The sequence below is a fragment of the Sciurus vulgaris genome (genome assembly GCF_902686455.1).
Source record: "Sciurus vulgaris genome assembly, chromosome: 3".
Taxonomy (NCBI): Eukaryota; Metazoa; Chordata; class Mammalia; order Rodentia; family Sciuridae; genus Sciurus; species Sciurus vulgaris.
This window is the reverse complement of record NC_136463.1, coordinates 153,139,131-153,283,309: the sequence shown is the minus strand read 5'-3', so window position 1 is coordinate 153,283,309 and position 144,179 is coordinate 153,139,131. Positions and strand designations below refer to the sequence as shown.

Sequence of the window (144,179 nt, the reverse complement as noted above, 5' to 3'; positions counted from 1 at the left end):
AGCTTTGCCCTGTGTATTTCTGCCACTTAGTATTCTTTAGCATTGTCTCTAATGAGTGGGTGAAGGTCTGTGAGTCACTCTAGCAAATCAGTGGAACTTAAGGGAAGGGTCATGGGAACTCCAGTATGTAGCCTGTTGGTCAGAAGTTCCAGAAGCCTAGATTTGTCATTGGCATCTGAAGTGGGGGCAGTCCTGGGGTCTGAGCCCTCAATGGGTGGGATCTGATACTGTCTCCAGGTAAACAGTGGCACAGTTGAGTTAATGTCTGATGGAGAACAGCTCGGCAGGTAAGGAAAACCTTCTCACTCTGACATCAGAAGTGTTCTACGTTGAGTGGTGTTTGAGAATTGGAAAAAACATAAGGCACCTAAGTGCAGGACAAATAGTACATCATAAAGCTCTTAAAGCAAAATTGCCAGTAAACTAAAACGCTATGCTCTGTTCCTTTAGAGTCTTGCTCTATAACGTAAGTCGATGGCAGGATTTTACTTCAGTGGTGTTTTCTTCATGGTTTTCTGGTGCTGGGGATTGAGGCCAGGGCCTTGCCTCTGCCAGGAAAGCACTTCACCAGTGAGCCCCAACCCCATGGGCTCACTTTTAATAATGAATAGACAAGAAGAAAGACAAGTCGAGAGGCGTTTACTGGTGCTTCCTGATTCCTTGAAGTGTCGTTTCCACCCACTGTCCTTAGATATGTGTGCTTTCAGCTCTATTTGCATCCAAATGGAAAGTTAGCATTGCATCTAGTGATGTCGAGGAGGCGTTCATATTACCTCACTACTCTGTGTTTGATATGTTTCTGAAATGGACATCAGTACCTGTAAGGGGATTCAGTGGCTCACCTTTGGGAGCGATTTGAGGATGTGATTGCCTACACCAAAAACGGGGTTGATGTCAGGAGTTGGCAGTCTGCTCAGAATGTGACCACCTAAGGTCTAAAAGCAAGATGAATAAGCAACCTCAGGGCTCTTATTGTGAGTGCTGAGTTAAATAGAGAATGACATTTCTTTTCAACCTAACTCAGCAATTAGAACAAAAAAATGCCAGCATGGATGAGAGATTTTCTTGCAAACCCTAAAATGTTTGAAAGGAATCATTAATCCTTTTACTTATTTACTAAATAGAAACCAAGAAGACAAATAGTGAAAAGTCACTTCAATGCCACCACTAGAGTCGGGTGTGAAATGTCCCCCAAAGGCCCATGTGTTAAAGTTGAAGGGTATCCTTTAGGATGTGGGGCCTCTTTGGAGGATGTTAGATCATCAGGGGATACCCATGAAGGGTTGCCGCCATTTAACGGTGACAAGTTCTGTTCCTTCTAATGTTGAAGTTTGAACACTAGAGAAGCATACCAAGGCAAGCACATTAAGCAGGTTTTATTTAAAGGTAATAATACAGACTTCTCCTGGCAAGAAGAAGGGGGCCATGGCTGATGTTCTAAAGTCCCAAGAAGTGAGCGCACCCTACATCTTTTATAGGTTAAGGTCTCTTTTGTTCTCCAGTTCTTTCCCCACTTATCTCTCCTTCCTGCCTATGTGACTAGGTCTGGTTTTGCATTAAGTGAGAAGCCATGGGCAGTGGGAGGGCCAAGGTGATTCAGGCAGGTAAGGGCCCAGGGAGCATTAATTAGCAGCTCCATGCTTGTAGTCCTTGATAAAGGCAGGTAAATTTGGTAATCAATGAGCTCCGGAGATCCTTGACATTCCATTCTTCCAGGGGCTGTCTCCAACTTCCAGAGGCAGATGGCTTCATGGATTTATTTCCTCGATTTGACCCGATCCCCTATTTCTACACTAACTACCTGTCCTTAATTCTGGCTTCATTGGGACCCTGGCCCCTTCCTGTTGCGCGCTCTCTCTCTCTCTCTCTCTCTCTTTATCTTCCTGATCACAATAATAGTTCTCCTTCACCACAAGCTCCCACCACATGGACTCTGCTGCCACAGGCCTAAAGCAACAGGTCAAGCAACTGTAGACTGAAGCCCCTGAAACCGTGAGACCAAATACACCTTTCTTCCTTTTAAGTTGTTTATCTCAGGTATGTTGTCACAGTGGTGCAAAACTAACACAGCAACCCACTCCTAAATGCTGATTTGGAAGAGACTTGAATTATGATTTATTTACGTATGAAGAATTCATTCTGAAATGATGCATGTGAAACTTGCATGAAAATAGGAAAGAATTTGTTAAACAGAATAACCTCAGGTTCTCAGAGCTGGTGGTATGTGGGTGGGGTTTTAGAGTGTATATGCGGTAAAAGGGACTGAAAGGTGCATGGGGTGAAGTGTGGGGTGAGGTAGGGCTGAGGCAGAGAGTGTTTCGAAATAGGGAGCAGGCAGTATCTTTGGGATAGTAACATCTACAGGATGGGAGAAGTTGGTATCCTTCCAACTGTGCACTGTTGAATCCTTCCCAGGGCTGCAGTGCCAAGCAGCCTGGGCTGACAGTGTAATGAGAGACTGAGATGTGAGATGGGGCAGAGGTGAGATGGCCCATAGGCAATACACAGTAACAACCTTTAGGTCTGGGAAAGCAACCTTCTGGGAAAGACAACCATGAGATTGCCATTGGTGAAGGATTTATTTCCAACAATGAATTGCAGATAGAATGACTGAGATTACCCTGGCTGGTTAAAGGCCCTCATTTAAAGAAAGTACAACTATTCCAACTCAGGCAGCCTGAAATGTGAACACAGAATTCTGAAGAGGCCAGCAGAGACAAAACCACAGTAATCAAAGAAGAGGATTGGAACTGGACCACAAAGAGAGTCCAGCAATTCTTTCATGTAGTGGAATTAAAGGTTAACAAGCATAATGCTGCTGGATATAATTTATAGTTTATACTTATTTACATGTATATTATGTTTAGTTTAATATTTTATAGCTCTGTATTATGTATTATAGTTGTAATATAGAATTACATTAAGATGTTGAGTAAATTATGTGGTTTGTATTCTTATTTGTTATCAAGTCAATTATTCTCAATAAACCTATCAGCTGTCTTTATAAAGTAGCAAGTTGAAGAACCCCTTTGGGAGCTGTTAAAGACAGACCTTTCTGAACTAGGTAGATCCTCAAGAGACAGTTGTAGATAAGTTCCAAGTCATGGGTGGGTGGACCTGGAAGGCATCTCCCCCCGACTTCTGCAACAAACCTGGTCACTGAAATGGCTTTTGCAACAAAGGTTTGAAATTGGCAGTGCATGATTCAGGCATGTGAAATCACAGATGGACACAGCAGGACATGGTAGAAACAGGGATGGATACAAGCTCTCCTTCCTATAGGACCCATACTCAGCTGGGGGGTATAGCAACCTAGTGCCATGTTCCTGATCTGTTATCTGACCAGGGTTCGCAGATGCTTCAGGAGAGCATGGTATATCTGTGACTTCTCCTTGGGGAACTTGGGGACCACATCAACCAGGATGTCCTTCATGTGGGCCAGGCTGAGGCCAGTGCCCAGGGTCAGTTCTGAAAATGAGACAGCTTCATTAATATTCTGTAAGTCTGGAGAAGAGGAAAGCAAGTAGGGAGAGAAGGCCATTGTGGGTGGAAGGCACCACCTTTGTCAGAATGCTCCATTTTGCTGATTATTAAAGCAATGCGTACTTGAGGTACAAGCTCTCCTTCCTGTAAATACAGAGAAGTGTGGAAAAGAGCACAAATAATACGGGCTCCCCGAGAAGGGATCAAGACCCTTAGAACCATGCAGGGCTCTCTGCTGCATGGACGGGTGCTCCCTCACCAGGCACTGCCTGGCCGGTCCCTACCTCTCCTCTCCCAGCAACAGGTGCTGTTTTCAGCCTCTGGCCCTTGGCACATGCTGCTCCCACCTTCTCTACCTGATCACTCCGGCCCTGTGACCTCAGCTTGGCAAATCTTCCCTAACTCCCAGGAAGAGGGCTGCCCTGTTACCTGCTCCTCTAAAGTCTTGTGCCTCTCCTGTATAGCACAGGTCGCAATTGCAATTTTGCATTTTATTGGTATGATTATTTGTGTGAAACGGTCTTCACCATCAGTTTATGAGCTTCACGAGGGCAAGGTTCAGGCCTTTTTCTTTAAACCCTTTTATCCCCAGCGCCTAGCCCCATGTTGTTCCCTGTCTAACCTCAAACCCTTCCCACAGGAAAGCTGAGCTTGACTTCTACACCCTTCACCACACCTTTGTGGTTCTTTCCTTCTCCATTTCCTAGTAAACTTGTTCTATGTTATTGACACTGAATTGTCCTCTAATGGAACCATAATCCTAAGAGCCACTGTGAGTTAATGCTGACCAGCCTCCCTTCCTCCATCTCAAACCAGCATTTCTGAGCACCTACTATGTGCACTGTTCTAGGGGCTAAGAGCACAGATAAGGTCTCCTTTATCAGGAAGTCAGCATTCAGCAGGAAAAGATGGTTATAACCAGGCAAATGAATAAATGATGTGTTTCAGATATCAGGAGTGCTGTGAGGCACCAAAGGCAGCTAATAGGGTAGGTATGAGAACAGGGGCTTGAAACCCCTCCGGGTAACTCATCTCAGTGGGTAATAAGCGATGCCTATCAGCTTAGGAAGTCTTGTCTCGAAACTGAGGAAGTTCAGCTAATGAATTTTTACCTTGTAAATTATTTTTCTTTACCTTTCCATTTCACTTTGTTCTACAGTCATGAGTTCTTTAAAAAGAAAAAAATATGATTCATAATTTCTCATGTTTCCAAGACCTGAACAGGCTTATAGGGTACACAGGGATGTTTTGGATTTTGTTTCATCAACACAGACTTGCTCAGCAGAGGGAGCTCACACTTCAATTTTGGGAAGTTGGACAGAAAGTGATCTTGTGAAAAGAACCTGAAGTAAGACATTGTGACTCATTTAAACAAGATTTGCTTGCAGTGCTGCATGGAGCTGAGACCTTTGATGAAGGAAGGCTTGATTTTCTTTGGGGTAAATAAATGGAATGATGAATTTGTCTCAGGGTGAAATTTCTTCAACAAGGTTCTGCTATGCTTACCCAATAGGCTAACTGAACAGGCTGAGCCTCCAGCTCAGGAGGCTAAAGGTTCATCTAGAAGGTGATTGTGTATGTGTCCACATCTCCATGGCTTTTCATATTACACTGTGAACTTGTTTGACCTGTCAACATGGCCATGATTTGTCATTGAATAAATAGTGATCTGTGCCCTTTGAGATTACAAAACTTATTTATTTAGACATCAAAAGAGGTTCAAAGGAAGTTTGCTACAAGATGATCAAGTTTAGAGAAAACTAAACAAGGATTGAAAGAATGAGTTAATATCTTAGAGAGTCAGAACTGTGAAGGTGACTCAGCAATGTTGAAACCACAGGTGAAATCAGCAACAGTAGCAACTCTTGTGCATATGATTGTGCACATGTGTGTGTGTGTGTGTACACACTTGTGTGTGTGAGCCACAATTGTCCAATTATTCAAAGGACTCTAAAATGTCAGAGAAGAATGTTTCGGTTGTGAACTTTCCTAGTATCATGCATGCTCTTGTTTACTAGACATTTCTACAAGATAGAAAGCAACATTTTAAAAAATACTTTCTTTTTTCTACTTATTCAAGTCAAGCAGATGTGTACATACAGGCAAAGTGTTAAAAAGAGCATAAAAAACACAAAATATTTTACTTGGTGCTTGTAAATTTACATCTGACTTTAAATTCTTATGTATGCAGCATTTTAAGTGGGTATTTATTTTTGTCTTTCCCTTCCTTAAAAATCCCATATTCTCCTTAATAAAAATTTAAAAATCACTATAACTGAGATAAACCAAGCATAGAACCATCTTGAAAGTATCCATTACATTGTGGAAGAAGATTTCACTGATGGTAACAGAAAATATTTATGTCAAATATTGGTTATTTTACCATTGTATACTAATCTCCTTCTATGGATATCATTCCCAAGATATGGTTAGTTCTTGGAAAGAAAGTAAAGCTTTTTCAGGAGGTTGATTTACCAGCAGGCAATCCAATGCCTGGCACATATTAAAGCCTAATAATTATAAAACTAATCAACAAATAATTGTTTAAAAGTTTTATTCCACACATACTTTTCATAGAATGATGTTGATCTAGAGAATCAACTCCACTGAGTCCTAAATTGTGGGGGGAAACCAAATCATGCTTTTCCTTGTGTAGTTTTGGGACAGTCACTGAAATTGGATCTGCTGAGTGGGAGAAGGAGGAACTGAGGGAATACCTGGCCCTTAGCTCTGGCCTGTGAAAATGCTATGGGCTATTTACAGGGAACTTGGTAGCTGTTCTTTGTTGCTAAAGGAAAGAAATAAGATAAGCACACCCTGAACAATGAAAGTGTTGGAGATAGCTGAATTAATTTCTGGATGAATCAACAAACATTTGTTGAATTCTGGCTTTGTGCAGAAGATTGAGTTTCAAGAGAGGAGTGCAATCTTTACTGGGGAGTTTCTGAATTTAGGAGGTATTCTTTTCAAAAGATTAGTCGTGGTTCAGCATTATGGTGCCAAAAATGACTTCCTCCAGCTGCAGGGCCCTGTGACTTGGTTAATGTCAAATAGCCTTTTCTTTCTTTAGCCAAACCATCTGCAACACAAAAACATTGTTATAATACATGAGAACACACCTTCTTTTGTGTTAGTCACTGTGAATAATTCCAAGATCCTTGTAGGAGAGATGATAATTGGATAGAAAACTTCTTTGAACTTCATATCAGGCCCTAAAGGAAACAGAATTATTATCATTAGTAGGAAAGAAGCCAGCTAGATTTCATTTTGCAAATAACACTATGACTTAGAAGTTATTCATACAGACCAAGTAAATAAAATGAAATAAAACTATGACAAAGGAGACTTATCTTCCTCCTTAGTCATTTCCCCCATATTTGAGCTGAATCTGGTCCAAATAGTAAGCCAGGATTTCATACTCTAGAACTCAGTAAGAGGACCATCTATTTTGCTATTGATCGATGCTTGAAAACAAATGGAAATATTTACCCCAGAAAAATGTAATCATGTTCTAGAGTTCGAATGAGAGACCCAATTGCTTTTTTAGGAGCCAGAGAAATTAGTTAAATAACAAGGTAGTCATTAGCCAGGTGAAAGGACAGAGTGGAATCATTAGGTATGTATTTTGATTTGTGAGTAAATGCCACACTTACAACTCCACAAATTTAGATTTTCAATATAGGAAGTTGGAACTGGGGTATTTTTGCTACCCACTGAGGAAAGTGCTCCCCATCACAAGAGGAGTGTTGGAATACTTCATTTTCAGTCCTGAGGTCTTTTAGGGTTCCTGGGGCAATCCAGGTAGTCCTCTCCCCATGGAAACTCAAGGATCCTCTGCCATCCTCTGTAGTGTTTAAACTTATAGTCAGACTTAGTGCCAATGTCGATGACGAAACAGACTTCTTTACAACTCATAGGCTGAACAAGAATGAATGGAACCTCTGTGGACAAGAAAACAAAGACAGAAATTTGTAGAATGGTGGCCTAATCAATTCATGATTAAATTCACTGCTTTGCATATTTATTTTTCCATCTGTCATAGCTTTAAAAAATGAAGTAGATTTTAATTAAATTTTAACTTATAAACTTTTAAGAATCCTATGTACCAGGGATGAAACTTCTAATGTCAGATTCCCAACTGAAGAATAATTATTGACTAAATTACAAACCACAATGGAACATCTACAGAGAATTAACTACAGGTAGGCTGGGGGCTGTGTGTTATTTATTATCAGGCAAGCATGTACAATGGAAATAGCCTAAATAAACCAGGAATCAGCAGAACCAGGTTCTTTCCCCATCTGGGCACTAACTAGTCAAGCAAATTTAGGAAAACCTGGAAACTCTCTAGATTTGGCCTGCTTTCTTTGAAAATCAGGAATTTGACTAGATGATCTCAGAAGGTCTTTTGGCTCTCAGAGGTCAACTGAAGTGTGGGGTAAGACACTGTTTTATTGAACAGCAGAAATTCAGTAAAAACATAGAATGTCAAACCTATTAAAGCCAGTGGGGACCTTTCTCTCACATATGATTATTGTTTCCTAAGTCAGATTGAAGGGTTTCACAGCTACATTTGAAAATTGGATTTTTCTCTATTAGCAGTAGTTCATGGGTAGAATTTCTTTATGGTTTCCTTTAGTCAATTTCTCTAAAACCAATGGCTGTGATAGGTAACAATAAGAAGAAATGAACAAGTATGAAATAAATATTTATGAGGATAATTTGAAAATATTGACCATGTTTAATCCAGCAGGCTTTTTCTCTTCTCTTCTTTAATGGGTTTCTGTGCTCTCAGTTTTGGTTCATACAGGATTCATTTAATACCCTCATATTTTCTCTGTCTAAAATCGTTCCTATTTCACTGAGTCTAATTAAATTTGTCACTATTTCCAGCAAAGAATATGACATTCAAAGAAAAGCCCTTGACTTCCTATTGCTCTTTCACTTGAGTGAATCTGGGATCATTGGTCTAGTTTAACAGAAGAAAAGAGGGAGGCCCAAAGAGGAGAAGTGACCTGGTCAAGGTGACACAGATGGTTAATGTGAAGAGAACCGTGAACCCAAGGGCACCAGGCTCCTTGCCCAGAGCTCTCCAAAATTGAAATAGTTCCATGCATCTGGAAGAAGCCTGGTTTAAATGATTTGCCAGTTAATAATAAACAAAGAAAACCTTCTTTCAAGCAGGAATTGAATTGTTTAATTCATTTGAAATTATGATGATACCCTTGCAAAAATATTTTATGAAAAACTATTTTGTTCTTTTGGGGAGCATCCAAAGGACAGATCTTTTGGTGGAATTTTCATGTTTTCACAGATCATTTCACTCTGAAAAATTTAAACAACGAACAAAAATCATGGCGAGGATGCTGAATATAAGCGGGGATTAAAAGCAGACTGGCTAAATGAACTTCTTTTTTATCATGAAGTCTGTAAATGTTGCAAGTTATATGTGGTGTTGGAAAGGGTGACAGAGACAGGTGTCCTGGGAATGGATGGGAACTCTGATTAATAAGATAACTCACATTCCTTGTCAGGTGAGGTTTGCACCTCTGAAACTATAGTGCAAGGATTCCTGGGGGTCCCTGAGCCCTCTGAGGGGTCCCAATGAAGGATATTACCTGCCTCCTTCCTTCTCATTATCTTGGGAGTGGCCAGTGGAGTTTTACAAAGACTGTGTGACGTATGATATTGCAACTGGCTGAAGGCCAAAGCCAGGTCTGAGAGTCCAGTTGCCTCTTTCTGACCAGGATTAAATAGATTCATAAACGTGTAAAACAATGCCACTCTTCTCACTAGTTTTCTCTTTTGGAAAAATATAGTTTTTCTTTGTGAACCATGTGTTTATGTTAATGGGCTTACTCCTATTATTTAGGGACATGAATGGGTGAATTAATATTTAGAATATTTTCCAGTTTTCATTTCAAATACTACAAATGTCAATAAATATAACTCATATAAAAAAAAAAAACTCACTTGGGTTATCAGTAATTTTTAAAGACGTGAGCAGCTCTGAGACCAAGATGCTGAGAAGCACTGTGTGAGGCAACTGTAAGGAAGCTCAACACACTCAGCCCCTCCCACACAGGGTGGACGTGAGCTCGGACCTGGTGAGCATACCTGCAGCCACTACTGGCATGAAAATACTGGATAGGTAAGGACAGAGCTCTGCGGGACATACGGGGCCTTCCTCAAATATGGAAGAACCATGAGCTCTTTGAGGCAGGCGGTTTGTCTTTTTTGTATTCCAAATGCCTCATTCAGTGCTGACATTCAGGACTCTCCTAACAGAAGTTTTTGAAACAAGTGAGCCCAAGGGAGGTCTAGAGGAACAATTTTTAAAAGTGGAAAGGAGTCTGTTAAATGCTTTAAACCTATGTCAAGCTGTTAGATAACATGAGACAGGGAGCTTGGAGGAGTCTCTGTCTGATACAGTTTGTATCCTGAGTTTTCCCTGCATTTTAATAAAGATACCTATGTGCCAGACTAGACTGTGCAATGTCCTGCCCTAGACACTCTCCTAGGGAGAGGAGATTTGCTTCACGGATGATCAGGGACAACTTGGGTTCACCCAGGGGCAAAATCTGGAAAGAAAAATTCTTTTATAGGTCTCTGAAGATGACAATGATACAAAGTCACCCGCAGGGGCAAATCGTGGCAGAAACACAACTGGAGATGAGCCAATGGGAATGTCCTTTCCCTCTCAAGTGTCATAATCAAGGAGAACAAGAACACATCATTAGTTCAGGAGGAAATATAAGTTCCTGGGTTAGGTCCAAGGGCTGAAATTATTCTTTTTCATATAGTTTGGTGTAAACCTTAAGAAAAAAAAAATGTTTTAGTCTTCTTAGCAACAACAAAGTGAAAAGTTGATCAGACTCATGATCCCTAGCAGCCAAGTCCTGAGTGTGAAAGGTCTGGTCTGTGGACTGGGGACACAAGGCAGTGAGACACGCCAACTCTTCATTTCTGTTCTGGCTAGAGCAAGCTGGCTGGGGGACCAGGAGCAGAAGGAAACGGGCAGCTGTTAGTTAAGTCGTGGCTGTGAGCAGGGGCTGGGCCAGCTGGAGACAGCTAACTACACTGAAGGGTAGCAGGAGACAAGTGTCAATGCGTGGTACAAGGAGCAGGCTCCCTGGGGGAGTGGGGGCAGGCTGCAAGTGGTTGCCAGGGCTTCCTGGAGGAGAGGAGAGGGGACAATGGAGCTGGCAGATTCAGATGGGAGGCTGTTCACAGGGTGCAGAAAAAAAGTCAAGTAGATCCTTCTGACTGCAGGGGAGAGGTTAGTAAGGAGGAGACAGAGTGAGAGGCAGGTCAGAAGGAACTGCCAGGAGTCTTCAAAGCAGACCTCACATCTAATCAGCATTCTGGGGCCAGAAGGAATTACTCGCCATTTCTGAGCCAATATTTCTGGGAGGTTTCTTTGACTGTGGTCTGCAGTGGTTCTCCACTCCAGGCCAGCAGGCAGACTGCATCTCTCCCCTGAGGAGGTCTGTGAGAGTTGAGAGCTATGTCTAGGCCACACCACAGAGGGTCTAATCTGGGAAAACCTCAGACAATCTGATTTTTAGAAAGCCTCCTAAGCAATTCTGGGAAATTTGGGAACCCTGCCATGAGTTGAGCTGAATGTGACATGTTGGAAGGAAGGTGACCAAGTAGGGAATTTGCTGCAATAATCTCAGTGTGGATGAAAATGGTCTGGGTCAGGTGAGTACTGAGTACAGATGAGAAGGGATAGATGAGCTTGAGGGCCAGTGAGTTCGAGAATCATCAGGCCGTGGCTCTGGGGAAGGAAAAAAAAAAGGGATGGTATCATTAGCATAAATATGGAAGTCAGGAGGCGGGGCTTAGTGGAGTAAGTGGGGGCTATGATAAACTCAGGATCAGGAATGTAGGCAAGGGTCAAGAAAGAGAACAGAAGCAGAAATGGATTTGGGAACCATTTATGGAGATGTCACGTGGAGTCTCGGGAATGGGCGGCATTAAGTGAAATAAGTGCGTGAAAAGTACTTATTAAAAAGGACAAAGGAAGGCGAGTGCAGCTGGGGGACGGAGTGGCCGCTTCAAAGAGAAGGGCTGTCTCAAAGGTGGGGGGCAGATTTCCTCTGGGTTGTCCCATACATGGAAATTACAAGCTAGCAGAACTCAGCTCAAAGTAAGACACGACCTTCTAACAGACCAGCCAAGGGCCACTGACTAGCTCTGGCTTCCAGCTAGCCCAGCTTCAAGAGAGTTCACCAGTCAGAAGCTTAGCAGTCCCAACAGGAACTCATAGTGATAGGGAAAATCACATGTGAAGAATTAGCAATGTCATAGTAATAGCGTGAAGAATAAGTAATGTAGTAACAATAGCTTGAAGGATTAAATAGGCACTCTATTAGATTTTATGTAATGTTATTTTATGCATCTGAGAAATGAGGCCTGCCATCCTAGAGTATGTTCTTATTTATATTCTTTTGATATCATAACCACCAAATCACCTTCAAGGAGTGCTTTCCCGTGTTGCTCTTAGACTCCAGATCACTGGGTTCCTGCTCTGGCCTCATCTCATGCCCCTTCCCAGGGGAAGGAGAAGAACATTCCACTCATATCCTGCACCCCATCTTTTAGCCAGACATAGGCTGTGAACATCCATGAGCTCAGAATTTTTTGCCTCAAAGACCACAAACCCCTTCCAGGGCCCATGTGGTCTTTGCTCCAGTCCTTCTCTTAGAGAAGTCAAGTGCTTTAGCCATGGTCAAGGGGCAGCTGACTGGAGAGTGGGGAGTGGATGGAACTTGAACTTGTGAACCAGATGTCCAACCTGTGATACCAGAAGTGTGGGACAGAGTTGGGGCAGGAAGAGAAAAGAACTGATATCTTCCATTTGTATTTTTGCTTTGGGTCTGCAAATGTCAGGGTCTGGCTGGACATTTCCTGTCACTCTAGAAAGTGGCACTTGCTGGCCACTTGATAAATAGCCCACACTAGCCTTTAAAGTATCCTCCTTTCTCTTCCACTCTAAACTGGGAATCAGACCAAATTTGGCTTTTAAAGGGAATTGTGTTTTTGCTATAACTACTATATCATCCATGGGAATTTCTTTTTGTTCATTTTGTATGTGTGTGTGTGTGTGTGATTATAAAATTAATGCTCATGTAGAAAAATCATGTAGAATTACTGAAAAGTCTACAGCAGAAAAATTATTTTGTAATACAACTGTGCAAAGATAATTACCATTACATTAAGTGCATTTCCTTCCACTCCTAATTCTTGTTTTTGTATTTATGCATATGTTGTAATTATCAAAAATATTTTTTCCTGAACTTGGACAGCTGGGAGCGCCGTAAAGGAGGCCGCTCGGCACAGCGCTGGGACTCGGAGCAACCACTGGGGCTCCGGCGGCTGCCCAGGGGAAGAGTGGCGAGGAGAGCTGCGTGGACTCAGGACACCGGGGCCTGCCCTGAGGAGGAGGAGGAGGAGCGTGGCCACTTGGATTCGGAGTGACTGCACCAGAGCTACAGGCGGTTGCCAGAGGAGAAGCCGCGCGGCGAGCTGTTTGGACTCAGAACGATGCTTCTGAACACCGGGGCCTGCCCTGAGGACGAGGAGGAGGAAGAGGAGCGCGGCCGCTTGGATTCGGGGTGACTACACCAGAGCTACAGACGGTTGCCAGAGAAGGGGTTGCGTGGCAAGCTGTTTGGACTCAGACCACTTCTGAACACTGGGGCCTGCCCAGAGGAGTAGGAGGAGGAGGAGGAGGAGCGCGGCGGGTCCTTTGGACTCGCAGTGACTGCATTAGCGCTCCAGGCGGCTGCTTAGAGGAGAAGGCGAGTGGTGAGTTGTTTGGACTTAAAGTGACAGCTCCTGAACACAGGGGGGCTGCCTGGAGGAGAAGCGTGGTGGGACGCTTGGTCTTGAGTGGCCGCACCAGAGCTCCGGGCGGTTGCCCAGAGGACCCGTGCTGCAGGTCACGTGGACTCAGAGCCACTCAGAGCGACCGCTCCTGAACACCCTGGGGGTTATCTGGAGAAGGAGGAGGAACGGGGAGGGTCACTTCGACTCGGAGTGATTGATTGCCCCGGGCTACGGGTGGTTGGTGGAGGTGGAGGCACGCAGTGAGTTTCTTGGACTCCTAGTGACCCCACCGGAATACTGGGCGGCTGTCTGGAGGAAGAGGCGTGTGGCGGGTCTCTGGGATTCAGAGCGATTGTACAGGGCCCCAGGTGGCTGCTCAGAGGAGGGGCCGCATAGCCAGGTGATTAGGTGCAGAGCAGGGTCCCAGGATCTAGGAGGCTTCTTGGTGGAAGAGCCGCACAGAGATAGGCTTAGGGCGGAGCGAAGGTTCCAGGCCTGCGGGCAGATTCTCTGAGGAAGGGCAGCCTAAGGGGAGTCATCTGCAAAGGGTGAGGCTCCCAGGCCCAGGAGGTAGGGCCGGGCCCCTGGGAACTTTGCAGAGGAAGGCAGCCCAGCCCAGGCGGTAGCTGTAAATTGAGGGGAACCTCTAGGAGGGAACTGACCAGCGAGACCTCCCCACCGGGTGAGTCTTCCCTGCTGGGTGAGGTTTCCCCACAAGGACGGTAAAACCAGAGACTCAGGCCCAAACAGGCCTTGCCTCAGCCCACAGCCTAGGTCCCCTTTGGATGACCACTGGTCAACAAGTGGAGGCACCTCTGCCCACTAGCAGGGATTATACCCCACCTGAAGGCCACCACTCCTAGAGAGGCAGCTTCCTTGTGGAGCACCGCATTATCAACTTCCTCCAAGACTTCAGCCTACTGAAGGCTAAGGGGGGATATATATAGAAATCTTCAGGGACATTGTAAGTCAATAGAGGAAATCTGCAATATCTCAGCGGTCCTCTGATACCTGAACAATATGAGAAAACAAGGAAAGAAAATGCTGCAAACAAATCTAGATGTTACATCAATAAAACCCAGTGACAGCATGGCAGAAGAAATGACAGAAAAGGAGCTCAGAATGTACATAATTAAAATGATCAGAGAAGCAAACGATGAGATGAAAGAGCAAATGCACGCACTGAATGATGAGATGAAAGAGCAAATGCAAGCATTGATTGATCGCACCAATCGACAGTTAAAAGAGCAAATACAGGAAGCAAAAGATCATTTCAATAAAGAGTTAGAGATATTGAAAAAAAACAAAACAGAAATCCTTGACATGAAGGAAACAATAAACCAAATTAAGAACTCCATAGAAAGCATATCCAATAGGATAGAACACCTGGAAGACAGAACCTCAGACATTGAAGACAAAATATTTAACCTTGAAAACAAAGTTGAACAAACAGAGAAGATGGTAAGAAATCATGAACAGAATCTACAAGAACTATGGGATATCATGAAAAGGCCAAATTTAAGAATTATTGGGATTGAGGAAGGCCTAGAGAAACAAGCCAAAGGAATGAACAACCTATTCAATGAAATAATATCAGAAAATTTCCCAAATCTGAAGAATGAAATGGAAAATCAAGTTCAAGAGGCTTATAGGACTCCAAATACACAAAATTACAACAGACACACACCAAGACACATTATAATGAAAATACCGAACATAAAGACAGAATTTTAAAGGCTGTGAGAGAAAAGAACCAAATTACATTCAGGGGGAAACCAATACGGATATCAGCAGATTTTTCAATCCAGACCCTAAAAGCTAGAAGGGCCTGGAACAACATTTTTCAAGCCCTGAAAGAAAATGGATGCCAACCAAGAATCTTATACCCAACAAAACTTACCTTCAAATTTGACCATGAAATAAAATCCTTCCATGATAAACAAAAGCTAAAAGAATTTACAAAAGAAAGCCAGCATTACAGAACATTCTCAGCAAAATATTCCATGAGGAAGAGATGAAAAACAAAGAAGCAAATCAGCAAAGGGAGGAATTATCCTAAAGGAATTGTCAAATAAAGGAGGAAACAAGTTGTGTCAAACAAATAAATAAACAAAATTTAAAAAATGAACCAAATGACCGGGAAACCAAATCATATCTCTATAATAACCCTGAATGTTAATGGCCTGAATTCATCAATCAAAAGACATAGACTGGCAGATTGGATTAAAAAGAAAGATCCAACAATATGTTGCCTGCAAGAGACTCACCTCATAGAAAAAGATACCCATAGACTAAAGGTGAAAGGATGGGGAAAAACATACCATGCACATGGACTCAGCAAAAAAGCTGGAGTATCCATCCTCATTTCCGATAATGTGGACTTCAAGCCAAAGTTAGTCAGAAGGGATAAAGAAGGTCATTTCATACTGCTTAAGGGAAGCATAAATCAGCAAGATATAACAATCATAAACATCTATGCCCCAAACAGTGGCTCATCCATGTATGTCAAACAAATCCTTCTCAATTTCAGAAACCAAATAGACCATAACACAATAATACTAGGTGATTTTAACACGCCTCTCTCACCACTGGACAGATCTTCCAGACAAAAATTGAACAAAGAAACCATAGATCTCAATAACACAATCAATAATTTAGACTTAACGGACATTTATAGAATATACCATCCAACCAAGAGCGAATACACTTTCTTCTCAGCAGCACATGGATCCTTCTCTAAAATAGACCATATATTATGCCACAAAGCTAATGTTAGCAAATACAAGAAGATAGAGACACTAGCATGTATTCTATCAGATCATAATGGATTGAAGTTAGAAATAAATGAAAGAGTAAAACACAGAAACTATTCCAACATCTGGAGATTAAACAATATGCTATTATATGATGAATGGATAACAGAAGATATTAGGAAGGAAATTAAAAAATTCTTAGAGGTAAATGAGAACAAAGAAACATCATATCAAAATCTCTGGGACACTATGAAAGCAGTACTTAGAGGGAAATTTATTTCATGGAGCGCATTTAATAAAAGAAGTAAAACTCAACTAATAAACGACCTAACACTACAGCTCAAAGCCCTAGAAAAAGAAGAACAGAACAGCACCAAAAGTAGTAGAAGACAGGAAATAGTTAAACTCAGAGCCAAAATCAATGAAACTGAAACAAAAGAAACAATCAAAAAAATTAACAAAATAAAGAGTTGATTCTTTGAAAAAAAAATTGATAAACCCTTAGTCATACTAACAAAGAGAAAGAGGGAGAAAACTCAAATTACTAAAATTCGGAATGAACAAGGAAATATCACTACAGACACAAGTGAAATACAAAACATAATTAGAAGCTATTTTGAAAATCTATACTCCAACAAAACAGAAAACCTCGAAGACATCAACAAGTTTCTAGAGACATATGAATTACCTAAACTGAACGAGGAGGACATGCACAACTTAAATAAATCAATTTCAAGCAATGAAATAGAAGAGGTCATCAAAAGGCTACCAACAAAGAAAAGTCCAGGATCAGATGGGTTCTCAGCCGAGTTCTACAAAACCTTTAAAGAAGAGCTCATTCCAATACTCCTCAAAGTATTCCATGAAATAGAAGAGGAGGGAACCCTCCCAAACTCATTCTATGAAGCCAATATCACCCTGATACCTAAACCAGACTCATCAAGGAAAGAAAATTTCAGACCAATATCCTTAATGAACATCGATGCAAAAATTCTCAACAAAATTTTAGCAAATCGCATACAAAAACATATTAAAAAGATAGTGCACCATGATCAAGTGGGTTTCATCCCAGGGATGCAAGGTTGGTTCAACATCAGGAAATCAATAAACGTAATTCACCACATTAATAGACTTAAAGTCAAGAATCACATGATTATTTCAATAGATGCAGAAAAAGCATTTGATAAAATACAGCACCCTTTCATGCTCAAAACACTAGAAAAAATAGGGATAGTGGGAACATTCCTTAACATTTTAAAGGCCATCTATGCTAAGCCTATGGCTAATATCATTCTAAATGGTGAAAAACTGAAAGCATTCCCCCTAAAAACTGGAACAAGGCAGGGATGCCCTCTTTCACCACTTCTATTCAACATCGTTCTTGAGACTCTGGCCAGAGCAATTAGACAAACCAAAGAGATTAAAGGGATACGAATTGGGAAAGAAGAACTCAAACTATCCCTGTTCGCTGATGACATGATTATATATTTAGAGGAACCTGGAAATTCCACCAGAAAACTCTTAGAACTCATCAGTGAATTCAGTAAAGTAGCAGGTTACAAGATCAATGCCCATAAATCCAACGCATTTTTATACATAAGTGATGAATCTTCAGAAAGAGAAATTAGGAAAACTACCCCATTCACAATAGCCTCGAAAAAAATAAAATACTTGGGAATCAATCTCACAAAAGAGGTGAAAGACCTCTACAATGAGAACTATACAACACTAAAGAAAGAAATTAAAGAACACCTTAGAAGATGGAAAGATCTTCCATGTTCTTGGATAGGAAGAATTAATATTGTCAAAATGGCCATACTACCTAAAGTGCTATACAAATTCAATGCAATTCCAATTAAAATCCCAATGATGTACCTTACAGAAATAGAGCAAGCAATTATGAAATTCATCTGGAAGAATAAGAAACCCAGAATAGCTAAAGCAATCCTTAGCAGGAAGAGTGAAACAGGGGGTATTGCAATACCAGATCTTCAACTCTACTACAAAGCAATAGTAACAAAAACGGCATGGTATTGGTACCAAAATAGAAAGGTAGATCAATGGTATAGAATAGAGGACACGGACACAAACCCAAATAAATACAATTTTCTCATACTAGACAAAGGGGCCAAAAATATGCAATGGAGAAAAGATAGCCTCTTCAACAAATGGTGCTGGGAGAATTGGAAATCCATATGCAACAGAATGAAACTAAACCCATATCTCTCACCATGCACGAAACTAAACTCAAAATGGATTAAGGACCTCGGAATCAGACCAGAGACCCTGCAGATTATAGAAGAAAAAGTAGGTCCAAATCTTCACCTTGTTGGTCTAGGATCAGACTTCCTTAACAGGACTCCCATAGCACAAGAAATAAAAGCTAGAATCAACCACTGGGATAGATTCAAACTAAAAAGCTTTCTCTCAGCAAAGGAAACTATCAGCAATGCGAAGAAAGAACCTACAGAGTGGGAGAATATCTTTGCCAATCATACTTCAGATAGAGCACTAATCTCCAGAATCTATAAAGAACTCAAAAAACTCTACTCCAAGAATTCAAATAATCCAGTCAACAAATGGGCTAAGGAAATGAATAGACACTTCACAGAAGAAGATCTACAAGCAATCAACAAACATATGGAAAAATGTTCAACATCTCTAGTAATAAGAGAAATGCAAATCAAAACCATCCTAAGATTCCATCTCACCCCAATTAGAATGGCGATTATCAAGAATACGAGCAACAACAGGTGTTGGCGAGGATGTGGGGAGAAAGGTACACTCATACATTGCTGGTGGGGCTGCAAATTAGTGCAGCCACTCTGGAAAGCAGTGTGGAGATTCCTTAGAAAACTTGGAATGGACCCTCCATTTGACCCAGCTATCCCACTCCTTGGCCTATACCCAAAGGACTTAAAATCAGCATACTACAGAGACACAGCCACATCAATGTTCATAGCTGCTCAATTCACAATAGCCAGACTGTGGAACCAACCTAGATGCCCTTCAATTGATGAGTGGATAAAGAAGCTGTGGTATATATATACAATGGAATATTACTCAGCCATAAAGAATGATAAAATTATGGCATTTGCAGGCAAATGGATGAAATTGGAGAATATCATGCTAAGTGAGATAAGCCAGTCTCAAAAAGCCAAAGGACGAATGATATCACTAATAAGTGGAGGATGACACATAATGGGGGGGAGGGAAGGGTTAGTGTTAGGGTTAGAGTTAGGGTTAGGGAGGGGGGCAAGTATGGAGGAAGAAAGTACTGTATAGAGGGTAAAGAGGGGTGGGAGGGGTGGGGAGAAGGGAAAAAATAACAGAATGAATCAAACAACATTACTCTATGTAAATTTATGATTACACAAATGGTATGCCTTTACGCCATGTACAAACAGAGAAACAACATGTATCCCATTTGTTTACAATAAAAAAAAAAAAAAGAAAAAAATATTTTTTCCTACAGATTCAGTGTCAAGAGTGCTCAGTTTTTAAAATTTTTCACTTCAAATGTATCATTTTTATTTTCAAATTTTAAATGTTACAAAACCAAAGATTTTTCTAAGATAGTTTAAGTTTCAACCATATAATTATACTTTGATGTATTGAAATGATCTTCTACTGTTGAACAGTTAGGTAATCGCTAATATTTTGTTATTATAAGCAATATTATGACAAACATCTCTGTATATAATAGGTATTTGACCTATCTAAAATTATTTTCCTGGGGTAGATTTCTGGCAGTGGAATTGCTGAATCAAAGAGTACATAGAAATTTTAAATTTCCTACATACTGTCATTTCTATTGCCTCTATGAGCCATCTCATGCCAAGATTGACTCTCAGGGTGATTCTGAAATCAGTTATTAGGGAAAATGGGCATTTAGTAAGCAATTGTATTGTGCTAGTCACTTTAAATGAGGTTTTTATATACATCAATTATGACTACTATTTAGTCTTCCCAACAAATTATTTGACATATGATACCAATTATAACTGAGGAAAAAGTTAGACTTGAGCTGAAAAATTACATACCCGGGACTTGAACCAGGCCCTATTTCTGAAGCAGGCATCACCATGCTGGTGCCATCTTTGAACAAGTACCATTTCTTTTAGGCCCAGTACAGGGAACCCTTTAGCCAGTTAGATTTGGGTTAGCAATGATTGAGAGTCAGTGGAAGGAGAGGGATAGAAGGACTGGGAGAATGACAACTGTGTTTAGAACTTCCAAGCCTACTCCATCGGCACCCCACGTCCTGTTATTTAGATTGATGAAACACACTCCATCCAAACATAAAAAGCTTCAGGTAAAAGAGGAAAGATAAAGACTTACATTGACTTTCTTCTCAGTTTTGTTTTCTTCTTGATTCAAGCAACATTTCCCTTCTCCATTCATTGGACAAGATAAACTCTATAGAAGAAAATCAAAATAGCAAAATTGGAAAATCATATAATTGTCAAATATCCAAAGAGATGATGATGGTGGTGGTGCTGGTGGTAGGATGTGGTTTCAACCTTTGTCCCCTCCAAAACTCATGTTGAAATTTAATTGCCATTGAGATGGTACTGGGAGGTGAGTTCTTTGAAAGGGCAGAGCCCTCATGAATGGACTAATGCCATTATAGCTGGAATGAGATCTTATTAGAAGGATGAGTTTGGTCCCCTTTTGCCTCTCTCTCACTTTCTTGCCCTTCCACCATTGTGATGCCTGCTTCCATGTTATGATGCAGCAAGGAGACCTCTGTTAGATGTGAACCCTGAATCCTGAACTTCTCAGCTTCTAGAACTGTGAGTCAATAAATTCTGTTCCTTATAAATTTCCCAGTCTGCAGTATTCTGTTATAGCAGCACTAAATGAACTCAGATGTGGTGTTGGTGGTACCAGTAGTAACCATATTAGTTGTAGTGTAGGTTTTGTTGAGCACTCAGTGTCCTGGGCATGACTTTTGTGTGTGTGTTTTGCAGATGTGACAAAATTTAATCCTGTGATTATAATCCCATTGTACAGATAAGGAAACAAATAGTTAGGTTTTGTAACTTATCAAATTATATAACTATAATATAATTTAGAGAATAGTGCAATCAGAATTTAAAGCTTTACTAATCTGATAATAGTTATTTCTTGCTTATACAACATAAACTTATATTTCCTCTAATTTTTAATAACAACTGATTTCTTGGTTGTTTTCCATAGTCTAGGCATTACGTTCAGTGCTTTCCAGGTATTCAGGTCTTTAATCCTCAACCTCTCCAGAGAGAGGAGTAGTGAGTGGATTTCCCAAGGAGGAATGAAAGGCTGTCCTTTGCAGCCTCCAAAGTTAGGACAATGTCTTCTGGGTTGCCACCAAACTCAGGGATTGAGCTCCACTAAAGATTTCTTCCTACTACTCGATCTACGACCTCTCCACCCCATTCCACCCTAGGAATCAGGCACAGGTCTTTTCTCTATGCTTATCTGACCCCAATGATTTAGCTAATTAAACTGATTCAAGTGATCTTCAAAAACACAAGGGAACTGAAAATGAGACACAGGTGATAATGGAAGGTACCTAGAGTCTGTAACATATGATTTCAAATAATGAATGAATGAATTGAATTGGAAAATGAATGAACAAATAAATAAATCTTACTGCAATTTGTCTTCTCCAGCTCAGGTAGTTAGTACAAGTAATAATTGTAACTTCCAGGTGTAACAATAAGTATTTCACATGGCTTATTCAAGTCAGTTTTGCTTCCTATCCCTCTAGTCTCCCTTCTTTAAACTCTCCTTTAGACATATTTTCTTGCAATGTCCCTTTTGGTTATCATCCTAACTCTTTCTTACTTTTCCACATTTTTAAAATAATGTAGGAATCAGGATATCTCCAAATAGATAATTTTTGCATTTTATAAGGTATATCTTTGCAAGAACAGGAATGCATTTTTTAAATTAATGATTTCATATAGTCTGTTTTAGCTATTTACAATAGTGGGGGTTATGGAGGGGAGGGTATATTTGATATTTGTCCTTGGTTCCTGGCACAGAGCTTCTAAAAACCTTGGCTTTCCTAAGTGATAGGAATGTCTTTAGTTATTCATGGTGAGCCCCTATTGATCATTGATCATACCTGAGTTTATATTGAGGTGACTTAGGTGAAGACCCTAGATAACCTCAGGATGAAGCTGGTCAATAGAAGATCAAGAGATTAGAGGATTGGAATTTTCACCCCACCCACCTACCTCTGAAGAGAGAGGGTGATGGAGATTGAGATGTGTAAAACCTCTTGCATAAGGAGATTTATGAGCTTCTAGGTTGATAAATGTATCCATGGACCAGGAAGGTGGTGTGCCTCAACCCTAGGGAGACTCAGGACCCTTCTGCCCTGTGCACCTCTTCATCTGACTGTTCATCTATATACTTTAAAACAGCTTTTAAAATAAACCTGTGAGCATCAGTAAGATGTTCCCCTGAATTCTGTGGGTCTTTCTAGCAAATTATCAAACCCAAAGAATGGGATATAAGAAATGCCACTTTATTGCTGGCCCCAGACTTTCAACTGGCAGATGAGGGGAGAAGTGGTCTTGTGGGACTGAACCCTTAATTTGTGGGTTGTGACGCTAACTGCAGGAAGAGTGTCAGAACTGAATTAAATTGTAAGACACTCCACTGGTATCTAAAGAGTTAAAGAATTGCTTGGTGTGGAAAACCCCACGCATCTGGCGTCAGAAGTTCTCTGTGTAAGAGTGGAAGAATAGTGTGTGTTTCTTCAGAAAGAAGGCTGTGGAGGGAGTGGGCAGAGGAGGGTCTGAAGCTTATGCAGTGTGAATGTTGTAGGATGTTGATTCTATACAATATGAAAAATGGAAATGGCCTCTCCTCTCTTCCCCATCTATTAATCAAAGATGAAATCACATACCGGGAGTACTCAGGCATTTATTTGGTGAAAATGTCTCACTTTGCTATGACTCGACAAAATGTGTTGCTGAAATGGCAGTATGAGAAATAGACTCTTCGCTTTCCCTATCACAAAGCAAGATGTTAGGAGGATGGCCTAATCCATTTTCACTTAGAATATGCTATTTCATGAACTTTACCTTCAAAAATTCTATTAAGTACCACCTGTGTGTATCACAGGAAAAAAAAATCTAGTTCCCCTTACTGAGATGGGTAAAATGGCAAAGCATCTTTTTCTAATATATAATTGAACTTTCCTTGAAAACCAATCCTACAGATGTGGGGTATGAAGACGAGTAGGCAGGAGAGGGCACCATGCTTTGCTATAACCCAGGACTGAGTCATACTTACAAGACTAAACCTTTCCCCACTCTCCATTATGTGTCCGTACCAGTACAGTGGCATAAATTACCTGGGTAGAAAGGAATACACGATGTTTCAATCCAAAGGCCATTTCTCTGCCCTTGATATGTCTGTCTCCCTCATTCATAAATGGGTCTCCTTTCTTCCGCCCCACCAAAAAAAAAAAAAAAAAAATCCCAATAGTTTTTTCTAGATTGAGCTAGAGCTTTCAGAAATCACTTAGGACAAATTTCTGGGATGCACTCTTGGGAAAGATGTAAAACAGGAAATCAGTGAAGAGAAAGGACAGAGAGAATTCTAGAGGGGATACAAGTCGCATGTCAGAGATGTGCATATCTTATGAGCAGAAGCACAAACTGCTTTTGGTTCATACTATCTTTTTGAGGATGTTTCTATAGTGAAAGCCTTGAAAGAAAAAGACAGTGTCTCTGTTCAAAGGAATGAGCAGAAATACCTACTTCCAGTAAGTATGGGAGAATTACCACCCATTTGCATGACATGAATCCCCTATATTCAGGGTTTTCCTGTACAACCCAGGCACACTTGGGCATCAGCTGGTCTTTTTCACATTAACTTGTAGAAACTGGTGCTAATGATACTATTCTAGCTGTTGCTAGTGCTGTGAGTAATAAAGTCCTCTGTCTCTGGCCCAGGAGTCTCATGTCTTCCATCAGCATCCATCAGACTGTGATAGTCTAACTTATTAACTTGTAAGTATTATAAAAAATCTCAGGCCTTCTGCAGTCCTTGGCACTCACTAAGTGGTTTTAACATATAATATTGGAAGGACTGACCTTGACACACAGAGAGAGTGTCTCTTACAAGGACTGGGAAAGTATGTCTGGGAATGGGGCAGGGCAACTAGATCTAATCAGGATGTTACTGTACTATTCTGCATCTTTTTAGATTACTGACTCTCACCTTTATTGGAGGGGTTCATAGAGTCTTTGAGAGTCAAGTCTGATGATATTTCCGTTTTGTAAATATACACACAATGTTATGCACAAAATTTGTGGGCTTATGAACTCCTTGAAAACATTAATTGAGCCTGAATTAGAATCCCTGTTCAGGACTGATTCTTCCCAAGGTTAAGGATCACAAGTATATAGTACATTACACAGTAGGTGGTCATTAATGCTTATAGAAGGATGCATGACTTAATTAGAGAAAGAAATAAGTAATTAAGAAGATTGAAACACACATAGATGATACTCTGAAACCAAAGAGAAAAACAGTTCTATCAGGGGAAAGTAATAATAAAAAAGATCTTAGTAATTCTCTGGGTAAAATAATAAAAAATGGTCTTGGAAGATAGATTCAGATGAGATAGACAAGAACATGAATTCTACAACCAGATTATCAGGGTTTAAGTCCTAACTTTTCCACTTGCGAGTTATATGATCCTGGGCAGTACTTCACCATCCATATAATTCTGTACATCAGTTTCCTTGTCTGTACAATTGGCACATAGCGCTTAGCATAGAATAGTGTTTTCAATATAGAAAGTACTAAAAAAAAGTTGGCCACCATGATGGTGTCAAGATATCAAGGTACAGCCAATCCAAGAAAAAGGAGATAAAGAAACAATGAAAGTCATGGGGCAAAACTGAAGACGAAGGTCCTTCTCTTCTCTGAAAGGCCCCACTCTCTCCCATAAGAGTGTCCCTTTCTCTTTTCTTATCTGTTCAATAAATTCATGCCTGTTGCTCTGAGGCCATGCCTGAAATCTTCCTGGCATGATTGCAAGAATCAGCGTTTGAAGAGGGTCCTCTACCTGAGTCAGCCTTGCAGCAGATCTCTGCCTTGTAATGTGGAGTTTGCACCCAGTTACCATTGGTTACTCCAATTCTTTTCTGGTTACTTCTTCATTCAGCTTTTTCTGAACCTCTGCTCTTCACCTCAAATTCTTGGTGACTAGAAGAAAAATCTTGAGATAATCCACAGTTCTTCAGCTAGAGCACATTCTAGCAAGAACCAAAAGACCTCTTGATTGAAATTCAGACACTGTAGCCCTTAGGGGTAAAAATGGGACTTTCACCCTCACTCTCTTTAGGGGACAAAACTCGCCTACTGGCAATTGAAGGACTTTTGGTGAGAGTGACACCCTCGTAGAATCTAAAGGTCAGTGATCATGAAATATTGAATCCTGAAGCCTGTTAGGGCAAAGAGACCTCTTTCTCTTCCTCTTACCCTCTCATTTTTATCTTCAGACCAACAGAACTTTGTGGAATTTCACTCAAGGGTCAGATCAGTGGGAACCCTAATTCATGTTTAAGCATGATACCTGCCCTCAGTGTGCCTCACCCAGTCATCCATCAACTGTCACCATGGAACTCTGGACTATCCTGATGCAACTTACCTTTAACTATCCATGCCTCACCTGATAGAAAACACAGACTTTGGACCACATCCCCCAACTTTGCCCTCTTTCAGCAGGAAGCAGCCAGACTAAATTGATGCCCAAATAAACTAAAATTGTATAGGGATCCAAGTCCTTAAGTGGAGTGATGTTAAGTAGCTAGTCAGTCATGAATTGATGAGCAGGGAAAAGACAATGAAGGATGATTGGAAACCACAAGATGCCTTATCTAACAGATGAGTACCTGGAAAATTAAAGGCTAGAATGTTGAAACATCTTGCCAGCCGTAATTATCTCCCTTGAAGAAAAACTATTGCTTCAAGATCATGACACATCCTCCTAGGTGACCTGGACCCTCCCTTTTGAAACTATCACTACTCCCTATCACCCCAATTACCTGGGCAACTAAAACACCAAGACCCTCACAAAGAAATCTTGCTGGAGGCTATTCAAAGGGTAATAAACTAATTAAGGGGACAGGAAATTGAGGCAAAAATGGGGGTAAGGACTCAATTTCCTTGAAATCTCCAACTCTGTGTGCACTACACCATTCCCTCTTGGAGGCAGTGCGTGTAGTTCCTATGCTGTCAGTTAAAAGTCAAAAGGTGGACCTGGGCAGGATTCTCTGGAAACTTCCCTAGGATTCCCAATAAAACTGAAAAGCAGGAGAGGCCTTCTCTTCTCTGAGAGGACCCACTCTCTCCCTTGAGAAAATGTCCTTTCTCTTTTCCTATCTCTTCAATAAACTCATGCCTATTACTCTGAAAAAAAAAAACTGAAGATGAAGGAAAAGTCTGTACAAAGCAATACTAAGTTGGCTGAACACCAGACAGAGATAGATTTTGTGGAAAATACCATCAACAACAAAATGTATCAGAGGGAGAACACATTGCTCAATGAAGATAGAGTGGTATTAACAGATATAAGGGAGAAGGCAGAACTATCTCATTCCTATTTTTGCTTCCATATTTTTCACCAAAGAAATATTTGGTGAATCAAATGCATCAGACAAGCACAGTTAAAAAAAAGACTTAAAGCCCAAGATACATGGAGATTTTAAGAGAGCACTTAGCTTCTTTTAATTTATTCAAAAGATCAGATGGATCAAGGTGAATTATGTCCCATGCCTTGAAAATTATTTATAGATAAGGTTCTCAAACTATGGTCAAGAATTCCTTTGAGACATCCCAATAAACCAGAGTGGTCCTAGAACATTGGAAACAGGCAATCATTGATCCTGGTTTTCAAAAAGATGGATATTAGGTGAGCTTGACTTAGCTCTTGGACAATTCTCTGTATCACCTGGAGTGGATTACTGATGACAGAGCCTAGGAGCAGTAGTCTCTAAGAGGAGATTGGTACTCAAGACAGCTATCCTCCCTCTCTTTAGGGATAAGAATTCTAGACTGATCAACACCCTAGACCAAAGCACAAGAATTTCACAAGGCATTTGACACATCTGTGCTCCTCTGGGAGAGGAGAGATGAATGTAAATTCATGATACATGAAAACAATAGTACAATGTTCACCATGTTCCCATAAACCTCTGCTTGTCTTACCCTGTTCAATATTTTAGCCCACAACTTACATAAAGACAGAAGGCAATGTTTATCAGATTTTCAAATAACAGGATAGAAATTAAAAAGTATATGTACAGGATAGAATACATATATAAAATTTTTTAAAAATAAAAAATGTTCCAAAAGAACAGAGAGGGAGAAATGCCATTTTTCAAGTCTCAAGGCATTCCAGTTGGATGCAAGTTTATGAGTCATAAGTGATTTCCTCCTTAATTCCTAAGAGTCTATGATTTCATAGGCATTAATTACACTTCAACCATGACTGCAGCAGAACAGCCACAACAACAAATGAAAACAAACCACGAGGTCTCTGCTTCTTTCAGCTAGCTCTAAGAACATAATTAAAAGATTCAAAAGTCCTAATATTTCCAAACACCATTTCAATAACATTGCAATTTCATCAACGACACCCACGCAAAGCATATGCCTCCCAAATATATATTACACTAACTTTACCAGAAACAATTGCTACGATGCCAAGAATGTAACAGTCATATGGAAAATTCACTTTACTTCCTGTCTGGCTACCTCAGTTTCTCCTCCCACAAAATCGGGATGAATGATACTTGCCAGCACAACTTTAAAAGTATAGATTATAAAGATGAATAAATACATCTAAGCTAAACCCTTTGGCCTAGTCCCTTAGATGAAGTCTCTTTAGTATCCATGCTTCTCTTGTTAAGGATAACAACCATCCTGCAATTTAAGATGTTAGTGACTTTACACTCAAGGTTTCCATTATCTGCTCTGCGGAGGGTGTAGATGCTCAGCACCATTCCCTGGGTTCAGAATCCACACTGGGTACCATGGCCTTTAGCAATTCTTTCCTAAATTCAAAGAACACAGGAACTCCAACCTGAAAGTTTAGGGGTAGGAAGCTCTTGGAACTGAGACAGAGACCTTTGATTGGAAGGTACAGGTCTGTCAGCTAATGAGTGGAAGAGCTGTAAATGTTCACTTTTACAGTGCCAAGGAAGCTTTCTGTAAAAAGATTCCACTGAGGATGGGGAAGGAATACTCAGTGTCAACCCAGTGCATTACTTCAAAGGACAGTTTGTAGTCAACCAAGATCATGGAAATAGAAGTGACCAACTTGCATTTTGTCTTCTCATTCCACCACCACCTGGATGATCCCCCCACCCTCATCCACATGACAGAATTTAAATTGGAGCTTTATTATCAAGGCCTGTCCCCATAAGGAGAGATCTGTCTTTACTGCGTCTTTACTTCTTGTTCTGACCTGGATGTGTACTTGGAGTTTCATTCATGACATTTTTACTAACCTGAATCTTTAGTAAATGAGTTTGAAAATCCTATAAAAACTTGGCTCAGAGACCAACGCCCAAATCTGTGTCTCTGATGTGAGGACTTCCTGGGGGCAGAAGGACAAACAAACCTGCTGGTGATGTTCCTCCCCTGTGATCTGTCGGCCAATAATCCTTATGGAACACCAATCCTCATGGTATGGGAAGGTATTTTTAGAACAAGACATAATTCTTGCCCCTAAAGCACTTATAACTTAATTTGGGGGATACTCATTATATATAGTTTTGATGAAAGACTACTACATAGCAGCCAATGACAAATTCATATATCTAGGTCACAAAATTATTTTTTCTGGTTAGAATTAGCAGCATGACTCTTTACATAGACCACACATAGAATATGCATCCCTGTTTTTCTACAGAAATGAAGATAAATGTGATTTTTCCCCTTCTGTATCTTTGTGGTAGGACCCAAAACATTCCTGGAAGGAAGACTCCTCTCTGTAGCCACAAGATGGTCTGAAGGGACTCCAGTTGGAGTCATGACCTCTTTACCACCATCTCTACATTTCTGTGGAGCTACAATAGGAAGGAAGGAAGGAAGGAAGGAAGGAAGGAAGGAAGGAAGGAAGGAAGGAAGGAAGGAAGGAAGGAAGGAAGGAAGGAGAAACTAAGAAAAAGGTAATGCTTCTTTTTGTAAAGGGGAAGAGAACTTTGTCTGCCATCTGTGTCCTCTAAACTACAAACCAAAGTCCAGAAAATTAAAGAAGCCACCTAAACCCATGTTTGTCCTAAATGTGTTAAAACCAATGTGATCCTGCAATATCTATAATCAGAAAAATGAGAGATTATACACTCTATTTATGTATGATCTCTCAAAATGTATACATGCATTCTACTGTCATTTACAACTAATTAGAACAACAAAAAAAAAAAAACTTAAAAAATCTGTTCTTACTTGAACAGGGTGAATTCTGGTTTTGGTGCTTCCTATGCCTTCTACCATAGTGACAGCAGCCCCATAGAGAGAACAGATGGGCACCACTCAGGCAGTGACAGAGAAGTGACTTCAGAGTTCCCACAGGGAAGCCAAAAAGAATTGGCAAAGACAACAGTGGTATTAGGAGGAAAAAGAAAGAAAAATATGTACTTAGATGACTATGTATGTAATTACTTTGACACAAACATAACTGAGTACAAGTTAAAGCTGAGTCATCACTATGATTTTCAATTTAAGTATGGCTATATAAAACTAAATTTCTATTACTTGGAATTAAGAAAGCCATTTATCCCCTAAAACTGTCTTATTAACAAAATATCTCAGGATAGAATTGGTCTCTATTTGTTCCTATATCCATTTCAGTTCATCCATCATGATGTCTGCACAAATAATTAGCGTGTTCCCCCTCAAACAATCTAGGTAATGTATGACATTAGAAAGAGTCTGGGGGCACAGGGAAGAAGTTAAATGAGATCACTAGCAAAGCAAGTCATGCACCAACTTCACCCAAGTGTAAATTCCCTGAGTGCAGGTAACTTTGGTTCTCAGTGCCTAGGGAAAGGGTAGCTCTACAGATAGTAGTCGAATGAATAATGAGGATGACTGGGCATTTCACCAAATGCTTGGAGGGTTTCATGCATATGAGATTCGTTGCACCTCTCAAGAGGAGAATAAGAGAAATTGAGTTTGGCCCTGAACTTGGTCATCTGTCTTCAGAAGGAATAGTAGGAAGAGTGGGGCAGTAGGCTTTCAAATCTCCCCTTGGCAGACCTTGCAATGAGAAGAATCTGGACTTTTCAGTCGAATGGTCTTGGGCTTCATGCTCTCTCACTTGTTCGTAATGTTGGTGAAAATACAAATTCCCTTAGAACCTCAGCTTCCCTTATATGAAAAAGGAGGATGCCAAGAACTAGTGTCAGTTTTGATAGCAGGATTAAGTACAATCCTGTGCCCCTTCTCTCCAACTGTGAACATGTAAGATTGTTAATTTTGCTCTAGCTCAGAAAAATAGATGGTTAAACTTTATAGTTTGAATGGAACATGGGCCAAAGTGTGCCAGAAATAAAATTTCATGGGAAATCAACACAGGAGTCAGTTGCATGGACTAGTCCTGGAGGAAGGATACCAGATCTTCCCAGAGATGCGATTGTATCTTAAGATCATCACTATACAGGTGCCATGTCCTCCTCCTCCACAGCCCTACTTGGTCTCTCTGAGTTGGACTGGAAGCGTTATGGTCAAGGGAAAACAGAGGAACTTTATCCATCCTTAACCTTAAATTTTCACGTAGGGGAAGAATGACTTCAGGACAGGCACACGCCTCCTTGAAGTACCTTGCTTGCCCTACAAACATTGGTACTCAAGTGTAAATCAGTTAGAACACAGCATCTCACAAGAAACCACCCATTAATCTACCAACCAATGGAAGCAGCCACTTGCCATGGAGGAAAATCATCAGCCTCAACAAACTCTGGGTCAGGAACAGAAACCTCTTGGCACTTTGAAGCAAATTCTGCTCTTGGTTTACAAAGACTCCTGTTTTAGCCAGTCTTTCCACTACTGTGACTAAAAGACCCAACCAGAACAACTTTAGAGGAGGAAAAGTTTATTTGAGGGCTAATGGTTTCAGAGGTCTTTGTCCATAGAATGCTGGCTCCAATCCTCTGGGCTTTTAGTAAGGCTGAACATCATGGTGGAAGAGTGTGGCAGAGGGAAGTGGCTCACATGATGATCAGAAAGCAGAGAAAGAGCTATTTCCATTTGCCAGATACAAAGCCATGCCCCCAAAGCCCACCTTCTCCAGTCACACCCCATCTGCCTTCAGTTACCACTCAATAAATCCCATCAGGTGATTAATTCACTGATTGGGTTAAAGCTTTCACAACCTAATCATTTCTCCTGTGAACCTTGCATTGTCTCACTTGTGAGCTTTTGAGTGACACCATGCATTCAAGCCACAACCAATTTTGATTTCTATTCAGTGCTATCTTTTTGGGGGGGGGGTGCCAGGAATTGAACTCAAGGGCATTTGACCACTGAGCCACATCCCCAGCCCTATTTTGTATTTTATTTAGAGACAGGATCTCACTGAGTTGCTTAGCACCTCACTATTGCTGAGGCTGGCTTTGAACTTGAGATCCTCCTGCCTCAGCCTCCTGAGCTGCAGGGATTATAGACCTGCACCACCGCATCTGGTTCAGTGCTATTATCTTTTTGTTCACACAGTTGGAAGAGAGAGAAGTCATCTAAAAGCCAAGGAAGTCATTGAACAGATGATTCCCACTATAATCAGAGCCTCCACAATACCACCTCTTTTAAACAAGAAAACATGGAGTGATTGGCACTTGACCTAAAACAGAGGGAAAAACATTTATAACCATTAACACAAAATGCTTTGACTTTCAGTTCATTCTTGACTTGGTGATGGGAGGACAGAAGGGACGCAGTACATTAGAGATGGTTTTCTGGATGGAGGTGGGAAGTGCCCCAATCACGTTGCAGTACATTTACCTAGTTTTATGAATGTGGAAATGTAAAGTGGAAAGAATGTGCACTCTCAGAGTCCTGCCCATTTAACTTCTAAGGGCACATTTCAAACCACTTTGGGTATAAAATACACAAATACATGGCAAACAAAAACCAAAGACTGCCAGGGTCTTTCTCTGGATGCTGGCTCTCATTTCTTGTGTGAGTACAGGTGTAGATGTGGTTTAATTTGCCCCAAGGATCAGCCTATAGCATATGCCCATCTTCATCCTGTGATTCAAGTTTGGGAATCAATCAAGCAGATTGGCAAGACATATCCTGAGGTTCAACTCTGGGAAACTCAGGCTGGTCTGGCTCTCCGGAGCTCCTGTTGGTGAAGCTTCAGTTGCATGGAAGGGCGGTCCAGGCAAGGACTGTGTGCTCACGGGTAGCCTTGACTCTGGAGACCAAGGCTGGAGCCTCAGCTAAATGTGATACTGACCAAGAACTTGAGGGTCCCCATCAAGTGACATTTCTCAGGGTGATTTAACATCCCTGGACGCAGGGCATGAAAAATCCATATTTTAAACACTATTCCCTGGGGACCATTATCCTTGCTTAGACTGGGAACCACTGCCATATACCATTCCATTTGGAAGACAAGCCCCAGCTTTATTCAATTACAACACGCATCGAGATGTTTGTAAGTGGGCATAACAGAAGAGAAAAGTTCAGTTACCAGAGTTTTTGATTTGCTTTGCTTTCCCAAACCAAACGGATTTGGATTTTCTCAAGATAGAACAATAAATTTACACCAGGGTCTGCATTCCTCTCAATGACCTGCATAGAGGAAATGATTTTACAGATCCAGGCAATTTTCCTTTGCCCTATCATTATATCTGAATAGTAAGAATCATTTAGAATGTTTGTTGATCTTATTTGCCTGACCTGATCAAACATCACTCTACAATTATAAAATTGCATAACGCTGTATTGCATTCAGCTTTATTTTGGCAGGACAAGTGTTTGGAATTGTTTCAGAGGATAACCAACAAGAATTTGCATTCTAAAACCAGCCTGGTTTCAGGAAAACAATAAAAAGTTATGAACTATTGAAGAGCTATATGCTTTTAAAACTCTTGCATTCATACAGTTAGATAAAAGGAGTGGGGAATTGAGTTGAGGGTTTTAGCGCTCATCAACACCTGAAAAATATTCTTTGTTCTCTGCTCTTTACTCAATGTTGACAAGCAAGGAAGCAGTAGGCATTTTTTCAACAACCAGGAAATCCACTGGCACCTCTCTTTAGTGGGGGTATTGTAAAAGAATGGCCTTCTTCTTAGGAGATGGGACATGGAGCAGAGGAGAGGACACAAATATTTCAAGCAGACAGATGAAAGTCAAGGCCTCCTCGGTGTTTGTTAGCTGAGTCATCTAAGGCATAGCCTTCATTTCATTTCCATGTTTGGTGTGCACAGCACACAGTACCATTAAGCTTGAGTTAAACTTTAACCGCCTTTTCCTCTTTGCCAGTAGGGCTGAAAACGAAGATACTGGGTTGCATATCACATGCAATGTCAAGGACAGTGGAAAGCAAAGAGCATTCCAGTCATGGATGATGCCTTGAGAACTTTCTTAAGTTCTCAAGAACTCAGAAAAAAAAGTGAGACCAGAACATGATTTAGCTTCTTCTCCTGAGGGAGTTAAGAATCCCTGCATAAAGGAGCCAAATGTTAAAATGTAACCTGTGCAGTTTATTTCTGCCCTTCAAATATGACTTCCCTTCCATTTTTGCTGGTCAAAACTTTCATGATTATTTGCAAGAGATCTGAAGGATTAGATTCCTAATTTATGTATGCTCATGTGTCAGCAGTGGTGGAATGAGTACAGAAGTTTCCGTCAGAGCTTGGGGAGGATGTAAAGAGGAGGGAGACAGGGCCCTGGAAAAAGAAAAGGCGGTATCTAATAGATGAATGCAAACATACTTACAAAATGTGGTCTGAAGACATCAAAATAATCAAGCGCTTTTCCTCTAGTAACCCTAACATATTTTAGATATATTACAAGATTCCCTGTTTCGGCTCCTCTCTCTCTCTTCCTCCTCCTTCTTCCTTTTCTCCTCTTCCTTCCTTCCCCTTTCCCTCTCTCTCCCAAGAACTACAGATATAGATTGGTATGGATTTGTCACACATTGCCCACCTGAACCTAATACCTTTGGCAACATTAATAAAAGATTGCTTCTACCACACTTCCTTTCTCTATAGAAATTTGGCAATAACAATGTAGAATATTTTCTTCCATTCAGAAAGAAAATAAGCTCATCTGAGTCTTGGAGCAAGACATGATGACAAGGGAGTTGGCTGAGTTTCGTGAGGTTGTCCACCTGCTGCTGTGTCCATGTAACAGACTCTCTGAGGGGCTCCCAGTGGGAAGCAGAGGAGCCAGATGCAGAGTCTGCTGTCTGAGTGGGCTCCTGTGATCCAGGCCTGTCTCTGCTCCCAAACTTACTTCACCTTCCTCTGCTACTCCCACTTTCCTCCTTCCTTACACCACTTTGGAACTTTAATCTCAGTTTAGCTCTTACAGAACACATACTCCTCCTGGCCCCAGGGGAACCCATTGGAACAAACTTTGCAGCCACAAGAACCTACCATAGTCAGTGAAGTGGAAAGGAATCATGTAAACCGCATTCAGGTGAGTTTCTTGGTATTGAATGTATTTGTTTGTCAGTATCTCTTTAAATTATTTAAAAAATCAGCTGGGCACAGTGGCACATGACTCTAATCCCAGCAGCTTGGGGGGCTGAGACAGGAGGATTGAGAGTTCAGAACCAGCCTCAGCAACTTAGTGAGGCCCTAAGCAACTTGTGGTGACCTTGTCTCTAAATAAAATATTTTTTAAAAGGGCTGGGGATGTGGCTCAATAGCTAAGAACCCCTGGGTTCAATCCCCCTGGCACCAAAAAAAAAAAAAAAAAAAGTGTGTACAGCCAAAAGTAAATATCATCATTCTCAACGTCTACTTTTCAGTCATCAATCACCAGACTCCTGTGTATTCAGTCTTCCCACAAACATACGAATGTATACATGCATATATGCATTATTTTATTAGTTTTTAAAAAGTGAAATTGCACTATTTATACTAACTCAAAATTTTCTTTTTCTTAATTTCTTAGGAGGTCTGTACCTCAGTGGCCTTATCTGTGAAATGGACAAAATAATGGTATCTCTGTCAAGGTCGTTTTGAGGATTAAATTAACTACTACATATAAAGTGTTTAGAGCAGTGCCTGGCACTGAGTAGGCTCTCAATAAATGTTAACTGGTTTTATTATTACCTTAACTTGTCATGGCATGTAAATCATTTATTGATTAATAGTACAAAGGGTTTTCAGGTTTTTCACTAATACAAATACATTGCAATGAAAATCCTAGGACTTTTCCTTCGCATATTTGAGAAAGTGCTTTTGTGGGATGAATTCTTAAGAGATGGAATTCTGCTAGATTCATCTAATTTTCCTAAGAGGATCAATCATGTGGGAGGGAGTGTTCCTCCCCAGCCCTCACCAACACTGAGTAGTAAGCATCTCTACTGTTGTTTTCCAGTATGGGGTGACAGTTTGTGATCAGTATTTCTCCTCTTTTGTGAGGTTATCCGTTTTGCTTCATAGTTAGAGATTATTTGGGCTTATTCTTCTATCCTTTGATTATTTTCTCCTTTTGAGGTTTGTTTTCTTATTTGAAGAATTCGATTATATACAATGAATAGTAACCACAATCTGCTATAAATGCACAACTTCTTTCTGCCAGTCTGTTCACTGTGTACTGGGGCACAGCATCATGGAGAGTCCTACGGTTCAAGTATCTGCATCCCCAGGGGGTGGAGGCAAGGCAGCCATGCCTTCACTACGCCATTCCACTGCCCTCAGACTAGCCGCTTCTGAGGGGAACAATGTGTGACGTGACGGGTGGGTTCCGCGGTCATGGGATCATTCCCACTCTGCTGTAAAGTGGGTCCCTTCACTGTGCTGTGAATCTGTCTGACTCGACGTCAAATGGAGTCTTATGCCAGTGGGTCTCATACTGTGTGAGCCCTTAGAGAGGGGCAGCAATGGTTATCACCACTGCGGGCAGGAAATGCAAACCTTTACCCAGAAAATGTATCTATTTCTGTTCAAGTGAATCCCTGTTCCTCTCAGGATGGAGAGGGTTAATGTGGTCAGCCAGCTGGAGGGATGGTGGCAGATGGAGGGAACTTTGCTCTCTGCTGGGGCAGACAGACCCTCCTGCAGCAGGAGCTGTAGGGCTGCACACAGCCTGCACCCTGACATCATGACGCCTCACGCCCTTGTGTCAGCACTGGGGTGAATTATGACAGAGGCTGCCATGTCATTTTGTCTACTTGGTTGTTTGGCACTTTTTTTTTTTTTTTTTAAATCATGGGAGCTGCCGGCTGGGTGTTAAGCTGTAATATAAAAATCGTCACCCAGTAGGTTTAGTCCCATGTGTCCATTCATATGCTTTTTGTCCCATCTCCCCATCTTTCCCCTCCCAGGCTCCTGAGCAGCTGGCCAAACTGTTTGCCACTCCAATAATATTTCAGACCTTGGGCACTTCTATTCTCCATGTAAAATGGGTAACCAGCTGTGCTACCCAAAGCTCTGCCTGTTGGGAGACTTGCCTCTTGCCACTTCTTACAGGGGCCAGAGAGCACACAATGCACAGCTAGCGTGTACCTGCATTTGGAGCCAAACTACTTGAACCAAGCCCAGCCTGTTCTCCCCTGTAAGCCTGTCATGGGGGCCCTCCACTCCACCCTGGAGCTCTAGGTGTGAACTGAGGCAGAGATGCTGATGCAACAGCAGCGGATGACTGGGGACTGGGGACCTGCTCTTGCCATTTGCTTACTCCTTACCTTCATGCACAAGTTGGATCCTGCATGTTCCACCTCCACCTTACCTTATTGTTTCTGAGCTTTCCAAGACTTTAGGACTTGCATTCTAACAAGATCCTCAAGTTGCATTTGCACATTTAACTATTGAGAAGTTAAAAGAGGGGTGGGAGTGAGAGCATCTTCCAGGCAGAGGACACAGGCAGTTTCCAAAGTGAGAAATCGAGTGGGAAATCCAGATGGCAAAAGAGAGGCTCCTGAGACAAAGCTAAAGAGATGGTCAAGGGCTAGACCACATGGAGCACACGTGCCACCTTGGGGAATTGGAACATTATTCTGGTGGGATGAATAAGAAGCCATTGAAGGGTTCTAGGCCAGGGCTGAAAACATGATTGTGTATGTGTGTGTGTGTGTGTGTGTGTGTGTGTGTGTGTCTATAAACCCATACAAAACTCTGGCTTCAATGTAAAGAATATTTTGAAAGGAAAATAAAATATATGCAAGGAATTCAAAAGGAGACATTACAATAGTCAGTGGAAAAATGAAAGTAGCTTGGAATAACATGGTAGCCATGGAAATAAAGTGAGAGGCAGATTCAAGAACAGGTGTCTGAGTTGAGATTGGCAAGATGACTGTCTGAATAGATGCATGCATCAAGAGAACAGAGCACCTTGGATCACTTCTCTATTTCTGGCTGAGCACCCATGGATGGTTGTACTGACAAGGAAATCTATTTGGGACACATTAAATCTGATGGACTTTGAGACAACCAAGCAGAAGTAAAAATCAAGTATTAGGTTTAGAGGACCAGAGCCAGAACAAGAGAGTCATCCCTGGCCATGGGAGTAAAGGTCACTCACTAGGAAAAGGGTAGGAAATCCCAATATTTATACAGATGTGATAAAGAGGGAAGAGTTGGCAAAGGGACAGAATGAAGAGAGAGGGAGAAAGCAGAGGAGAACTGTCTCTCTCTTCTACCCCAGCTCTCCTCTGGCCTATGGAAACTCGGCATTTGAGGTGATCCTTTAAAATAGAAATAAGTTCATGATGCTTCTCTGCTCTGCGTCCACCTAGATTAAAAGCCTAAGTTCTCATAATGACCTGCCCCTTTTTCACTCTGCACCAGTCATGCACAATTGCTGTTCCACAAACAGACCAGGCACGCTTCCTCCTGAGGGACTCTGCTCCAGTGCTCTTTTTGGAATACTCTTCCTCTGGACACCTGCTTGGTGCACACTTCCACCATCTCCATTTCCTCAGGCTTTCCCTGACCTCATCCAGCTGTATCCTGCTTCCTGCCTCCCTCCCCCATGACTGGCCTTCACCTGCTTTATTTTTACTTTTTCCCTTAGCACTAATCAGCATCAATCCCACTCCTGACTTACTCGTTATGCTTTTTATTTTGTCTGTGTCCCCTGATCAGAATATGATCTTCCCAAGAACAGGGATCACTGTCTATTTATTTTTCAATTGATACACTCCGAGAGCCTAGAACAGGGCTTGGCACTGAATTGATGCTCCATAAATCACTATGGCATAAACAAGGGAATCTGTTCTTTAGGGAGTTGCTTATGGACCCTAATAAGACGATCTTCATCACTAGTCTGAGCAACTGATGAACTACTACTATCTCAACCTGGCCCTGGGACAATCTGTTGTGTAGGATGCCACAGCAGAAGATGTGACACGGTATCTCTAGCACTTTATACCTCTATGCAGATGCCTCTCATGGCTGTCAGTGGAAACAGGGGTTTTCACTGATTACATCTCGCTGCTAACCTCCCTTTGAGGTTTCCATGTTTCTGACATTAGTGGGATAGATTTCTTACGATACTCATAACTTCTCAAACTTTTCCAAGTTTTCTTTTTTTTCTCTACAGTTGCATTTTTAAAAATTTGAGATATAATCCATGAACCATAGAACTGCCCTTTTTAAAATGCACAATTTAGTGGGTTTGTTATATTCAAATATTACCACTCATTGCAGTTTTCATTACTGCAAAAGGAATCTCACACCCAGTACAATAGCAGTCGCCTCCCCTATTGTTTTTCCCCTCAGTCCCAGGCCACCACTCATCTATTCTCTGTTTTTCCGAGTTTGCCTATTCTGGACATTTTGTAGAGATAGAATCATATGACGCATGGCCGTTTGTGTCTATTTTCTTCCATTTAGATAACATTTTCAGAGTTCAAGTATGTTATGGCATATATCAGTACTTCATTCCTTTGTATGGTTGAATAAAATTCCCTTGTAGAACATAACATATTTCATTTACCCATTTTTAGCACTGACGGAAGTTTGGGTTGTTTCTACTTTTTGCTATTATGAATAATGCTATGAACGTTTGTGTGTAAGCTTTTGTGTGAACATATGTTTTCGATCTTGAGTAGTCATATGGCAATTCTATGTTTAACTTTTTGAGGAACTGCCCAACTATTTTCCACAGTGTCTAAACCCCTTTTCATTCCCTCCAGCAACGGATAAGTGTTCCAAGTTCTCCATATCCTTGCCAGTACTCACTATTGTCAATCATTTTGATTACTTTCATCCTCGTGTGTGTGAAATGGTGCCACATTGTGGTTTTGATCTGAATTTCCTTAATGACTAATGAATTTGAGCATCTTTTCATGGCTTATTGGCCATTTATGCATATTCTCTGGAAAAGTGTCTATTTAATTCCTTTGCCCATTTTTTTTTATGTTGAGTTATTCTCTTTTTACTATCAAGTTGTAACAGTTCTTTATATATTCTGGATATGAGGCCTTTATCAGATATGTAATTCACAAATGTTTTCTCTTATTCTGTGCATTTCTTCTCAATTGTTGGTAGTATCCTTTGAAATACAAACACAGTTTTCATGAAGTTCAGTTTATTTGTTTTCCCTCTTTGGTCCCACAGACTCCTTAGACACAGTGTCTATATCCGTTCTGACAAGAAAAGGGGCATAGCAGATAGGAACAAATGAAAAAATGACAACTTTACAGTTCATATTAATAAAAAAATTATTTAGAAAATTGCCTTTCTCTAGACAGTATAATTGCTATTGATGAATACAAGCCAAATATGAATCACATACAAGTCATCATCTTTCCATTTAGCTAGACGGATCCAAGGACAGAACAATGAAGAACATCACCCTAGAGGAAACCAATTAGTATTTATACTATTTCAAAATATGATTTATAAGTGGCTTAAGCATAGCTCTCAAAATCTGAATGGAGCATTTCAAATCAGCTTCCTATAAAAGCAGCACTCTGTGGAACGATTTCTGAGCTGGGCAAATCTGTCTTTCAGATCTAGCATCTTAGAGCATAGAGGGTGGATTGATCATTATGTGGGAAGAGTCATCCCATCGTCTCCAGAAGTCTGCATTTGATTCAGATGTGTACATTCCAAGGGACATAGGACCCAGGTTCATCTCTTGGAATCTAGAACGAAAGAATAAATTTGAATGTTTGTGATTTAGGTGAAAAATAGCAGAACATAAAGTAAGCCAAAACTCACTAGAGGGTAACCAGGACAAGAGGGGCTAGGGAACAAGAGCATGTCAAGTGTGGAGGGATCCAGGAGAGGACTCACTGAGAAGGAGCTACAGGCCATCATTCCCCACTTAAGGGACTGATGAAAAAGTATCTGTCCAGTGTGGAAGAGGCAACTCGTGGGGGCTTTGAAAGACCATAAGGGATGCTATCTGGAGCCAGCACAAGAGCGTAGGAGGGGTTTCCCCTCAACATGAGGAAGAACTTCCTTATAGTCAGAGGAATAACTGAATAGCATGACTTCTTTCCACAACAAAAAATCCTGTCAATGACTATAACCAAGAAGACCTGAGATGTTTGCTCCACAGGGATGTCATAGCAGGAAGGAATACTGTAGTTGCCCTCTCCGGGGTGGGACTAGAGTGACAACAGACTATTGGAGCAGCCTGGTCTTGGCCTGGGGTTCAGGGCACAGTCCTAAATTCTTATTCCTGACATAGATGTCCCAGAAAGGACAGAGACAAAGAAGGTACATAAAACTAAGGGGAATGAACCTCCCTTTTTCAAGTGGCCTAGAACTAGGCCCCGGAGTGAGCCAAGCAGGGCCAGTCTGAAGGAACAATGCAACTGAAGGGGCCCACATTCAAAGGCTATTCTGCTCTTCTGCTCTGATGCCTGTTCCCTTTTCTTCCATGGGAAAACAGCAGCAGTGGGTTAAAGAAACTTATGGTTACAGATATGGGCCCTAAATTTAGAATTTTATAATTTTTTTTCTACTAGGAAGAACACACCATCTTTGTGAACTTGTCCTCACAAGCCATTCTGATCTTCTCTGGAGTCAGGGGACTACTGAGTTTCAAAGGTCCAGACAGGCCTCTCTCCTGTCGTGCTGCGCTCACCGCATCACGGATGGCGAAAAACACCGAACATCCTAGGAACACCCCAGACTCTCCCAGGCCCTTGGGGGAAACAAAGCAATTAGATGATGACACTTTCTCTATCTCTGTGCATAAATATGTAGTACAAAATGATTGTATATATGTGAAGTATTACCTATGTCAGTTTTTTTTGTTTATTTTTTTAATTTTAATTAAAAATCATAAATTTACATAGGGCAATGTTGTTTGATTCATTCTGTTATTTTTTTCCCTTCCCCCCTCCCCTCCCATCCCTCTTTTCCCTCTATACATTCCTTTCTTCCTCCATTCTTACCACCCTCCTTATCCCTAACCCTAAACCTAACCCTAACCCTAACACTAACACCTCCTACCCCCCCATATGTCCTCATCCGCTTATCAGCGAGATCATTCGTCCTTTAGTTTTTTGAGATTGGCTTATCTCACTTAGCATGATATCCTCCAAGTTCATCCATTTGCCTGTGAATGCCATAATTTTGTCATTCCTCATGGCGGAGTAATATTCCATTGTATATATATGCTCAACTTGTTGGCTTAGGAGCAGACTTCCTTAACAGACTCCCATAGCCCAAGAAATAAAAGCAAGAATCAACAACAGGGATAGATTCAAACTAAAAAGCTTTCTCTCAGCAAAGGAAACTATCAGTAATGTGAAGAGACAGCCTACAGAGTGGGAGAATATCTTTGCCACTCATACTTCAGACAGAGCGCTAATATCCCGAATCTATAAAGAACTCAAAAAACTCTACACCAAGAATACAAATAATCCAATCAACAAATGGGCTAAGGAAATGAACAGACACTTCACAGAAGAAGATGTACAAGCAATCAACAGACTTATGTCAGTTTTTTATTAAAAAAAGTAAATGAATCTTTTGACCCAACATTCCCATTCTTAGAATCCTAGCCTAAGAAACTTATCCCAAGTAGAGAAAGCAGATACAAGCATGAAGATGATTATTGCAAGATGGAGAATCAGACACAAGCTGATGGCAATAACATTCATGTTAGGCTCCAGGATGTGCCATATTTAAAATGTTTCTTATTATGTTGCTAGATTATTTTATACTTAAAATGTTTTGCAATCCTGATGAAAATACCAAACAAGCAAGAGATGACTGCAGGCCTCTCTCTGTCCCAAAGCTATCATATGAACATGCATTTATTCAAAGCTTACCTTAGATGAATACAGGGTGTTTGATTTTTCAGACGGAGGCAAAAAAGAGATGTGTAGTTCTGTAGGGATGTCACAGATGGCAGGAATTTTATATTGGTTTGGACCACGAGTGTGCAGAACACCCTGAGGAGAATACTTCAGTTCCTCTATTGTATAAAGTCCCATGCCTTGAATAAAGGCACCTTCAACCTGAGGCAAAAAAAAAAAAAAAAAAAAAAGAAAGAAAGAAAAGAAAAGAAAAGAAAAAGAATTTCCACATATGAGAATACTTTCAATAGTAAACAGCATTTAAACTCATGCTGTTTGTTGAATTTTTAAATTATAGTTTACGAGGGCTTTCAGGGTGTCTTGGAGCATGTCACTGGAGCATGTCACTGGAAGTCTACCTAAAGGAATTTCTATACATCTCATTTGGGGCTAAATTTCAAAGTCAAATGACTTGGATTCTAATCTTGTTTAACAGTTAAAATAATAGCTCTAGAACAGTCCTCGTACAGCCTGTCATTCAAATACCCTATTTTTCCTGCCACTGAGATGGGTGAAGGCCTCTGACTGACCAGTCCACAGTGAAAAGTTCTCAGGGCTCCGGATCCCATCAGCTTGCCCCATATCCTTGCTCCCAAGCTAGTACCACCTCTCTGGACTCGGTTTCCTCCCCTGTAACATGGACAGTCTGAATTCTGTGCTCTCTAAACCTCCTTTACAACTTTAAAATGCTCAAGTTCCTAGACATGGGCACAGGTCAAAGTGCCTTCTCACGCCTTTGCCTCATTTCTGGGTCTCTTCTTTATTTACTTCCTTCCTGTGACCACAGGGATTCATCATGATGTTAGCTGAGATTTCCTAAAACTCCAAGCCATTTCCCATGCACATCACTTCCACCCACTAAGCTAACTGCCTGTTTTTGGATACCCCTCACCAATCAGTTCCTCTTTCACTACGGCTCCAGTCTCTTGGCCTGCTGCTCCCACAAAGGCACCACCATTCTCAGCCCTGGACCCATGCCAGCCAGGAACAGCATGTGCTTCATTTCATGTCCTTCTTTAGGTTGATTACCCGAGTCTTCCTCCACCTGGAAGGTCTTCTCTTATTCTTTCTTTGAGAACCTGGTCCAAGCTCACTTTTCCCCCGAAGCCTCCTTTGACTTCTCCATCCCACAGATTCTTCCCATTCTCTAGAGCTGGAGAGATGCTACACTAGGCCCTGTTGCAGGTAGTGAGCTGAATTTGCCACAGATTTGAGGCAGGTAAAGCAAGTGTGTGAAGATTTCAGGTGGGTCTTGTATCACTGGTGAATTGTGCCTTCCCAAAGATGCAACCAATCAATCCCTGTCTTATGGAAATGTGAGTCCAGTGTTGGCAAATTTTCTGTTTTCAAGAGAAGCTAGATATTTGTGACTGTTTAATCTTCTCAGTTATTTCAAATTTAAATCAAAAATGTCTGGTTGGAAGTCAGCCCACAAGCTAACTATCAATAGCTACTGTTATAACTATTTGAAGTTCATTATTTCAACCTAACCTTACACTCCTTGAAGCCAGAGCCATCATATGCCCAAAGCTCAGCACTCAGCACTGGATCTTTTTATATCCAGAGGTTTGGGGCCCATTGGGCACCTGCAGGCTTGGTCTTGCTTCAATCAACATCCCAAATCACAGACCATGTATTTCTTCAAAAACTACCTAAAACTACCTTGTTTCCTTGCCCCTTTAAAAGAGTAAGAAATTTGTGTTCTGCAGTTGAATGAATAGACTTTGACTAGAGGGGTAGGAGAACAGGATGAAGTCACCTGGAATACTTTCCCCTGTAGACCTTGCAGCAACTTTGGCCTGTACAAAGAGGAAGCAGGGCAACTGAGTTACATACCTGGCCAATGTCAAGGGCTGGATTTATACTGTAGCCAACATCCATGACGATGTCTGTTCTAATGTTCTAGTAATAAAAAGAAAGAAAAGTTCAACTACTTTTTTTACTACAGGTAACTTAGAAGAAGTTGAGAAAACTTCTTGCCTGCCTGGCATTGGGATAAAACCTTTCTTTGGGACATAGTATTCCAGGAGAAAGAAGTCACGGCAATTTTATTAAGTGACAAAGTTTGCTATGTAAAACTTTTAAAGTTATACAAATACTCTTGATCAGCTGAAACACTGTTTTCTTGGAAATGATAAGAGAATAAAATATTTACTTGATTTTGATTCAAGCTGAGTGATACAGCAGATTGAGAGCTTAATCCACTACAACAAACATAACAGGTGACATAATAAAAGAAAACATTTATGGCCTTCATGATTCCTGTTGCACAACTTTGTGGCTACTACACAACCCAGCATCCAGAGTTCAATTGGCTGAGTGATGTTTACAGAAACATAGAGTTCAGGATGCAAAAACAGAAAGTCTTTGAACTGTAATCTGCTGTTTGAGATTTTTCATTTTGGGAGTGGAGAAAAGAATAAATCTAACATTACAGCTTGCTCTCTGATAACCTGCAAATGAGGAGAAGAGCAGGCCCAGCCAGGGTGCTGCTAACACCATTGCTCTCCAACAAGTCTGTACCTTCTTTGATGTGACATGATGGTCTCTGCCATGACAAACAGAAAAATTCTACTCATAATTATTAATGGAACAAAGGGAAGTCATCAATTTTCTTGTCCAAACAGGGAAGTTTCATTTAACATTTTTCTTAAAAAAACTTAGATAACAGTTGAGAAAATCTGACTTCAGGTGCTTACCTCTCTTGTTGAAAGGTACAACAAAATGTAAAATCCTCTTTGGCACCACTTAGCAAGACTGCTCTTCCAGGAAGTAAGCAGTCTCAACTGGAGGTGAGGGGAAGCCATCTGAAGTTTAATGCCAGTGAAGGTTCTGCTTTCAGAGGTATGCACTTCATACAGTCTGTCATTGTATTCTGACCAGGCTGGGCAGTGGTTCTAGGCTGTGGTATCCTGCCCCAAGAAGACCCTCACTGATCGCCACCATCTGGTATTCACATCACATGTAGTCCCCTCTCACCATACCTATAGGGTCAGTCTTGTGACCATTAGGATGCAACAGAAACAATAATACTGTCCTCTGGGATTAGGTTATTAGGTTATTGCTCTCTCACTTGCTTACACTCTCTTTCTATTGGACCAGCACCTCTCAGGGAAGCCAGTGGCTATGTCCTCAGGGAAGCCAGTGATTAGACACTCAGGCAACCTACAGACAGGTCCGTGCAAGGAATGGACCTCTTATCAAGAACAATGTGATGATGCTGGGTTCAGTGGTGCACACCTGTAATCCCAGTTTTTCAGGAGACTGAGGCTAGAGGATTGCAAGTTCCAGGTCAGTCTCAGCAACTTAGCAAGACCCTGTGTTGAAATACCAAATAAAAAGGGCTGGGGATGAAGCTCAGTTGTAGAGTGCCCCTGGGCTCAATTCCTAGTCCTGGGTGGGATAGGAAACAATATGATAGAGCTTAAGAGCAGACTCTCCAGTCCCCACTGAGCCTTGAAATGACTGTAGCTCCCACCAAAAGCTTGACCATAGCCTCATGAGAAATCTTCAGACAGACTCACCCAGCTAAGCAGTTCCAGATGTCCAACCCTCAGAAGTGGTGTGAGCTAATAAACATACATTGTTTTCAGTTGCTAAGTTTGGGAGTAATCTGTTGCATAGCAGTAGATAACTGATATATAGATAAAGGTTGAAAGGAAGGGAAAATTTGCAGGAATCAGCACAATTCTATAAACACAAGGAGAATGGCTGAGGAACAAGCCTTCAGGGAAGGCCTCTGTTAGAAAGGCACATGATGGCCTTTTGCCTAGGGGAGACACCTTCCCTTAGCTGACCAAGCTTTTATGATCAGACTATCACACCTCTTAAGATTTTCCAAATAAGTTATAAGAACATATCTTAAAAAGTTCATACCAAAGTTAATTATGACCTCATTCTTGGATTGTGACAAGGTGAAGGCATATACAAGGTATAAAAAAATCCCAAATGATTAAGTTTTCACCAACTTTCTCTTTGAGGGAAAAGGGATTTAAAAATAAGTTATCATGCGAACTCTTCCTGGGGGAGTGGGACAACCACTCTAACATGAAAACCATGCTTACGGGAGTCACTACGTTACCTCAGTCCAAAGTCCCCAAAAGCAAGCCAGTCTGAGTTAGAATCCTGGCAAGTCAGATACTTGAATAGGCAAGTACAATACAGGTGTACATAATTTCAAAAATCAGACTGACTACGGTTTTAAAAACACACATGTTGGGGACAAAGTAAATGAAAGCTTACATGTGATCACAATCCAAGAATGTAGACCCAAGGGATATTTGTTAATATCAAGAACTAGAGCTTTCTTCTGGATAGGTTTTGGGCCAGAGTATCACTATCCAGTAGGTTGGTCCATGATGTTGGTGAGGGTTATCACAGAACCATTTGTTATTATTGATCATTTATTATTATTTATGATTATTGACAGTAACCAGTAAGTGGCTTCTTTAACTCCCAAAGGTCTAGGTACAAGAAGAGAAAATGAATCCTTAAAGCTGGTGTGTGTGTGTGTGTGTGTGTGTGTGTGTGTGTGTGTGTGTGTGTGAGAGAGAGAGAGAGAGAGAGAGAGAATTTAAGTATGCATCTCTTTACAGTATCACTTAAAAAGCACAAGGATGCTCTTAAACAATCTAAAAAGAAGGACCTTCTTACTCTTATTTATTTATTTATTTATTTATTTATTTATTTATTTATTTATTTATTTTTGGTACCAGGGATTGAACCCAGGGGCGCTTAACCACTAAGCCACAACCCCAGTCCATTTTTATTTTTTATTTTGAGATAGGGTCGCACTAAGTTGTTTAGGGCCTTGTCAAGTTGCTGAGGTTGACTTTGAACATGCAATCCTCCTGCCTTAGCCTCCTGAGCTGCTGGGATTTGAGGTGTGTGCCACTGTGCTTGGCAAAAGAAGGATCTTCTAAAGGATTTCAAAAACTGGCCATTGCCTGCCCTGGGCTGGCCCCTGGTGCTTGTTAGCAGATCATGGATGCCTATGAAATCCTTCAAGAACACCATATGATGGTAGTTCTCATAAGAGGGCAGAATTTCTAGTTGTGCCAATGGTCTACATGAAAGCCCTCTTTAGGCTGTATTTCTTTCTTGAAGTGGTTTCTTTCTTGATTCCATTTAAGGGGTTAGGGAAACTAAAAAGAGGGGCTACCAGTTATTTTCCATGGAAGCAATCACACCACCAAGACAATTGCTGAACTTCTATTGTCTTCTGGTAGTACAGAGAAATCACCCTTAGGTCAAAGACATGGTGCAGTTACCCACACTCAACTGCCTTCTAACAGATGGCATATGTGGAGCCTAGGTGCATCCTAAGTGCAACCTACAAAGCTTCCCAGTGGGTACTGACCTTATGGTCCCCTGTTAGGCAGTCTATTTCAACCTCCGAACAGGCAGCTCCATAAACAAAGTACTCGAAGGGATGCCCTTCACCTTTCTCCCAGTTCATGTGTGACTCATAACCCCTGAAGGAAACAGAATTTTGAGGGGCATTGTTAAGTGATCGAGTCCTATAATCACAAACAAACCATGCTTAAACAGACCCTTACAGAACTGTGCAAATCAGAGGGAATATTTGTACAGTGATTGGCCAGTATGTAAGCATGCCCAACAAATGTGCTGAGTAAATAAATATTTGATTCTTTCTTGTTCAACTCACATTGTCTAATAAAAACATCCAATTATTCCTGACTAGTGACTCCTTACTCCTGTAGGTTAGCTGCTGACTTTATGATTATTTATCCTATTGTCTTTAGCTAATCTTATTGTCATCAGATTGGGGAAATTCCATCTGCATTTTACACCAAACACTATTTCAAAGGTGCACAATTGTCTGCTTTGTCTATCTTTTTGGCTCCAAGATTCAACTTCTTTGCAGGATTATGGATGCCTGGATCAGATCCCTCAGCTCTCATTCTTTGCCTCTACCATCAGGCCCCATGGCCTGTTCTTTCTTTAAGGACACCAGGTGAATGTCATTGGTACAGGACAGAAGCTTGCCAATCCTCTCTAACCTCTGCAGCCTGGAGAAGGCCATTAAAAATGCTCCCAGTACCTATTCCCAATCATCAGTCAGTGACCCCATACTCCCATGACAACTGGCAAAGTGACAAAAATCAGATAAGACTCACTGTATCACCCTGCTCTCTGATGGCATTCACTCTCTACTAAAATAATTTGATAAATCGTTTCCCAATGTATGCTACTTCTCATTGCTCCACATCTTGACACCACAGTTATGATCAAGGTTTTTTTTTTTTTTTTTTTTTGCTCTAGGAAATGCAAATGGTGTCTATGTTACTGTGAGTTTCATTTACACCCCCCCCCACCTTTGTTTCTTAACGTAGGGGTGGACTGTGTTTTCAACAGAAAGTCAGTCACTGCCATGGGTTCCTAGCAAAAGCCTTTCTAGACACGGATTAACTAGTAGCTAAAATGTTCTTTATAACAGTGGGTTAACTGAAGATATAAAATCAATTTTTTGTCAAAATTGCAGACAGAATTGTAACTCTTCCTCATAATACCACTGCTATTTTCCATAACATGTGATTGAAACAACTATTTACCTGAAGTATCCAATAGCCGAAAGGCTGATACTTTCATCAAAAGCAGTATGTGCCTGTGAAGGAGGAGCACAAGGTGATGTAATAAGGATATCTAAAGAAAATCCCTCAAGACTCCAGTTTTAATTTTACTATACATTAAACACAGCTATCCATAACAATAACTAGGGAGGACAAGATTAACTTATTCCTTTCAGCAGTCTTCATCTCCACAAACATTTGTGGTACACTGCAGGTGGTAACTACATTTGTTCAATGCATGTGATTGTAATAAATAACTTCTGTGGTATGTGATAAATCACAGAGTGAGTCCTTACTCTATTGAATAGCAGGAACATTTTTGGGGGGTGGTGGGGATTGAACCCAGGGCCTTGAGCATGCTAAGCATGCTTTCCATCTGGGCTATACCCTGAGTCCTGGAATCATTTCTAAGTGGGATTCCCTCAATATTATCTCACCAAACCTGTATTTTAATGTTGCAAAGAATTTTTTTGTTTGTATTCTAGAATAGTTAGTATGACACATGCTCCCAGTGTTTATGGATGTCTATTCCATGCCATCTGACACTTCATAATCTATTACTTTGAAAAGTTTGCTAGTTGACTTTAGAATGTGTATTCTCTTCCAACTAAACTGTTACGTTGATTAAAGGAAGCAGCTGAATATCTCTATCCCTACTGAAGGTCTACTATTTCTAAATGAATGCCTACATGATTTTTACTTTTATGGAATGATTCCAGTACTGTTTTTCTATCTTAGGAATGGTGAAACCTGAAGAAGAGAACACATTCACAGATGTTATCCAGAAAGTGCCTCAGTCCCATAGGACGAAACAGTAATTAATTCTAGCTTAAAACAGGAGTTTTGTCAGAAAAACCATCTCTTTCTCTAACAGAACATTTCCCCAGATGCAAGAGTTCCTCTATCATATTATGAAAGAAACTTTACATGCCAAGAGCCAAAGGGTCTCTCATTTACAATGAAGTGGTGGTGCCGTTTGTAGTGCCCTTCCTGAAGATATTTAATTCACACATATGCCTCTCACACTCCCCTCTCCTTTTTTTCTAACATAAAACACAGAGAACCAGTGATTCTCACCCAGTCCTTCCAAGTTCCTTGAGGATTCTTGCTGATGATGGGTTCAAGGCGTTTTAGAAGAGTTTGACAAGCATCCTAGGGGTTATTTTTTAAGTTAAAATTATGATAATAATTTCATGCAAACACCAATTTCAAAATAACGTAACATGTCATTCCATAGGCTTATCTAAGAGATCCACAGAAACCTGGGAAGTAAGAGACCAACCCTGAAAAAGGATGATGTGAAAGGTATCACATGGGTGCACATAGCACATATATCAGCAGTGAGCAGGGCTTCAAGATGGTAACCTTGGAGGCCACGTTAAGTCAGCACCTAATAGAAAAACTGTGGGCAAACCACAGACTACTGTTTTCAAATAAGGTCAGATTTCACTTATGGGAAAGTTCACTCAGGTAGCATAAAGCCAGGGTGAAAGGTAACGAAGCTGGAGTGAGAGACAGAGGTCTTACCATGGCCCAGGCAAGAGGTGTTAATCTTACTCAAAGAGATATTAACACAGTATGGAAGTGGAAAGACATAAAGACAGTTTCACACAGAATTAAAAGGACTTGTTGCCCAGTGAAATGTCAAAAGTGAAGGAGAAAAAGAGGTGGTATTTCCAGTGTAAGAGAACTGGGTGCTGTGCCACTGACTGAGCCCAAGACTTGGGTAGGGGATAAAGAGTTGGATGAACTCTCAACATCTGATCTCCACCCACGTATTTGGTTCTAGAGAGGTTAATGATTTTGACACCACTGCAGTAATGTATACCTTTACTGCCAATCCATTGAGATCTGCCACCACAGACCCTCCAGAGATATTGGTATTAGGAACAGTTTCTGTGCTTGTTCCACGCAGATGGACATTTGACATTGGCATCCTTAACTCACGACTGACCACCTGGATTTTAAAAGAGAGCTTCTTTTCAAACATTTTGATTAGTTGTAGACCTGTGCATATGCCCAGGTGGTACAGCATGTATGTGAATCCCTTTTACACACCACAAGCACAAGGGAGCAGGACCATAAATGCCTCCAGTCACAATAAGTTTGTCTCTTCTAAAGATTTTACAGTTAGTTCAGACCCTAAGTTTTGAACACACTTTATTTTTCTTTGACTTTCTCATGTGCAATAGCATCAAGAAGAAGAGGTAAGGCCCCAGGCCAAAGCAGGAAGAAATGCTCCGCTTACGTCTTTATAGTCATGAAATTGATACTTTTGAGGTACTCATTCCACCATACTGTAAAATTCTAATGAAGTCAATGTTATCAATAATAGAAGATGCTTATCTCCTATGCACATAACTGAGATGCTCCATGAAAAGCATCTCTCCTGAGAAAGGACAATGACCTTGGAAAAGCAGCAACATAGACATCACAAAAGAAGAGGATGGTGCTGGAGCTGAGAGCCAGCATGAGAGCTTAGGATATTCTTCACTTCAGGTTCTTAGAAATGGTCTTCATTTTTAGTGCTGGAGAAGATTATATTGCTAACTTTAGTTGATTCAAATTTCTCCTCTACTGTTAGCAGTACAGTTTTCCTTGCCCACAATTCCAAGGACAGGGGCCCATGGAGCCCTTCCACAATGCTTGGCTCTCCAGTGGCCTGATAAGACAAACACTGAAATCTCACTCACAAAGTGGGGAAAGGTATGACCAGACAATTCCCAAGTGATTGCAACATAAAAGAAAACATATTCAACATGTCTATAATCAGAAAATGGAAATTAAAACAATAATGAGGCATTTTCATTTACCTAGCAAATTATCTAAAATGTTTCAATAATCCATCATATTTAGTGTTTGTTAGGGGTATTATAAAATGGACAATTTCTGGAAAATGATTTGGCAATACGTGTTGAGCAATTTAAAATATTTATATCCTATGACCCAGTAATTCCATTTCTGGTATGCTATTTTAAGAAAACAATTACTGGTAGGGTCATAGGGTAATGTACAAAAACACTAATTGAAGTGTTCAACAATTGGGGATAATTAAATAAATTACTCATACACCCACACGCAGTCATTAAAATCATGATTGTTAAGAATCCTTAATGACAGGAGGAAGTGGTCACTAAAAAGTATATTAAAAAATGATGGTAATCTTTTGAAAAATAAAGACAAGATAGAAAATGCCAAAATAGTATTGCTAAGTGGTAAAATTATGTAGGATCTTTCCCCCTTAATTTTTGCAGTTTTGACATGTTTTATAGACTATACTATTATTATCATGATTAGTAAAATAGAAACAGTAGCTTCAAATTAATCTAAAATAAACAAGCCAAAAGAAAAAACCCTTAGTAGGGTTTGGCTAGAAATACTGAATGTGATTTATATTATCAATTGTTCAGAGCCCTTAATATAAAAAAGGTCAAGAAATAAAGCAATAAATCAGAATTTACAAATCTTTTTATTGCCTAGCAAAGATTTGAAAAAAGGCAACTCAGTTGTTAATATATCCAAAGAAAAGCAACAAACACATGACCTTCTTTTGAATAAAACAACCTGAGACCCTTCTACCACATTCCTTTTAGGGCCTTAGTTGTAAGATTGGCTTGTGTATCCAGTTTCTGCTCAGCTTAGCAGCTTATCTGTCATAGCTAAAGTAAGTCTCCTATCCTTTATTCTGGAAAGAAAATATACATTCACAGTTTTCTTTTATGAACTTATCAATAAAGACATACCCAACAGAATACAGTTATTGGCATCCTTACCTGAATCATTTTAGTGTGGACACCCTGCCCCATTTCAATTCCGCCATGAGTGACCAGTGCAGAGCCATCTAGATAAATGTGAACCAGGGCAGCAGCCTAAGCAGAAGAGATGAGAGCAGATGAAGTAGAGGAGAACTTTTTAATTGCTGTTATCACATACCATGTCAAGGAAAACACTTTCCACAGAAATGATCCTTTTCCTTCCATTCCCCCCCAGACCTTGCCAAAAATATGCATAACCTGAGCAAAGTCAGGGCAATGGCAGGGCAAGCACTGCCTTGTGATCACTCCACAAGAGGCCACACTCTGTATCCGTGGCAGGACTATGCACCTAAAGTTGCTGTTTCCTAGTTAGGGCCCTTGAACACACCAGTATCTCTAGGGACTCCTCTCCCTGCCTCGGAGTGGAGCAATATTTTGGGTTCTTTGGGTGTGTGTGTTTGTAGAGGCCCTTCATTTAAAAATGCTCAGTTAAGTATACGTAGGTTGAGGGGGCGAGAGAATATTCTCATAATTGTAAGCATATTGCAGAGAAGCAAAAATGAAAATCCAAATAAGATGGACAGACATGAATTTTTTTTTCTGCAAAATGAGTGTAAGCCCATCTTAACTCATCTTGGCACAGAATTACAAGCTTTGGATTTGGAAAGAAACTTGCAACAAATCTTATCTAATTATGTAGCTCCCCACAAGGATCCACAAGCAACCAAACTGATAACAGAATTAAACGTTCCTCTAGAAACACCAGACTGCAAGTTAAATATGCTTTACCATTAACAAGAATGTGCTTCCTTGTAAGTCTGCAGGTGCTAAAGTATGGAGCCTGCAGTCCAGGGGACTGCTAAAAGTCAGGATGACTTCTTCAGGGAGTCTCCAATATGAGAGCAATATCAACAGTGTATGGTCTACAGAAAGTGCTTCTACCTGGTACCACTGTGATCTAGGAAGGCCTGAAAGGCAACCTGTGCAGCTGTTCATGGGGGGAGGGGGACACACTCATGGGTGTCTGCATCAGCCAGGGGTCACTAAAGCTCTGTTAGCTGAGCTCCTTAATACCTAAGTTTCTGTACAGAGTGGCATAATAATCTATGATTTATAAAGAAGGTCTTCAGAAAATTCTGGTAAAAGTTAATTTCTACTTAATGAACCTAACATTTTATTACTATTGTATTTTGATTTACCTACTTAGAGTACTTAGAAGCAACCCTGGTTATAAGTGGAAGTTGAAGGACTTGCATGTCAATCCCCAGATAAACCCAAGAAAGGGACTGTATTCCTAGGTCATTTATCTGCCCACCAGAAGGCCCTTCATAGACATTTACGGGCTGTGGACAACACTTGGAGAACTATCTCTTTTTTGGTATCCAAATGTTCACATTAGTCTAGTGACAACCAGTGAAAATGGACTCTTTTTACCTAGTCAGCAGGTGTAAACGGGGGATGTATTGGCAAAATGGGGACATCAAAGTATTCTTTCTCTAAGGAGAAAGGCACATACATTCATGGTCCAATGGAGAATTTGAGACTCTTGTGCCATAACAATCATGCTTGGGGCCCTGAGAAGATGCAGTAGAGGGTTTTACTGTCAATTGACATATGACTCTACCATCCTGTGCTCCTGACTGTATGGTAAAGATAAGAAGAGGTGTCCTCTACTTATGGCCCAGAGCTGGCTGCCCTGGGGATGTGCATCAGATGCCAGGTGATGCCTAATGCAATAGTCACTTCTGGACTCTCTTCTATTGCACTTAATTGTACCCTGCTAGCATGTGAGCCCAGGAGGGGCAAGAGCATGTCCTAAGGCATCCCTTAAAATGTGACTCGGTGTCTTGCTTATGGTAGGTGCTCAAGAAGTGTCCAATAAATGAATTTGCAAGAGCATAATGATTCGATTTATTTCTTAAGTTCATAGGCTCTGTTTACGGCCTCCTTGACTCTGCTGAGCATGGAAGTACTTAGCACCTGTGACTCAGCTACAATTACACAGGACTGCGCCTGTCTTCCATTGTGTGACCCTGCTGGTGACTGCACTCTGCCTGTGGGTTTAGGGCAGCATTTCCATTTGTTCCATGTGGTGCTGCAATCTCCTCAGGCTATTAAAAATGTCAAATTTGGTCCAGTTAAGTGGAACCACTAGATGGCTCATTGTTAGACCACAAAAGATAATTCCACAAAGCTTCATCTACAAAATTGGCACAACTGGAGCACTGGAACAGATGACTCTCCATTATTAATTAGAACTTAGTTGGTGCAATTTAAATCTTCAAGCTATGGCTGCTGGTATTGGTGAAAAGTTAGCTCTAATCCTACAGATCCCCCAAATGCACAACCATTCAACATTTGAGTTCTTCCTCTATGCCAGGTGCTGTAGCAAGGCCCTGAAAATGCAGAAGTTAATTAGATACCGTCTGTGCCCTTCAGCGTTCACACTCTAGGAATCAAGTCTACTGTAGGAGAGTTACATTTAACTCCCTCAGCTGGTGAGCAGGGGCTGCTTCTGCTCAGGGAGTCAGCATGGGAAGAGAAAGACACATGGGATATGAGACCAGGCATGTGAAGGTCAAATCTTTGTTTTGCCACTCACTACTGGATGTCCTTCCGCAATAGAGCAAATCTCTAGCAACTTCAGTTTCCCCATCTATAAACCAAAATCACCTGTACTCAGCAGCGATAAGATCAGGGTAATCAAGTGGGAGATTGCAAACCCCAGCCCAGGTCCTTCCACGGAGAAGGCATTCAAATATTTCTAGCTCCCTTCTCTACTTGATTTGCTTTAGACAGAATCTTTCAGATTGTGTCTTTTGGGAAGCAGCTTGTGACTGATCTCAAACTCTTTGATTTAGTCCTAAGCAAAGCTTTTAAGCACAGCAGTTCTCTGTCAGAGGCTTCCTAGTAGCCTCTGAGAATGAATTTGTATTGTTGGCTCTCATCTAGTTTCTTTTTGGCTGAACTGAAACCTACCTCAGTTCCCATCAAAAGGTGTTTCAGGAGCTGCCCAGACCTAAGTTCCAACCCTGGTCCAGCTTCCCAGTTGTGGGACTTTGAGGAAGATATTTAAACTCTTCGAGTCTTAGCTTTCTTATTTATAAAACAAAAATACAAATGTTATAGGCTGCTCTGAGGATTGAATGAAATAAAATCTTAAAGGACTTAAAACAGTAGGTACTCAATTATTATTATTTTTATTTACTTTTTGAGAAATTTCTGGTAAGAGAAATGGGACAGACCTGGTCTATGGTAAAGGCTAGATATTAAGTAGTAGCAGCCACTAAATAGAGGCAGCCTACCATGTTTCCCCACAGCCTAACACTCAAGATTGCCAGAGGATGCTGGGCACAGTGGCATATGCCTGTAATCCCAGCAGCTCTGGAGGCTGAGGCAGGAGGATTCCAAGTTCAAAGCTAGCCTCAGCAATTTAGCAAGGCCTTAAGCAACTTAGGCAGATGCTGTTTCAAAATAAAAAATAAAAATGGACTAGGGATGTGGCCCAGTGGCTAGTTCAATCCCCAGTAACAACAACGAAAAAAGATTGCCAGAGGACCCGTAAACAGTGGAGTTGTTTTCCTTGATGAACCTGCCCAGTCTGTTTAAGCACTGACTGACTTCTTTGCTATCTGCCAATTAATAAGTTTAACCCAAAATTGTACACAAAGATTCACAAACCCTTTTCCCAGTACTTTTTAAATAACTTTGTTTTTGCCTTTGTTCCTCTACAATGGCCTCTTGAATATCTCCCTTGTCTGAGTAAATTGTGTGCAGATGACCAAATGGCTCTCTGTTAATTTTTGTCATTGCAAACAGGCAAGGAATGAAAAAACTGCAGTAGGACAACCACTGGTAATGCTCCCCTGAGCAGCAACTTGCCTACAGTCAGAGCTGCATGCAAATGTTATAAAGATTACACCAAAGCTTAGCTAGGCTAGTTAGGTGTGTGGCTGGGCAAGAGACTTTCTTACCCACTTTTCCCAGCCTCCTCTCTTTCCTCATCCTACACATTAATGCTCCTCCCACAATCCACCCACCTCCATTTTTTCATATTCTGTTATCACTTAACACACCTGTCACTGAGCCTTCTTCATGGCTCATTTGAAGGTGTGAATCCTGCAGAGGAGGGGCAACCAGGCTCTGTGAGGGCTCTGCTGAATATCTATATACATGTAAATTCACATTATGGAAGAAGATAGGAAATGGGAGTCTGCATCTCTGCTGCACAGTGAATTGGAATACAGCAGTCTTGGACAACTGTTGGGGTAAGTTTCATTCCAGAATGGAGAAGTGGAGACAGCAAGTGGAATTTAGTAACCAAGCAAGGGGATTTATTTTATCAGTTAAAGAAACTGTAAGAGTAGATTCCAGTCTTCCTCTTTACACTTTTAATAGCTAGGAGGGGAACAAACTCCTAAATCTGTGTTTAAAAAAAGATATTGAAATGATTTACTTTTCTGGATTTAATTTACCCCAGTCCACCCACAGGAGTTGAGACCCCAAACACCCTGAAAGCCTACATCTTTATTTCCTCAGTAGAACCACAGTAGATGAAAGGAGTCCTGGAAGTCACTGGTCCTACCCTATTACTTTCCTCATGAGCCATTTGAGGCCCAGAGAAATTGTCTCAGCTGCTTTCTGATGCAACAAAGCACAACTTTGGTTAAGTTTAGTAACTGGTGACAGCAATCACATGGCTAATGCAACAGAATGAAAAGTTTCTTCCATGCTTTGTTTCACCTGGGCCACCTCCAGTTGGCATGCCAATGTGTTTGAACTGACCTGAGAGAAGGCAACTGAGCCAACTCCAACAGGAAACTTCAGGGGAACCATGGCCAGTCCTTTCTTCTTCCAGTAATTCTCTGCATTGAATTTTTCCACGGCTGTTCTCCTCATGGAGTAGGAAGACTTGGCCATACATTCTTTCCAACATTGGCTGAGATTCTTGGCATTAATCTCTTGTTTGTAGGGTGTCTGATCTATTTCCTTGTACATATTTATCATTCGAACCTAAGAAAGGATATTAAAAGTGAGAGGAAATTGGCAGACACGGTCTCATCCATCCACCATCTTCCTAGTCCAATTCTGCCCATCCTATGTGATCCAAGCTGAACAAAATCTTTCAAGACACAGAGTCCTCCTCTCCCCCACCTGGAGCATCTATCAACTATGTGAGCGCTGACTTACATGTTTCTATGCTGTACTTGTGCAAATTCAAAGAAAGAAATCCTTCCCTTAGACTTCTTTATCTCAACAGTCTGGGTCCACTGTTGACTCTTAATTCTAGTTTCATTTGTGGGTATCTGTTGGAAGGTATCTGGACTAAATGGTTTATTCAAATGCTGTGACAAGATAAGACTGACTTCCAAAACTAACAGGAAAGTTTGTTTACATATAATTTATATCTAGGAGGAAGGATAAATTAGAAGACTGTACTCCAAGACATCTGATTAGCTGAGTACAATTCTTTCATTCCCAGAATTGGCAGTGAAGACTTTCCAGCAGAGAACAAAAGATGCCAAGTACCTTACAGTTCAGTTGAGAAAACTCTCACAGTTGTGGCTAGGCCCCTTCCCAAGCTGACAGAGGCCACTACAGAGACACTCACCTCACTCTATCCTCCCTAAAAATTTCTCAGATAATTATTAGAGGAAGACTGGAAATTAGTGAGCTGAGTCATTGCAGGGAAAGCAGTGTTTTTAAGAGGCTATTCTCTGAGGAGAAGGAAGGTTTTCACATGATTCTCTTCCCTCATGCTGAGGTCAACTAGCCAACTGGCTCATACAGAACGAGGACACCAAAGTGACAACCAAGTATGACAACATCAAAGAGAGAAGCCGTGGTGGGGGGACGAGAAGGGAGGAACAAATTCCATAGACAAAGATGACTCCTACCTGTGACTGTACAGTCCAACATTGGGAACTCTATAGGAAAAAGTAGGTACATGAATTGGGGACGTGGGCATAGGGCAAAGAGGTGTGGTCACTAGAGCAATGCTACATGAGCTGCCAAAGAGAGGACAGTACTCACTGGCAGAAGTCACATGGGGGGGAGCCATTTGTTTTCCCACATCCTCCTCTTCCTCCCTGCCTCAGCATAACAGCAGAAGGTACAGGAAAGGGTGGGGAGAGAGCTTACCACATCTCCCCACCCAACTCCACTCTAGCATCTGGGGGTTAGAAGAGGTGCCAGGGAGGGAAACATCCTTGTTGAGAATACACTTGGGGCTGAGACTCAAATCACCAAAAGGAAATCCCATTAGCCACTGAAATGACAAACTTCATGACAGTTCACTGTCACATTAAGGGGGAACAAGGAAATAAGAGTTTGACAGAACTTGGAGGTGGGGTTATACATCTGCTACAGTTTGGTGTGGTTTATCCTCCAAGTCTTGGTCCTCGGTGTAGCCGTGTTAAGGTGTGGGAAACCTTCAGAGGTGGAACCTAGTGGGAGGTGGGTAGGTCATTAAGGGCACTCCCCCCCTCCCCCGAAGACATTAAGGTAGTTCTTATGGGATCCTGGTTGATTCACGTGAGAGTAAGTTATTATAAAAGAGTGAGCCTGACCCCTCAATCTCTCTCTGACTTCCTGTTTCACCATGTGATCCCACCATGATGCCATCTGCCATGAAGTCCTCCCCAGAGTCAAGAAGAAGCCAGCACCATGCTCTTGAGTCTTCAGAACTATGAGTTAAATAAACCACTGGCATTTTGTGTATGAAAGAAAATAAATTAATAGAACCTTCAACCAATGGAAACTTCTCACTAATCAGGTGAGAATCTATTGCTCACTCCTCAATATACCCTGTTTCCTGGAGTTTTGAGAAGGTGTCTGGGTATAGCAAGCATCATTGGATTTTGGTGTCCTCGTTCTGTATGAGCCAGTTGGCTAGTTGACCTCAGGCAAATCATATGCCCCTCTGGATCTAAAATTCCTCAACTTGAATGATCCCCAGAGACTCTCTCCCACTTCAGATATTCAACACCTTTTATATACAAGACTAATTTAGTGTTACCTTCTCAGGGGACAAACCGCATTTGGCTGCAACTTCTACAATACAGGACTCGGTGACCAGCCCTGCCTGAGGGAAGCCAAACCCACGCAGAGCTGTGTTGGAGGGAAGGTTGGTTCTACATGCCCAGCCCCGGCAGCGCAGGTTGGCAAACTTGTAAGCATTGTCCATTTTCAGAAGTCCCATTTCTATGACCTGGAGAAATTCAGAGTTGGTGTGATAAGGGCCTTGTCCTTCTGGATCTGTTTTACCACCCTGAGACCTTGGGCCAAATTAGGCTGGAAACAGCATATTCTCTTCATATCACATCACACATGCCAAAAATATATCATGCCCCAAATTAAATGCATTTTACTCTTAAATTATTACAAAGGTTTTGAACATTTTTTTCTTTTCAAATTATTATTTAATTTTAATTTTTATATTTTAGAACAAATGCATTTTTTTCAGGCTTAAACATTTCCAAAAGTCTTAGGAATGTTCATAGGCTGTAAACCCTGGGTCTATAGAATGCAGTATTCTGCAAAACAGGGAAAGTGAGGGAGAAAGTTTTGGCATTTATTCTAATGCACTGTTTCTCCATCAGGGTTAATCCCTTCCTCTACCTCCTGAGGACACTTGGTGAGGTCTGGGGCTATTTTTGGTAGTTAAGACTGGGTGAGGTGGGGGATGCCAGTGACATCTATTAAGTAGAGACTAAGGATGCCTACACATCCTCCAGTGCACACGGCAGGCCCACAACAAGAGTTATGCAGTCCAAAATGTCAGTATGGCCAGAGCTGAGGAAGTCTGGTCAATGTTTGCATCTAAAAACAGATCTAAGTATGGAAAGCACAAACAGCACACAAATGCAGAATTAGCCAAGATCTCTGGGCTTACTTACTCTGTGGGTGCCAGTGAGTGACACTTGGCTATCCCTGCAATGATGGACTCTACGCTTTTATAAGCTGCAATGATGGACTCTATGCTTTTATAATTAGATATTATTTAATAATTGAACATCTTTTTCTGATATAAATCATGTTGTGTAATACTCTTTGAAGAATGCAAGCTTGCTTTTTATTTTTATTTTTTTGCGGTGCTGGGGATTGAACTCAGGGCCTTGTACTTACGAGGCAAGCACTCTACCAACTGAGCTATGTCCCCAGCCCACAGGCTTGCTTTTTAAAACACTTACCCATAATGACTCATCGAGAGAGCTACCCCCATTGTTATAGTGCTCCATGTCCAGGGCCAAGATTCTGCCATCGTTCATGAATCCAACCTGTGCAAAGAGAGCTGATCTTTGATACTGACACTAGGGATCAAATTTCTCTAAAGTGTACTTTGTCACTTGTGAACCCCCCACATGTGGAAAAAGCTTCATCATGTAGACTTGGCAGTAAGTTCTTGGATATATAACTAGTTCTGTGACCTCAGAAAAGCTCTCTGTGAAATGGAAATAAACAAAGTAATACATGAAAAATTATAGGCACATGAGCAATGCACAGCAGATGTTCTACATATAAATTATTAATATTACCATTATAAATATTATTAATATTATCTCCTGTTCTCACAGTACTTTCCATTGGAAAACATTATCTTCTCATAGTTTTAATTGCCACTGTGGTGATGACTTCTACAATTATAATCTAGTTCTTTCAACAAAGTCCCCTATTAGTGAAGGACATTTGTGTTTCAATGTCCTATCATCACTTCTTCTCTGACACTTACATAAACCAGTTCATTGTCATTCCAGGTTGGTTCTCCTTCAGCTTGACTCTTTCTTCTAGAAATTTCCACTTCATGCTTGTGGTTTTATTCTCTGTTGTGTTTGCCAAGTTTTCCACCAAATCCTATCTTATTTTACACAATAATGACTCCTGGACTCATTTCTTTTGCCTCTTACTATCATATCAAATGCCTCATGTCTGAACGCATCAGCTGTTTCCTACTGGTTCATCTGCCCCATCTTCCTTCTTCAGGCCATCCTGCCCTATCTCATCAAATTGCCCTCTATGATGCATCTATGTTTAATTATGGCACTTGACTGATCAAGAATCTATTCAGTCTCACTTTTTCTTGTGAGATAAAGTTTAAACTCCCCATTTTGGAAATCTAGGCCCATCGTGGTCTTGCATTGCCTAATCCAACTGATCTTATTTTCACTATCTTCTAGTAATTGCTCTGTGTTCTAATGCACCCCTCCCACTACCCTTACCCCTATAAACATGCCATGCTCATTCCACCTTTGCATTATTCCTGTTACTAGTTCCACCACCTGGCATACTTTTTTGGTGCCTATTCATTCTTGAATGTCCGTTTATTTTTTACCTCTTCTAAGAAGTCTTCTGTACATTCTCCAACTCATATTCACCTTTCCCCATAGATTTGCTACACGTGCATCATTTTTTGACTGGCAGTTATTTATGATTGCATAATTATATCATAAATTTTCTCCTCTCCTCCTTCCCCCCAAAATAATCTCTTCAAGACAAAGTTCACTCTAATGAATCCTTTTGAACTAAACTGAGAGCAAAATGCAGCTTAGAGTAAAATAGATTCGTTTGCTAGTTTCTAAATATAAATGTTCAGGTAGATTCTTGTAGAGACCATGATACACATGCAACAAGTCCTTTGGTCTCCATCCTAGGCACACAGGAAGATGTATTTCACAACCACACTTTCAGTTAGGGAGCAAAGCTCTGGCCAAAGACACTTGGAATAGAAGCAAGGTCCACCTTTTACAGACCTGGTGTGAGAAATACCTTGCACATCACTCCATGTGCTTTCTCTTTCCTTGTCTATTGCAGAAAACTCTGTAGAGGACTTAGAGTCTCTGGGCAGAGTCAGATAGTAGAACTTTCTGTGATGATGGCAAGGTTCTGTGTCTGCACTGTCCAGTACTAACCATGTGCAGTTATTGAATATTTAAAATGATGTAAATACAACTATGGAACAGAATTTTAGTTTTAGTTAATATTTTTATTTTTTATTTTTAATGTTTTTAGTTTTTATTTAATTAAGTTCACTTAAATGCGAATTTCAATGGCCATTTCAATGGCCTAGTGCCTGCCATATTAGACACTACGATTAAAAGGGATGTTGGTAGCACTAGATGAAAAAAGCTTGAGTCTCTGAATAATTTTGTGGAACAGAGTCCTTCTTCCCCTAGGCCCTCTTGATTTCATTGGGTTGTTACTTGACCAAGAAATCACATAATAAAGACTTAAGATCCTGAGAGTTTTTAGTTGTTAAGAGTAGTTAGCCCACTTTGATAAGTAGAACTACCTCTTTTAAAGCAAAATAATAATTATTTTCTACTATGGAAAGTTTTTTAGGAATTTCTAGAGCACAGTTTTACAAAAATACCCTTGATACATTAAAAAATGAGGAAGTCATTTGCAAATAATTCCAATTTCACATAACACTATTGTTATGGGAATTATTCTATTTTTACCTCTTTTATTGTACAAGTAAGTAGTTGTTAGACCTACTTTCATGGTCACATAAGCTCACAGGTTTTCTAATTATTCACTGTGTTATGTCCAATGCCAGTTAGTCCTTTTTCTCAAATTGACATTTTTGAGCAAAACAGAAAAGCTTCATTGGATCAGCCAGTAATTAAATAATCAGCACAAGGAATAGAAAGTTAAATAGAAGTGCCATTTGTTGATTTGTTCATTGTGACTCCCCATTAGGAAGTAGCTAAATGCCACCCACTGCATTTCTGTCATGTTCTGTTTGTAGCAAATCCTTCCCTCCACCCGTCTTCAGCTCACTTTGTACTTCGCCAAGTATGGATGGCGGCCTCCAGTTATCAGCATGTCTTCTCCTCGTTCCAGAACGCAGCGGACTGCACGACCGTGTCTGAAACAGAAAAAAAAAAAAAAAAAAGCAAGAGATGTAAATTCTTACAAGGAAGGTGTTATCTGGGGTTACACAGCTCCTAGTGAGACCTTGAGTGGTGTCCACACACATAACAAATCAACTACTCCCCACACCTGGCCTCTGCTAACCTCCAGGAAATGTGGTAACTCCCCTCTGTTTGGTGAAGGCATCACATCTGGCATTTGCTATTTCTTAGAGGGAGGCTCTTGGGTGCCAGAGGCTCCAGGATATTCAAGGGGACATTTTCCTTTGTCATAAAGACATCCGGCTACAGGCAAAGTCTTAAGGCTGCACTTCAGTCTGGTTACAAATGGAGAAAAACAGATGGGGTCTGACTGCCAAGTACTCCCAAATGGGACAGGTCTAGAATCAAGGTCTCCGCTTCTGAGCTAGAGGAACTGACCTATATTACTCTGCAAAGGTATTAAGTCTTATAGTTGTGTCTGCTCCAAAGACAATTTCCTATGATGATTTTTCTTTTGAGATTCTTCAAAGGAAAATGACAATACAAATAAGTCTTATAGGTGTGTCTGCTCCAAAGACAATTTCCTATGATGATTTTTCTTTTGAGATTCTTCAAAGGAAAATGACAATACAAATAAACCTAACAAAAGCAAAGTCTCCATTTAAATCAACCAAGAGAATATATACATGCACACATATATACATATCTATACATACTTCAAAAGTGTCTCTGTGTGTGTATGTACTTCAAAAGGTCATACATATGCTTCAAAGCTCTAATAGATGCTAAGAACAAGTAACCCCATTCATTCAGGACCTATTTCTGTCTACTTTCCAGGCATTCTAGTATTTTTCTGTGGCTTTCATTCTTATTAGTAATTGATTCTTATTTTGGTCTCATAGCTTGACAATAGAGACAAAGGAGTTGCCATAAGCTGGCAGCTCATTTGTGCGTTTGTGTATCATGTATGATTTTTAAAAATCTCGGTCTTAGATTCTTCCTCATTAATCCTGGTATCGAAATTTTCAGTCTGACTCCATTTTATTTTCAATATATTCAGAAGATTTTCTCCACTTACTTGCTGGCAGCAAATGCAGTGATGGCTGCCATGGTGCTGGTTTTAACCACCTTTCCCCCAAATGCCCCACCGACGCGTCTTACATGACACATGACCTTGTTAGCAGGGACCTTCAAGACGGAGGCAACTACATCCTGTGAATGATAACAGCTTTCATTAATCTGACCCATCTTTGGCAAGGACTTAATTGTGACCATCACTCACACCCACAACCTTACCAAAAAGAAACTGTTTGCTGAAACAAGAGTGTGACAGTCACTATACATTTTGATTCCATCATGTTGTATATACTACGTAAACCACGTGGCTATATAAAAAAGTCCAATAACCTTAGCATGCATCCCTAATTGATCTCAGCAATACTTGCCTATAGTGACATTGCCAAAACTATTATTAAATAATTCTTTCAATATCAGTGGATAATTTTGGACGAGTCATTTATTTTTTTTTTTTACATTTTCCCAATGAATCACATTCAAAGTATCCTTTCACACTATCCCTTGGGATGTGTTTCCTAAAGCTGTAAGATTTTTGTGGCCTTCCAAGCCTCTCCAAGCTTGGATCTTTCCCCTGCATTCTGCTGTCTCCACTGAAGCATGCACACTTCTCACCCCATTTGGATTACTGGGAAAGTGGAGCCATTGGTCTTCCCTGGATGCAGGTGCCATTATTTTTGCTTTGAAGTCCTTTAGTCTTAACAACTGATTTTTACAGATGGGGAGTCTGAAATAGACGGATCCAACGTCACACAGGGAGTGAAGAGCAGATAGGACTGGGGTGAAGTTCATCTGACCTTTCTTAGTGCTCCACCTTCTACAGGGCCTTGTTCTCCACCGTCCACACTCACATTCCTGTTGCTCTGGTAACAGCACTGGCTCCTTAGGACCTGCTGGATCAAGACCCTTTGCTTCCCTTACTTCCACCCCCATGCTTACACCTAGCCTCCACATCTCATGTCCTCCCTCCCAGCTCAGGAAGTGTCATCCTCCTTACTGGCACACATGTTGCCTGGGAGAGGGGACACAAGCAACAACTGCTTGAAGAAGAGATGAGTAGGAATGACTGAGTGGCATGTGATCTTTTTGTGACATGGTCCTGAAATGCCCTCTCTTCTCTTACCAAGTAAGCAAACTTCAAAAGGAAAGTGAACAAACTTTACTCTGACTCTAAATCCAAACTTAAGGCTTTTGTTTGGGTGTGTGTGAGAATCCTGGGTCATTTTCTCTGCATTCCTCCACCCATGTAAATTTTGACTTAGCTGATTTAGCACCTGCCTATACTTTTTCCAATACTGCTCCCTACCTGCTTCTTGAGAGTTGGATACTATAAGCTTTGGAGGACAGGCCTTCCCCTTTTTTCTCTTGTTTTCTTAAACAGTGCTAAGAGCAGAGTGAAAGAGCCCTGCTGATTGCATAACTGGTTTTAAAGTAATAGATTTATAAACAAAAGGCACCTACCTAATAAAACCCAAAAAGTTTGGAAATTACATTGCTATTAATACCCAAACCAATATACCTACTAGTACTCAATATTTCTTTGGTTCCTGAAGAAATGACATTTTTGCATTTATATATTTGATCTTGGTAGGTTTTGTGGCAGAAACCATTTAGCCATGCCCCCTCACAGTGGCCCCATATTACCTGTATATATTTGGGACTCTGTGTGGACACATAGACGTCTATTTCTTGATCCTCTCCTTTGGGAACAACAAGCATACTTTGGGTTTCCATATAAAAATGTTCTTGACCTCCCATATGTATTTCACCTGTTAGAGGAAAATTCCTGGAAGTCAAGGAAGCACTCAGAAAGAACAGGTAGTGCCCCCCCAGCTATATCCTGTTTCTCAGGAACTCCACTGACAGACCTGCTGGGGCAGCAGGCTACATAGTGAAGTGTAGCAAACACGAATGTTTAACTTTCAGCATGTCTGAAGAGTTGAAAGAGAGTACTGTAGGGAAATCTGCAGTGTCTGCCAAGCCAGGCCACAGAGCCCTAAGGAAAGATGCGTGACTTTCTGGAGTCAAAAAATGATAGCAAGGAGGCATTTAGTGCTAAGGCAAGATGGAAGAGCTATAGTTCTCCCTGTTCCTCCTGTTAAATACATTATGTATTAACGGACACAAGTGTGAGAGCTGATTACACAAAATGGAATCATTTATGTCATTCCCCAAATGAAATGGTATCCAGAGGACAATAAGGAGAAACACTCAGGTCACGAATGCCTGTTCTAAAACTGTCTTGCAAGTCCAGCCCCAAACTACAAGGGCCTAACTGTAACTCCAGGATTAAAAGATTAAAAGTCTAACCTACCAACCACTTACACGTGCCAATCAGAACATGCTATAGATGCCAGCATCACTGCTGTGCCAGGGGCCTTATCGCTAAACAACTTGAATAACCTCCTGTCCCCAGTAAAATCTTAACTTTTCCTTTATTCTCTGGACAAAGCAGAGGCTACCACTAGTCATGTGTATCTCTCAGACTGTAATTCTTCTTGAATTTTATTTCCCAATAAATCCTTTCTTGGTGATTTATCTTTATTATTATTTTTTTAAATTTCAAATTGACAGAAGACTTAGGAGGAGAGAAGACAGACTGGTTAGGAATTGAAACACAAGTAAAGGTACAGTAGTGGGTTCAGTGAGTTTTGCAATTCTTGTTAATGCTTGCCACATGCATGCCAGTCTTGGATCTAGAGAAGCCAGCAATCCAAAATCATTAATGGGCAAAGACAGGGAAAAAAGCCCTGTGAAAGCCTACTACTAATGGTCGGGGGTGTAGCTCAGTGGTAGAGCACTTGCTTAGCATGTGCAAGGTCCTGTCTTCAATCCTCTGTCTGAAAAAAGAGCAGGTTTCTCATCAGAAATCATGGAGACCATAGGAAGTGGCACCAAATTTTTCTAGTGCTAAAAGACCTATCAACTTAGAATTATATCCAGTAAATGAAAAAAAAAAATTCTTCAAGAATGAAATGGAAATCATGTCATTCTCAGCCAAAGGAAAACCAAGAATTTGTTTTCAACCGACCTACCCTAAAATAATGGCTGAAGAAAGTTTTTTTTAAAATAGGCAAGAAATGACTTTTAAAAAAAGGGAAACTTGGAATATCTATAAGAAGAAACAACTTCAGAATAAAAAATATAGGTAAATACAACTCTCCTCTTGAATTTTCTAAATTGTGTTTAAAACATAGTTATAGCAGTGCTTCATGTGGTTCCCAATGGATGTAGAGGAAATTTTTAAGACAATTATATTAAGAATGGAGAAGAATAAAGGGACAGAAAGAATAAAGGGAGGTAAGATTCACACTTAAACTAGCAAAATCTTGATATATTTCATATGTATATATACCTACATATATATGATATCACAGACTATAAATACATGTGATATATAAATATATCATGGTTATTTATATATATGTATCATAGTTATCTATATATCTATTTATCTTTATCTATATAGAGAGAGTTACCACTAAAGAAAAAGCCTATACAAGGAGATGTACTCCAAATCACTACAGATAAAAAAAAAAAAAAAAAAAAAAATGGAATTCCAAAAACTGTTCAAATAACCCCACAGGAAGGCTGGGGGGCAGGCAATGAAAAGCAGAAGGAATTGGAATAAAAATATGAATGGTCATCCATCCATAGATGGAAGGCAAAATCTTTAAAAATGTTTAACTTACCCAATAATAGTGATTTGTAAATTGTTTGGGGAAATTTCTCAAGGAAATATTTTGTATTGGACTCTAGACTTCCTATCTTATACAAAATCTGAGTAAAGAAAATCTGAGCCCAAAATGTAACGTGTAGAGTAAATATCACACATGCACGCACAAAGAGAACAGCAGAATGGACAGATTCTGTCTCACTTACATAACATAAACATTAAAATTTCGAGATCTAAGGTCTTAACTTCCATTTTTAAAAACATATCAGAACCCCCAGGTCATCACTAGGCCTGAATTCAAGGCTGGCCGTAGTACTGGTAGTACCAATCCACTTGGAAGGTATTTTGTTCAATATTCACTTCATTTAAAATAAACAGAACTAGAACAATATTAGATAGAGCTGTTCCTGCTAAAACCTGTAAAATTAGAAAAGTTTTTCGGTACTGGAGATTGAACCCAGGGGCACTTTACTACTAAACCACATTCCCAGCCCTTTATATTTTTTATTTTGAAGCAAGGTCTCGATAAGTTGCTTAGGGCCTCACTATTGCTGAGGCTGGCTTTGAACTTGAGATCCTCCTGCCTCAGCCTCCTAAGCAGCTGGGATTACAGGTGTGCACCACCATACCTGTCAAGTTAGCAAAGTTTTAGCACATTGTTGCATTGTGCTGCCTACCCCTGTAGCCTCACCCACAGCCCCCTCCCTTCACCCTAGGGTGTTGATCTCAACTCTTTAGGATGGAAACCAACTTGATCAGCTAATTTTTGAGATACAATTTTTATCCCACTATTGGCTTAGGAGTGATTTCTCCAGGCATATTTACACTTTAATGAGGCCCTTAAAAACCAAAAAGCCACTAAAATATGAAAGTGTCTACTGGTACCTTGCCTGACCCGGCAGGTTTAGGAAAAATAATCTCAGTGTCAGAGTTCCTTTTAAATCCCATACCAAAGACACAGGGAAATGTGTCTGTGAATGAAGTGCCTATTCCAAGGGGCCACACCCATCAAACCTATCAGGTGATTTTTGGAAGGCAAAGGAAGCCTTAAACTAGACCTGCTCAGAAGGCTTCCTGGGTTGCTGCCCCTCCCTCTATTTTTTCAGATAGTTTTACCTTCAAGAATTTGATCAACCACTTTAAATGCTTTATCGACGTTTCCATATTCCAGTTTCCTTTCTGTCTTGAAGAAGGACTTGTGGCGTATAGCATCCTAGAAAGAGAAAAGAGAAGTGAGCAGCCTGAGCAAGAGATTTAATTAATCCTAGGGCAGTAGCCACATCCTGGGGCACATTTCAGAGTCTGGGCAGTATACTCCTCCTGTTCCCAATCAAAGCACTTTCCCTGAAATCCTATGAGCTATGGACAAGGCCTGGGAGACTCCCCAAGGAGCCAATGGAAAATGTGCCTGTTGAGTCCAAAGAAACTGAGTATGCTCAGAAAAAAACCTGGCACTGAGGTGATCTCAGAATGGAACTAGTATTTTCCAGGCAGATTATTCTCTTCAATCCACAACTTATTTTATGTAGTCATGGCCACATAGCACACTGGTTCAGATTTGGGGCTCTGCCCAGAGTGATATCCATTTTCTCCACTTACCAGTTGTTTTACTGTGGGATGTTACTTCCCCTCTATGAGTTTTATCTGAAAATGGAAGTAACAGTTGTGCATATAGGTCCAAGAGGGCTGTGAAATGAGACATGTAAAGAGCTTGTGTGGCATATAGTAAGTGTTCAATAAATGCTAACTGAAGACACTAATAATGATTGGGATCATGGTGGCTCTGCCTGCTGGCCTCACCCTCCTCCTTTGGAGAGATGAGCACTTCATTTGTAGAAGGCAGTGGCGCACCTGGGACCATTAGTACTAGAAGTAAGTGTCTATTACAAGCCTTGTCCAGGTGCCATCAATCCCCTTACACACTGGCTTCCTGGTGCCCAGAGAAGGACTGCAGAGGTACACATAAACATAGCTACAATAGCCTAGATTGTTTTTTTCTTACCCAAGGTTTTCTTACCTATCCCAAGGAATTTATTTTACTGTGATTTATGTGTCTACTGGTGAATGGGACATGTGAGTTCCTGCCAGCATATCCACCATGGATTATCGTCCATCCACGACATTTCCACCTGCTGGAAGTTGGGGGTTCGCCTAACTCTGGATCCTTCTGGCTACCAGTAACTGTCTGGACCTACCCTGTCTACATACCTTATAGGGATGCTCTTTTGTCATCTTGTCATTTCTTCCACTGACAGAATGGGTTTGTTTGTTTTTTCCAGTGTGAGACCCAGGCTGTTTGACAAATTGTTGACTGCTCCTATTACAGTTAGCTGTGTGACTTTGGGTAACTGTCTTTGACATCAGCACAGTGATAGCAGTTGTTTGACATCATAGGATCGTGTGAGCACTGAGTGAGGTAATACTCAGACCACCATAGACCCATGCCACACATGCAGAGCTCTGCATAGGTGCCAGCTCTGGTGGAGCCGTTGATGAAGATGCTTGAGGAGAGACTCTGGTGGGGGGCATATTTTTTCACCATGGTCCTCAGCTTTCCCCCTGCATCCAAGAGTTTTGATAGAGTTTTCCGATTCAAACTACCAAAACCAGGCTCGAGCCAGGTTCGACTTTAGTGTTAGTGACAGTTGTATTTGTTGTTATCCTATTTTTTTTTTGATAACATACTTCCTATTGGAATCAATTCACACTCAAGTGCTTTTCTTATTAGTTGAAGACTCAGATATTCCAAATTGAAGAAAGAACCTAAATTTTGTAAATTCCATTTTTAACAGTTAAATCTTTTTCAACTTCACTTTCTCCCTGCTCTTTGAATAACTGAATCAATTTCCTGAATATCCCTTGGCCAGGAAAGTGATACCAGGACTTTAACACGTAGGGAACCTGGCATAGCTTCCTATTATAAACTTTGATTAAATCAACTCTGATCCAGTTGACTGGCCTTGGAGAACTTAGCCCCTGACCAAGTGGGAGGTAACTCTTTTCCATAATGCTGATATTCTCTGGCAGACAATTAGGGATCTTCGGGTTGGAGGGGGAAAGGTAGGGGAGGAGGGTATATAATTGTTTATTGGACTTTCATTTGGCTGGAAGGTGGGGAAGGGAAGGGTGGCTATTCAGTCACTTGTACTGGGAAAGGAACTCCAAAAATTATGAAGTATTATGTAAATAATTTCTTAAGAAGTAATTTGAATTCAGAAGCAAAATTTGAGGAAAGGAATACAGGCAACATAAGAATGACAGAGCCTGAGAAAGAAATAGCATGTTTGAATTTGAATCTGGCCAAGGACATTTGCAAGGTGTAAACCAAACTTCTACATTTTTATTATCCTGACATTATTTATTTTAATTTTAAAATACAAAGGAAAATTTCTAGAAACAAACACCACGTTCCTAGGCCTAAAATCTCACGACAGCAAATATCCCCAAGGCCAGGTTCTCATGGTGACACTGACCTTGGCCAAGTCATTTCCTCTTTCTACCTCAGGTCATGCTAGTCACCTAGAGAACAATGTGTTCATTATGTTGCAAGGGTAATCCTGAGTTCTCAGAGTACATGCAGCCTGCAAGGACTGAACCTAGTCTACTCAGGAGGTTTCATACTTCCCTTATTCAGTAGATTATAAGAAGCAAAGGAATATTCAGAACACTTACTGTTTCAGGGAGATGGTTCTTACCACTCTATACACTTCCAACCTCCGTCTAAAATTAGGATAGAAAATGCAACTCTCTAATTTGTTCGAGTTGCCAAAATTCCCATAGGCATTATATGCTCTATGTCCACATTCATTTAGGATATGCATTTAAGAATCTACAAGTAGCGTCTCCAGTATTTGCTTCATAGAAGATCTAATCAGTCTGGACCCTGAGAGGAGGTAAATCGGAACTATAGGATGGATCCCCTGTCCAGGACATCGCTGGCTGTCCATCCGACATTCTTCTCACCTTCCTCTTTCCAAGCAATGCTCAGACTTCTGTTTAGGTTTCTTGCACTCGCTCTGTATAGCTCATGGATTACAAAGGAATTGGACCCCACCCTCAGCCTCAGTGTAACAAACAGCTCCTATGTTTTTCTGACCAGTCATTAATTCACTATGTGACCCAAGTGGCCTCATTAGGGTGGTCTCAGGATATGTGACTGGAATGCTAGGACAACAGGTTCTTCCTCTCACTGAACATAAACAAGGAAGCCCAGGATTCCCAGTTGCCATCTGTGTGCACAAGGGATAAGCCTGTAGGCTTATCCACAGTATATGGGGGCAGCAGAGAAGAAAGGCAGAGAGAAACTGGAGAAATTGTTCATACTGATCTAGTTTGAGCTGACAGAGTCCCTGTGTGTTGGGAAGTCCCTTTGAATCAGATTTTCCTGCTACTATACCCAAAGCATTTTAACTTTTAACTGATACTATTCTGATGTCTGCTCTTCCAGTCCCTAAACTGGCACCACCTCAAACTCATTACCTCAATTGTCAGGATCAGAGGCTCCACATCTTGGTAAACAATCTTTACTTGCTTAGCAGCTCGTCTTGCCTGAATCTCAGAATCTGCAATCACGGCACAGACAAGCTGACCCACACAAAATACCTACGACACAGAAAGACCTTTGTTGTCAAGGAGAGCAGGTAGTCAGTCATTATCTCCTCCTCCCCACCGTCCAGCCCAAGGCTTGATACACACAGTAAATGACCCCTTCACATCTGCCCATGCCTATAGAAGCTGCTGACCCTACGGCACTGGGGAAGTGTACATCTCTGCTGTATCACTGGAGGGGTGGCTGCAGAGGGGGAGGGGTGATGCTGCCTTGAGGACAGCAGACTCAGGCTCCAGGCCAAGTCAAGGGGGTTCTTGAGGGACAGCTGGCTTATGAGAGCCAGTCCTGTGGCTTAGCCTGTGGCTGCCCCACCACATTCAGGACCAATCTGTAGGTGAAGCATCTGACTTCATGGAGAGGGAGAACCAAAAATTTGTAGCTCATCTACAAAGCGGGGGGGATAGAGGGGGTGACTTGTGAAGGAGACTTCTCACGTGATTACACCACGCTGCAGGTGAGCAAGTGTCTGCTCACAAACTGTGCTGGAGCCCAGGCTTTCTCAGGAAAAAAATGGGAGACTCACTAGCCAAGATATGACCAAGCACAGGGCATCCCTTCCAAGGGGGCCACATTCAATACCATGTCACCTGCAGGTGGGGTAGGTGGACTGGGGAGCTCACACAGGCACCAGGACAGAAAGCTAGATGGGGGAAACCAACCAAGGCTCAAGAAAGAGTCTAAACTGGGTGGCTGAGCTTTCTCCTACCTTATTCTACGGTTCACATTCAAACTTAGGCATTCATTTAAAAAAATCTACTTTAGACCACTATGTCTCTTCCATAGTGAACACAGAAATGTTATCAGAAAAACAAATGGTATCAGGATTGGAGAGCTTAGCTCAGTGATAGAACAGCTGCCTAGCTCGTGTGAGGGCTTGGGTTCAATCCCCAGTCTCTCTCTCTCTCTCTCTCTCTCTCTCTCTCTCACACACACACACACACGCTGTAGTATTAAATCCAGTACACCTCCAAAAGAGTGTGTCGTTGGGTGTGGTGCATTGGGGGCAGAGGGGAGAGAGAAATGAAACATGTTGATTGTTGAAGCTGGATGATGTATCTATGGAGTCTCTATTTTGTGTATGATTACAAAAATGTCTGCAATGAAAAGATTTTTAGAAGTCATAAAGTGCTATAAATCAATGTTAGAAAAGGAATCAAACCAGCAAAGGCAATCATTCAATATGGCACCGCTCTTAACTCTCCACAGATTCTTGGCTTTGCCCCTGTGACCTGGCACATCGACAGGGCCCTTGAAATGCTCAGTCTGCATAAGCACACTTCAGAGAGCAGGTTCCAAGGTGTAGCAGGAAATCTCGCTTAAGTTTAGTTAACATTTGCACACAGACCACAATTCTCATCCCCTCTGTCAGTGCTACACAGCCCTACCTCAGGGGAGTTTCAACCTTGAGTTCAGACATCTGGTCATCAAGCTTTCATTTTTATCTTCCAGTGAGAACCAGAGGTAGTGACTATTTCAAAGTTCAAAGCTCTTTTGTGTAAATATTAAATTGAGATCTCTGAATTAGTTATGCAGAAAACTTACTAACCCCTGTCCTTGCTGTGTTTTCTGGTAACTTGAGATACAGAAGACCAAGTTAACCATTTGAAGTTTTCGAATGGTAATAGCGTTATCACTGTTTTTCTACTCTTTTATCTTGCTATGTGGGAAGCAGTAAACTCTTTTATCTTGCTACGTGGGAATCAGACATGGGTCCTCACTCAAGGAATTTTTTAGTTAGGGAAAATAGATAAGATATGCAAATTAATAAGCTTAATATAAGAAAGAAAGTGCTTTAAAGGCCCAATTTTTAAAGACAGACTTTAAACTCTATGAGGGAAGGGACCACATGTCTTGTTCAGCTATGGTGATCTGACAAAATAGGTACTTAAGAAATGACCCTGAATATGTGGCAGTATGCTTGAATGAGTCAGAATTGTTCAGGGAGGGAGACAGACCATCTGAATTCAAGGATAAGAAAAGGCTTCATAGTTGAGATACCACTTTAAAGCAAACCTAAAATCTGGACACACTGGAACTGGGGCAATAACAAGGATTCGCAGGGGGCTGAGTTGAGAATAAAACTTGCCATAATCCTCTTTTTATTAATTTTTTAAGAAAATATGAAGTGCTATGAGCTGAGGAAGTAATTTTTCAAACAGAAAGCACAATTGAAGTACCTCATCTGTCGCCAGAAATGTCTCTGTGGAGAAGGAGTTTACATCTTGAAGATGATCTGCAGTCACAATGTCCACCACACCTGGCAGGCTGAGAGTTTCTGATAGATCAATAGACCTAGATGACAACACACATCACCGGGTTCCTCAGAAGAGCCACATACCCCAAAGATCATTGAGAACGCAGTTAATTAGAAAATAAGGTCTGAGAGAGGTAAACATGGCAAAGAACCTCTCTCATAATTCTCTGCCAGACAATTAGGAAGAAATTTGGGGGACATGGAAGTTTTTATATGGAGGGAAAATTTGTTGTAAATACTAAATTTCAATCCCATCACATCTTTAAGTCTGCACTGGACATCACCAACAAATAGCTTGCCCTCTTCATTCCATTAGTTTCCACTAATGTGACTGATTTAGACAAAAAGGCAATCATTAATGCCTGTCGAGTAAGACCACTTACACAATCTTAGCATGAGCTCTTGAACTGGTTACAAAAGTCAAAAAAAGTTCCCGGTCCACTGCGGGCATGTCGTCACAGTAGATAGCCTCTCCTGTGGCATGCTTAATACCAGACAGATGCACGATGGGACGGCCAATTGGATCTCCAGGAAGCTGCTTTGGGTCTACATTCTGTTTAATAGATAATCAACATATAAGTCTTACATTTCTGTAGAGAAAGCAGGAATAACCATATTATGTACATCTCCCACAAGAGGGGAACAATATAGTTTACACACAAACCAGAACACTTCAGGGAATGAAAACAATCACTATTCACAATAGCACCAGGATAATAAGCCTATTCCAATAATTCGATAGGAAACGTGGAATGTGTAGCCATCATACAGTTTTTATAGTTTTTAACTTCTTTTGAATATAGGTCCCAAACATCTCTAATGAAAATTCTTTTGTATAAGCAAATGAATTTAGATCTTTCTTCCTGATCATATAAAATTGTGGGTTTTTTGGCTAATGTTCATGCATTTCTTTAAATTTTATTATCAAATTCATCTTACTGCTTATATGTAAACATAATGTATGGAATATTTTGTAAGAGTGTGATGATATGGTGACAATCTTTACAGAAAATATTGAGGGTATGGTTTCAACCAGAGAAGTTTTTACCCCCCATTTTGAGTGAAGAATTCTAAGATATAATCAGTAAAACTCTTAACTTAGACAATCTGGGTAGACAATGAACCTGAATTTGAGTGATTAATTGGTATTTGAATGATTGACTGATGTTACTCTTTCTTAGAGACCCACAGAGTAAAATGACTTGCTCCCAGTTATGTGAGTACCTTAAAAATGTTGTACCAACTAAAACAGAAACTAAGCAACATGACATCTCCCCTGACATTTCAGATATGAGAACTGTTAGCATTTCTAGTAGGGCAGGTACTAGGAGGAGAAGTAGAAGTATGAAGAAAGGAAGAGAAGGGGTTACCAGCCATGATCTAGACTGAGTTTAGAGACCAGGGTAAAGGCTGTGGCTGAGGAGCTGCCTGTTAAGCAGTAATGGGCAACCTCTTGCATAACTCAATGCTTTGGTGCTGGGCTGAGGCCAGGCTCCCCAGAGGCTTCCTTGGGGCACATAATCAGGTCAGTACAGGAAGGTGTGGGCAAAGTTAGGGACATCTCCCATTCCTATCCCCCCATTTCCCCATACTGCAGTTCAGAGCGTCGCCTTGAACTATGGATCAAGAAGGGATTCTTCTTTTGAGATAAACCCATAGCACTAGGCTATATTATACATCAGGAAGAGAGAAGTCACCAACAGAACACATACCAATTCAAAACCTTGACTGGAAGGGAAAAGAAGTTCTAGAACCTGCTCTATTTCCAACTTAGTATGATTTAAGGCATCTACATGTTTTTGCACTCAATTACCAGGATGTGTAGTTTGAGAAAGCCTGTTCGGTACACAATAATAATAAATGAGATGTCTAAGTCTCATTTCATTTATCGCTACATATTTTCCAGATTTGAAGTGATTCCTGGTTCAATGAAAATGCTTCCAGGACTCTTGTTCTACAGAAGCCAAGGGAAAGTTGTCTGAGATTCCACAGATCCAGGATGTTTTTTTTATTTTTTTCATGCAGATACCTGGCTTTTTATTTTCTTTTTGGATTTGGATTAATTGGAGAACTCCCATGAATGGAGGAGAGACATGTTTACAATGGGGAACTTTATGTAAAGGTAGCTATGAAATATACAATTCCCCCAAGCCCTCTCCTGCCCAAGGGACTAGAGAAGAGTGGTCCTCACCCACTGCCCACCCACTGGAGGGACTCAGGAAAAGAAAATTTCAGCTTGAGATAGATCATAAATTCTCCAGGCAGATAATAGACCTAGAATATCACAAGGGAAGGAGAGAATGGTGTGCATAATTCGGGAACATGTTTGGTATCCTTGTGGATCATTTGGAAAATGAAAATAACCCAGTTGTTTTCATAATGTAAATAAGAAATAAAATGTCAACCAAATTTTGGCTGATAAGTATGTCCAGAAGTTGGAGTGATTTTTACAATTGACTTGGCATGTGTATAGGATGCTTTGAACTTATTTCTATTTCATAAAAATGTGCTGTTTTACAATAAAGTAAAAAAGGATTGATAAGCATTTATTGTATAAATGTCCATATTCACTTTACTTAAATGCAAACTTCAATTTTGTAGTGACCATAATATAAAGCACAAAAAAGGAATGCTGACTCAGTCTTTTTGGTTCTTGTTGAGTTCATCCTGATTCATAAGCTAGAAAGCAGAGAATTATTTTAAAAAGTAATTTAAAACTGAACCCAGGAACAGTTTAATCAATCCACGAATGCAGGAAAATAGAGGAAAATGGAAGAAAATTTTACATATGGTGGTTCAGACATGAGCAGGGATCTGAAGAAGTCAGACACCAACTCCATTGAGAGAGCTCATTGCCTCCTCCCCATGACCAAAAACTTTCAGTAATTCTCTTCTTCTCCTTTAGGGTACTGAGGTGGTGTTGATCAAAAGGAAAAAATAATTGAAGTTTCCATCAGGTATGTTTTTTCAAGTGGTACAGTTGATAGGAATTGATTCCTATGTAAAATATCCCCCAAAGTGTTGAGGTATGATCCTATATTGGGCTCTCAGCTTGCACAAGTGAGTGAAAAATTATCCACATTTTTTAAAATCCTCAGAGTTTTTTCTTTTTTTTTCATTCTGTAAAGCAAAATGTTAGGTGATTCATAAATTTGGACACTAAAGAAACAAATTCATATGAATCTATAAAGACTCTGGGGAGTTTTCTATTACTAACACTTTTTGCTGTTAAAAAAAAGTATCACAGCATTAAAAAAAGTCTTTTGAAACTTGCTGTGTAAGACTTATCAAAAGATTGAAGGAGAATTCCAAAATATATCTTTATCTTATTGAATAACTGAATACAGAATTATTTTAGCTGAGTTTATAATTTTTTTCCGTCTTGTGATGAATATGCTGGAGAAAGCACGTGATTATGTGATGACTTCCTTGTGCTTTTATGTGACTAAAGATACCATGGATGAAACCTGTCATCTTCAACAGCTGATTTACTGAAGCTGCATGCTGTCATTTAGTTCTGGAGTGTCCCCCAAAGTCCTAGGTAATAGAGGTGATTGAGAAGTAGTGGAAACTTGAAAAGATGAGGCTGAGTGAGAGGTTTTTGGTCAATGGGGGTGTACCCTTAAAGGGGATGTGGGACACCAGTCTCTTCCTTCTTATCTTTTAGCTTCTTGGACTTGAAATAAACATTTTTTTCTGCTGTGTGCTCTCTACTTTTGCCACCTGGCACCTACCAGAGACCTAAATGTAGTGAGTTTGCCTGATCATGAACTGGAACCTCCAAAACTATAAGCTATTTTCTTTTTTAAGTTGGTTATTTCAGGTGTTTTTATAGTAACGGAAAACTGACAAACACTGTCAAAATGCTTTTGATGCAAATAAACTGATCTGGAGAAAAATGCTCATTATGAGGGCTGAAGTTGATCTAACAACATGACTGTTCATATATGTGTGGGGGAAAAAAAGACAGAAAAACCAAAAACAAATTTCTGGGAGTTATACTGCATCCAAACCTTTGTCTTGCAATCTATAATAACAATTTCCTTGAAGGTCATCCACTATGTGAAGATTTTCAGTTCTCTTTGGATGGTTTGAACAACAAATTTGTTGTTTCTTTCTGAAATGTATTCCATTGCCATGGTGATGTTAGGGTATTTATAAGTTGAAGATTGAGGATACCATGTTTTACAGAACACCAGGGAACATGGCAGCTGTTTTCAACTTTCAAAATATTCACTTCCAATGCTGTTTGGCATATTTGAATTTTTGAACATATTGAACCTAAAACCTCAAGGGGCATACAGCAACTTCAGTGTTTATTACAACATACTCAGTTTTATAACTGAATCCAACAACAGATTCACTGAACTGATGTTTTAAAAACACTCTTTCTGTTCTCAATACAACTCTCAAAGTCAAATTTCTTGATAATAATTTCAAGGAAAAAAACCACATCAAATTGTATCCAGTTTACCAACAGAATGACTTCTGGTGATATTTTTAGGATGCTCTGGTAGAAAATTCCTTTTGAAAGCTGTTAGCAGCTCTGTTTTCCTGTATAGTCAGCCAATACAAGGAAAACTTGAAAATAGTTCTTAGAACGCCCGTGTGATTCAACTCTAGAATGTAACTCCCAGAAAAATCATTTGAACAGGAGGGACTGGGTGGGTAAAAGATCTCCACGTTTGAACAAAACAAATCAGTAGCTCTCATAAAAAGTGTCATTGAATTTTCATCAGCCTCCAGGGACTGTCTTCTGCTTCTCTGGAATGAAATCAGAGCAGCCTACAGTCCTGACATGGAACACAGCTTTGACTGAGCTTTGACCACCACAAAGCCGAGGGCAGAAAGCACTCAGCAAGCGAGCAGCTCATTCATGTCAGCCGCACAGGCCACAGTGCAAAACATGTGGCTTTTAAAATCAAAACACATTATTCTTTAAAATAACCATTGCTAGATCTGCTTTCAGTCTTCCTCATTGGTTTATAGTTCTTTTTCTTTTCATGGTACTGGGAATTGAACCCAGGGCCCAACACATAATAGGCAAGCACTCTTCCACTGAGCTACAGATCTAGCCCAGTTCTGGGCTTTTAATTAGTACTCCAGGAGGCTGTGAGTTCACCAGAAGGGGTGCTTGGGCCTATTAAGCTTGAGAGTCACTGGGAAGCTCTGGGAACCTCCCAGTGTGTTATAGCTCAGACTCCAAGTTTAAAAAGAAAATGTAAAAAGCCACTAACCTGGTACTGTAATGTACTCCAATGATTTCTGGAATGAAGATCTTCCAAAGCACTCTCATACTTGTTTGCCAGGCTAGGATAGTGACCTGGGTCCTGAGAAGGAGAACCATGATAGATATTTATATAACCTCAAATGCGCCAGACTGATTTTAGAAGGGAGGCTAATGTTATTCTTAGCAAGAATCTTTTTTTTTTCTTTTTCTTTTTTTTTTTTTTTTTTTTACTGAGGATTGAACCCAGGGGCACTCAACTACTGAGCCACAACCCCACACTTTTTTATATTTTATTTAGAGACAGGGTCTTGCTGAGTTGCCCAGGGCCTAAGTTGCTGAGGCTGGCTTTGAACTCATGATCCTCCTGCCTCAGCCTCCAGAACTTTGTGATTATAGGCACCAGGGACCATATTAAGCCATTTTTCTACAATGATCCATTTCAAAATAATCTTGTGGCTGTCACCATCACCATATGAGTGAGAAAAATGGATCTGAGCCCAGAGAAGAAAACCAAACATGGGTGGGTCTCAATGAGTGGAAGAAAATGTATTTAAATCATTAGCCAGTTTCCTAAACATTATCTAGAAAAACAACAGGTCAGAAACAAAATAACTGAGTGCTGTTAAATAAAATCCTGCACAACACTGTGTTCCACCTGCAGTTCTCCTCCAAACTCACACCCATCCACAGACAGACCGATGGAAGCCCAGTAAGTCCGGGCACTTCTGATGTGGGTCATCTTTCTATTCTACTCAGCGGGCTGCCTCCCCTTTGGATATCCCCAAGGCCCCCAGTCCTGGGAAAGCTAATGCATGACCAGTTCCATTTACCATCCTCCTCAAAATCTGTGACACTTCCAGATAGAACTTGAAGAGGAAGCTGATGATGAGGGTCCTCTTGAACTCCACCTTCCCACCTGGAGCCGAGCCCGGAAGGGAGACTTCATCCAGAATCAGCCTGCAAGCTGTGTCCAGCGTATCTTCACTCCAAGGCCTGGGAGAAGTAAGTTCTGCTTTAAGCACTGTATTTTCATTCTCTCGTTTAATCATCTCATCTGCCCTATGAAGTGGGCAGATAAGGAAACGGAGGTACTGTAAGGTTGAGTAAGATGACTGAGATCAGATAGTAATGAGGGCTGAGCTGAAAGTTGGATCAGGCAGTCTGGCTCACTAACAGTTTAAAGCTCATGTTTTATCCACTATTCTCTATTAGTTCACCTAGTGAATGCTCAAGAAATATTAGCTATTAATGTTACCTATAAAGATAAGTCAGGTAAGCAAATACATTTTGGAATTAATTTTAGAACAAACTCACATAATCTATTTCTCATCATGGTAAATTATTACCCCACAATAAAGAATGTACATGTACCATAAGGATATTGACATTACCCCTCTCTCTCTCTCTCTCTCTCTCTCTCTCTCTGCCTCCCTCCCTCACTCCCTCTCTATCATGCCTTTCTTTCCATCATGCCTACTTGAGAATTCACTAAAATCAAGACAGGGAAATAATCATGAAGTATTATTGGAATTCCCTGCTATGAAATAGAAAGGTACTAAGCATTTTTCTTCTCACAATTACTTCTCCCCATAGAACGGGCTGCTCTGTTATTTTGAGTCTAAGGATAGGATGCCTTACCTGCCGATGAGTTTCTGGCAGGAATTCTTGGCACAGATGATGGTTGGACCAACACCTCCATACAGGATGGATAGTTCTCTGATGATGCCATCCCCCTTTCCAAAAAAGACTCTCATTCCTGAATTGACTATTGCTAGTGCATTCTGCTGTCGCTGGGCCTGTCGGAAGGCTGACACAAATTCCCACTGAAAGAAAAGTTAAATGGCGCATGTAGAAACACACTGAAAACCACCTGCCTCAGGCAGTATGTGTATGTTGCCTTATCTGATCCTTATCGCATCCTCTTTTATGGATGGAATTATGTCCACCCCAAATTCACATGATGAAGTTTTAACCCCCAGTACTTCTAAATGTGACTAATTGGGGACTAGAGTTTTTAAAGAGCTAAAATTAAAATGAGATCACTAGGAAAGGCCCTACTCCAAAATGGTTGGTATTCTTCTAAGAGCAATTTTGCACATACACATGAAAGAGGGAAGACCGTGCAAAATCAGAGAGAGAAGCAAGCCATCTAAAGCCCAGGTCTGAGGCTGCAGAAGAAACCAACCCTGCTGATGCCTGAGAGCAGACTTCTAGCCTCTGATATTTCTAGAAAATAAATCTACATCATTACATCTGCTCAGTGTGTAGTTCTTTGTATGGCAACCCAGCAAACAAATACATCCTCTGAGGCAAGTGGGATCATTCCCATTTTGCAGATGAGGAATCTAAGACTCAGTGATTCAGTGATTAGCTCAGGTCTTGAAGCCAGGTGTGAAATCTGAGTCCAACTGTCTCCGAAGCCCTTGCTTTTTACCAAATTCTACTGCAAATGTATTTTTTAGCCTCATTCAAATCCCAGATACAGGCAGAGGTATAGTCTTTGTGTTTCCTGTAGGGAAAAAGCCTTATGGGACAAAATTTTTTTTAAAAAATATGTTAGGAGGTCAGGGGAGTGCATAACATAAGCAAAAGGAAGTATTCACAGGTCCTGCAAGACAAGGACCTCATGCCACTTTCTGAAGTTGACTTTTATCTTCCCTATCAACACTTGATGCTTTTCTTAGCCCACCCTATGCTGGAATAAACACACTAGGGCATTTAAAGAAGGACCTTCTCACCTTCCTGGAGTAGGGAATGTTCACTGAGATCAAGATTTCTTGAGGCTTAAGATCTGCACTGGGGTCCTTGCTGAGAAACTTCTCATTTAAAGGAATCTGTCGTTTTCCTTCTGTGGAAAGAAATGACACTTGCCCTGGAACTTCAGCCTATTAAATAAACTCACAGACCTTGGGGAATAATTCTACCATATACCCCGGGGGAAACTGACTGTTGTCATGCTCCCAAAACTCTCACCCTCCGTGGGCGTCATGCAGCCCTCCTTTCAACCCAGGCCCCACCTTTTCTGCCTTCTCTGCAGGCTTACAGGTAAAAATATCTGGTATAGGGAGCTCAGTTTTGGGTAGGACAGGACCTTAGCAGTCCTCTTCCTGAACAGCACGATTGCCTCCAGCTTCACCAATGGGGAGTAGATATTAATATCCCCTTTGATATTTTGATCAAGCCAGTCAACAAACACTTATTGTTCATAACCAGCAACGCTGCTAGGTACAGTAGTGGATTTTAAAATTCCCCTTAGTTTACGTACAGTGAGGTGTCGTCTTACGTGTTTGTACCTTTTCCCAGCACTTAAGAAACTTCAGTTCTTTAATCAAAATACTGGGAGATGGAACAGTTTAAACCATATTAAAACAGGACCTGGGGATGAAAACTAAGGAACTACTGATGGTTGTAGTCCCATGACAAAACCTGCTTCTCATGGAATGACTTTTTAAAGGGATATTACCTATATTGAAAACTCTGAATTCAAATCTTCTTCCTTAAGATAATTTAATAGTTCAGAGGATATAAGGAGTAGGTATTTCATAATGCAGGTAATAGAAAGTTCATAGTTTGAAGAGAAAATGCCTCTAGATTTATAAAGGATCAATTAGAACTTTTAAAAAAATTATTTATTTTTCAATTTTTTACGGACTGCATTTTGATTCATTGTACACAAATGGGATACATCAATTTCGTTTCTATGGTTGTACACAATGTAGATTCATACCATTCGTGTAATCATACATGTACACATAGGGTAATGATGTCTGTCTCATTCCACCATTTTTCATACCCCCTCCCTCTCATTTCCTTCTAGATAATCTAAAGTTCCTCCATTCTCCTCTCACTCCCCACAGTGTAGAGAATCCTTAGAAAACTTGGAATGGACCCATCTTTTGATCTAGTTATCCCACTCCTCGGTTTATCCCCAAAGGACTTAAAATTAGCATACTACAGTAACACAGTCACATCAATGTTTATAGCAGCTCAATTCAAAATAGCTAGATTGTGGAACCAATCTAGATGTCCTTCAAGAGATGAATGGATAAAGAAACTGTGGTATATATACACAATGGAATATTATTCAGCCATAAAGAAGAATAATATTATGGCATTTGCAAATTAATGGATGGAATTGGACAATATCATGCTAAGTGAAATAAGCCAATCTTCCCCCACCCAAAAAAAAAAAATGGCCAAATGTTTTCCCTGATAAGTGGAGAACTTTTTAATAATTGTTGCTCAAGTTGGAATAAAAGAAAATTCATAATGAATCCCAACATCGTATTAAATCCACAAGACTGCTATCCTAATTAGAATAAGATATACTCCATGTTTGTATAAATATGTCGGAATAGACTCTACTGTCAGGCATGACTAAAAATAACAAATAAAAAAGAGAAACAAAATTCCTGGACTTAGTTTCAATAATCAAGTAAATAAGTACAGAATGAGGCCCAGCCACCGTTCAGCTGGAAAAGACTTGTAGGCATCTGAGAACAAATTAAGTATGAGCCCAAAACATGATGTGGATGCCACACACTCCTGTACCCGCTGGGGAATCTCTCCAATAATGGGGCCCAAGAGTTCTCTGTGGCTTAGTTCTTTTCATTCATCAGATCACATCAGGACATTAACCAGCGCAACATGTTCCCAATGCTAGGGTGGTCTTTATGTGAAAATATCTAGCACAAGATCTCAAAAAGAAACAGATGAGGTTGGGAGTGTGAGCTGAAGATCAGACTGAGCATCTTTCCAGCCTCCAGAAAGACAGAAAGAAGCATCAACATTATAGGGAAGAGTCACTTCCAGAAATGGACTTTCTGCCTCCCCAGAGAGAAAGAGGTGAGAGAAGCAGATTTAATGATCTCCCACTAGAAGCTGTCACTTACCTTCAGAGAGCAGGTTGAGGGTACAGTTACCCACAGCCAGGAGAGGATTCAGATCTGAATCTAGGTGCCTGCTCACAATGTGGCCCCCTAAAGACTTTTTAAAATAATGAGTTATTTTTACTTCAGTTTTGTAATTATAAAAACAAGAATGCTAAAATAAGGGTTAAACAAGTTTTAGAGAGCTATTCTTTTTGTTTGTTCCTAAAGAACAAAAATATTTTCTGAGGGACAGACACCCACAGAGTTTACTGCCATCAAATACATACAGCCATGTTCCTGATCTGGGACCCAGCCAGGGTTCTTAGATGCTTCAGGAGAGCACGGTATATCTGTGTGTTCTCTTCTGGGAGTTTCTGGACCACATCAGCCAGGATGTCCTTCACCTGAGCCAGGCTGAGGCCAGCACCCAGGGTCAGCCCTGAAATAAGGTCGTGCATAATTAAAGCCATGTGGTCACTTCTGACCTGAAAATGTCCACTAGTCCAAAGCCACAGACAAGGAATCTTTAGAGTAGATACATGCTGTCCTACTTGTTGGTGGTGGTAGTAGTGGTGGTGTTAGAGGTGGTGGTGGTGATGGAAGAGGTGTATCATGGTAGTAGAGGTAAAGGGGTTGACTGGAGGTGATGAAGGCTAAATTCTTTGAACACTCACTATATCAAGTACTATTAACTCTATCATGTTTAATCTCCACAAATCTGAATAAAATTATGACATATTAATTGCCATAGTAAAGAACTAGATTCCAGAGACCATATTCCAAACCCACACTTATTTTACTTCTCATCATTGCCATTAAATCAACTTCCTTTCAGGAATGGAGAGGCCAGTGCATAAGCTGCTTAATATATAAACTTGCTTTGCCTGCTTCTGGAGAACAGAGACTGTACTATGTTCAACTTTATCTTCTGCCCAATACTTAGCACAGTAACTAATAAGTCTTACCTTCTCTGATGTTGCACACAGGGAAAAGTTCTTCAGTAAAAACATCTGACTATTCAGAAATTAATATCTGTTATAACTTTAGAGAATTCTTCCTGAAGTCCCTCCTGATCTGGAGAATGTTATTCTTAGAAAAGAACTTCTGTGTATGTTATAATTAGAAATAATTCTCTGTCTGCTTGTCTGCTGGACAAAGTAACTAAATTGATTAATGTGTCTTAACTAAGAGAGCAAGGATCTTATGAACTTACCACTGCATGCATGATTTACAACATTTAGTTCTTCAATTCTACCAGGAGAAATTATAACTGGGTGGAAGACACCTTTAAATTTCATTTCAGGCCCTAAAGAATTAGTGGGAAAAAAACCCAAGAAGATACGATTAGAGTAAATGGGGGCTCACTGTCATTTTAATGTTGAAATTATAATGGAAATGGTGTCTTTAAATATATAAAAGTCACATATCTTTCTACCGGTTTCCTTATTGCCAACCCACGCACAGAGAAAATGGCTGGATACATTTTCATTAAAATTGGACGACTCTTTGGAATATCAACCCTAAAACTTGGGCCATAGGCATACTCAGAATTCTCTTTGGAAAGACTCTGGGGGGCGTTCCTTAACGAAGAGAGTAAAACGACCTACACTGTCTGCCATAGGAAGGTCCTGTAACTCAGTTTCCATAACACACATTCCCTTCATTGAGGCACCACCCAGAGAAGGAACAGAGAGCAGTTTCAAAATGAAGCCCAGGTCAATTCCCAATGGCAAGACAGCCGCTGTCAGCTGCCCTGCTACTAGCTTGCTAGGAGCTAGCCTGTGAGGCCCAACTCTGTGCGCTGCTCCAGTGAAGGACACAAGGGATTTAGTTCTTCAGTGATAAAAAGTCTCTTGAGCAATGATGAGGAAGTCAAATCCAAAGGATTAAAAATGTTATTTCTGACTATTGTTCCAGAGAACACACAAATATAAGGCTGTTTTCCCTCTAAGTCCTTTTCCTTGATTTCCCTGTAAGAAGTTTCTGGGTGTCTACATACCCACAGAAGTGTTCCCCATGACAATAGGAGCCTGAGGGTACTTGAATTTAGTTTCCAGAAGTTCTTTCAGGGTCACTGGCGAAATCCATGTCATTCTGTTACCATGAAAAACCCTGGTTTTGGGGGGTCGTTTCTCAGCTATTATCTATTGAAAAAGCAATAGGGATTCAATATACCTCTGACAACATTTCCACCTGTTTTTGCTTTATCATTGTAGGAACAAAGAAAAGAAATACAGACTTTTCTGAAAAACAAAATAGGTGACCTAAAAGTAGAGCTTTACAAGGAATCAGACAGAGTTCAAGATAAAAATATGACAATATTTTTCTCCTCCTAGAGACTTCATGGAGATCCCTTTGGTACTTTTATATCTCAAATTCATTTTAATGTTTAAAAGATATTAACATGATGAATTTTGTCAAATCATCATATGAAAGAATGAACTGCAGCAAAACTGGAAGCAGAAAACATGTCTACATTTACATGCATGCGACTGTATGGTTTTTTACAGATAACACTAGTTCCTTCTTTCAATCAACTGACCCCTCCTGTTGGCTCCACCCTCATTCTCCCACCTCTTCCTTGGTCCACACTCTATTTAGACCTTGAGATAAGGATGACTTATTTGCAATCAGCTTTGGAAAGAATCCAGAAGCATTTCACCATGAATTCCTCTAGGAATCAACCCTCTAGACACAACATTGCCTGCCTTACCATTAGCTCTGGAGGAAATATCAGCTCCTGGGTTGGATCCAATGGCAGAAACTTCTCTTCTGAGAAGAGTTTTGAACTCGTCTTAAAGAGAGAAAGTACAAGAAGTTACAGTAGTTCTCACTGTTCTAGGTGGATATGTCCTGAAACCCCCCCAATGGATGCTGGAAATTGTGGATCATATTGAACCTTATATATGCTTTTTTATCCTATTCATTCTTACTGTAAATCTTAGCAATCTCAGCATGCAATTTTCTTTCCTTATTTTGCTGAGAACTTTCACCTTTTCACTTAAAGGAAGCATGTTACAGTTACCCTTTGGTGCATCTAAATTACCAGCATAACTACTCTTGTACTTTGGAGCCATTATTCAATAAAAGAAAGGTTGAACACAAGCCCTGCAATACCGTGACAGATGATTTGATAACTGAGATGATTACTAAGTGACAAATAGGTGGGTAGCATATACAAAGTAGATACATTGGACAAAGGGAAGATTCACGTTCTGGGTGGGATAGAGGAGGACAGTATGAGGTCTCATTACACTACTCAGAATGACAAACATTTTGAAACTGCAGGATAAATGACATGCCTATCACCTCTGATATTTATCACTTCTTTGTGTTGAGAACATTCAAAATCCTCTGTACTAGCTACTTTGAAATAGTCAATTAATTATTGTCAACCATAATTATTTCACTGACTGCAGAATGATTAGAATTTATTCCTTCTATTCAACTGTACCCCTGTACCTGTTTACTGTCCTCTAGCTTCCCTTCCCCTTCACAGGCTGATTTTTAAAATAGAAACAAAGTGAGAATGAGAAGGAACATGTTAATACAGCTCAACTTTGGGAGGAATTTATTCTTTCTAAGAGCAAGTCAGCCACTATGCATGTCTGGAGAAAACTTTAAAACAACTTTACATTTCACTCACTTTATTTCCTTCCTCAAGTTCTGGTAATCCATTTATTTCTTGATCCAAACAGCAAGTCCCATTTTCTTTACCTTGACAACAGCCAGAAGTCTAATGAGTGAAAAAATGAATCAATAGGAATTTAATGCTGATTCTGCTGAATATTAAATAAACCGGGTAACTACCAGATGAAACCTCATAACATAGAATCATGGTTAGGTACCATGAAGGAGAACTATTTGTACGAAAACACATCTAAATAACTCTAATGAAAAAACCGAATTTATAAGGAATTTGGAATAGCAGTAGACATTAGATAAGTTAAACTATGTGAAGCTCTTATAACAAAACCTGGCACACAGCAATAAATATTATTGATGATCAATGATTAACATTAATATCAAATATTTTAAATACTTAATAAATATTCACAACTATTGGCATCAACACTCTATTCTCTTTCCTGTTCTGATGTACTTTTTTCACAGTTTAACTTCCAAAAGGCAGTCTTCTCTTTTCCATTCCAAGGTTGTTTGTTCATTTACTCATTCAATAAATGTTGATTGAGTAACCACTCAATTAGTGCATGGTGACTGGCCCTGGAGATGTACAGCTTCTGCTGTCAAGCAGTACAACAGTATAGTGAAGAGATGGAACAGCGTATGGGCAAGGGCACCACACTGTGACCAGTGCTATGCAGGGACATGCACATGCACATCCCAGGTGCACAGAGAGCTGCAGGAGCTCCTGGGCAGATACCTGACCCAGACAAACAGATCAGGAGTGGCCTTTTGCAAGAAATGAACTGCCACCAATGTCAAAATGCTTAGGTGCTCACCATGTGACTACTAAGGAAAGCTCAATGGATAGGGGTAAGCCTCCTGCCCTAGGTCGAATAGCAAATAGCAATTAAAGAACTCAAGATAGGAAGTAATCTTGTATTACAATAGCTATTCCCCTAATCACACCTGACAGCCCCTACAACTTTGCTTCATTGGGGAAAATTATACTCATTCACATATTCTTCTCTACTTACTTTACAGAAAGTCTTGCACACATCAATTATGGGCCTGTATCCAGTGCAGCGGCACAGGTTACCTGAAGGAGGAAATCCCAGCTCTGTTAATCGAGTGACCTAGACAGAGGCACAAGCTTCCCAACACATGATAGAAAAAAGGACTTAATCCCATAAGAAAGTTCTGTTGGACATTTCAGTCCACCTAACCTGCAAAGTCAAATGATTACATCAACAACTTGGGATATTTAGTTGAGAATCTTGAGGTAGATTTTAACAGTTCAGCTATCTGCACTATCTCTCTGTAGACTGTTTTAATGCCCACTGCTTGTAATAAGTGCTCAAATGACACAATGATTTTTAATCCCAAAATTTATCCTACAGTCACATTTAAGAGTTAAGCTTATTTTTTTAAAAAAATCACCTTATCGCAGTATTAAAGACATACAAAAAGTTGCACATATTTAATGTATACAACTGGATGTGTTTGGAGACAATTATGTGAAACCATCTCCACATGCAATGCCATAAAAGCATTCATCGCATCTAAGTTTCCTCCTATTTGTTTATTCATTCATTCACTCATTCATTCAGTAACAAGGACACTTAACAAAAGATCTGCCCTCTCAGCAAATGTTTAGGTATATAATACAGTATTGATAACTATGAGCACCATTCTGTACAGTATCTCTCTAGGACTTATGCATCTTGCATAAGAAACTTTGTAACTTTGACAATCACTCATTTTCCCTTTCCCCAGTCCCTGCTAGTAACCATTCTATTTTTTGCTTTGCTGAATTTCACTATTTTAGGTTCCTCGTATAAGAGGGCTCATGCACTATTTGCTCTTCTGTGTCTGGCTTATTTCATTCAGTTAGCATAATGTTTTTGAGGTTCATCCATGTTGCTGCAAATGGTAAGATTTTATTCTCTTTTTTTAAAGAAGAAAATCCCTCATTACTAATACTTACTATGGCAGTTATCAATTTATTGCAAGAGAGAGGAAGAGAGAGATAGAGAGTGTGTGTTAAGCTTCAGTTGATAGAAAGATAGAAAGTATTATATAGATGCAAAGGTAGTTATTAAACTTTGGAAGCAATTGGGCACACAATTTATTTATAATAAATCGCTACTAGGCCAGTGTTTCTCTCACAGTGGTCTCTTATGCTTCTGCCACCCCCAATCTGACATCTTATTTAAAGAACAAGAACTTAGAGCCAAATTATATATGGTGGATTCCAAAATTTTTCATTATTTATAAATTTCCCACATATTTCTTTACCTGAAAATTTGAGAACACTTATCACTTGTTTACATAAAAAAACATGACATCAAATTCATGACTAGACCTAAAGGAAATTAGGTAGAAGAAAAAATTTGTGCTATATCTCTCCTGCTTCTGTTTGCCCTGGTTTTCCCTGGAACATTTTGCAGAAGAAGTGTAGACATGGGCTTTAGTCTTGTGCTGTCTGAACAGAGAAACAAGGTCTTCAGGAGACAAAGACAAATAGAGCCATGGAGAGTATCAACAGACATAGGATTTGAGAGTCTGTGTTTTTGGTTTTGGTTTTGTTTTTTGTTTTTTTTGGTCTGGGGATTGAACCCAAGGGCACTTAGCCACTAAGCCACATCCCCAGCCTCTTTTATTTTTTTATTTTGAGACACAGTCTCACTAAGTTGATTAAGGCCTTGTTTATTTGCTGAGGTTACCCTTGAACTTGCAGTCCTCCTGAGTCACTGGAATTCCAGGCATGCCCCTCCATGCCTGGCTGGTTTGTTCATTTGTTTGTTTGTTTGTTTTAATTGTACAGAATCTCATTGATGAAGATCTTGAAATTCTGAGCTTGATAAAAATATTTCCAGAGTGGCCATGGACAGTTCTTTGAAATAAGAATCACCATAGGGTCTCAGTCCCTTTGACTTCATGCAATGTTCCTCAACGACCTTCTGATTTATGAGATGTTGCTGAGATCATCCACCCAATAGGAGAGAGCAGCTTGTAAAGGTAACTTGGTCTCTTTCCAAGGGTAAATGAATAAGCTGGCTTTTTAATGATTATAAGAACAAGCAGACAACTGATGAAAACAGGAAAATCTTAAAGATAAAAGAACAAGAATTACATCAGCTAAATGTGATGTGTGATCTAATTTGAAGCTTGATTTCAACAAACCAACCTCTTCTACACTGAGGCGGCCTACTTTAAACTACTGTCTCCAAACCTCAATTTCTCCATTTATGAAATGGTGACTCTAACAGTACCTCTTATAAAGTTATTGTGAGACAATCTTCAAATGGTATTTAATACAGTATATGGCACATGGTAGGGGTCCAACATCAACTGTTGTCATCATCACTAAAAACACACACACACACACAACCTACCACCAAGGGCATCAGTTAACTGATCCAAAGTGGGCTCTGGATGGTTCCTCAGCAGCGTGTAGATGGACATCACCATTCCAGGGGTGCAGAATCCACACTGGGTGCCATGGCACTTGGCGATCCTCTCCTGGGAGGACATAAACATTATAAATGCATATTCTGGGCCCCATTTAAGACCTTCAAAACCAGAACCTCCATTTTAACAAGATCTTCAGATACTTCTGGGCATATTAAATTTGGAGAAGAGGCTCCTGAAAATCCTTTTATCCCAGAGGGCCTCCCATTCTTGGGTTAGTTTATCAGGATCGCTGCTTCTCATCAGCTTTTGAGCTTCACCTACAGTGGAATCACCAGGAGGGCTAAACACTTCCAAGGCCCCAGCTAAACCCCAAATCTACTGACTTAGAGACTCTGCAAGTGAGGCACAGGTATGATATCTTTTAAAGATTCCTAGGTGGTTTCAAGGTGCAGTTGAGGTTGTGAGTTAATTAGATCAAGGAAATCCTTCAGAGCAATAAGTCAAATTACACTCAAATTGAGAAATTGAAGAAGAAAAGATCTCTGAGTATTTCCTGAGTGTCTTTTATCTGTCAACTACTGTACTGATGCTGTAACACAGGGGTTTACAAAGGCCACCACAAACCCAGATGACGAAACAGGAAATACTGCCTTAACTGTTCCTGTATTTTTGCCCCAGTATTTCCTCTTTGGAGTCTAACTTCCAGGTCCAGTTTGCAAACTGCCTTCTGGCAACGTTGTGAAGATGAGAGCTGAGCAGTAGTTGAGGATGAAAGAGTCCCCATGCCTATGTACAGTCAAGTCCCACAGGGATACCCAGGAGAATCCTCTTCCACTTACTAGTGAGGTGTCAGAGGATAAGCAAGATTCCTTCATGCCTACAGAATCTGAAGCTGGGCCATTTTCTATGCTGCTTCTAATGTTTTCCATCTTTTCCCCACTCCTCATAAATGACCTTCATTAACTTAGATCAAAAGAAGTAGCAGTGGCATTCTGGGGGGCATTGTACCCATAACTTAAAGAGCTTGATTCTGAAGGTGCCTTTCACTTGGGGCATAAGCTCTAAGGCGGTTTTGTTTTAGGAGAAAAGTCACAGAATTCATTGACAGGACCTATCAGCTGTCTTCTCAACAAGCTCTATGTTTAACAAATCTTTTTAGTAGCTAATACTTTTATTCAGCTTTAAAATCATGTAATTTTCCACTGTACAAACAAATGAAGAAAAATCAAGAAAACTATATCCCTCAATGCACATGATTCTCCTTTCTTTATGTTTGGAACATACAATGGAAAGGTCTCATCTAATTAAAACAGAGAAAACATGAGAGGTCATGTCCGCATTTTCTTAAAAAGGGAAAAGTCCTCCAGTCTTCCAAAAGCACCCTTCCAAGACAGTCACAAAATTATATTACAGTATTCTAGGTTTCACTCTCAGCTCCAGCTGGGTTTTACCTGTTAGCAGCAACTAAGCAGCAGGGTCTAGGCAGCTCTACTCTCAATCTCAGGGACTTACAGTCATGGTTTTCCAAGCATAGGGACCCTGTGAGAAAGAGGCACACCCGAACCTGAACAGGATGAATTCTGGTCTTGGTGCTTCCTATGCCTTCAACTGTGGTGACGGCAGCACCGTACAGAGAACAGATGGGGGTCAGGCAGGCGTTGGCAGGATGATGTCTTCAGGATGCAAAAAAGAAGCACAGATTATAAATGACATCATGTCTAGTGGGAAAGAGGACTGGGTCCTTACTGTACCAAGTCCTCACTCTACAGGGCAGGTTTTGTATGACCTCCCCAGGCTTAGAAACTACAATTGGTCCTTAGTTCACACTCATTTTACAGAAGTATAATCTGAGGTTCAGAGTGATTTACTCAAGATCACAGTGGGAGTGTGGAGAGCAGCTAATTCCAGAATAGCTTCAGCTAACCTTAGTTGTTTTTCTTCTTGATTGAGGGACTGACATTCTCTAGTTGCATGTATCCACGCACCCACCCAGGGCTTATTCCATCTTCCAGGCAGATGCTGGGCTAAGGATGGCTGGTCAATAAAGTGATGTCATTCTTCAGAGAGATGATAGAGTGTGGGATACAGAACTCTTCAATCCCACAAAAAACACTGCTAGAAAGTGTTCAACTCAAATGACTCCTAAAATGTTCTTATTCACCAAACAGAACTACAGGTGACCAATGAGTACTTGAAGTAAATGTGCAACCTCAAAAATGATCACAAGAGATTCACATTAAGAAATAAGAAATACTGAATTATCAAAGAAAATTACAATTGTTTTTTAAAATTATAGTATCTATTATTAGCAAAAATTTGGAAAAATGGGATTTATATTCTGTTTATAAGATGTAAATGAAGCTCTCCCAAAGCTCTTCTGGAAGACATTTCATTTTCATTAAAAACCTTTAAAATATGCACACTCTTTCACTCTGTAATTCTATCTCTATAGATGTTTCATAAAGAAATAATCATTGACACAAATCTAACTATAAGAAGGTTAATTGATATACTGCTGATATTAGTGAAAATTAATATTGTCTAAGTGATCCCTATTTGGGGATCAGTTTTAGTTCATCAAAATGCTAGAACATACATAGCCATTAAAATTTTATTTACTATTTAGAAAAAATATTTATGAAAAGTTAAGTAAAATATACAGGGTTTTAAACACTATGTGCAGTATGCCTCCATATAATAAAAACAAACATAGACTGGAAGGGCAATATTTATTGATAAATAAATGTAAATATTCATTGAGTGCCTACTATGTGCCAGGCAGAGTTCCGGGTGCTAAGATTCATTGGGAAACAAGATGGAGAAAATCCTATAGCTGCAGAATGTATATTCTAATTGAGGGAAGATGAACAACATGTATGAACATAGATAATACACAAGTACATTTGTATGCAAATTGAGATGACCAGAAGTGGTGTGAATAAATTCAGCTAAAGGAATAGAGAGTTGTGAAGGTGAATGGGGCACATAATGGAGAGATGTTTGAATATTGGCTTGAAGGCAGCTGTGCATGCAGTTCAGATGTAGAAAGTTGTAAAAGACCATCATGTTCTAAAACCAAAACAAGCCATATAAGCTACAAAAACAAACAAACAAAAAAACTCATCCCATACTGAGTACATAAAAAACCTAAGTAAAATTCCTTATATGACAAACCCTTGTAAGAGAGAAGATACAGCTGCTCTCATTCCTAAGGTACAGTTGTTCTCTTCCTGAAATGGGAGGAGGAGGAGGAGGAGGATTCTTCCTTAGATGGGAAGGAGGAGAAAACAGACTGACTTTCAACAAGCTATGAATGGCCACTTGTAGGTGGATATAACCGATTAAAATACAAAGCTGTACTGCATTATCTACAAACTCTTCTCCACCAGAGTGCTCTGAGTATAGAGAGCAAAAATGGAGGTGGGGAAGGAGAGATTAAAAAAAACAAAAAAAAAACAAAAAAAAAAAAACTCTCCAGGCAAAGAAAGAAGACTGGGAAAAACTAAGAAAAAAACCTTAGGCACTCCACCTTCATAGATTGTTGCCATAATTTAGGGGCTAAACACAAGACAACACAGATGCAAGAGATCTCCGAAAGCACAGAAGGGGAGACAGGAGAACAAATATAACTCCCAGTGACCTATAAAGCTGGCAACCAGGCTGTAAAGTAGGGTGAGATCTCTCAGAGTTCAGAAAGCAGGTGGCTTGGCTGTGGAACACCAGCATATCTGAAATCACACCAGTACTTAGATCAGTAGCCCTCATCCAAGCTCTGTGGAATAACATAAAATGTCTTAATATGCATAATGGCAGTTGCAGAAGGAGAGGGGAAAGAAAAATGGCAAAGGTAAAAATTCAAAAAGACAATGCTTTGAGCAGTTTCCAAAGCTGATGGAAGACATCACCTTGCAGAGCCAAGAAAGTTGGTGACCCTGCAAGGGCACATATCAAACACAGAGATGTTAAACATAATGGGAAGCTGTTGGTGTGTTTAAGCAGAAGCAGGATAGGATCCGATTCATACTTGAGACAGATCTCTCTGCTGATGGAGGAAGAATGCACTGCACGGGAGTGCATGGGAGATGAGTGAACAGATTGTCAGAGTAATAGAGGAGAGGAGAGTGATGACGACATTATTCTCCACTGCCATTTTGGCCTGACATTTGCTCCCCAGACAGCACAGGGAGTCAGCTTTGGACAGGGAATTCTTTGACCATATGTTATCCTCATTGATGTTACATTTTTTCCCCCAGCACATTCATATGCCTGGGACCATGACTGTCTTTTTATAATTGGACCCTCAGTGCTTAGCACAATTCTTTTCACATAGTACGCACTCAATACATACTACCAAATGAAGAAATTCAACAAAACTATAAAAATTCAACCACATCTGGGCTTTGATGTAGAGCACCTTATCTTCTTGGCGATGGGGTCATACTGAGAGATCATCACCGTGCAGGCACCGCAGCCTCCCCCGCCACAGCCATACTTAGTCCCTGTAAGTCGGACTGTAAGAAGCAGGGTTAAGAACAATGTGTTTTCCATAATTCTCTTTCTAGAATAGCCCTGACCTTGGCAAACAGCACCTTCACAGACTCTTAATGTATTTTTAAGTTCAGTACTTTTCTCAAGTGATGTATGTATGTCTTGACTGCTGTTTTAGTCTCATAAATTCTTGATTTCCTTGTGTGTCTTTATAGCATGTGTCCTTTCTTTGAAAGAAACTGGATGGACCTCATGTTCCAAAAAACAGGGCCAAACTAAAACAGGCAGAGTCTGTACATGTACAGATTTAAGCACTTGAAGGTATGAGGACACTTCACATTTGTTCTCATCTTTATTTCAGTCTGCAGTGACATACAAAGTAAATGTTACATTATGAATAATTCATGGCCTATTTGTGTCATATTAGCCATGTTTATTCTATTTCTCTGTCTTTCAGTGGTAACAACTGCTATTTCTTACCCCATATCTGTTCCCTCATTATTCTTTAGGAATAGAAACCTCAAATTTCAGACACGTATATGGCTACCCAGAATTTAAAAGTACATTTTTCCAGCCTCCTCTCCAACTACCTGGGGTCAGTAACAATGCTGGTCAATGGGAAGTAAATAGAAGCACTGTGTATGACTTCCAGATGAGAAGTATACTCAAAAGGAGAGGGTGTCTCCTTCTTTGTCCATTACTCCTTTCTCTTTGCTCAAATTCAGTTTTGATGGCTGGATCTCAGTCATCTCTGACTGTGAAGCAGAAGCTGCATGCTGAGGAGGGTGGGACAGACATAAGGATCCCCTGACAACTCAGTTCCCTGATAACTTTGTGGCACTTCGTTCTAACCCTGATCAACCACCCTTTGGTTTCCTCAATGTGAGTATGACAGTTATAGGAACAGACTTTCTTCAGCAAGGATGGTAACTGACCACGCCATCCAGTTGCTAGACTTAGAAACTGATCTCCACTGCTTTCATTAGAGCCATACCTCCCGTGGGCTTATTTCCACCTGTTACTCCATGTGTGGAAAGACATGGAGTCCATGTCAACCATGCCCAATGGCTTTGATGTACATGTCTTGGACTGACCAAAAGCCCAGAGCCCTTCCACTCACCTTTCCCTCCCATTCTTCCTTCCCCAGGTTGGACTGCACTGCACAAGGGCTCCCCAAGCCCTCTCTAACTCCCTCCCTCCCTCCTTTCACACAGGCATTTAGTCCTCACACATTTAGCTTTATTTTTGGTGTCAGGTTCCTGGAGATCCTGAATAAACACAATGAGAAACAAACTTCTATCTTCTATCCTGTCTACTACTATTTGGGTTTTCTGTCACTTGCAGTGAGTCAAACTTTAAATATTACACATAAGGAACTGTGGTTGACCAGGAAGTCAGTATTCATTGTTTTTGTTTGAAGATCATGGACGACTTTAGGAGCATGCTCATGTGTCTGAAAAGTAGCTATTGATGCTTTGGAGTTGTGTGCTCTTATGGGAATTTCATGTCCCCTGTGTGGGGGAAATGTCAAAACTTTAATTGTTATGTAATTTTGCATATACTTTAGTGAGATATCCCTCTGGAAACCCACTGGGGCTCATGAAGTTAAATAATTTCAGGTTGAATTTCTCCATTTTTATTTTACTTTCATTTCATGAGATTTCTGTGCTTTTTTGTAATGGAAATGATGGTTAATCATTACAGAAAGAGTATAATTATTGTGTTCCTAAAGGATATAAAGGATGCTTAATTAATCCCTTTTAATATTGACTGCTTTCATTCCCATTGCTAGTTTCTCTTTTTAAACCATCTACTGAGTGCTAAAACAGAGATCAGAAAAAACTTGGTTCTCTTGACAGCCACAGTTGTGCACTGACTATAAAACAAAGGTGTAGGACTTTCTAAAAGATGAACATAAAACCATAAGAGTAAGGCATATGTCTCAGTGTGGCTCTAAAAAGATTTGAAATATCACCTGATGAGGACATTGGAGCTAAACACACACACACACATAAATTTGAAGCAAAGAAAAGGATACGATTCTTCCTCAGATATGGTAACAGCATTGTTTCCGGATCGGCATTTTTTTCTATCACCTATACAATGGAGAAAATCAAGAGTTATGCACACAAAATTGAGAGAGCTCTTGTGATATTCACATTGGTAGGATCATGCAAGCTTGAGGAAAACGCACACTAACGCTCATATTTTCAAGATGATTTTAAGTTTATGGAACACCTGTGATGCACAAATTGTCTCTTAAGTGTAGAGTCTAAATCTTGCCCCAGACCCCAGTCCTGTGTCACTGTCCTTGGTCCTGAATTATCACTGTTCTCCTAGGTGGTGGTTGTACTAACATGAGCACGAGGGACTTCTGTCCAGATTCTCCTAGAAAGTATGCAGCAGGTGAAGGAGAAGACACCAGTAGAATACAACAAACTGGGAGTGTGTGGAAGGAGAGTTGGAGAGGGGAGCTGCTGGAACAGACAAGCCTCTGAGAAATCAATAGAGTAAATTAAAAGACTTGTTTGTTTGCCAAATAATTAGCTTCCAGAAAGAGATCACAACCAACCATGGCCCCAAATCAAGAAGCCAAGTAGAAGATAAGATGCATAGGCCATTAATGCAAAGCTGCTTGGCAGGGCACACCTGAGCAGGTATGTGTGGGAGCTGCAGTGTAGTCATGGAACAACCACACCCTGGAGTGGAATGACTGAAATGTCACCATCGGTCATGCTTCCCAAAGTGACCATGTTGTCTCATTTTTTATTAAATATTTGAGATTTCATTTAGATTCACAGAACCAACAGAAGCACAATTTTCTTCACAGATTCAGAAGCTGGAATCATCTTTCATAATGTTGTAGTAGTTTGCCCTCCTGGGAGGAAGGTGAGGAGGGACATATGCTCCTCCTAGGGCTGCCTCCTCACTCCTCAATTCTGATAGCCACAGGCCAGGCAAAAGTGAGGCTTATGCCAATTGCCACAGTCTGTGCCCTAGAGGACTCTGCAATACAGAAAGACATGTGTGTGTCCTGCATGCATATGTACACATTCTACAACACAAGAAAAATGTGAGGTATGTTCCAGGACATCCTCAACATAACTGGCCCTCAGTGGAACTCTTGTTTTATTTCCCAAACTTTTTTTTTTCATCTTCCTCAATCTATTTCACAGTCTCATTAGCTGATGGGTCATCTAAGCTTAGAAACCTGAGCTATTTTAAACTTTTCTTCCTTTGAATTCACGGCAATCAGTGTTACCAAGTTTATACCTCCAAAATGATTTTCTAAACACCATTCACTTCTACTGCCACCACCTGGCATGAGCTCTTACCACCTTGAGTCCTAACAATTAGACCTGCTTAGCAGGTCTCCTCAAATCCACTCTTCGCACCTGCAATGCCTTCCTCTACCCCTCTAGCAGAGTGATCATTCTAAAACCCAAGTCCTGTCATTTTGTGTATCTTCTTAAATTGAGCACAGCTTCTGACTGCCAAACTGGCATTCTGGGAATTACCGAATCACCCAAGGGCTTGTTAAAATGAAACCCCTCTGGAAACAGGATTTCTGGGAGAGGGAATCAGAAAATATACATCTTTAATGAGCAAGCTGAAAGGGTCTTAGTGAATTTATACTCAAGGGTTCCTGGAGCCCAAGAAGAAATTTAAACTCCTTGGCAATGTATCTCTGATCAACTATCCATCATCTCCTGAGAATTGACCCTCGTGTCTTGAATCAGATACAAGAACTGGTAGGTCCCAGAAGTATATGGACTTTTAATTTTCACTAAATTTACATACAGTTTTCCTTCTGTCGTGAAAGTCCTTTCTCTCTCCCCTCTACTTGGCAGAATTTTGCATGCCATTCAATTTCCTGCTCAAAATTCTCTATGGAGAGGGCTGCTACCTAATATGCCTTCCCCACTCCATATGGCAAGGAACCATCCTCCTCTGTGATCTCCTGGTCAATGTCCTCACCTGTTATAGCACTGTTTACCCTGCATCAAAATTATTTGTGTTTATACAGCCTCTTTTGATCCTGGGAAAACTAATTTCTGTTATTTTTTTGTTTTGAACACTAAGCTCAGTGCTGGAGATATATCATAGGGACATAATTAATGTTAACTAATTAAATAAATAAATGGAACATGATGTGTTCAATTTGCTATGAGAACTCTGAGGAGGGAAGAAGGATTTTTCATACAGAACAGAAGAAAAGAAAGGAAAAAAAGAAACAAAGAAGTTACTAATGGCAAAAACTGTTGACTATCCCAGCATGCATTCTCCCTTTTTTTCCTTCCAGCTTCCTGGAATAGGGAATGAAATGGCTGGAACTCAAGTTCACTTGAGTGAGGTCACTCAAATGAACTTGAATTCCAGCAGGTAACAGAAACCTGGGTCCCATATAACACCCAAGAACTTTCTGGAACATCCTCAAATTTTCTCTTCCAAGATATAGTTTCTTCAAAAAAGAAAAATGACTCATATCTTATTGAACTACTGTTAGTTTTAAGTTTATGATTAATATATATCATGGTGAATGTGCAGAAGCCCAGTTTTAATGGTGAGAAAGGATCTGAGTAGCCTGGATAGTAAAGCATATTAGGTTGGAGGACATTTACATATTTTAGGAAAAAATTAACAGAAGCTGACTTGCTTGTTTGGATATTTGTTCTAGGAATTGTTTGAGGAGATTACAGAGCCAGCAAGTATCCTGTCCTGTAAGCTCTTAGAGTGAAACAGTGAGGTCAGAACTACCATGGTGGTCAGGGGTGGGACTGGGTGGGGAACAGTTATTCTCCTTGACTCTGAACTGGAAAGATAATACTTAGAAGTGTAGTCACGGTCATGGAATGTATCAATCTCAGGATAATTTTGGGTGTTGCAAGGGTGGAATCTGTCCCTCTGTATCTCTGCCAGTTCTTTTGAGAGAGTTCAAGTTCACGCTGCACAAGACCCTGCCAGATCTAAGACAGAGGCAGAAGGAAGAAACAGAAAAAGGGAAAGAACAGAAAATAAGGAAGGGAAAGAAGTACATGTGAAAAGACAAGGCCTGAGAGATGAGGGAAGACCAAGGTGAACATCGTAGGACACAGTAGAGAAGAACAATAACCCACAGCAGCCTCCAAGCAGAGAAGGAGGCCTGAGGGACGGGTGGTGAGGACACTCAGGTTGCTATAAAATCCGTCTCACTCGTTGCACCTTCCTGCCTCAGCTGCGTCTGCCCCTTCCACTTTCCCTGAACCACTGCAGCCATCCCAGCATCCCAGAAATTTCTTCTCACTCACCCAGAGAGCTCTTTCCAGATTTGTGCACTAATACTAAACGAGTAATGAGCAAACTGTGTTTATGACACTTGCCAGTCCTCCTGACTCCTCTGAGCAGATGCTGGCTCTACTAATGAAGTTGCTTTCAAACCCACGTATTAACAATAGTTTATACCATGCACACCAAGAGATTTATTTTCATCCAAGTTCCATAGGAAAAAGTACTGTTACTGGCTTCCTTTTGCAGAGGGAACGGCTGAGGCTCAGAGATGTAAAGTACCCATAGCTACCAGGTGGTGGAGTTGCTACATAGCCACAGAATTCAAACTTATTTATTATACCTTCTATTCCAAAGCCTACATCTTTTTTTTGGTGGGGGGGGGGGGGGGGTGCTGGGGATCAAACCCAGGGCCTTGTGCTTACAAGGCAAGCTACTCTACCGACTGAGCTATCTCCCTAGCGCCCCCTAAAGCCTACATCTTTAGTTTCCAGTCTTCACTGCCTGATAGAACAAAGTGCTTCAGTTCCCTGGTGAGGTTAGAAAACAGCATCTATAGTATACTTGGTCCATGAGTTCTTCCTCCCTTAAACTCATTTTCAATGGGTGACTGTTCTTCTCAGGGTCCCTGGTAAAGCAAGGAAGCTTTCATAAATCTCTCCATAACCAGGTCTCTAAGCAATGTGTGCTGGCAATCCTTTCAAATGGTTTTAGCTTCTGCCTGATGACACCTGTTTTTGAAAAAAAATTTTTGAAAAAAGATTTAAAAAAAAAAATCACAGACCGGAGACCAACCACACATCACCTGAAGTCTCCTAATTAGCTTCTTAAGATTCCTTTCCAAAGGCAATTTTTTAATCCCAGAGGTCATGCTGACTTTAAGACACCTCTTTCTCTCTGGTGGTTTCTCTCTCACACCATTCTCCACAATACCTCACTCTTGGAATCAGAAAGTTTTTTCTAATTCTACCCATGTAGTAATTGGGTTTGCTTAACAATGTTGGAACACACACCTAAGAGAATCTGGAAGGGAGAAGTAGAGAAAGGCTATTGTGATGTTTTAAAAAATGGGGTAACTGCAAAACTGAATCAATATCTCTAATTTCGCTTAGCATGATATTCCCCATTTCCATCCATTTACCAGCAAATGCCATCATTTCATTCTTTTCTATGGATAAGTAGAACTCCATTGCATATACACACCACAGTTTATTAATCCATTTATCTACTGATAGGCATCTGAATTGATTCCATAACTTAGCTTTTGTGAATGGTGCTGCTGTGAACATTGGTGTGGCTGCGTCACTATAGTATGTCATTTTTTTAGATCTTCTGGTGAAATCACTAACGGAAACCTTTATCACCTAACACACCTCTTCTAATCTGGTCATGCCCCCGGCCCTACTGACCATAAGCACAGAGAAGTCCTCCTGTCCCCAGGATCTTTCACCTGCCATGATCTCTGCCTGAAGTACTCATTCTCCAGATGTTTGCTTGACTTGCTCTGACTTCATCCCAGTTCAGCTCAGATTTTGCCCCAAAAGGCCAAAACGTTCATGCCATCTAAAGTATCAGCTTCTGTCCATCTCCACCCACTGCCTTTGCTTTGTTTTCATACCAGCTCCCATCACTGCCTACCAGCCTACACTTCCATTTATTTAGATGCTGTGGTCTTTTCCCCTGCACAGCATAAACACCACGCCTGCAGGGATTTGTTGTTTCTGTGATCTGCTGCTTCCCGTAAACGTGAACATGGGCTGGCATATTGTAGGCCCTTAGAAATAAGTGGATTCAATAGTCATGACTACTCTTCATAAAGTGTAATGTCCCCTTTTAGAAAAGGGACTGAGCCTCTGAAAGGCCTGGTTGGATCAATGAGAGAGCTGAAATCCAATCCTTGTTTGAGTAAACACCATCACGACCACCAATGGGATTGTATTTACTCTACCATTCTGTCACACAAAAGAAAAAAATTACATACTGTCATTGCACCTCATTATCCTATTTTCCCCTCAGAGCAGTCTTGTGAGGAGATCCTAATGGCCCCCCATTACAGATTAGGAAAAACCAACTCATCTTATTTGCTGTGGAACCTGGGAAACAGACAAAGAAGTTTTTATGGGGCTTAAAACTTGTACAATTTGGGGGATCCGCTTTAAGAAAACGTAATACAAAGCTACAAATACAAAACCCCTCAACCTTCCTGCCTTGGTTTCCCCCTTCAAAGCGGTGACAGACTGTGCTGAGAAAACATTCAGAGGACGTAGAGTCAATGCCATATCTAGGGAATGTTTCAAAGGCTGTTATCCCCGAATGTCATGAACCCTACCTGGATCAGTCCCAGAATCTGAACGGCCCTAGGACAGAGCTATGAGGACCTTGGGAGTTTCCAGAGCCTGGCTTTGCTGAGCTCTGCCAGGAGCTTGCTGTGACTTTGGAAGGTCACGATTTCTTCCTCTGAGATATGTTGAGGATGGCTTGAATTAGTTCATCTCTGTGGTCCTGCCTGACTGAAATGCTTTCTGTTCATCCAGACACGCTGGGAATTGAGTCTCCCCCATCTACACAGGTTACTCTCAATCTATTGGAAAATATTCCGTTTATCCAACTGGGGTTTTCGGGGACGGCAGATTTGGGAGTGTTGACCTTGATGGGGAAGAAAAACTCTTTTCTTCTTGTTTGAGGAAGGGATAGGGTTGGTAATCAGACTGTGAGCCTGGGAAATAATCGGTACACGAGGAGGGTAGAGGCCAAAAGATTCCGACAGTCCCTAGAAGGCTTCCTTTACCTGCCCACTTCTGGAGGTGGGGACCAGAACGCCCGGGCTGCCCATCGTGCCCTCCGCGGCGGGCACCTAAAGGACCAGGGCCATGTGGCAGGAGCCATCCCTGCCCTGGCCGGGCAGCCCCGCGGGCGCGCTCACCTGGCGGCCGTTCACGTAGAAGATCAGCTCCGGGGCCCGGTCCATGGTGGCAGCCGCGCAGGTCCCGATCTGGGTCCGCAGAGGACGGTGGGTCCCGGAGGCGCTGCTCCTGGACCGGGCGATGCGGACCGCCCAGCGGGACCGGGTTTTACGGAGCCGAAGGCCCACCAGCCCTTCCCAGCCAGGGAGTGTGCTGTGACGTCCGGGGCGCTGAGCCTGAGCCAGGAAACCCGCCCCGGTCAGCGGCGTGTGGGCGTCGCCGGCGCTGTAGGGGCGGACGGCTTGGCCAGGGGAACTGACCCTTTCGGGCCCTAGCAGGTGGCGCTCGGCCTCCGTGCAGCTCCCTCGGCAGCCACTGTGGGTCCTGCGACGTCGCCTGGGTCGTCTTCGGGTGGTATTTTACGTGCTTTCCCACCAATTTGAAGTTGTCCGCTCCCACTTTGCCTGCAGCAGTCTTGTACTCTTAATGGGAACCGGTCACATTGATTTTGCAAGTCTGCAGGAGGGAGCCTACGGACAATGGATGTGCTTTTTGTTTTGTTTGTTTTGTGTTGTTTTTTGTTTGTTTTAGGTACAGGCATTGAGCCAGGGGCACTTTACCAGCCCTCGGTCTCACTAAATTTCTTAGGGCCTTGATAAATTGCCAAGGCTGGCCTCGCACTTGCGATCCTCCTATCTGAGTCTCTAGAGCCACTGGGATTACAGGAGTACATCACCACGACCGGCGACAACGGATAGTTTTTACAACTTTACCTTCTGACTTTACAAATACTTATCCAAATTTACGTTTTTAAGTCAAGAGTTGATATGAACTTTCAAAAAAAAAGTTTTATCATAATTGACAATTGATCCAGTGATTAATCATCAGTTTACCTGGCAAATGTCAACAGATGTAAGACACATTGAAAAATTCAACAATTTGGAACTGAAAAATACAAAAATTATCCAGAACTCAATGCTGAGAATTTGCCAAATGTTAAATTTTTGGCTCTGTTTTACATTTGTAAAATCTACATGAAAAACTCATTAAAACTCAAATAGGATCAAACTCAATATTTCCCTGACTTCTTTTTACTTAACATACAACATTTTCTATACAGTTTCATTTATGTGAACACAGAACCTTTATTGTGAAAAATTTCAAAATCCGTAGGTGAAAGACAAGTGTAGAAGTAGCCTCTTCCTCCCCTGGTTGAGCTGTTGCAATGGTCACCACCTCATTTCTTTCTGGAATTTTAAAAACCAATCCCAGACACCACTTCTTACTGCTAAATATTTAACACACACACACACACACACACACACAATTTTCTTCTTCAGGCATGATACCATTCCCCAGGGTCTAAAAAAAAAGTCTTTTTACATTTGATTTCTCTGAATCAAACAAAAGCTACTCAATATTTGCTTGTGGTCTCTTTGGTCTCTTAATCTAGGAGAATCTTCTCACTCCTCCCCCTTTTCGTAGTTACTATTTTTATTGTTGATTGACCTATAATAATGGTACATACATCCAATGTGATATTTTGATTCACTTATACAATGTGTATTGATCCAATTAGGGCAATGAGCATATGTATCACTTTAAACTTTTATTGTTCTGTATGGTAAGCACATTTTAAATCCTTCACACTATTTTGAAATATACAATATTTCAATGTTTACTGTATTCACCCTAGAAAACCAGAACTTACTCCCCTTATCTACCTGTAACAATTTGCTGGAGGACCAGCCTATCCCCATACCCGCCTCCCTCCCACTGTCTGCAGCCACTGGTAACCATTATTCTATTCTCAGCTTCTATGAGATCAGCTTCTGAAGAGTCCACGTATGAGTAAGCACATGTGGTATTTGTCTTGCTGCATTCTGTCACTTCTAATGTTATTAACATGTCAAAGAAGAAACCGGGTTGATTGTCCCATAGAAATGATTCACATTTTGAATATAACCGATTATTTCTTCCTGGAATTATTTGTTCTTCCATACTACTTATTTTCTATACACTGGATATTAGACCCAAAGCCTTGATTATATTTGGGTTCAATTTTTTAGGTGTGGGTGTCAGGAATACTTCCTAGGTATGCTGCAGCACTTCAGGAGGTTTATGAAGTCTGGTCATCTCATTCTTAATGACACTAATATTTATCAACGAGTTTAATAGGATCTCTCTCTCTCTTCATAATGATTTTCTCTTTAGCATTTCATTGAATGGTTTCACATCCATCATTGAACATCGCCAGCTATTTTATGAGGCAGTTGCAATTTTTCTAGTTCTAGCAATTCCTTCTGTATTCATCAGCTGGGATTCTTTGGAATAGAACTCCCTATCCTTTCCTAGAACTATTGACAATGCACAAATTCATACCAAAAAGACAAGATACTTTTATATAACTTTTCCTTAAATTATATATTTTCAAAGAGTTAGCATCCTACTAACTTACAGTGGTATCCAAAGTGTTTTATCTCTCTTCCCCTTTTTTTGTATCAATTTATTATTTTTCCATAATGTTTTAATCGATTGCAATTTATTTTGAAATATTATTTTAGTTGTCAGTGGACATTTATTTATTTATCTGTGGTGCTAAGAATTGAACCCAGTGCCTCACACATGCCAGGCAAGTGCTCTACCACTGAGCCACAACTCCAGCCCAGTTATTATTCTAAATAATGCTATCTGTCCCATGTTTGGCCAATGGATGTACCTTCAAACTAGATTATTTTCTTTTGGTGTGATTGCATGAGTTTTTGATAATTTTCTTGCTTCCTGGCACAATAAAATGTCCCAGGCTCACCTTCTTTATATCCTGTCCCAGACGTGAAATCAGCCATTTTTTGAAAGAGTTCTGGTTTCTTCAAATGGGTAATAATATTGAGAAACCACAGTCTGAATGGGAGAGGTCCTCATTGCCAATGAGTTGCCATTGTTTCTAGGCATTTTCAGTGGATAATGCTAGAAAATATAAAAAGTATAAAGGGGTGAAGAAAGCCTAAGTTCACATTGCTATAGCTAATTAAAATTTAAAATTGCAAAAGTTTAAAAACATCTTCTTGGATTTTGCTATGCTTTGAATATAGTTTGTCTCCACAAAAATTAGGTTGAGGCAGCGGTGGTGAGAAACAGGGACCAGTAGGAGGTGTTTTATTTAAGGGGTAGAGCTTTCATGAATGAGTTAAGGCTTTCACATATAAATTCTTACTCTCTACACTAGATTAGTTACAACAAGGCAGCCCCTTCCTGATTTACCTCTTTAGCTTATATCCTCCTCCCTTCCATTTTCTGTGGTGAGTTAAAACAGCTCAAGGTCCTCCTACAAGCCAAGTAGATGCTAGCACCATGCTCTTGGATTCCCAGGTTCCAGGATCATGAGTCTAAACAAACCTTTTTCCTTTAGAAATTTCCCAGTCTCAGGTATTCTGTTATAGCAACAGAAAACAGACTAAGATTTACAGTCATACCCATGTTCTCCTGTTCCCATGATCTTGGTTCTAGAATCTTAATATAACAACTTTATCCTGTTCATAGATATATTTCAAAATAAGAACATTAGTATTACAATAGTAATAAGACTAGTAAGTGAAAGTTTAAGATTTCTTTAAAGTTCTTTTTAGAGTATATCCTACTGAAGATGTGAATTCAAAATACTTTTTCTAAAATTAGTTACCTCAGTTTTCTCTGTTACCAATCTGATAGATTGTTTTCATTTCAGTCTGCTTTCAAATAAACTGTCCCTAATTCATGGTTACTTAGGTTGTTCTCTTTTTGTTTGTTATTACAAACCATGCCATGATATTTTTACATTTTTGCAAGGAACTTTTGGTATAGTTTTCTAAAAGTGTGATTGCAGGGTCAGTTATATAAAACTTTGTTGGATATTGTCAAAATCTTTTCTATAGGCTTATGGTAATTTTTCATTCTTCTAGCAATGCATAAGAACCAACAAGTGTAACAAAGGGAAGTTGGGTTATTAGAGCCTAGAAACTTTGAAGGAGACCTCTAGGAGAGGGCTCTGCTCAGTCCCTGTTAAATACTAGAAAAGGTCAGTATTGAGATCTCTAAGGAGCAGGCACAGCAAGAGTGTTGCTGATACCTCAGAAACTAAAGGAGTCTCCCTGAAAAGGCAGGCCTGAGGCCACTGGCGAAGGGGCATAGTCCAACTAAAGCTAGTACCTCTAGGAGAAAAAAGGAGCTATATCCATCTGGTGACTGGAATTGTTGCCATTACTGAGATGATGCAGACAGAAAAACAAGGCCATAGGAAGGAGATGAAATTCCTTTACCGTCTTCCTACTTTTTTTTTTTTTTTTCATCTCCTCTAGTGATCCCATGGCAGAAGTTAAAAGTAAGTCAGCCAGTAAGGCAGAAACAGGACTCTCAAGAGTTCCAATATCATGGAGTAAATCATGGAGTGAGGCAGAGTTGAGACAATAGCTGGCACACATTAAAAAGTGGGATTTATTTCATTAAAACAAGGTTTCAGAATCAATAAGTCTACGAATACAGTTCATCACATTAATACATTTAAGGAGAACATTTATAGATCACTTTTGTGCTATTAAGCTATTGCATCTCAGGTTCAAATCCACACTTATCCACTCTGCTAAGACCAGGACTTTGCAAATAATCATTTTCTTTTTCTGGGCTCCTTTTCACCATCATGTCCTTTTGGGAAAACCAGCATCAACCAACTGCATAGACCCCAGAGTCCTGGAGCTCCTCCAAGCCTTTAAATTTCAATAATTCCACACTTTCTCCTTTTGTTCCCTTAGCCCCAGAGGTGGTAGTGTGTGCTTCCTAGAGTTACTTCCTCTGGTACTCCAGTAGCCCCCTTTCCCTTCTCAGTTCTTTTTTCAGTTTTCTAGTGTATGTTTAACAGTGAGTGATTGTGGTTCCTGTCTCTTGGCTGGGTCATAATAAAATATCAATACCAAAAGTCATTTAAAAAAATTCAACACTCACTGACGGTTTTTCAATAAAACAATAAAACAAGTTAACTATTAGCTGTTTATATTTTAATGTGATTTAACATATGCACAACCAGCTTCAAAACCACCATCTTCCTTAATGGGGTAAAACCAGAATCATTTTCATGAAAATTAGGAACAAAACAAGGACACTCACTATTCCCACTGCAAGTGAACATTTTACTTAAGATAGCAGCTATGTGGTAGATATAAGAATTAGAAAAATGGGATAAAGATAGCTTAGTTTTCAAGAGATGTCTGGGAAAAAAACCTACAATGAAAGAGTTTAACACAGAGAAATCAATAGTCTTCATACATGCTGTTACGGTTTAGATTTCAGCTGTCCCCCAAAGGTTTACGAATTGAAGGCTTGGTCTCCAATGCCGCAGTTTCAGAGGTGGGGTTTTGGGAAGTGATTGGGTCACAAAGGGTCTGAACTTCATAAATGGATTCATGGATGAATGGACTATTGGGAGGTGATGGAAATTATAGGAAGTGAGACCTAGTTCAAAGGAGTGGTCCTTAGGGTTATGCCCTTGGGGACTGTACCCTGCTGCCTGCACATTTCTCTCTCTGCTCCACTGTGGTCCACTGCCTTGATGTGCTGCCTCTTCAGGTCCAGAGCAACAGAGACGGCTGACCATGGACTGAAACCTCTGAAACCAGAAGCCAAAATACATCTTTCCTACTTTGTTTTTTCCAGGTATTTTGTCACAGCAATGGAAACCTAAGTAACACAGGATCATCAATTAGAAGAGAGAATCAAAGAGAACACATTTATACTATCCAGAAAAAAAGATAAAATACCTAAATACAATTGCATCAAGAAAAATGCAAAACCTATACAAAGAAAGCTTTGAAACTCTTAGTCTCTATAATTTTGAGGGTATAGTGCTGGTCATAAAAGACACAACTAGAAGAAGACAGAAGAAAGTCAATAAAAAATTTAAGTACACATGGAAATACAATATAAAGGCACTTTAAATCAGTAGTAACGTGGTCTTCTTTATTAGTGGGGAGTTACATGGAAAAAGGTAAAAATTACATTTATACTTCACACTACATAAGAGCAAAAAAAAAAAAATACACATCAATCAGAAATTTAAATGTAGAGGGAAATAAAAGCAAAGTAAAGACATTTATAACCAGGAAACAGAAAATTCTGTGACCAAGAGTAAAATTCTTCCACCAAGAATAAAAGGTCAAGAAATTGACCACATAAAATGAAAAGTAGTTTGCATGAAAAGGAAAAACAAAAGAAAGGACAAATCTCAAATCTCATGAAAAGAAGAAAAAATAGAATAGGGTACTAAAATATAATACCTGAGTGAATCCAAGAGGTACAAAGCCTTAAAATAATAGTTCGGGAAAGTGGACAAAGACTGTCAGGTGCCAAGCCCTTAACCACAATGTTAACTATTACTCTAAGAGTCTTGTTGTGGTTTAGATATGAGGTGTCACCCAAAAGCTCCTGTGTTAATGCAGGAATATTTAGAGGCAAGATCATTAGATTATGAGAGCTGTAACCTAATCAATCAGTCCATCCCAGTTTGAATGGACTAACCAGGTGGTGACTGCAGGCAGATGGAATGTGGGTATGTGGGTCACTGTTCCCTGTAAGGGTTCATTTTCCCTGTGACCCCTCCCCTTGTTTGTTGCTTCCTGGCTGCCAAATGTGAGCAGCACTCCTCTGCCACGTCCTTCCACCACAATGTTCTGCCTTACTTTGGGCCAAAGCAATGGAATCCACCTATCATGGACTGAACCTTTCTGAAACTGTGAGATAAAATAAACTTTTCTTCCTTTAAGTTGTCCTTGCCAAGTATTTTGATCACAATGACAAAAAGTTAACACAAGCCTCCCTCCTCTATCCAACTGACACTGTTGGGTGGCTATTCTACTTTAGCAGCAGAAATGTCATATTTAAAATTCTGAAGAAGCTCTGTAGCATCCTATACCCCTTCAGTAGTCTCCCTGTGATCCTAAGACAATTGGCCACAGAACTACCTGAAGCATTGGTTAAAAATGCAGATTTCTGGGCCTACCCCTGCACTGGTGAGAGATTATCTAGGACTTACCACTAGAATAGTAAGCAATATTTAAAATAAAATCATAAAAACCAAATTCACAAGAGTCTCAAAGGTTAGTTCCCTCCCCTGAGCCATCAGATTTTATATATAAAAAAAGTAATAAAGAGGGCTAGGGTTGTGGTTCAGTGGTAGACGCTCGCCTAGCATGCGTGAGGCCCTGCGTTCAATCCTCAGCACTACATAAAAATAAAATAAAGGTATTGTGTCCACCTACAACTAAAACACACACACACACACACACACACACACACACACAACACCTACCTTTAAAAAAAAATAAAAAATGATAAAAAAACTGATACCTAACAAGTATTTCTCAAACTAGAAAAATGAAGGATGACAGAAAACTGGCCAGGGTAGGAGGTGACTTTTAAACCCCTTTAAATATTCACATGTATTTAATGGCTCAAAACAACAAAACAAGATGACTTGGTATACAACATAACCAATACAAAAAGTATTTATTAATACACTTTATTGGTTAAAAGGGTAATAACTGTATTTGGTTAAAGGATATTAGGTAGAAAGAAACAAATGAACAGGAAAATAAGTTATATGGTGAACAAAATGATTCTGAAAGTTTAAATATTACAAAAACTGATATTTTATGTACATTTATCTAAATATAAGAATGGATGATAGAGTAACACTCCAAAAAAGAAAAAAGGCCAAATAGGAAAAAAAAACAAAAAACATATCCTCAAGTGTTTCGTCTTCTTGATCCTTGTTACATTTCTTTTATGACTTGTTATGCTTTGAGAACTCAGGAAAATTAGGATCCATACATTTACCTTATCTTCTCATCTTTCTGAAAAAAAAAAAAAAAGAAAAAAAGAAAAAGGAAGATTAACAATAATAACAATTCCAAACTAGTGCTTTTCCTGTGAGGTGTGGAGAAGAAAATGGCCTCATACTAGAAGAAAAGCAGTTTTCCTAAACCAAAGGCTTTGCCATACAGTTGAAATACCCTGGAGTGGAATTAATAAATAAGGTCTAAGAAAAATTAATCAACTGATGTTATACATAATTTGTTAGATATTTCCTTTTTATTATGAACTTTAGCATACATACAGTAGTCGAGTGTAATGTACAATTAAAAATTTTTAAATGTATAATTTAAAAACTAATGGTTCTGTACCTACCACCCAGGTTAAGAAACAATATATTAACACACCTAAGAAGTCTTCTATGTGTCCTTATCTAATCACATCTCCCTCTTCCCCCAAAAGTAACCAGCATCATGCATTGTTTTAATCATTTCTTTGATTTTTCTTTATAGTTTTTTTTTTTTTTAACCACCTGTGATTATACTCCTTAAAAGTCTATTGTTTGGTTTTATCTACATTTAACATTTATATATCTATTTATTTATTTTTTTTTAAATTTTTTTGCCGTGCTGGGGATTGAACCCAGGGCCTTATGCTTGCTTGCAAGGCAAGCACTCTACCAACTGAGCTATCTCCCCAGCCCAAACCTTTATATATCTATAGAATCACATTGTATGTGCTTTTCTGTGGCTTGTTTTTCCCCCTAAACATCTCTATGCATTTTCCCAAACCTCTTCCTACTGAAACATTAAACATACTCATTTTATATTCTGTATTTGATTTTGCTGCCAATCATTTCTGTTGGAACCTTGTTTCCTTGTGTGTATAGTGTGTTTTTCTTTACTATGAGCGAGCTGTTCATTTCCCTTGGAACTTCGCTGTGGAAAATGTGTTGAGGTCTAAGTGAAGGAGGGCTCCTCCAGAAAATATTTGCATTTGCTCTTTCAAGACAACAGGTATGCTATAATTCAACGGGGTACTTGTACTAAATTTTCAGCTTGAATTTTTTTATGCCTTCCAGATATTATAAATTCCAGCTGCAATCTGCATGAGGGCTTGGTTTTGGTTATGAATTCTCAGAATATTTTTTTCCTCCTAAATGTAGCATCAGAGTTACTTTCTGGGGCTGAAAAAAACTAGTGAAAAGTTATTTTTAGTTTGCTGCTCTACTGAGAGAATAAGTAGCTCAAATTTATTGAAAGAGATCTACTATTAGACTCTTCATTTTAGCTAAACCCTAGGATTTGTGTTCTGTTCCCAGCCTAATAAAGCTGTGAATTCAATGCTTAGGTCCACCTAGTTAAACAAACGCCTTCAGGCAAAAGCCAGGTTCAGGCTCCGCTTGCTGTTTTGGGTTCCTGTTCTCATTAAGTCTCTGCTCTGAGTTTTTCTTACTTTCCTATTAGCTAACAGATTCATTCAAGTCATTTTTTGGCTTTTTTTACTTTATCCAGTAATTTTATTTTCTCACTAAGTTGTTGGTCCATCTACCTAGTACATAAAATTGGTCACAAGAAGTGGTACTGTATTTCTTCTTTACATTTCAAATATGTGTGCATATGTGTGTTTTTAGAAGAAATACATGAACATGATTCCAAATTAAGAAGGAAAGAAAGGTTAGATGGAGAGTGGGTATCTTTCTCTGTGCTGTACCCCTTTTCCAGAGCCTATATGATACTAGTTGGCGAATTTTCTAAGAGCAAAAATCACAATGTACATTCAGTACAAATAATTACTGACGGCAACCCAGCTGCCACAATTTTTTCTTATTTCTTTTTTGAATTGGAAATGGAATGTAGCAGGTATATCATAGTTTCTGGTAACCTCCATGAGAGAAGATTCTGATTGAAGCTGTTTGCTCTCACAGAACGGACATCATAGATACCTAGGACAGGAGTGGCGGGAGTAATCAGCAAGGTGATACAAATATATATTTTAAAATGTTTATCTTTTAAGTTCCAAAGCCTGAACATGATGAAATAAGACATTTTTAATAGTAAAAGCCAGAATCCACAGTGAATATGTAATAAGTATGATATTTATGTACTAAATAGCAAAGTGACTATCTTGCTGAAAAAACTACTACAGGAGGTACAGAGACATAGGGACACAATAATAACAGACTTTAACACACTACTCTCAGTATAAGAAAGATCAAATAGATAAAAATAAGAATAGACAGAAGATAGAGTAAATCTTATGGAATATATCAAACTATATCCCGATGATAGAGAATACATATACATTATACAAGCTAGCCAAATATTAAGTCACAAAGAAAACACTGGTAATGCCCATAAAGTAGAAATATCACAAAAATAATATCTGACTACAGGCTAAAAAACCTAGAATTTACAAACAAAAACAAAGAAAAGAAAGGCTCGTGGAAATTTTAAAACTGCTTACCAAATAACTCCTGAGTAAAAAAGAAATTAACAAATTGTGACTATATATTATCATACATATGTAAGGATATATGGTGAAAATACTATATCAGAATCTATGAGATGCATTTTAAAATTTATCAAAGGAAAATTAATTGCATTAAGCACTTTCATCTATGCAAGTGAAAGATAAAAACAATAAATCAAATTTTCAGCTCCAAAACAGTAGGGAGAAGTGGGGAATTAAAATACAAGGCAATTAAGACATATAAAGCAGGAATTAATGAAGTAGAGAACAGAAAAACAATAGCCCTAGTAAATCAGAGTTCTGATTTTTTATAAAAGATAATAAATGAATCATTACCTAATTTGATCAAGAAGCAAGAAAAGCACAAATATACTTTAAAAAGACAAGATATTCCAAATTTGTTTACATATCCAGTTTCTAGGAAATAATTTTGCATATTTTTATGCAAATAAATTAAAAGATCTAGATGAAATAGAGAATCTTTCATGGAAATACAAATAACTCAAACTAACCCCATTCGAGTGAAAATTTGTATACGAACTGATTTTCACAAAGGAAATAAGACAGTTATTAAGGGTTTATTCTACAAAACAACATCCAACAATACCAGGTCCAGACAGTTTTAGAGGGGAATCCTAGCAAACTTTTAAAGACCAGATAGTTCTGATCCTCTATAAATTATTTTAGAATGTTGTAAAGAGAGAACTTTTGATTCTCTTAATGAAGCAAGTGTAATGCTGATAACCTAAGCCAGATAGACAGTGCAAAGAAGGAAAACCATAAATCCATATTGATTATGAATATTGACAAAAAATTCTAAAAAAATTTAGCAAATATGATTGAATATCACAATATGAAGAAATACATCATGACCCATCATGATCATGGGATTTATTCTGGGAATGCAAGGTTACTTCAATATTAGAAAATGCATATACCATGTTAATAAATCTAAAGAAATAATGCATATGCTTATCTTCACATATGCTGAAAAAGATTGACAAAATTCATTATAAAACACTCAAAAGGCATTGAGGGACACTTTCTTAATATAATAAATTAAACAAATACCTTACTCCTAAAGCCAGTATCTTGTTTAATAGATAATAAAATATTTCCCTCTAAAATCAAGAATGAAGTAAGAATGACTTCTATTCCTACTACTATTCAACATTATACTTGAGGTATTAACCAATGCAATTAGACAAGAGAAATTAATTAGAGGCATATGACGTGGTAAAGAAGTATAACTATCTCTACTTTCAAAGGTATCATAGTACACCTGGAGATCAATAAGATAGAAAATAAAAGATATAAACAAGATATATACTGACACAAATTCAATAGTCTTCATATACATGAACAATAAACACTAAGCATGATTTACATTTCCATGTAGGATAGCAACAAAGAAGATTAAATATTTACAAATAAATTCAACAAGAATTTGCAAACCCTATGTGAAGAAAATTTTAAAACACTTCTAAAAAACACATACAATAAAATAATTTAAACAAATAACATTTATTCTGTTCTTGGATAGAAAGAGCCAATGTTAAAAAGATCAATCCCTAAATTAATAAATCAATTCAGTGAAATCCCAATAAAAATACCGTGCTAGATCAGTGGTTTTCAACTTAAGGTGACATTTTGCAACACCTGAAGATATTTTTTGATTGTTACAAATTGGGGGATGCTACTGATATCTAGTGGATGGAGGTTAATGATACTACTAAACATCTTGACAATATACCCAAACTGCCTCCCACAACAAAGAAATATCTAACCCAAAAGATTAGATAATTTAACAAAATGTTAGTGCCGAGTTTATAAAAATCTGAGCTAAACAAGTCAATACTGAAGTTCATATGGAAAAACAAACATTGAAAAATACCCTGGAGCTGGTCATGGTGGCACATGCCTGTAAACCCAGTTACTTGGGAGGCTGAGGCAGGAGGATCACAAGTTCCACGCCTGGACAACTTAATGAGACCCTTTCTCAATACAAAAATTAGAGGCTGGGGATACAGTGTTGTGGTAGAGTGCATGCCTAGCACATGTGAGATCCTGGGTTCAATTCCCAGTGCTGCAAAAACAAAACAAAACAACAACAAAAACCTATGAATAGGTATTATCTCTACCAGACTTTAAAACATACTAAAAAGTCCCATATTAAATAAGTTGACCACTGCAATACAATAAAAAGTCCAGGTTTAGATCCTCCCCAAAATATATACATAGAAATTTAGTATATAACATGGTTGGTATCTCAAGTCTCTGTGATAAAGATGCATTTTTAAATAATGGGGTAGCCATTTGGAAAGAAGATAAAACAATCCATATCTTAACATAGATGAATTCTTTTTTTCTTTTTTTTTAACAGAAAGGCTTTCCAACTATACCTCAAACTTCAAAAAGGATAAAAGAAAAGATTGATAAACTTGATTACATGAAAATAAATTTTTTTATATGATTAGAAAAAAAATTCAAAAGAAAACTGATACATGAAAAAAATATTGACAACATATACCATACCACAAAGGACTAGTTACTCCTAAAGAATACCTAATATCTGATGGATAAAGGATTACAAACCCAAGAGGAAAGTAAGAATAAGATATGCACAGACCAAAAAAATGATAAAAACACTTAAATTCATTTATACAGAAGTGCAAACCAAATAACACAGAAATAACTAATTTTACCTACCACAGCACAAATTTTAAAAATATGACAATATGTTCCATTGATGAGGTTGTAGAAAGGGCATGCTATACTACTCTGCTGCACACTGGTACAATGGAATGGAAACAATAACACATGAATCTAACCAAATGACAAATGAATAATATTACTACACTAAAGGAAATAGAAATGAACTAACCTAAGACAAAAAAGAACCATACCCAAACTTTATAATCTACTTAGTAAACATGTTTCTCACAGGAACATGGGCTAATGATTCTAAAATTACTTGTGTGTACACTAGAATTGAACAAATATAGATAATGAGAACGAGGCTTTTCAGTGATGGAGAAATTATGAATAAGTAAAGGGAGAAGGTTGAAATGAACCCTGTGGTATTGGACTGGAATCAGAACTACTAGTATTAATTCACAATTTTTATTATATATACAGACAGATACAAAAATATAAAGGTATGTTTCTATGCATATATGTATTTCCTAGCCCTGTCTATGAGAGGGCTAACTGCAATGACACCTGTGTTGGACAGACTCTTAAGGAGGATTCCCATAATCTCTGTCTACTGGCATTTACGATTTTGCATAATCCTGCAAAATCCTCCTGCCATGATTATTGGCAGGAGTTATGACCTGTGTCTAACCAATACAATGTGACAAGGGTGGCAGGCTACCTCACTTCTGAGAATACAATTCATTGTATAAAGTTCCATCTGACTGGTGGATTTCTCTTGTGACTTGGTCATAGCTGGCTTTGAAAGAAGTGGGCTTGTTGGGAGGAAGGCTCATGTGGTAAGGAACCTGAGGACAGTCTGTATACAACAGCAAGATGCTGAGCCTCTCTGTTTTACACACATAAGGAAATGAATTCTGCCAACCACCTATGCTGTCTTAGAAGCACATTCTTTCTCAGTAGAGCCTCCCAATGAGAACCAGGCTGGGTGACACCCTGATTGTAGCTTTATGAAATCCCAAGCAGAGGACCAATTAAGCCATACCTAGATTCCTGGACCATAGAGCCTGAGAAGTAATAAATGTATGCTGTTTTAAGCCCCTAGATACGTGGTAATACTGTTATGCAGCAACAGATAGCTAGTCCAACATAAGCAATAAGCATACTTTGTGCCTAGATCTTGATTTTTGAACAAAATTCAACAATTGAGGGAATCAGGTTTCCTGAAGAAGTGCCCAAATCGAAGGCCAGGCCAGAGAAAATATTATGATAAGCCTGGAACGTCTTGTGAATCAGAAAGTATGAGATTGCTTAAAATAGTATGCAGTCTTGTCAAAAGGAAACAGAAACCAACCTCAAGAATTCTTAATACCAAGGTTGGAATAATCTGAATAACTCAAGATTTACAGTAATGGATTTTTATCTATAGGATAAAATAGATATCCATGAGTCTACACTCATATAAATAAATAAATGAGGAAGAAAGAACAATTCTTCCTTATAGGAGAATTTCAATTAGCACAGAAGGAAAGAGGGACATAGTATTAGCGAAACATCACAGTAAATTAGCAAGACCCACTACCATGGATGCTAAAGTGAATAAGTGAAAGCTGGAGAAACAAGATACATAAATGTCCCCCATGTCCTTTATAAAGGAAAAGATAAAAACTACAGTGGAAAAACCTGGCAGACACCACTGTAACCAAGTGATCAAGCTTACCTGACCAGTAGTGAGACATTGACACAATGAATCCTTGATATGATACAATGAGAAAGACCTATCATTTCGTGGAATTATTGCCCAGAATGCATAGTCACATTATAATCATGAGAAAACATTTTAAAACCCTAAATTGAGGGATATTTTATGAAATAACTGACCCATAGTCTTCAAAAGCATTAAAGAAAAGGAAGGACCAAGGAACTATCCAGGTTTAAGGAGGCTAAGGAGAAATGAAAACTAAATACAATGTGGGACCCTGGATAGGATTTTAAAATACAAAAGGATATTAGTGCCAATCTGTAGTTTTGTTAATAGTATTTTACCAATGCTAATTTTCTAGTTTTGATAACCGTACTATGGCAATATAAAATGTTTAAATTAGGTAAAGTTGGATAAAGGGACAACAGGAAAACACTGGACTATTTTTTCAACATTTCTGTAAGTCTAAAATTAGTTCAAAATAGAATTTAACTTACAATTCAACTAAATAAGGGGCAAAAGATCTATACATATTTCTCCAAGGAAGATATACAGGTAGTCAATAAACACATAAAAAGGTACTCAAACATCATTAGTCATCAGGGAAATCAAATCAAAATCATGATGAGATATCACTTCATACCCACTAACATAGTCAGAATCAAAGTCAAATAGTAACAGGTACTGGTGAGGAGAAGAAATCAGAGCCTTATCACAGTTGGTGGTAATGTAAACTGATGCATCAGCTTTGGAAAACATTCTGACAGCTCCTCAAATGTTCAAACAATTACAAATGGCACAGCACTTCCACTCCTGGGTGTGTACTCAAAAGAAATCAAAACATGTTCATGCAAAAACTTACACATGAATTTTCATAGCAGCCTGATTCATAACAGCAAGAAAAAAAAAACAAAAAACCTGAAAACACAACAACAGGAAAACTCGTGTTCATCAACAGATGACAGGATAAGCAAAACATGGTATATACATATAATAGAATACTAGTCATAAAAAGGAATGAATTACTGATATAGCATAGAAAACTCCTGAAACATGCTAATGAAAGAAGCCAGTCTCAAAGACTTCAGATTATGATTCTATTCATGTGACAGTTTTAGAATGGGGATACCTAAAGAGACAGAAAGTAGATAAGTGGTTGCCTAGGGCTGGAGGGTAGAGGAGTATAGCTAAAGAGAATAAGACTGTTTTTGGAGGTTAAGAAATATTCTGAAATTGTGATAGTTGCACAGATCTGAGGAATATGCTAAAAAGACACTGAATTATATACCTTAAATGAGTGAAATGTATGGTATATCACTATAAAGAGATACATTCTATATCTTGATAAAGCCATTTTTTAAAACAGTGTTGGTCCTTTATTTCACTTTCTTCTTTGACCCTCCCTTATGTTACTGCCCTCTGCTGGTGATTTTTTAAATACCTGTCAAAACCATTAGTGTCTCAAATTTTATAAAAGGAGTAAACACTGAAACAATGCAAAGGAAGAGTTATGATATTTTTCTCTATTCTACAGAAAACACTGCTCCAAATATGATTAGATTTTCTGAAACAGCATATTTGATTTATTACTAAAAACATGAGATTTTGAATAAAACACATGAAAAGGGAAATTTGGTCATTTTGTTGCTCATCAAGGAAATTTTAATAGGGATTAGCTATTAGGTAACAGTAAGAAATTATTGATAATTTTGTTATATGAGATAATTTCCATCTCGTTTTGGTAAGAACTTTGTTAAGAAATTCTTAGTTTTTAGAGATGCATACAGAAGTGTTTTAGAAATTAAATCAGTCAATATCAGTTTTTTTTTTTTAAAACAAAAAGGGACAGATGAAGCAAATATGGCAAAATATTGATAAATATTGAAACTGAGGAATGAATAAGTTGATAGGAGACTCTTTGCAGAAGTATATATAAAGTTTAAAGCAGTAAAGAAAAAATATTATTATTCTTTGAGACCAAAGGACACAAACCACATTAACTTCCTCCAGAGAATAAGGTGGAAAAATAAATAAGTATGGGTAACAGATACAGAAAACATTGGCTTATCAATCACAGGCAACACATAAAAATATAACTATCAAGTTACAATTTAAAAAATAACAGTAGTAGAATGGGAACTAAATGAAACTAAACCACTTTAAATTCAGACCCCCATTCCCTCCATAAAAAAAACCTGTTCAAAGAATACATTTCTTTACATCTACCCGGATCACACTGTGGCTGTTATATGTCAACATTATATGTTTTACTGATATTCAGGTGTGTTCTAATACTAATTTGGCAGAATTTTTTTAATCACCCATTTTATAATAGCATAATGAAATCACTGAAATACTTGCTTTCTGAGACTTGGTTCTTTGAAACTGACAGGAGCACACCTCCTTCTGCTCCGCGGTTCCGAAGATAGATCTTCTGAGTCATTTTCGGATTTAGCAGTGTTATTTGAAACTAAACTGGTATTTGTTAAGTCCTGTAATGTTCTGTTACCTGAAAAGAACATTATTTTCACAAATATTTGTAAAAGTGTACACAGAGATTGGAAATAGATATGGATATACAGCAATTTGCAAATCTATGGCAGGAATTTTAAACCTTGATGATTCAATTTTGAGAGGAAAAGAGGTCTAAAATTAGAAACAAATCATCCAAAAAAGCCTGCAGCATTTTTATTATGAAATAACATACAAAGTAGCCAGGTGCTGTGCCACGCCTGTAATCCCAGTTAATTGGGAGGCTGAGGCAGGAGGGTCACAAGTTCAAACCCAGTTTCAGCAACTTAGCAAGGCGCTACGCAACTCAGTGAGACGCTGTCTCGAATAAAATTTTAAGAAGGGTTGGGGATGTGGTGCTCTTGGATTCAATCCCTGGTACCAAAAAGAAAAAAAAAAAAAAAAAAAAAAAAAAAAAAAGAAAAAATCACATACAAAAATTCTTCATGATTCAACTCTTCACAGAATCACACAAACTTACTCATATTCATTCAAGACAGACGTCACTAACTGCTCACTCTGTGAAAGGCCCTATGAGCAACAGAGGGATGAGAGGTAGCTCCCCAGTCTTTTAATATATCTTACAACTCTAGGTTTTGTACTTCTTTTCCTTCAGGTGCCTTTTACCTGGAACATCCTTAACCATATCAAAATCCTAGTATTCTACATACAAGTTCTGAAATGTTAGCTTCCCAGTAGAAAAAATTCAATTGATATGGGAATGTCTAATGTTACAAAATGTTACAAAGTCCTAATAACAAAGGAACATCCTTAGGATTCAATGTTAATGAAAAAAGTGGGAAAAATAATGTCAAATATAGTATGGTTTCAAATATATATTCTAAAATCTGTAGATTCAAGTCTGCAAGCATATGGCAAAATTTTGACTGCCATTTTTATTCTATTTTATTTTTTGTACCAATGATTAAACCCAGGGGCACTTAACCACAGAACCACATCCTCTTTTAGTTTTTTTATTTTTTATTTTGAGACAGGGTCAAACCGCTAACATTACAGGTGTGCGCCACCATGCCTGGCTTGGCTGCCATTTTTCTGGTTAACTTTTTTCCTGGTTTTCTACCTCCAATTTTTTAAAAATAATTTTTAACACTGCATGAATATTATCTGAATAAAACTAGGGGAAAAGTAAAAACACTAACAGTAAAAATCTTACCTATGCTACTTAATTAATGATATCTTTACAGATTCCTCTAATTGAAATTAACCCTTTAACATAATTTATTTGCTTTTAGTAAAAGATTTACCACATTTCATCACTGTGTTTACTTTCACCTACATATATTCTAAAGGAAAGGGTGATGGTCTTACTCTTCGGTCCTCTACAGCACCTAGAATAACTCTTGGATCACATTACATACATGCTGCTGAATGGAGAGTCCCGCCCTTAAGAAATTTGTCTTGGGCAAAATAAAACCAATGCAATTCCTTTTTATATACATTTAAAATACTCAATTTCCTTCAAACACATGAAAAAGGAAATTTTCTGCCTAAAGATATTTATTATTAGACAACTTTGTGGTAAAGACCAAATCAGCATTTTAGGTTGCAAGTATCATGACAACACTGTTATCCTCTCAAAGTATGCTATACAATTATATACTGTTTTAAAATTCCATTAAAAATACCAGTTATAACATAAAATATTTTACTGCTAAGTGAAAAACAAAAACATAACACTTCTACAACTTGATCACTCCAAGTATTGACCTACCTATTCCTGATTTTCCTATTTTCTGGTTGACTTCTTTCATCTTCTCATGCACATCATCACTTACTTGAAAGATGGATAAATTCTCCAAGGCAAAATTTTCTTTTATTATCAGGTTTTTACTGGAAGAAATACTCAAAGGTAATGAACTCTGATGAACATTGTCTAAGGAAGAATCTTGTATATTAGGTGAATATATCTGAGCTAAAGGTCTAAACACATTTGTGTAAGAGTCTGGCTTAATTTTGACAATATCCTGATTTTCCAAGTAGTTTTCTTTATTAGCTTGTTTGGAGTCAAATAATTTTCTGTGATCAACGTCAGGTATTATCTCCATTATTCCACTGGTCTCTGGTGAAGGCTCTACTAGGGTCTTCCTTTTCTTTGATTTGGATGTCATTTTATTTACTGTTTTGACCTGGCACTTTCCTTCTTTTATCACTTCCACAAAAGGGACATCTCTTTTTGTATTCAGAGTTACAGTGCTTTTCCTGTGATTCTTAGGTAGCTCAAGATGGTTTCCAGGATCAGAATCTGCTTCATTAGTAATATATTTTAAACTAGACAGTGAAGAATCTGTTAACTGACAAATAGATTTGTTCATATCTCTTGTCAAAAAGTTCTTTGCCTTGCCTGATTTTTTCTTATGTTTGTTAACAAGTTTATAAGGATCTGGAATTGCATCGCAATTTTCCTTTTCATTACTGTTGATTTCCATATAATATCCACTGATAATGCCTTTGCATTCAAGTCTTTGTTCAGATTTGTTTGTTTCCAAATCAAGATCTTCTGTACAGCATTTTTGGTCATGCATATCCTTATCATGAGCCTCATATACCTGGTTCACTTCAGAAATTATTTCAGTCTTCCTATTTATTTTCTGCTTAAGCTTCTTATTTATTTTCAATTCATTTTGTTGAACAAGATGCATATGAGCAACATGATTTTCCAAATCTAAAACATTGTGTATCTCATAGTCACATAAATTTCCATTATCTTTGGTGGGAAAATCAGTTGCTGGAAATTCATTTGCAACTTGTAGGTTTTCAGAAACGGTTTCTCTATGCTTTGGGGTTAAAGAAACAAAGTTATCTTTTCCTAGGTCATGCATACCTTTGTCATCATCCTCACATAATTGGTTGACATCAGACATTATTTCTGTCTTTCGATGTGCCTTTTGTCTAAGCTTCTTGTGTACTTTTGAATCATTCTGACAAGCAAGCTGCATGTCGTGGATATGCCTTCTCATCCCAGAAACATTTTGAGTCTCATACTCACATAGCTTTCCACTCTTTGGAACAGGTGTTTGAAACTCGTCTGAATCTTTTAGGTTTCCAGGGATGATTTCTCTACCCTTTTGTAGGAAGAAAGGATTACTTTTTTCTGAGCAATGCACACTTTCATCATTTTCAAAATGATTCACTTCAGAAATTATTTCTGTCCTTCGGTTTATTTTCGGCCTAAGCTTTTTATTAACTTTTGACTCATTTTGTTGAACAGGGTACACACTGGTGATCTGTTTTTGCAAACCCAATATATTTTGGGTCTCACAATCAAGTATATTTCCATTACCTTTCATGAAAAGAGCAGGTATTTGAAACTCTTTTGAAACCTCTAGTTTTCCAGAAAAAGTCTCTTTAACCACTTGAGTTTGGGAAAAAAAGTCATCTTTTTCTGGGACATGAACATCTTTATTATTAACCTCATATATTTGGTTCACTTCAGAAATTATTTCAGTTTTCCTATTTACTTTGGGCCTAAGCTTCTTATTTATTTTTGATTCATTTTGCTGAGCAAGTTCCACATCAGTGACATATTTTTTCAAATTCAACATGTTCTGGGTCTCATAGTCACAAAAATTTTGATTATCTTTGGAGGAAAGATCAGCTCTTGGAAATTCATTTACAACTTCTAGGTTTTCAGAAATGGTTTCTTTATCCTTTTGGTCTGGGAATAAGTTATCGTTTTCTAACTTGTGCATTACAAATGTCTGTGTAGAAGTTTTACTTTTATTACAAGTTAGAGAATTTTGACACATATCCAATTTGCTGTCCTGTAGGAATTTATGTGAACTTTGGGAGAAAGGGTAAGTTTCCTGCTGCTCATTTGTTACATGCACTCCTTTCTTCTTTTTATTATAGTGTGTACTTTGTCCGTCATCTTGATCAAAGCTATTCTGAAGGGTTATTTTCTTCAGTATGTTTGCCTGTGTCAGCTGTTCAGTATTGTGAATAAAATTCGGATCTTCTGAATCCCTTTTGCCATCGAGGACAACAGATCTTCTTTCTGGTCTGTTTTTTACCTTTTCCTCAACATCCACATCTGAACTCTTTTTGCATTTTTTCTTTGCTCTTTCTGTCTTTTTTTCAGAGCTTGAATCTTTTACTTTTCTCAAAGTTTTCCTTTCACAATCATTTGGTTTTTGATTATTTTTATTTTTAGTGCCTCTTGACACTGTAACAATTTTGCTTACATCACTAGCAGTTAAATCCATGTCAGCATCATACACAGTTTTCTGCAACTCAAAGTCATCATTAACCTGAAATGGACTCATGCATTCTGCATCAGGTTTGCCAGCAGACTCAGAAGATATGTCAGGAAGGCACTGTCTATTTCTTTGTATTGTAATATTTTTTTCATTAGTATGATCATTTATCTCATTATTCCATTTTAGTTCTGGACTTAAAATCTGTTGCTGATCTAAATCTGTCACACAGGGAGTGTCTGCAGAAGTCTCCCAAGATGACCCATGCTTCTTCCTTTCATTCACATTAGTAGCAGATGGTTTCTCCTTTATGTGGCTAATAGATGGGGTATTTCTCATCTCACTCACTAGTGAACTCTTAGAATGTTGGTCTGAATGGGAATGGCTTTCTATAAATAAAGAAAAATAAAATTCAGCAATAGGTAGTAAGTTACTTTAAACAAATTAGAAATTAAATCATTTCACAAAGAAGATTTCTGACAATATATTCTTTTCAGATCCTTATATTATTAAGAATCTATGCTAGCCAGGCACGGTGGTACATGCCTGTAATCCCAGTGGCTCAGGAGGCTGATGCAGGAAGATCTTGAGTTCAAAGCCAGCCTCAGCAAAATCAAGACACTACACAACTCAGTGAGATCCTCTCTAAATAAAATACAAAATAGGGCTGGGGATATGGCTCAGTGTTGAGCCCCTGAATTCAATCCTTAGTACAAAAAAAAAAAAAAAAAAAGAGAACCCCAAGAATCTATGTTGATAAAAACAAACTAGAAATGATCAGATTATTCAATAACTAAAATTTTACAAGTATACCTATGGGAAAATATATACTACTGAGAATTCACATTTCCTCAGTCCCAATAGTAGAGTGGAGTCATTAACAAATGATTTCTAAGGGGAAGGAGGCCAATGACTGAACCCAAATAACAGTGATAACTCTGAAAAGGATTACTATAAAAAAGTTATTAGGCTATGTATAAATTGTCAGAAGGGAGAAACAGTTCTAAGTTCTGAGTTTAATATATAGTTATGATTCTATATGCCAATCCAAAAATCTATGACAAATATGTAAGTGCCACAGATATACCACAGGATTATCATTTAGGAATATCATGTAAATAAAATGTTCGTGTCATCGTTTGTCACTCAGTCATTACACGGGCTTAAGTGTTTGGTTTCCCACTAATGGGTAATTGATCTTTAAAAGTCACTGTAACATCCACTTAGGCTCCCAATTTTCATATCTGTGAAAAGGAGAGGGAAACACTTATCGAAAAAAAAAAAAAAAAAAAGAAATGGATTCTTTCAAATCACAGGCTAAGGTACCAAGAAAATCTTAGGTCAGCTTATTTTTAAATACTGCTTCTAGAGTAACAATAAAAGGCAATTATGGATCTGACATTTGTCAACATATTTACTTTTAAATACTAGTTTTCAATGGTAGAAGTTAGCATCTATAACATTAAGAGCTCTAACTTATTAACTACCTACATATCAAAAAGAAAATTTGATGCATGTAACTATGATCAAAATGAATTTTTAAAACAATCTCACCTTTGGGAAATATATCAACAGTAGAAGAACTATCTTCTGAATGATCTAAACTATATACATTCTGATTATTTTCTTTATGAAAAGACACATCCAAATTATACTGAGTTGATAAATTTTGTCCTGTTGATACTGAAGAAAGATTATCAGGTGATGCCTTTGATATAATTTTGTTGTCACTCTGCATTTTCTCTTTATCATCGTCATCATCATCATCATTTGAAGTTAATGGAACCCTTAAAGGCAAATGAAAATGAAATGAGAAATTTTTATTTTATGAAATTATTTAGAAAGAAAAAAGAGAATATCATTATATATCCTACACATATTAACATAACCTGATACTCTTATGAACAACTTTATGGCAATAATTTGATACTTTAAATGAAAGAAATGGACAAATTCATTTAAAATTTTTAAGTCTGACAAGGTATTATTTAATCTTTATGTGGGTGGGTATTGGAAATGAGCACAAGGGTGCAGTATCTGAGATAATACTCTATTTCTTGGTCTAGGTATGGTTCACACAATGTTATTGTGAAATTTGCCAAGTTCTAATGTGTATATTATATTTCAAACAAAAATTCACTGAAAAAAAAAATGAAATTTTTTGGAGAGCAAGTTGACATTTGATTCACATGTATACATGAAACAATATATGGATGACAGTTAACATATTTTTGAAAAAGAACTAAAGCTTTACAAGACAACATATTTTACTATTTTAAAACTACAGTAATTAAAATGTACTGACATAAAGTGGTAATAGCATACCTAACAGGCAAATCAATGAAACAAATTAGAATAAATACAAAACATGAGACAATATGAAAATTTTTTTACTATGATAAATTGATGTTTCAATATATAAGTGCATTTATTTGTTCAAAAGCATTAAACCTATAAATTGTATAACAGAAAGAACATTTTTGGTAAGAAACAATAGGAGGATTTCAGTCAATGTTATTAGTTCATTAAGTCATTTAACTTCTCTTGGTCTCAATGACTGTATTTTAATTTGACAGGATTGATTGAAATAAGATGATTTTTGACTTATAATCAAATTAATCAAGGAATAAGAATTCTAGACAGGAGGAAAATAGAAAAGATGAAAGTTAATGATAAAGCTTGGGGTAGTATGCAAGATGATAAACATAGAAACAGTTATTAGAGTTCCCCAGCAAAACAACAACAACAACAAAAACAGAAGTCAAAAGAAAGAAAATAAATTAAAAGTTGCAGGATACTAGTCCAATGAACTTGATTACTGACTTAGGGCTAAGTTTCTCTTGGAGTCCTAAAGATACAGCCTGTACACAAACCATTCTCATTCCCACATTAGTAGTCAATTACAGGTTGACAAATGAACATTGTACAATGAAAACACAGGTTGTGTTATATAAAACCTCTGTGCTCTGAGCTAGTGCAATTCAAGCCCACATAACTAAGAGTTCACTAGAACCTCTTTCTTCTCGAGGGTCTATGACAAAGTTGAATATTATTTGAAAGTTTAAAACTGAATTCTTTGAGAATGTCTAATTTCTTTTACTGGTACAATGTTAAAAATAAATTTCATTATTTATTTTTAATTCTTTTCTATATTTTAAGAAATCAAACCAAATAAAAAACATTCAAGGTTCAATCTGCCTTCTTCTAAGGTAGAAGTTTGCAAGTCAATATTTAGCTAAATTTTGAAGCAATTACCTTGCAAATGGAAGACGCATGAATTTGCACTGTTTACTAATCCGTTTCTTCTTACTTGCTGGCAGAAGAAAAGAATTTTGATGGAACTATTTTTGAAAGAGAACAAAGAAATTAAAAGTTAAATTTCTAGTCTCATAAAATTATGTTTGTCATTAAATTAGCAAAATTATATTAGGACATGAGTAGACAGGGCGATTTTTGCATTAGTCTTCAATAGCTGAATGAAAATAATATGATAAGATTAAAATTGTTCATCCTTAATCATATCACCCAATAATTTTGTAAGTAACCTTTTAAATATTTTTCTATGCAAAGGAATAAATATATTTATGTATACAAGATTTTTACACTTACATACATATAGCATGTCTACATATTATATAATATACATATATCATAATGCATTATTATTATTAATATAATGTATAATACAGTGGATCTATCATACATAATTAAAATTCAAATCTAGGTTATTTTAACCTTCTATATTTTTGAATAGTTATACTTTCTAAACTTTCTGAAATAAATGCTTATTAAATAATTTTTAAAAAGACGAGAAAATTAGGCAACACACAACCATGCTTTCACCCACAGATATAATTAATAGAAGCTGCTTGGGGAGACTAAACATTGGTCAGTAGGCAGTACCTCCCCTTAACCATCAGCATGAGGTCAGAAGAGGTTTCTTAAAAGACTTAAAGAAAATATGAGTTTTATAAGACAACTAAAATGTCTAAGATACAATAGAAAATCACTCATGTACCCAGAATCAGGAAGATCTAAATATGCATAAGAAAAAGACTAACTGCAGACACCAACGCAGAGATAACAAATATTAGAAATATCTGACAAGGATTTTAAAGCAACCATCAAAAAATGCTTCAACAAAGAATTATTAACTGCTTAAAACAAATGAAGAGACTCGCAAAGAAACAGAAAGTATCAGCAAACAAAATTTGCACAAAATCAAACAGAAATTCAGAACTAAAAAATACAACAACCAAAATAAGATAAACTAAAATAAAAATTTAAAGAGCTCAAAAGCAAAAACAGAAAGGACAGAGAAGAAAAAAATTCAGTGAACGTGAAGACAGAACAATACAAATCACCTAAATAGTACAAGACAGAAAAAAGAATGAAAAATAATTAATAGAGTCAGGGATTTGTAGAACTTTCACAAAAGATATAACCTTCACATTATCAGAGTCCAGGAGAAAAGAAAGAGGGCAGGAGTGGAAAAAATACCTGGAGAAATAGTGGCTAAAAATGTCTGAAGCTTGGCAAAGACATCAACCTACAAATCCAAGATACTGAGTAAACCCCTAAAAGGATAAACCCAAAGAAATTTGTACCAAAACACATCAAAGTCAAAATTTTCAAAACTAAAGACAATGAAAAAAATTCTGAAAGCAGTAAGAGAATGACACATTACCTGGAGTTAATGAAATAAGCATTAGGAAAGTTAGAAAATTAACATAAAACAAACCACAGAAAAGTAGAAGAAAAACTAAAGATAAAATGGAAACTAGTAGGTTTGAAACACCAAGATAGAACTCAAAATTAAATTAAAAGGACGATGCTTTTAAAAGAACAAAAGAAAAACTGCAGCTATCTAGCATAGTGAAAAAAATAAAAGATCTATTGAGAAAAAATAATAGTCAAAATTTAAAAAAACGACGTACTACTTTGGCCAACTCTATGCAAATCGATTTAAAGCACTGGATAAAATAGATAATTTTTCTAGGAAACATAATTAAATAAAACTGACCACAGAAGGAAGAAATTTTCCTAAGCAGATCAATATCTACAGAAAAAAATAAAGTCGGAAAAGAGCTAAACACTCCTATCAAAAAAGTCCCAGGTTCAGATGGTTTCACAAAAAGAATTCTACCAAACCTTCTATCACTTCTCTCAAGAATAGGAAAAGAAGAACTTCTTTTTATGAGCTTAGTATATATGACATTTTTATCAATGCCTAAAGCCCGTATGGAGAAAAGACAAAGAGATCTCACTGGCAAAAATAACACAGTAGCAAGATTTAAAAGAATAATAAATCATTTAAGTTTATCACAGAACTATAAGATTAGGAAAACTACAAAATAAGTAATCATATTGAAACCTAAGAAGAAACATCATATGGTCATCATACTAAAAAGTTGTGTTTGTTTACATTATTTAGCATTATTTTTATTAAAAAGCTCAATAATGAAGAATTGCATGATAATGTACCTTGCTTTATGGAAAAAAAAAAAAAAAAGAACTGCGTACAGTGGCACATATTCATAGTACTAGCTCCTTAGGAGGCTGAGGCAGGAGAATTGCTGAAGCCCAGGAGTTCAACATAGTGAATCCCTGGGCAACTTAGTGAGATCCTGCCTCAAAACAAATTAAACCCACACAAAGCCTCATTCTCAATGGGAAAACACTACTCAACAAATTAATTGCTTCTATTATGTTCTAGACATTATTCCAGCACATACACAGAAATCCTTGCAATGGAGAAGCTTACATTCTGGTGGAATGAACAATAAACAAAATTAATGGGTAAAATTATATTTATATAGTGTAAAAAGTGGACAAGGAGAAAAACGGAACTAGGGAAGCAAGAAAGGAAGAACAAGCAGAGGTGGGTGCTCCCAGTGGCAGCTCACTTGGGCTTGAGGGAGTGGGAGGAGGTGTGTAGACTGAAGAGGCTAGAGTGATGGAAGGGATGGGAGTTAATGAGATAAGCCTATCAACTACAGTTTCAGTTTTCAGATCAAGTTGGGCAAGAGATGAGATGAAGTCACTGGAGGGTTTTAGGCAGACTAATATTTAACAGGATCACTGTGACTTCTATTTTGAGAAGATGCAGAAATGCGAGAACAGAAGCAAGTTGGGATGCCATTACAATACTCAGGTAAAAGATGATGGTAGTGTGGCCATGGGTGGTGAAATAAAGTTGTGAAAAGTGGTAGAATTCTGGACTGATCACGAGGGCAAAGCTAAAAGGATTGGCTCAAGGATCAGAGATGGAGCAAAAGATAGGAAAATACTTCAGATGAAGACCTCAAAGAGACAAGTTTGGTGGCAAAAGTAAAATTTGAGATGCCTTTCAATGGCCAAATAGGGGTCAAGCAGGTAGCTGGATAGGTATCATGTGGAGTTCAGAGGAGATAGCCAGATTGGAGCCGCAAATTCAGAAGTTATCAGTACACGGTAGTAAATAAAACCATGAAATTGATGAATCAAGTCAGGAAAATAAACAGGAACCAGCAAACAGGCTGAAAAATAATAGCCAGAGAGTTGGAATGAGACATAGCTGTGTGTGGTCTTCTAAAAGTTATAAGAAGGTCAATATGAAGACCAAAGCTTATCCATGGAGATTTGCAACATTGACATGAATGGTGATTTTCAGAAGAGCAGTATTAGTGTTACAGTGGTGAAAACCCAACAGGGTGGTGCAAGAGAAACTGAAAACAGTATGAACAACACTCTCACAAAACTCTGCTATGCTACACCCAGGTATCGGGGTACATATCTATAATTCTAGCTGCTTGGGAGGCTGAGTGAGGCAGAAGGATCAAAAATTCCAGGCTATCCTAGGCAAAATAGCAAGACCCTGTCTCAAAAAAAAAAAAAAAAAAAAAGCCTGACTGGGAATGTAGCTCAGTGGTAGAGCACTTCTTAGGTATAGAACAGTTTCTTCCACCTAACTTGAATTCACTTGCATTTTCTTCTCAATTTTAATGATTCCCTTATTTACATTTAAATCCAACTAGAATTCATTTTGAAGAATGCTATAAAATAGAATCTGCCTCTATTCCCCCCCAAATAGTTTTTCAAATTGTTTCCATCTTTTATTTTAAAATAATACAAATTCTTCCTAATTTGAAATGCTTACCTTCCAATTAAGTTTTTATTTCTGAGTCTGTTTAAGGGCCATTGTATTTCAATGAGCTATGTAATCCTATTACTTTTAATAGATATCTAAATTTTATGTAATAATTTCAATAACCAATTACACGAAATAATATGCTGTCAGCCAGTTAAAAATGGATATTATCATTTTTTGTACAAAGTTTAAAATATGACTCTCTAACCTTGATGGTATTTAACTATTCTCAATTATCCTCAACAATGCTAAAAAATGACATTATCCACACACAAATTCACTTACCTCAGAAAGACTGCTCATTTCAATTGCAGTTATTAAGTTATTGTTCATGAGTGATTCTATTTCTATAAGCTTCTTATTCTGTATATGTAAAATAAAGAATTTTTTTTAATCAGTTAAGCTTTGGAGTTTATCATAATACCATACATTTTTGAACATCAGTGTGAGAAAATTCAATTGTTTTCTATTAAGATCACATTGAGCTAAAAAGGTACCACACCAAATAGTCCAAATAGTCATATATACACAGACACATTTACACATTTTGAATGCTTTTGAGATATCAATTATAAATTTTCCTACAAACATTTTTCTATCTTCTTATAATATATACCACATAGCAAGTAAACATGGTTGGTTAGCCATAGGAATTGAACCTTCAAATATTGTAGGTCATTTCTCCATTTTAAATTAATTTCTACTCATTTTAGATTTAGATCTATAGTTGCAGCCTAGCTAATCACTGGCTCTCACTGCCTTGCCTATGGACAGATTTGGAAGTTGGAAGAAAAACAACAATTACAACCTTCACTCTATTTGGTTTGTGGCCAGGGTAATGCTACAATTAAAGGAAAATACAAACAGCCCAGGAGGATCCTTATTTTGTTTCCCTGGAGGAATTAAGCTCATCTTTTTATAATGTCCTCAAGTACCAAGCTTTGCTTATGATAAGCAATCAAATGTGCATCACAATATTATATTGGTTTACAGAGGACATAAGCATACATTTAGAATTAGATTGAAGTTACTTATTTTATAACCCATGTTGATCCTTTAACATATACAGCATATTGACCTTCAATAATTCTTTGCAACATCAGAGACTTCAAAAAAATTTTTGGAGTTTCTATAATAATGCAGTTAAAATATTCTAGTTACACATTAGAATTCAAAAACAATATAGCTTTCATACCAAGTTATTTAGCTTTAGGCGAAGAAATGCATTCTCAAAATTCAGTTTCTCCACTTCTTTTTGCAAAAGCATCTTTTCAGTTGTAATTCTTCTAGAATTCTCTTTTTCTCTACTAAGAGCCTGAGCTAATGCTCTATTATTGTGCTTTAGAGAAATCTTAAAAATACTTGAATTATCTGTAAAAAGATTTTTTAATAGTTACTATTAAACTTTTACTTTAAGAACTTTTTATATTCCTTAGTAAAACTTTTCAAACAAAATGCATTTCAGTTTATAAGTTTGAACTGAAGGTTAGAAAAAAATAGCAATACAGATGTCATTGTGAAAAAAACTGTACCCAGAGTTTGAAGCTGAAGAAATAAAAGCTAGATAGAAGATGAAGAAAAGTCACAAGGAGAGTAAAATGTGTATAAATGAAGTTAAGAATAAGAGGAGGACAGTAATACACACGCAGTTTCCTAGATCGTTAGATCAGTTATAAAAATGAACTCTTGATACTTATTGTCCTACTTTCTTTCCTACCTTTGACTAGAAGGTAAAACAGAAAAGCTGATCCCTCTAACTGGCGATGTCCCATAGGAATTAGAATAGTCAATCTGTGAAACATTTAAAGTCAGTTTCTGTAGTTCCAGAACTGAATAAAATAGCTTTATATTCCCAAAGTCCATTTTTCAAACCTCAAGTAGAAGTTGGGAAAGGTAGTGCATTCCTGTAATCCCAGCAACTTGGGAGGTTGATGCAGGAGACTCCCAAGTTTGAGGTCAGTCTCAGAAACTTAGCAAGGCCCTAAGCAACCTAGCAAGATCCCGGTACCAAAATAAGGCAGGGAGAGGGGGATGATGGGGATGTGACACAGTGGTTAAGCACCCTTGAGTTCAATCCCTCGTACCAAAAAACCCTTGAGTAGAAAGGGGCTTCCTTACTATAATTTTGGACAGATCATCTAAATGGTGGGATCTCATACTAACATCCAAAAGATCCTACCTCTTATTTCTAGGCATGGACTGCAATCTAAACCTGACCTGTTCTCTTTAAATATACTATTCAAAGATGATTTAAATCACTACTGAAATGTTATTCTGTTGGTAGCAAAGAAATTTCAGTGTGCATTCTTTGGTTTAACTCAACTTGAATATAATGTGTTCCCTTTGTATACTTGAAGCATAATTATATTTTAATAATTTGGATTTACATGTTATCAAATGGCAATAAAATAGTTCATTGGATAAAAGAATAGTTTATGTAAAATAAGTTTTATAAAATGTAATATTTTGGGATATTCAGAGAAAGTTTGAGCATCTAAAAAACAGGGTCCAAAAAATGACTTTATCTTTCGCATAGACAAAGTAGTTTGAGATTGATCTCCTTGGCATAGCCAGTGGAAAAAGACTAGAACAGTTCAGAATTTCCATAAACTAAAGGTAATAACATTTACTGTTGCACTCCTCAAGCATATCCCTCATAATAGGGGGTGAACAACAGGTCCTGCCAAAGAGAACACTATAGTGGAAACAGCCACTAAAGGAGGTGGGCTAACACACAAGATGGGCCTAGAGACCTAGGTGGAACAATGTCATGATTTAAAGATACTTAGGATGTTTTTGTTTCATAAGACACGATTATCCTTCACAGGAGCTATATCAGCAGGAAATGTAACTATAAAGGATAAATCCTCCTTTCCAACTAAAATAGATATAAATCTATTGAAATAATTTGTACAATTAGTGAGAATTTATATTGGGAGTTTCCTTATCTCTTTCTCTGCCCCACCCCCCAACACCTTAACTCCAGAATTCATGAAATCCCATTCCCAAAATGTAACAATCTGTTACTTTTTTAGCTCTTTTCCAGAAAAGTCACTTTGGTATTTTCTTTGTAGCATAAGCGATAGCTGCCTTGGGTCACCAAAGCCTTGCTGTTGAAAATTCAGCTGTCACCACTAAGAATAAATCACAACTCAATTAATAGGAGTTGATGGACAGAGGAAGGATCAAATTGGGGGAAATATCAACTAACAAAATAGTCACTTCAGCAATTTTCTTTCTTTGAGATAGTATCTCACTAAGTTGTTCAGGCGGCCTCAAATTTGTGATCCTCCTGCCTGAGTAGCTTGGATTACAGGTGTATGCCACCACACCTAGCATAATTTTCTATACTTGGTGAAATAAGATAGCAAATATATAAATATTCCAAGAAAAGTAAAGGTGTGAGTATATTTTTTAAAAAATGGTACTTACTGATTATTTTTGTTTTGATTTTTGAAGCAAGAGAAACATTCAATTTAGTCTTTGAAATTCTTTTGTCTTTCACAAGTCTCTTAATTCCTGAGGTAATTGAATCAGCTTCCATCATTGGGTACTCCATCACTGAAGTGAAAGGAAAAGAAAAGGTGAGGGGTTGGGGGGGTAATTAATTATAGTATTGATTAATAAAAGTAAAAGGAATAAATCTCCCCAAACAAATCAAGATACTTCAATAAAATAATCCACCAACACCACAGAAAAAGGGTAACATAATCACATTCTAGAAAGTAAAATTCATGACTCAAAATATATGCCCTTCATACATAAGTATTTGCAAATTCAATGCATAAAATCTGAAAGTATGAATGCAATAAAAAGTAATTTAAAGTAGAATACTAAAAAGTAAATGACTATTTTTTTCATTCAAACCTGTATGCCAGGCACTAGACTAGGTACTGAAGACAGAGGAAGGTTATGATCTCTGCTCTCACAAATAAATAATCCAGTGTGGAATCAGACCTTGTTTCGATACAATGCAAGAAGTTTAATGGATGCACAGAAGACATATGTCTAATTTGAGGAAGGAGAGGGGGATTAGTGAAATAGGAAGGAAAATTTAAACTTGTCTATTAGATTTATGGTCTATTAGACCTTAAAGTCTAATTAAACATAGAAAGATAAAGAAAAAATTATAGTATGATAAGAATTGTGTCTCTAATGCATAATACGTAGAAGTGATTAACTCTACCTGGGCAGAGAAAAAGGATCGGAAAAAGTTTCTCTGAGAAAGTACAGTTGATATTGAGTCAAGTACTCGGACAAGATCAATCTCCCAGGCCTACATTCCCTTCCCAAGCCTCCCAAATTCACCTGCAGATTTTTAGAAATTCTCCACTACTATCTCCCTTGAGTTCAAAGGATTTCTCACTGTGCTCCTTATGTTGATTACAAGAATCCCTAAAACTCCCAGGTCACCCTATCTCTCTCATTCTAATCCTGCTCCAGCTCTCCACAACCCTCATTTAATCTTAATCTCCATTTAATGCCCCCCACCAAAGATACGTAGTTCTAAACCTGATGTGGAAAAAGAGTCTTTGCAGATTTGATTAAATTGAAGATCCTGGAATGGAGAGATTATTCAGGTAGGACATAAACACTGTCCTCAGAGAGGAGAGCAAAGATTGAAGCAATGCTGCCACAAACGGTAGACTGCCAGCAGCCACCAGAAGGTGAAAGAGACAAGGAATGAATTCTTCCTTAGAAACTTTAGAAGAGCAGCTCTGCAGACATTCTGATTTCAGCTCAGTAAAAAGTGAGTGTGGACTAAGCCTCCAGAACTCTAAGAAAATAAGTTTCTGTTGTTTTAAGCTATCTTGTTTGCAGTAATTTGTGATAGTAGCCACAGGAAATGAATATGGTCTCCATTTCTCACTATGTCCCAACTCCTGAAGTCTTTCCAGCTGAAAATTCATTATCAACAAAACCTCTCTAGCCTCAATATTTTCTCTAAATGTTCCCTTCATCCTCTTGAACCAGGCTCTCCCCTGAGGATGCAGACTCTCCAGCAGCCCTAGAGAATAGATGAGGGTTACTTTTTGTCCCATCTCCCTCTTAGAGGCCACATCGCATTCATACTTACAGATACCATTCATACTCTTTCTTGACTAAAAATTCCCAGTCTTGAATAGAATATCACTAGATTCTATTACTCTGTACCCCTCATAGCTATTGTGCACTTACCATTCTGTGGGTCACTTCTCTTTATTAGCTGATAATCTCATATCCTGGTTCACCTTTATTTTCTCTGAGAACACTAAAGTAATGTAGAGAATTTTATCAAAACTCTCATTACAATTACCTACCCCTATCATCCACATCTGAGCATTTGTCTTCTCTCCTATAGCTATAGTGTGTGTTCCTATCCAGGTCCAAGTTGGCCTTACTTAGATATGAATATATGCACTGGCTCCCATGCCTTTCCACCTTCTCAAAAACACAACTCCAACAATTCTCTTCTCTACATCTATCTCCACTGGATCATTCTCATCAACATCTAAATGTACTACTATTTCCCTCTCTGTTTCCACTTCACCCTCAGAATATTACTCCAGTTCTCTGCAAAAAAATCTTTGAAAGAATTATCTATACTCAGTTTGCAATTCTCTCAAAAACCTATTTCAGTAATTTATTCACTCTGTTACACCAAAACTGCTTTTGCCAAGATCTCTAATGGCCTCTGCACTGCTAAATCTAATAGTCAATTCTCAGTCCTCATATAACTTGATCTATCAGGATCTATATGACTTTGATATGGTTAATTCCGTCTTACCCTAAAACTTTTTTCCTTGGCTTCTAGAACACCATACTCCTGGTCTTACCCCCTACCCCACCTCCAGGTCACGCACATACCTAAACAGCTTTTCCCTCACAGTCTCTTTTATAGGTCATACAATAGGTTCTCTGCTGGACTTCACATGCACTATTTCATAGTTTCAGTCCTCATGATTTAAAATACCACCTGGATGCCAAAACTCTGAATTTATATCTTTAGCTTGGATCTCTTTCCTGAACTTCCCTGGACTCAGACAGCCAACTGACTATTCCACAGTTCAACTGAAAAACCAAAATAGGTTGTCCAATATACGTGTGTCAAATTTAACCTAGCCAAAACTGCTCTCCCAATAGCCTTCCCCATTTCAGTTAATGGCAACTCCATTCTTTCGGTTGCTCATGCCAAAACTGTCCCTCACACCCCAATTTACCTTCAATACATATTTAAAATCCAACCCCTTCTCATACTAGTCTACTATTTCCAACGTACTCCAAGGCACTATATTGTCTCACCTGAATTTTTGCAATACCCTCTTGGTTCCTGACTTCAACTACTGCCCTCCCTACAGTAGATAAGTTTATATATTCTAAACTTTCCAATCATTCCCACTGTTCTAGTCTTTACAGTGGTCTAGAAGCCTCTCTGCCATCTTCCATTCTTCACATCAATCTAATGTGAACTCTTCTTTCTCTCCCTGTAGTTCATTCCTGTCAGGTCACACTGGTCACCAAGATCCAAATGTTCCTTACATATACGAGGCACTCTTCATTCTCAGGTCCTTTGTATTGTTTATTCTCTATTTAGAATAAATATCCTCTACTTAAAAAGTTGTTCCTCCCTCATTCACTTTGTCTCTAAAGTATGATTTAAATGTCACCTTCTCAGTGAGGTCATTTAAAACTCTAGCTCTTTCCCCTAGCACGTCTGATTATTCTTACACTTTTTTAATTTTTTCCAGAGCATTTAAATCACTATTTAACATACTTCAGAATTTAATTTACTGTCTGCCCTCCCCAACTAGAATTTAAGTTCCATGAGATCATGCATTTTAGTATATTTTATTCAGATATGGTTGCCAGCTGATAGAGCAATACCTAGTGAATGCTATGAACACAATAAATATTTGTTGAATGAATAAAACTTTAAAACTAAAAACTTATCAGTCATCAAGACTAGGAATGGAATTTCAGGAAGAAGGAAAGGTATTTGCAAATGCATGGAAATGGAACATTAAGAAAACACAAGTGGTACACTGATACTGGTCTATATGTACTATCTAATTCTTCTCCCAGTCTTAGTTGATGCACACTACAATGATTATGATTTTTTCAATATTACTTTGTAGAAACTGTTCACTAAGTCTACTAAATCACCATGTTGTTAAATCAAATAACAGTGTTCAAAGCCCAGTTCTCATTTTACTTATTTATGAGCATTTAAATTGGATCATTCCCTTCTTTTGATATAGTTTCTTCTAGTTGGTTTCTAAAACAGTACATTCTTCTGGGTTTTCTCCTGCCTATTGATCACTTCTCAGTCTTTTCTGCTGGTTATTCTTCATATCTTTAATCTTTTACCATTGGAGTTACCCAGATGTCAATTCTTGGGTCTCATCTCTTCTCTATTTACATATCTTCCCTGGGGCTATCAGTGTCCTGACTTTTAAATCTTAATGCTGATGATTCCCACATTTATATTCCCAATCTACATTCTCCCTGAACTTGACTAATTCATCTGTCTACTCATCATCTCCTATTTAAATATCTAATATTATTTCAAATTTAACATGTCCCAAATTCCCCCCACCCCAAACCTGTTCCACCATGTTCTCTTCATCACATTTAATGGTAACTACATCCTTCTAGTTGTTCAAGACAGAAACTTCTCTTTCTTTCACATCCACATCTACTCTATCATCAATCATGCTTTTGAAACATATATCTACATGGGTCACTTACCACTATTTGTACTCTACCACTCTGATCCAAGATGCCATTCTCTTTCCTACAGTTTCCTAAATGGTGTCACTCCTACTACCTTCTCCCTTACTATCTATTCTTAATCCAACAAACAAAAACATCGTTAATCTTAGTAAATTTGTGTAAATAACTCCTATGTTATAAAATCCTCCAGTGGCCTTCCATGTCACTCAATCTTTGTGATGGTCTACAAAGTACTACACAATTTGATACTTCTCCCCATCTGTGTACCCATCTTACCTCTTCACTAAGTTCCTGCCACATGGACCACTTCGACATGCTTCCAGTGCTGAACCAATGCATTCCTTTTTTCCTTTGTATCAACTCTTCCTTCAAATAACCACAGGAGTTGCTCACTTCCTTTAAGTCTCTGCTCAAATGCCCTTTTCTTAATAAGGTTTCCCATTCAAACTACTTAAAATTGCACACCAGTCCCCATTCCCCTTTTCTGTTTTATTTTTCTCCATTGACTTATCAATATCTAACAAAAAACTAAGTAATTTTCTTATTTAATGTATTATGTTTTTTCTTACTGAAATGTAAGAATAGTGGGGTCATGAAATATTTATCAATTTTGTTTGATAAGACAAACTTGCTGGCATATAACAGTTACTGGGTAAACATTTGTGGAAAAAATGAGTATGGATGAATGGAAGAACTTTCCAATAGTAAAATTTGCCCAGTATTGGAATGGGTCTCCTTTCAAAGCACTGAGCAGATGACAGCAGATGTTAATAAAATAACAGGATAATAGTTTTAGGAGGAATTTCTGCAATAGGGAAGAAGTTGAACTAGGAACCTTTCAACATTAAGGTTCAATGCTGCTTCCAAAAGTTTTACCACAAATAAACTTTAAAATCAAAGATCCATCTCTATTCATTGACAGTAAAACACAAGAACACAGAAACTCCAAACAAACTGCTGTATCTCACATTACCTGAAAGTGAACCTAACATAAAAACCAAGTCCATCTCTAAAAAACTCCAGTAGGGAAAATCAAATTTTATTTTACTAATTAGGAAAACACAGCTGAACTGCCTCCCCAATAAGCTGATTCTTACACTGTTCCTAAATTAATAAACAGAGCTATCACCCATCCAAATGCTCATGCTAGAAATCATGGAGCCTTCCTTAACACTGTAACCTCCCGCATCAATGGCCTCAACAAATGGCACCACAGAAGTCAGAATCAGACCACTGGAGTATCATTCCAGGGTGAGTTACCATCTAGACACAAAGACATTACAGATAGTGGTTAGAACTCTGTTGGAGCCCCAGTTCCAACATTTCACAGCGATTTCGACATCTCTTAAGTCCCAATTTCCAGATTCATAAAATTATAGAAAATAAGAGCATCTCCTTGCAGGCACTGACGTCATGTATGTACAGTACCTAGTATGGAACCTGCTACATAGTCAACACTCAACAATATCAACTCTTAGCCAGTCCGCATCTCGGTTGTGTCTAAATACAAAATATTCTGCTTCACATCCAATCCTCCTGAATTGTAGCCTTCATCTAGAAACATCATCACTCCTATTTTCTACCTAAATCCTACCTGTGCATCAAGGAGACCCAGCTCAAGTTCTGCGTTCTCCCCAGTCTTCCATCACTTTCCCTTCTGCCAGCCTCTCTGCTCCAAATGAGCGCGCTCCCTCGAGCCTTTACAGCCAGCACCCCGAACACTCATTCTGCAGTTTGTATTGAGCGCTGGAAATCGTTACAGAAGCAGGAAATCGAGCAGTCACAAAGACAGAAACCCCTTCCCTCGAAGAGTTGGTGGCTCGACCCTCCCGCCCAGCTGGGCGCTCAAACCCAGGAGACCCCGGGAAAAGAACCAGCCGGAGGGAGGGCCAGAGACCCAGGCCGACAGAGAGCCGGGAGGTCCAGCTCGAAAAAGGCACAGATTCTGTCATTCAGGGGACCGCCACACCAATGTCACAGGTCACGGACTTACCGCTTTTAGCGTGGGGCACCACCACCCAGCTCCGGGTGCTCGGCGCGCAGCCGCGGCCAGAGGACAGGTTTAAACTCCACAACCGTTAGCGGTTGCCGCAGCAGCCAATCACGTTCCTAGAAGGCGGTGCAATGGAGCGCAGTTTCCAGGAAGTGGGCGGCGGAAGGGGCGGATCCCCGCTGAGAGCGCTGAGGGGGCGTGGCTAGGGAATCACAACAGGCGCGTAGGGGCGCCCTGAGGCTTTGAGCAGGTGGCGTGCGTGTGTCTTCAAGCGTGGTAGAAAAAAGGAAACGCGCCTCTGACAAAATACCTTCATTAATCATGAAGAAAGACTTGACAGCCACCTCAAGTCTGTTGGAAGGTTTATATTGTTTACCTTACTGGAAGACTGCCTGCCTACATCTTACCCTTATTTCTGCATGCGTTCATTACCAACTGGGATTTCAGCCCTTTAGCATTCACTTTAAAGCATTCCTCATTTGACTTTTGACTTTTAACTTTCTGAGGGAAAAGCTGCCCAGACATTCCATTGAAAACCCTAGATCTCATTAATATTTCTGTACTGTACTAATAGTCCGATTTCCCTGACTACAAGAATGGCATTTTCCATTATACACCACTGCATTAAAAAAAAAAAAAGAAGTATTATTTTCCTTTCAAATCAATCCTGTAGGTTTTTCCCACAAATGAATTTCATAATCTGCACAAAGAACTTGGTGAAACTCCACAAACTTTCCTCTTTACATACCATTAGGTTGAAAATAGATAACTCTTAATGATAAACATATCATTATATTATTAACTTCAT

At 39.1% G+C, this 144,179-nt stretch overlaps 2 protein-coding genes across 3 annotated transcripts; both read right to left on the bottom strand.

The window, feature by feature from the left end:
• Window positions 1–39,918: 39,918 nt before the first annotated feature.
• On the bottom strand, window positions 39,919–105,576 carry AOX1 (aldehyde oxidase 1). 2 transcript variants are annotated; one of them, XM_079133120.1, is made up of 35 exons: window positions 105,167–105,576; window positions 99,017–99,074; window positions 96,905–97,001; window positions 94,055–94,163; window positions 92,472–92,598; window positions 90,111–90,172; window positions 89,096–89,185; window positions 88,163–88,243; window positions 87,449–87,593; window positions 86,663–86,755; window positions 85,737–85,888; window positions 85,471–85,564; window positions 83,317–83,426; window positions 82,217–82,401; window positions 81,409–81,571; window positions 80,586–80,678; window positions 75,732–75,901; window positions 75,272–75,386; window positions 72,965–73,087; window positions 69,602–69,698; window positions 66,454–66,578; window positions 64,814–64,947; window positions 63,662–63,749; window positions 61,075–61,161; window positions 59,901–60,092; window positions 57,668–57,895; window positions 52,901–52,996; window positions 50,956–51,084; window positions 50,205–50,279; window positions 49,110–49,162; window positions 47,894–48,008; window positions 44,371–44,436; window positions 42,508–42,696; window positions 41,205–41,372; window positions 39,919–40,362 (listed from the first exon to the last, which is right to left on the bottom strand). In XM_079133120.1, exons 1-35 carry the CDS (start codon window positions 105,209–105,211, stop codon window positions 40,312–40,314), a joined length of 4,005 nt encoding a protein of 1,334 aa, XP_078989246.1. In that variant the 5' UTR covers window positions 105,212–105,576; the 3' UTR covers window positions 39,919–40,311. The 2 variants fall into 2 exon arrangements, with proteins under 2 accessions (XP_078989246.1, XP_078989247.1); XM_079133121.1 differs by lacking the exon at window positions 105,167–105,576 and adding an exon at window positions 104,573–105,078.
• A 7,132-nt stretch (window positions 105,577–112,708) lies between these two features.
• SGO2 (shugoshin 2) lies at window positions 112,709–143,448 on the bottom strand. The gene is made up of 9 exons (XM_079135544.1): window positions 143,372–143,448; window positions 137,098–137,226; window positions 134,861–135,036; window positions 133,951–134,028; window positions 129,792–129,877; window positions 128,091–128,323; window positions 124,055–126,925; window positions 122,169–122,320; window positions 112,709–113,019 (listed from the first exon to the last, which is right to left on the bottom strand). The coding sequence occupies exons 2-9, from the start codon at window positions 137,222–137,224 to the stop codon at window positions 113,008–113,010; spliced, it is 3,735 nt and encodes a 1,244-aa protein (XP_078991670.1). The 5' UTR covers window positions 137,225–137,226; window positions 143,372–143,448; the 3' UTR covers window positions 112,709–113,007.
• Window positions 143,449–144,179: the final 731 nt, after the last annotated feature.

Excerpts from the sequence above, each read along its gene's own strand:
- SGO2 (XM_079135544.1), bottom strand. The coding sequence starts at position 137,224 with ATGGAGTACCCAATGATGGAAGCTGATTCAATTACCTCAGGAATTAAG. Across the intron at positions 135,037-137,097 it reads AATCAAAACAAAAATAATCA|ATAATTCAAGTATTTTTAAG; the intron begins GTAAGTACCATT and ends ATCTTTTTACAG. Across the intron at positions 134,029-134,860 it reads GCCTAAAGCTAAATAACTTG|AATAAGAAGCTTATAGAAAT; the intron begins GTATGAAAGCTA and ends TTACATATACAG.
- AOX1 (XM_079133120.1), bottom strand. The coding sequence starts at position 105,211 with ATGGACCGGGCCCCGGAGCTGATCTTCTACGTGAACGGCCGCCAG. Across the intron at positions 90,173-92,471 it reads GTTAACTGATGCCCTTGGTG|GTAACCTGTGCCGCTGCACT; the intron begins GTAGGTTGTGTG and ends TTCCTCCTTCAG. Across the intron at positions 60,093-61,074 it reads CTCTCGATGAGTCATTATGG|GTCATAGAAATGGGACTTCT; the intron begins GTAAGTGTTTTA and ends GAATTTCTCCAG.